Source organism: Nycticebus coucang, chromosome 16 (genome assembly GCF_027406575.1).
Source record: "Nycticebus coucang isolate mNycCou1 chromosome 16, mNycCou1.pri, whole genome shotgun sequence".
Classification (NCBI taxonomy): domain Eukaryota; kingdom Metazoa; phylum Chordata; class Mammalia; order Primates; family Lorisidae; genus Nycticebus; species Nycticebus coucang.
The window spans coordinates 4,606,309-4,717,382 of NC_069795.1; the positions used below are offsets into that span (position 1 = coordinate 4,606,309).

Here is a 111,074-nt window from a genome sequence, read left to right on the forward strand (position 1 = left end):
ACAGGGTTTGCATGAGTTTAGTCTTTAGTCTTCTCTTGTCCTGAACCCTTCTGGTTCACAGGCCCAGGTCTAGCCTGGAATCTCCTCCCTCAACTCTCTGGGTCTCTGGATTTCAGGCCTTTGAATGGCACCGCCAATTTACTCCACTCTCCCACTGGGCCATGTCAGATTGTGGGGCTTCTCAACTTCCCACAGTTGTGTGAGCCAATTCCTTGCAAAAAAAAATCTCTCCACATAGGTATGCTGTCCCCAGTTCTGTTTATTTGGAGAACCCTGACTACCAGTGTAGAAGGGAAATGAATGTTAGGTAAGCAACCAGCACAGGGCTGGTTACTCTGTAATATTAGGGGTCACCTCTTTAGGGACCAAACACACCATCAAACACAGTGCCCCCAGAGCACAGCTAGATATGACCTTGTGCTGGGGATAGTCTTCTAGGGTCTTCCCCTGTGGACAGCCTGGCATGGAGGGCAGGCTTGGAGACGATAGGGCTGGGTGTTTGCAGGATAATACCTGCTCTGGATGCTAAGAGCAAACCAGAAAAGGAGCAGGGGAAAGGGTGGGCAGGGAGGGCCTGCTAGGAAAGTCCAGCTCCTCAGGTAGAGCTTCCCAGGAGGGTCCTTATCACCAGTTTGTACTTGGGCCAGCAGTTCCCCGAGGCCGACTCCTGGGTCCTCACACAGAGGTCAAATTGCCACTACCCCCAACCTTCCCTGCAGGCCACCTATGGGCGCTCATGAAGCAACAGCTCCAGGGGCTCAGTGGGCCTGGATTAGCGCCCTCCGGATTCCCCCTCTTCAAGCTCAGTGCTGTGTTGGAGACCCCAGAGGTCCAGTGGACGTGGAGAGGGAGACGTGCTCCTCTGCAAACCTAAACTGCCCGCTGGTGCCAGATCGGGAAGTGCCCAGGAGTCTCCTCCGGGTCCTGCCGCGTCCGGGGCTTCCCCTCGGGAAACTCCTCCCAGCGCTGCCACCGCCCTCCCGCCCCGGGCAGCCGCTGGGCCCGTCCCGTCCCCAAGCTCCAGGCGACCCAGGACCCGCGCGTAGGGGGTGTCGCCCTGGGCACTCGGACGCCGCCTCTTGAGATAAAAGCGAGAGTCGGGAAGGTCGGGGACTAGGGTGTCCGCAGAGGAGACGCAAGCGCGGTGGGAGGCCCGGGAGCCGCAGGTGAGCGGCGCGCGCGACCCGCTCGCTGGGCCCGGGCCCCGGTGCGCTTACAGGCTTGGGAGGGGACTGGAGGGCCGGGAACGACCCAGCCCCCAGCCTGGGTCGGGGTGGCTGGAGGAGAAGCCGGTTCAAGGAGCGCTACGCTGCAGGTGCGTCCTCCCGGGCTGAGCGCTGTGGGCCGAGCGGTAAAGCGCCCTCCAAGGGCCCTAGGGGGCTGCAGGGTGAGGACCCTTTGGCGCGCGGTTTGGAACTCCGGCCCGGACGGTGTTGGTGTCACAAGACTGGGGCAGGTGGCCCTGCAAGTCCCTGGCCAATGGGTCAGCGAAGAGGGTGCCTCAGGGTCTCCTGGGGTGGGGTCCTTCGGCCGGAGGGGGCTCCTGAGCTGTCTGCTGTCCACGACCCCCACCTTGTTGCCCGGTGCTCCTTTTCTTTTTGGGGAAGAGGAAGGAGCAGGGCTGTCGGTCTGTTTCTTTGTTTCGGGAAAATCTCTGCAGCCCCAGAGTGTTACCTGAACTTTCTGCTTCCCCACCGAAGTGGGGAGAAACTGGAAACTCGCTGAGATGCCGGAAACGATACGGCCGGCGCGGCGAGGAGCGCGGGGCCAGGTTCCCGGAGGGTTCCTGGGCGAGAAGCGAGTGGCTCGTCTGCCCCGGGGGAGGGGCTGCGGGCGACCCAGGTCCCATTACGGCGGCCCGCTGGAAGCGATCAGGGCCGCCCGGGCACGGGGCACCCACAGAAGCCCGCCCGGGAGGAGCCGCCTGGTCGCTGGGCGTGCGCTCCCTACTGGAGAAAGGGCAGGCAGCCGAGTGCGTCGGTCCACCGCATCCAGTCCAGGACTCGCGACGGTGGCACCCTGTGTGACCAGGTGCACCGGTCTGGCAGTGGGCCTTCTGAGTGCAGGCGGGCCCAGCTGAGGTGCCCTACCGCAGTGGGGTACAGACTCCAGAAGCCCTGTGTGCGGGTGGCCGTCTGCACTGGCACCGGCTTGTGCTGGGAGCCCTAGCTCCGCCAGCAGTACAGAATCTCTGGGCACAGCCGGTGGCCGAGGAGTCCCGTTTGTGTAGGAGGCAGGTTGGATCTTGAAGAATCCTGGTTGCTTGTTTGGAAAGGGAAGGATAGCTGGGCTGCACAGGTGCACTTGGTGAGCAGGGGTCACCTGCCCAGCCTCCTTGCACACAAGGCTAAGATTGCAGGCAGAGATGCCGGTGCTTAGGGAGCTCCCAGCCAGTGAGAACCGCCTGAATAATGGAAAATTAGAAAGGCTGCAAAGCTGAGTTACAAGGTGTTTGGAAGACTTAATGTGAGACAGGGTTGGTGACTGGGAAGGTTGTCCAGGAAGTGAGGATAGAGCCAACCTGTCTTGAGAAGGGATGGAGACTGGGAGTGTGTTGTCATATTTCACTGGGGGAAGAGACCTGGAGACACAGGGAGCCCAGTGAAAGGAAGGGAGGCCTGGTGGGACGGTGACGGGGAGCTTCCTGAGGAAGCCTGGCGGTTGCTCAGGACTCTACCACCTTGTTTACTGAGCTGCTTCTGCAGAGGTGAGACCTGCCCCCTTTCCCCCAGCAGACCTCTGTGGACAGTGGGGACTGACTAGGGATACCACTCAGTGGGTAAATACTGTGCGAGGTTGGGGGTGGGGGCATCCTTAGGGGCTGGGACTTCCAGCTCTGCTTATTTTAATGATCAACTGGTGAGCAGGTTGGGCCTTTGTTCTCAGCCTAAACATTTGTTTGGTCTCCAGCAACTTTCCTCTTACTTCCACCCCCAGGATCAACCTTCTAGGAAGAAGGTCAGCTGTTGGTGGAGCCACATGCAGAGCCTTCTTGGGCTTGGTGCTACTCCGCGGAGCCCAAGTCACTTTCATTGTAAGGGCAAATTCGGCCTCATTGGTGTTTTAGGCATTGCTGTGACTCTTTCTTCCAGCTAGGTGTTGTTGAAAACTCTTTATAACATTTTAAACTCAGAAGGACACTGTGGCAGAGAGGTTGGGTGACTTGCCCAGGGAGGGGCAGAACTGGGGATGACCTCAGGCTCCAGAGGTCAGGGCAAAGGTGGAGACACAGGAGGCTGAGAAGGCCACCATTGGCGTGGAGTGCCAGTTCCTGAGATTCCTCCTTGGGGTTAGAATGTTCCAGGACCATGGAAAAATGAGAGGAGGAAGGTGTGAACAGGCCCAGGGGACCCTGATTCCAAAGGGCTTGCTCCCGGACATGGCTCTGCCTCTCAGCTCTTACCATGCCTGGGCTCTGTGCTGCCTCCTCCAGCGGCACGACATGGCCGAAAGGGCCTGGGACTTCCCAGGGGGCACTGGAGGGCTGGCCTCGTTGGGTGATGGGGCATTGAGTACCGGGATGCTGGTGCGATGTCCCGGAGATGAGCCGGTGACCATCCCCATCATCGGGTTAGTGCCCCACCCCTGCGCTGGGCCTGACCCCCAGGTGTGAACCAGGAGCACTGAGGCAGAAGGAATGAAGACTGGTCAGTCGAGTGGCTGGTCAGTGTCGGTTACTGGCCCTGCTGAGGGGAGGTGGGGGGCTCTGGAGGCTGGGAACACCCCCTGCAGAGTGGGGTGGGAGCACGGCTCTGCAGGCCCTGGTGCCTTCCCCTCTATGGTCTCTCCCACTCTGCACTCCCTAGGTGTCCCCTCATCCCACTGTCACTGAGCCTTCTCCTGCTCTTCTTGTCCCCTCCCTACATTCCAGGGCACTTGTCATGGATCCCAACACTGGGCCTACCCAGGACACATTGGGTGGTCTCAGGAATGGAGTGCAGGAGCCTGAGCTGAGGACTGCGTTGGGCCAGGCTTTGTGGGTCTCTTACTGGACCTAGAGGCTGACTTGGGGGAGCCCTGGCTTGCAGTCCCCAGGAGTAGTGGGCCTGGGTCCGAGGGAGGAAAGCTTAGGACACCTCTGTGCCACTTGACTGTCCTGGACCCAGTAGGAGGCTTCTGGGGAGGAGCAGAAGGTTGTCTGCAGCAGGTTAGGGGTTTAGCTGGCCACACAAGCAGCTCTGCAGATGACCGAGGGAAAAGCCCGGGCTCCCTGAGGGGGCAGAGACTTCCCTGAGGCTTTTTTCCCTTTGGTCACCTGGTTATGGTCAGGAGAGAGGGTGACTCGCTTGCATGGGTGTGTGCAGTTACTTGCTTTATACACAGAGTGGAGTTTGGGAGGTAGGTGACTCAAAGATGTGCTTTTTGCTCTTCTAGGAGGCGAGTCAGGGATGGGGAGGTGACAACTGGGCGTTTGGTGTGGGGAGTTAAGCCACCAGGAGTCAGTGTTGGGTGGGCAGGAGGGGTGGCTGAGGTCTGGAAGTTTGGGCAAGTATGTGGAAGAAAGGAGATGCTCAAGTAGGACTGTAAAGAGAGGCCTCGGCGGCTGAGTTGACACTCGTTAGAAAAGCATTTTCATGTGAGAGCAAAATTGTGAGATGAGACCAAGCCTGGGTCTTAACTGTTGCTCATCTGTGGGTGATGTGAGACCCATTGTCAAATCCCCAAAGGTCATTGCTTTCCAAGGGAACATCCTGGTAGGACACTGGGTCTGACTTCATTGAGGCATAGTCTTGGGGTCACAGGAAACTGAGTTTTCTAGGGTTGAAGGGTTTGGAGCTCATTCTGTGAAATTCTGAGGACTGCGAGTTTGGTGACCTTTTCACATTCACTGGGGATATATTTATAAGGAATTGGGATTGACTTTCAAAGATTGTCAAGTCTGGCCTCCGAGCTAAGGTCCTAGAATATGCTGAGAAATGATCTTCCAGGCCCAGAACAAACGTTTTTAGGGTTGAGGAATTCAGTGCCTTCCAAGGTAGCCCCTGTTTACACGTGAACTTTCTAGTTCCACAACCATGGCTTCCCATATGGAGTTGATGCTTGCCTTCCTGATGATTCTGATTTTTGATTCTGGTATCTTCCTTTTGATTTACATAGAATAAAGAGAATCCTTGTCTAGGTAGCAGGCCCTTAGATGCTGGAAGACAGCCTTATCTGCTGTCACTATGTTGAGTGGTTGGCACATGTAGGGCACCAGGCTGAAAAACTTATTTCTCACTTAATCCCTACAACTGCCCTATGGTTCTTATTATCCCCATTTCACAGATTGACTTGGGCTAATTCTTTAAATCTCAGCCAGTGGCCTGTGCATAGTATTAAATAATCCGTCCCCTGGAGTGGTGACCTGGGGACCTGTGCTGCCTGCCTGTCTGTCATTTTAGAGGAGGCACCCCGCTTTGTGCACCTGGACCCCTGTGAGGTCACTCACTGTCCTGACTTGGCCGGGTATGGGTTTCCCATCTCTCTCTGTTAAATTTCATCTTACTCATTTGGTCTTTGTAACTCAGAAAATATTCGAACACTTTCTTTGTATGGCACAAAGCTACAGACTTAAAAAAGAAAATAAAGAGGACCAGACCTGATTCCTGCCCTAAAAAGTTTGTAATCTCTCTGGGACAATGAGTCATTCATAGAAAAAGAAACTGGGAGGATGCAGGCGGTGCCTCTCCTGAGGTCATCTGTCTCTCTCTCTCTAGAGTCCCTGTGTTAGTCGTTGTGTTTGCCATTTGACTGAGTGTCTTATACTTGTTTACATTGACCTGTTACTTAAATCCACCACTGTCATGGAACTTTCAGTGCCTTATAGCCCCAAGAGGACACAACATAGTTTTGTGTAATGTGATTTTAGTGCAGTGGCTTTGGCACGAAGGGTTCTTTTCGATTGTTTGGTCATTGAAAGGGAAGTGTCTATGAGTGTTGGTGGCGTGACTTTAGAGTTTGCAGAAGGGACACAGCAAGGTGGGGGCTTTCCAAACCTGAACAGTGCCTGGCACACAGTGAAACACCTCATGAAGAAGCAAGTGCCTACATGGGGCTGTGCGGTGATGTTGGTGGAGCCTTAATTACAGGGCACACCCCTGACTAAAATCTGTGTCCGTGAGCCTGACATCATTCCCATTGATTTGGTTGTTTTCAAAATAAGCCTCCAGCAAATGTGTTCTGAGGCGTCCAGAGGAAAGAAACGAGAAGGAACTATTCTTGTCTTTGAAAGGACTTCATCACTTCCTGAATCCCTTCATCACGGGGTGCAGCTCGGGTTCCACAGCCTTGTCCTGGGTGTGACGGCTGGACAGGTGGCTCAGGCTGACCTGTGTCTCTGAAAGAACAGACGTGAGTCGGTGATGCTGCCATACTGGAGGAGGAGGTCCAGAGCTTCCTCCTCTTTTCCTCTTTTGCCACTTAAAGGAAAGTTTCCCAAACTGCTTCATTATGGCCAGATTTCTAGAATGGAGAGCAATCATCTCTGTCCTTTAAATCAGTGCCCCCCAACCTTTTTGGCATCAGGGACTCATGTCACAGAAGACAGTTTTTCTCCTTTGGGGGTGATTAAGCCATTGAGGTCAGTGGAGATGGGGAGCGGACAGCTTTACCTGCAGAATACAGACGCAGCTTTCCTCCCTCACCTCCTGCTGTGCGGCTGGGCTCCTAACCGGACCCACTGCCCTGGGGTGGGGATGGCAGCTTTAAAACCACAGGAAAAGGCATTCTCTAAACAGTGTTGCCTGTAACCCAGGTTCTATCTTTGTCCTTTCAGAAACCAGTTAGTGAGATTTACAGTCTTGTGTGGGCGTAGAAATGCCTGTTTTGAAAATCAGGCAATGTGGGACCGAATGTGACTTCCTGGTCCTTTGGGGACAGTGATCCTTCCCCTTTCGGATCCAGTGCCAGAGCGGAACACTTCCCTCTTCTTTTATTTTCGGCTGGAGAAAATCGTAGGTAGCATGTCTCTTGTCTTCTATTCCAAAGCCTCTGGTAGCTGATCTGGGCACACTTAATATTTTTGGCTCTAATGTTTTGTGAGTTGTAGGATTGTTGGATGAGATAGGATTGTCCGGTCATTGCCTCTGGGTCCTGTGGCTTTTATTGGACAGTTCATGGTGGCTCCTGGGGTTCGTCCCTTTCCTGGCTTCCTCCTCTCACTGTTAGGGATCTTGAATGAATAGCAAGCGTGGATTTTGAGCACTGATTTGTCATTGCTTTCAGAGGGCTCTTGAGCTGGGAAAGCTGCCAGTGGGATCGGATTTTCATTTCCTGAAACTTCAACCAAACCTATAACTGGCGAGATAGCAGGTCTGAGAAACCAGAGGAGTGAGAATGCGTCTGGTTAGGCAGAACTCTTTTTTTTTTTTTTTTTTTTTTTTTTTTTTAATTTTTTTATTAAATCATAAGTGTATACAATGATATGATTATGGGGCATCATACACTCACTTCATAAACCATTTGACACATTTTTATCCCAGTGGTTAACATAGCCTTTCCGGCGTTATCTCAGTTACTGTGCCAAAACATTTATATTCTACATTTACCAAGTTTCGCAAATACCCCTGTAATATGCACCACAGGTGTGACTCTTTTGAAAGTAACCCTAGGAAGGTGCCGACTTCTTCCTGCTTATGCGACAGGAGAGCAGGATTTATTGTGCTGATGTTAAGGCTTAGAATCCTCTCCACAAAGAAGACATCAGAAAGGGGTATTAGTATGTGACAATCACACCTTAACAGGCTTACATGTTATAAATGTGTTTTAGGTGGTGATCTTTCCCACCGGTACATTAGTCAGTTTTCTTGCCTCATACCCAGAAGGGTGTGGACTTTATTATTAATCTTAAAATACTTCCCAAAGCTGCCAACATGACCTGATTCTTATATTTTATCTGTACATGAAGAGTAAATAAATGATCTGGTGAATTTTGATTGTGATCTGTTTAGTGAGCTTGCTAAGATTACAAAGCCACACTCATTTTGATTCACTCAGGTGGTTGGGTGATTTTGGTTTAGTGATTCAGATGCTAAGTTTGTTCCTTTAGGAGATGTAGAGGCGGCCGTGCTGGCCCTGGTGCCACCGCATTGGCTCCATGGAACTTTTGATAGCAACTGAACTCGGTGTGGTAGCCCAGGAGTACTTACCAAATGCGAACCTGCAAGTGCCACAAAGTAGCCTTGTTCTTCAGCAGGTGGTTAAATATTTATCAGCTTTATCATTACTTTCATTTGATGAAAATTTGTATAGCACTTATACAAATGGTAGGTAGGCATTTGTATGGTAGGCACTAAGTGCTTGATTAGTATCAAGTCATTTAATACCTGCAACCTATTGTAAGGGCTACCGTTATCTACATTTGCAGATGAGGAAACTGAGGCACAGAACATTAACTTGCTCCAGGGTGAGCTAGCGAGTTACTGATCCTGGTCTTGGACTCAAGAGTCTAATTCCAGAGGACTGTGCTGTGCTGCCTGCTGCTGTTTGAGGGCCTACTGTGTGCCTGCTACTGTTTGAGTGTCTACAGTATACCCGCTGCTGCTTGAGTGTCTACTGTGTACCTGCTTCTGTTTGAGTGCCTACTGTGTGCCTGCTGCTGTTTGAGGGCCTACTGTGTACCTGCTGCTGCTTGAGTGCCTACTGTGTGCCTGCTACTGTTTGAGTGTCTACAGTATACCCGCTCCTGCTTGAGTGTCTACTGTGTACCTGCTGCTGCTTGAGTGCCTACTGTGTGCCTGCTGCTGTTTGAGTGTCTACAGTATACCCGCTGCTGCTTGAGTGTCTACTGTGTACCTGCTGCTGCTTGAGTGCCTACTGTGTGCCTGCTGCTGTTTGAGTGCCTACTGTGTACCAGATACTGTAAATTCCTACTGTGTACCTGCTGCTATTTCAGTGCCTACTGTGTGCTAACTGCCATTTGAGTACCTACTGTGCGCCAGCTGCTATTTGAGTCTCTACTGTGTGCCAGCTGCTGTTTGAGTGCCTACTGTGTGCCTGTTCTGTTTGAGTGCCTACTGTGTGCCAGCTGCTGTAAGTGCTTACTGTGTGCCAGCTCTTCTAGATGAAGAATATTCAGACCTTGATCAAGCTGGCTGCAAAGCCCAGAGCCTTTAGGCTCAGGTGCCCTCATTGGGAACAAGGTCTTGTGGATGGATGGTCTTGAAAACAATTTCTTAAAATATTCTTTGGTCATTTCAAGTCAATGGGAGAGAGGCAGAGGAGAGCTCTTCATACTCATGACAAAGTATTAAAGACAAGTCCTCTGATGGTACTTGTTAAAGAGGGTGTGGCCAACTCTTCAGCAGGACTGTCATGGTAGGTGTAGGCACTGAAGTGGTGGGCTGTGCAGTGGGGGAGAGAGATTGGGCTCAATGCTGAGTGCAGCACAGGCAAGTGGGAATTAATTCATAGCAAGGAGCAGGATGATGGTGGTAGGTGAAATAGTCACTAAGAGAAACTTCAAGGGTAAGGGGCACTCTGGCCATACTGACCATAACTGACCTAACAGGATTCTCGCTGAAGATGAACAAGGTGGTCAGGGGTCACTTGGGGGATGGTGGAGGGTGCATAGCCCGCTCAGGTATGAGAGTGATCAGATACTGAGGGTGGGGTCTTGCTAAACTGACCTAGCAGGGTTCTTTGTACAACTGCATTTTACCAGGAAGTGCACAGTCGGCTTTGGAGGTTTTGGAGCCTGAGAAAGTCGGATGAGTGGAGAATCTTGTCAGTGGGGAATGACATCAGAGGGAGGGCTTTGCTGTAAAGCATGTCACAATGACGGTGTCTCTAGTGTCATTGTCAACTCATCACAAATGGCTATAAACAAAATGGTCCACTGTTTTCCTTTCATTCCTGCTCATCTTAGCTCTGAATTATGTTGTATGGATTTAGGGCACTAAACAGAGTGGGTGTGGATGTGTTTTATGGAATTTTGTTTACACATGTATTTATTAAAAATTGAGAGATCCATTGTGGCTCCCTTAGAAGAGTCAGATGTGGGCTGTTGCTGGTGCTGAGCTCTCTGGCACCTGCCAGGCACTGGACAGTCCACGGGAGGGAGCATCTGTTGGCCCCCGCTGTACTCCTTGAGGCGTGGCCCTATGAAGCACTCCTTTTCTTAACAAAACAGTGGCGACTACCCTGTCTGTTTTTTCAGATGAGGAGCCTGAGAGTTCAGCAAGGTTTAGTTACTTGCCCAATGAACCCTCCAGGAGGTGGTGCTGCCAGGAGTTGGCCCCAGGTCTTTATCTCCTGGGCCTGTCCTTAACCCTTCTGATCTTGATGGGTTTAGAAGCTGCCTGGGACTGGCAGATCCTCCTCTTGGTGAGTGCCATGTTCCCTGCTATTGGATCCTGGGCTCAGGGGCCATGGAGCCACCAGGCAGCAGTGAGCCCTAGGCACTCCCCGAGAGACAGCCCAAGGAGGGTCTGAGTCTCCGAGCCTGTCTCTCATGGTCAGACATCCTTGGCCACAGCACTTACAGTTGTATCCCGCCTTACACCCCACTGGTTCCCAGACAAGAGCCCTTTCGGCGTAACCCTGAGTCCCTCAGTGTGGAGGGGTGTGGGGATGAGGAGCTGAAGGTGCAGGCTGAGGTCAGTGGGCAGCATGCTGTTTGTTCTGGTGAGAGGTAACCTTCACCTGGACGGTTTCTAGCTCCTTCCAGATTTATCTTCTAGAAACTAACTGGCATGGAAATATTATAGTCTTGTAACTTTTTTTTCTAGGTCATCTTGAACATTCCAAATACCTACCATTACTCGATGCTGTTGATAAATTCAGGATGGCTTTGAACTCAGTAAGTGGTTAATTATTACCTCCTTGGCCTTTTCTTTGATACCTTATTCTGCTTGTCACTGCCCATGGTGTGTGGTGGTCAGCATTAGTCAGGGCAGTTTGTAGGGTTGTGTTTGCTGCAGGGGTCCAGCACACGGCAGCTACACAGGTGAGTCTCAGAAGCCATTGCCTTTGGGGACGAGTGGGTGGTCATTTTCTCCTTGACTGCTGCTTTGCAGGTGGGATGAGGACAGGTGAGGTGTGATGGTGGTAGGAGGGAGTGAGTCCCAGGGAGAACAGCTGTGTGGGACACCACTGGCTTCCTGATTAACCAGGAAAAGTCACTGAGTGGCCCCTCTCTGGGGACAAATGCATTTATCTCTGTTCCTCTGATATCGGACCAATTCATCTTACACCTGAAAGAAGAGATTTAGTAAGGAGTTTGAAAATTTTTCTAGATTCTGTATCTGGAAAATAGAACTTTGTTTTTTCCTGTATTTGCACTTGATATTTCTTTTCTCCTGGATCTGTTTTTAATTTTACATCCCTTGCGCAGGAATTCTCGGGGACGCGCGGCCTGGTTCGCGCAGCCCCTCCTGGGGGACGGCGTGTTCTGAGATGGTTCAGGTTGAGGCTGCCCTCATTTAGATTAGATCAGTGATCACATCACGTTTCCCTCTGTCTGCGGGGCCGCCTTAGAGTTACAATCTTTAGACTCTCCCGTGCCAGCATTAGTGAGTTATTAAGTGGAGGTTAATCCCAGGAGCCGCATTTGGTTCCTTTATAATCACAGTACCTTGGAGGCCTGTTTAAAGGTCTGAGCCGTACGTGAGCTCTGCCCAGAATACCCATCCTCTGAAAACCACCTTTCTGCCATCTCGGAGGTCAGTGGGAGACAAGGAGCAGAAACTAATGAGTGGGAAAAAGTTGTGCATGAGGACTGTTAGACATAGAAAAGAGGACAATGTGGCCTCCCAGAGAGGCCCAGACAACAGGCAACTGAGGAGAGCGTGAGAGAAGGGGAAGATGGGGCCCGTTGCATCCAGAGTGGCTTGTTGAGGTGGGCATTGGAAGGGCAGGCTCCAGCCACATCGGGCATATGTCTGCAGTCTGGCCCAGAAAGTCCTTTTATTTTACTTTATCTTGTTTTGCTTTACTTTTTTTTTTTTTTTTTTTGAGGCAGAGGGTCACTCTGTTGCCCTGAGTAGAGTGCCATGGCATCATCATGGCTCACAGAAGCCTCAAACTCTTTGGGTTCAGGTGATCCTCATGCCTCAGCTTCCCAAGTAGCTGTGGGACTATGGGTACCCACTGCGCCTGGCTAATTTTTCTGTTTTTAGTTGAGATGGGGTCTTGCTCTTGCTCAGACTGGTCTTGAACTCTTGAGCTCAGGCAATACATCCTCCTCGGTCCCCCAGAGTGCTAGGATTACAGGTGTGAGCCACGGTGCCTGGCCCAGAAAGTCCATTTAAGGGGTGTAGCTGCAAGTGCCCAAGCCCTTTTTACAAAGTGCACGTGGGAAACTCCCAGCAGCCCACTCCGTGAATCCCTGAGACGAGTATCAGTAGGAGACGGCGAGTGGATGATGGCACATTCTCTCTACAAGAGAAGAGGACATGAGGGAGGAATTCGCAGAATCCCGTGGAGAGAGCATTCCTTTGGGCATATTTCTTGGCAGTTTCTTTTCTGCAAAGTAGTTGCCTTAACGGTCTCTGCACTGGTTTGGGGGAGTATGGGTAGGTTTCACAGAGATTGTGAATGCAGGAGCCTGGCGGCAGGTATGTTCTCAAACACTGGCTGTTCTTATTCTCCTTAAAAATTCTAGCATCATTAATTCATAATTTTGCACCTCGATTCTCAGGAAGAGGCCTGGTAGAATTAAAGGTGCAGAATACTGGCTTGATGGGTTCTAATGCCAGACTTCTGCTCAACTTTCTTTTTATTATTATTTATTTTTTACCAATCCCTGTGTCTGACACTTTTTTTTTAATGTCAAAGAATAAATAGTAAAAAAAAAAAACAAAACAAAAAACCAAAACACTGACAGTTGAAAATTCTGGTTAATTTTTGTCTAGGGAAATACAGTATTTGGCGTAATCATAGGCAGCTTAGGAGAATCTGTAGTTCCCTTTCGGTGTTTTGTGGGACTGTTGTGTGGTATTACGCATTTAACCCGTCAGCGTAAGCAAGAATTTTACGTGCTGCTGCTTCTTTTTGATTGTTTAGGGGTCACCACCAGGTGCTGGACCTTACTATGAAAACCATGGATACCAACCGGAAAACCCCTACGCCTCACAGCCTGCCGTGGCTCCCAGTCCCTGTGCGGTGTACCCGGCTCAGTACTACCCGTCCACGGTTCCCCAGTATGCCCCGAGGGTTGTAACCAGTGCCTCGGCTCCCACTGTGCACGTGCGGCCCAAGTCCCCGGCGGGAACTGCGTGCAGCTCAAGTAGGACCCTCTTTCCTGCCATGACCCTGCATCCCTGGGCCACCCTCCTTGAGGCCCTCTGCTCCCACCGGCTCTGTCTCCGGCTCTCCTGGCTCTCCTGGCTCTCCTGGCCTGCACCCTCCGCTGTGCGCCAAGCTAGCTGTCTTCATCTGGCTTTTCCTCTCCTCCTGCTGGCTCAAAGCTGTCTCCTCCAGGCCTCCCTCCTGCCCAGGGCTTCTGGGGGCCTCCACCCGCAAAGACCTTGGCCTTCTGTTAGCTCTCCTGGCAGCTCTGCCTCGCTGCTCCTTGCTGTTCTTAGTGGTTATGTCCTCCTGAACGAATGGTAAGCTCCAGGTGGCCAGGCGCTGTCTGATCCTTTGCTGTGGTGCGGTCCCCAGCAGGCCATGTTTAGGATACTTCATGTTACTTTGTGTTCAGTGAATGATGTGGCTGGTGTGGTTGTAGCACTGAAGCCCCCACGAGGACGTCTCACCAGGCTGGAGGGTCCCGTGGACAGCCCTGAGCAGACAATGGGGGGCAGAGAGGACGTGCTGGAGGCTGAATGGACTTTGCTGTCACTTCAGTCATGTCTCTCCCCTACCCTCATTCATCACCTTTCTTTGCCACTTCACTTATTCTCCTGGCTCTCCATGCCCCTCTCTCCTGCACCACCCAGATTCTAATTCAGGCTGGTGTCCATGCCAGGTGGCGCTAGGACAGGCTGTACCAGTGATCTCTCTAGTTGGTAGTGTTTCTGTTATATTTTGTGAGATATGCATCCATGTCTGTACAACCTATTAAGTTGAAGGCTCATATGGAGGTGAATCCAAACGTGCCACCATCACAGCCAGCACTCGCGTTTGGTGACGCCTGCCCGCCCCTCCCACGCTGCTCCGTCTCTGCCCCACCCCCACCCCACAGAGGGCCCTTCTGCCCCACTCCTCTCTTGCAACCTCCCCTCTCTCCATCCCTGTGTTTTCCGCCCCATCCTGACCATCCCTCCTTCCTAATCCTCCCTCCTCCTCCTTCGTTTCTCTCTGGCCATCCTTCCAGTGTCCCCCTGCCAAGGAGATGCCTGTCTCTGCACTGATGTCTTTCTGGAAGTGGTGGGGTGGGTCAAGATGGGTGGTTCTCAATGGCAGCTTGTATTGTTGTGAGTGGGGAAGGTGCTGTGGCTGTTCCTGCGGGGAGGGGCTGGGCGCTGCTGAACACCCAGCGGTACACGGGACAGTCACTCCCAACAAGTCCTCAGCCAAAATGTCAGCAGCGCTGAGGCTGAGGTCACCTGGTCATTGTGCACTGTAATGGCTGGAAGGAAGCCAGGATGCAGGAGTTAAGGCACCCTGATGTGTGAGCTGCCCCGGTCAAGATAGGACAGCGAGGGTTCCTCTCCTGAGCTCATCACCTCCAGAAGCTGGTGCTCCCACCAGTGAGGGCACAAGAAGCCTCAGCCCACTGGACACACCTCCACTTTTCCAGGGGACAGACTCAGGGATGGCAGCTGGGCAGGAATGTGTATGCCCTTCCTGAATTGCTTTCAGAAATGAGGGCTATGCACCTGCATGTGTGACTTTGCAGTATGAAACTGTGCCCCATGAACTCAAAAATAACTCAGTAATTTTATTGAACTAACCTTGGCATTATTTTTAAGAATGTGCTATTGGTGATAATGAATAGAAAAGTATACTTTTTTTTTTTTGAGGCAGTCTTACTATGTCGCCCTCGGTAGAGTGCCGTGGCGTCAGAACTCACAGCAACCTCCAACTCTTGGGCTTAAGTGATTCTTTTGCCTCAGCCTCCCGGGGAGCTGGGACCACAGGTGCCTGCCATACACCTGGCTATTTTCTTGTTGCAGTTGTCATTGTTGTTTGGCAGGTCCTGGTCGGGTTCAAACCTGCCAGTTCCAGTGTATGTGGCTGACACCCTAGACACTGAGCTACTTTTTAAGTGCAACGTTGGGCTTTGAAACTATTTTCCGAGTTATTTAGATAGCACAAATTCAGAAGTACCCCCCAGGAGTAGAGGGAGATTTTCTCTCTATATATTTCATGGACCTATTTGCTTTAACAGTAGCCATAGAATTTTTGTGCTTGAATAGGAAGGAGTAGGCATCTTAAAGTTTGGGCTTGAGAGGACTGAAGATTTCTGGTGTATCTGATGCAAACAGTGGACACTGGAACCACTGGACGGCTAAGTCAGACAGATGAAATTGATAATGATTGGCGTAAATGAATAGTAAGTTGTAATCAAACTTTACTTGGCAGCCCTGGGAAACCAGGACCAAGTAAAGTCTGTACCGACCACACTAGTCACAAGATGCCTGTCAGGAGACAGGCCAAGAGTGCATACCAAAAGTAGCATCAAGTGTAAAATTGAGGGCATCCTGCCACACACATGCTCCTAGGGAGAGCAGAGCAGATGGCTACACACACAGTGTGAAGTTAAGGGTATCTGATTTAACAGCCTTAACTCACCAGGCAAGTTATTTTATCTTAGATAAAATGGCACGCAAGGAAGTCACCTAATGAAGAAAATGACCTTGGTAATGGGTGAAAGAGGCCACTTGGAATTTCTCCTGTGGACTGCGTTGGCTCCACCCTGCCACCCACAGGCACAGTCGCCGTGCTGAGTTATGATAACCTTGTGTATGGGGCAGTTCTGAGGGACCTCACCCGGGGACCTGTTAGACATGCTCGTTCATGCCCGACTCCAACTGAATCAGAATGGTGGTGGGAACCAGGTTCCCCAGGTAGTTCCGATGCCTGCTGCAGCTTGAGGGTGGCTGTAGAATTATCAGTGTGGAAACAAAATGAGAAGTGGGGCGTGGAGCCCTCAGCAGAGGAGTTAGCTCTGGTCTCTCCAACTCCGGGAGCTGAGCTTCTTGCCCTGGCTGGCTTTCGGAAGAGCAGGTGTGCACAGCTCCACCAGGCCATGCCATCTCTGCAGCCTTGGAGGGTCTGTTTAAATGTCTTCCCCACTCTTTCTCCTCCTGGGCGTGAGGGCTGCTAAGAATCTGGGGGCAGTGTGTTGGAAGCTCTCCTTGAGTGGCCCGTGTGTGGCCACCCGTCTGACTCTGAAGTCCCTTCCGTGGTATCAGGCACTGTCTTCTGTGCCTTGATACCACTTTCGGTGTGCACTCTTGGCCAGCGATTCTGTGCCTGTTTGTTTTGACTAGAGAATATTGGTGACCTTTTAAAAATTCTTTTATTTTAGCTGAAATGTGCCTGTAGTCTGGGGGTGGTGTTTCTGCCCTCAGATCCAAAGGCCTATGCCTGGCTGTCCTGTAGAACTTATGGCAGTGATGGGAAGGTTCCACTGGCTGCCTGTGACAGCTGAGCTCTTAAATTTGCATTGTTTTATTTAATTCCACTTATCTTTAATTAAAGTGCAAACAGCCACATGTGGATCATGCTGTCCAAACGGGGCAGCGTGGATTAGTTTGTGACTTCTACTTGCTAAATGGCTTGGGTAAGATGCTTCGTTCTTCTGCCTTGAGTGCTGCTGGCAGGGTGAGAATAATTTTGGGGACATTATTATTATTTTGCTTATCCTCATCATTACCAAAAATGAGGCACTTTTCCTCTGTTAGCCAATTTTTTACATCAATCATCTGCCTGCTCTAAGACTCCCTTTGATATAAAGAGCTTAACTCCTGTGTAACTTTGCTTCGAATCACCACTTTCTGCTTTTATCCTTCTAAAAGTATAAAGTTTAGTGTTATGAAAGACTTAAGACCTCTCAGGATATGTTCTTAAAATGAAAAGCCACAATAAAAGTCCAGGTGAATTAATTAATTTTTAATATGGTATACTATAAAAATAGTGGATGAAGTTCAAGGGCGTGGCTCCTGAACGACTCTGACCCAAGTGCTGTGTCCCCTTCCTCCAGAGACTAAGAAGGCACTGTGCATCACTGCCGCCCTGGGCACCTTCCTCGTGGGAGGTGTGCTGGCCACTGGCTTGCTCTGGAAGTTCAGTAAGTACAAGGAGCAGGTCCCACTCAGGGCCACCTGCTCCTGCAGTCCCCGGGGGCTGGGAGACCTACGGGCCCTTGCTAAAGTTCCTCTGTTACCAAACGAGTTTGTCTCCCCTTCCGCCTCTTTGCTAAGTTGCGCTGTTACGTGGCCAGTGCTCTGGAAAGCACCAGGCTCTCCCTGGTCACTCTATCTCACTCTTGTGGTCCCTCCTAATCTGAGGGTTGCTGGAGTCCCGTGCTATTTCCGTAGCATTGACAGACCGTGGGAGAAAGGTTTAGAATTTACCCAGCACTTCAGGGTGCCAGGTGCCACCCGGAACTGTGAGCACAGGTTCCCCTATCTTGGGGCCACACCTGGTCACCTGCGTCTCCCGGCACAGCAGTGACTGTTGGGGCCAGGTGTACCCTCCCCTGCCACCTCCTGTAACCATAGCCACTGCCCTCCCATCAGCCTGGCGGTGGCACAGACTCACAGGCCATTTGTGCGTCTCTAAAGTGCCCTGTGTGGCCAAGAGACCGTGTGAGTGCTGTCCAAACCCAAACTCTGAGGGGTTCTTCCCACTGGCCCCACAGAGTAGCACACCCCAGCCCTGACTCCATTTGTAAAGCAATAGCTCCCCTCCTCATTATTGAACGGGAGAGGAGTCACTGTTCGTGGGGCTCAGAGAGTGGGTGGGGGAGTCCGAGGGGCCCCATCTGCCCCACCCCCCGTTTCCCTGCCTGACAGATGCCTCCTTATCCCCCTGCAAGTGGAGAACAAGTGCTTGGGCTCCCAGATGGAGTGCGGTTCCTCGGGCACCTGCGTCAGCCCCTATCACTGGTGTGACGGCGTCTCACACTGCCCCCACGGGGAGGACGAGAACCACTGTGGTGAGTGGGCCTGGTGTGGGAGGGGACTGCCTTTCCCGGGGGGTGTCTCCCCATGGCCACGTTCCCTACGTGGTTGGGTGCGGAGGCCTGGGGGACGTGAGTGGGCCAGGCCTGTACTCTACACGGACACATCAAGTCACTGAATCCCTGGGGCCCAGGGGCTGTGTCCTGGCATCACCCAGCTGGTGAGACTGAGCCAAGGGGGCCATTAACTGAGGCAAAATAATTGTTAAAATGGAAAGCTGGGGTGCGCCGTGGAGTCTGCCGAACCAGCCACCCTTAAAATTACATCTGCTGCCACACAGTGGACACCTGTCTGCTTTTATTGTTTTCTATTATTTATTTATTTTAGCTGGTGAGTAAACATCGTCTGTATTTGTGGTGCCCAGCGTGGTGTTGGATCATGTGCACCTCTGGGGATGGCCACATCAGGCTACCCAACACACACACGTCTTATGTACGAAAACATTTGAAATCTGCCTCTTAGCAGTGTTCAAATCTACAATACGTTGTTAGTGACTTTGGCCACCGTGACGTACGGTAGCTCTCTTGCACTTAGTCATCTTGCCTCAGTAACGTTTCGTGATGTTTGACCGACATCTCCTGGATTCCCAGCCCCGGCCTTGGGAAGCCCTATTCCACTGTCCGCCCCCGGGGAGTCTGGCTTTCCCACACTCACGGGTGACTGAGTATTGGTCTCCTTGTGCCTGGCTAATTTCACCTCGTGTAACATCTTCCTAAGTGGCAGGATTTTCTTCTTCTCACGCTGGCACCCTACTCTGTGGGGATTCCCTGCCATGGGAATCGTGTTCCACACTGCAGCGCCACGGGCCTGCAAAGGCCGCCCCCCTTCCTCTGCATGTGTACTGCGGCAGGCTATTTTCAGTCTTTTGAGGAACCCCCCCACTGCTATCCATGGTGGCCGGACCTATTACCCCACCACAGCGTATGAGCCTCCCTTTTCTCCACGTTGCCCTAACTTGCCATGTTGGCTCTTTGACAATCGCCATTCTAACAGGTGTGAGGTGACAGACATCTCACTGTGGGTTTGATTTCTATTTCTAATTAATTTTTGAAGGTGATTCCAGGGGCAGTGAAGTTGCTGTGACAGGGCCAGGGCCAATGATGCCTGGGAGTGAGGTGTGCTGAGCCCTGTCCCTGGAGCGCCACGCGGGCACCGTGACCTCGTCTCCCCTTCATAGCCGCCTCTCGTTTTCCTTCCTTCCTCCCCTGGACGTTATTTCCCGGCCACGACAGCACGCTCCAGAGCTGGGGACGCAGCGCTGGGGGTGGTGTGTGCACCCACACTCCAGCTGACGTGTTTACACTAGAGCTAATTTTTTAAAAAATGGAAATTTCAGAATTATAGAGTCAGAGGAATCACCAGAAATCTGTCAGGCAGCTCTCCCCTCCTCCCATCAAGTGCACACCTGACTTCCTGGGCTCCCTCCCTTCCTTCTTTCCCTCCTTCTAGCCTTTTATCTTTTCTTTGCTTTTTCTTTTTTTTTTTTTTTTTTTTTTTGAGACAGACTTTCACTCTGTCACCCAGGCCGGAGTGCTAAGGAGTCATCATAGTTCACTGCAGCCTCAGACTCCTGGGCTCCTGGACTCCATAGCTGGGACTATGGGCAAGTGCCCCACAACACGCAGCTAGTTTTTCTGTTTTTAGCAGAGACCCTTGAGCAGGTGCGTGTGTGTGCTGGGTGCCTGCACTCCTCATGAGCCCCTCTTTGTCTCCGTCACTGAGGCACAATGTGTGTCTTTCCCACGGATGCACTGTGACTGCACCAGTCTACTGGTGGACACTCAGGTTCTTTCTGCCGTGATGAAAAGACACGGCACTCCAAACATGTGAACATATCGGCAGGAAGAAATGCTCGGTGGTAAAATTGCTGGGTCAGAGGGTTTATGACTCCATAATTTGATAAATCCTCCTCAATTTGGTTTTACCCAACTTCCACACTGATGATTTATATAGAGTGAAACTCTATTCCTATGGAGATGAACACCACATGGTGTGCGTTCTACATTAAACCAGAATGGCCACGTGGTATTCTCAATCTGTGTAACCTGTCCCATAGAAAACATTCAAGAATTAGTGTGGAGCTTTCTTTCTGTGTGTGTATATGTGATTTAACATTAATCCACTTTCTGCTTCTATTGCTACCTTTTCTGTACCTTTCTCAAAATTTCGAAAGAGAAACTAAAGAACTAACAATAGTTAACAATACTGTACTACACACGTGAACTCTGCTCAGTATTCTCACCGCCAAAAGAGAAGAGAAGGTGGTACCTCTGTGAGGTGATGGCTCTGCTAATTAGCTTGACTGTGCTGGTCATTCACAGAGGATGCACGTATCAGATCACCTTCCACGTGGGAAAATTTTCTTTGTCAACTCTACCTTGATAAAGGCTGGAGAAAATTCCTAATACCTAAAAATAAATAAATAAATAAGAACTGCTTGAGCCCGTTTCCAGACAGCTCTCTGGCTGGCCAACTACCATCTCTTCCTAGATGACAGTTGAATGCAGATAGTTGGAAGGAAAAAAAAATCTCTAAAATTATCCACAAACCCAGAATGAAATGTCCACCTTACTCTCTACCATATCACAGTGGAAGTTTTATTTTTAATTATGGAGGCATATTTACTTTTGATTACTTTAAAATGAAAAGTCTATAAAATTAATAGACTTTGTTTTTTAGAGTAGTTTTAGGTTCATAGAAAATTGAACAGATAAGTGTAGAGAGTTCCATATACCCCTCCCCTGCACACAGCAACTTCTCCAATTAGCGTGTACGGTACGTTTGTTACTTGTATAATTGCTGAGCCGGTTGGATGCATTGTTATTAACTGAAATCCTCCCCTAAGTTTATGTTAGAATTCCCTCTTTCAGTTGTACAGTTCTGTGGGTTTTGACGAGCACGGAATGCTGTGTCACCTACAACGGTTCCACTGCCCTCAAACCTCGTGGGCACTGCTTGTTTCTCTCTCCCGCTGGCCCTTGGCTGTCAGGGATCTTTTTTCTGTCTCCCTAGCTTTGCCCTTTTCCAAATGTCCTAAAGTAGGGATCGCGGAGTACACAGCTTCCTTCACTTACTGATGTGCATTTCAGGTCCCTCCCTATCTTTTCACAGCTTGAGAGCACGTTTCTCTGCAGCCCTGAATCATATCCCATTGTCTGAATGTGGCATGGTTTGTTTATCCACCCCTGTAACCTGTGGCCAGCTCACGTGTGGTGCTTACATCACTCATCGCTGAAGCATTAGAAAACCACCCGACTAAGTCAGTCATTCTGCAGAGGAACGAGCCCCCAGGTGTCAGACTGGCCAGCGAGCCAGGCCTCGGGCAGGAGGGGAGGAGTGAGGCGGAAGTGTAGCCCCATCCTCATCTTATACCTGAAGCCCAGGTATCTCCCCACACCACCAGGCTCCGTGTACGTGCTTTTCAGCTTTAGAAGAGTAAGTCATATGAGCACATCACCTCCGTAGGATTGTCCCTGTTAATTTACAGAGCTCTGGTCAGCGGTCAGGCTGTGCAGTGCTCTGTTGTGTGACTATGCCACACGTGGTGTGCGCGCTGCCCAACGAGGAGTTCTCAGAGCTCTGGCTTGTGCTTAGCTCGAGGGAGACAGAGAAGAGAACTGAATATGGAAGAGCTTCAACTGTGTTTATAAGTTTTGTTTCTTTGAACAAAAGAGCTGAGGTCATTTTGGCAAAACACAGATTGACTTAGAGGCATTTAGAGTTCCCAGAATACCAGGAGACTCAGCACGTCTCTGGGTGCCCTGCCCAGGTCCAGGATTTGGACAAGAGGAGGTCAACTTGTTGCTCAAAGTGGTTGTTTAAAGAACACTTTTAAAAATAAACCTTTTATCTCATTTGGTTTGCAAAAGCAGCTTTATGGAAATATAATTCCCATACCATCAAATTATCCTTTCAATGTAAAGTTGATGGTTTTTATATATTCACAGGTATGTGCTACCATCCCTCGGTCAATTCTAGACCATTTTCATCATCTCATAGAGAAACCCCACACCCTCAAGCTCTTACCCCACGTCGCCCCTCTGCCCCAGTCCTGAGCAACGCTGGCCTTTCTGTCCGTGGATTTCCTGTTTCCTCTGGACACTTCCTGTAGGTGGGGTCATGCTGGGTGGGCCTTTGGGGTCAGCTTCTGTTGCTTGGAGTGCTGTGGCATGGTCAGAACTTCGCTCCCATTTATGAATGGACAATATTCCATTGTGCCTCTTGGATGTGACATTTTGTTCATGGGTCTATTGGTGGACATTGATTTGGTTGTTACCACTTCGTGGCTCTCGTGAATAGTGTTGTACTGAACATTTATACAAGTTTTTGTCTGAACACCTGCTTTTAATTTTTTGTGTAAAGAGTCCTTTTTAGCAGGGAAGGAACAGTATGGTGGCCTCTCTTTGTGTGTGGTCAGTGATTTGAGAAGAGTGATTTGAAATTCCTGCTGCCCCTGTGTACAGAGTGTGGTACCCTGGGGGCACGCAGGGTCGGCCGGCAGTTAGGATGATACGGGAAGGGACAACAGTGTGACACTCATGGAGAATCTTCCTTCTGCACAGTTCGCCTCTACGGACCGAACTTCATCCTTCAAGTGTACTCTGCTCAGAGGAAGTCCTGGCACCCCGTGTGCAGAGATGACTGGAGTGAGAGCTATGGGCTGGCGGCGTGCAAGGACCTAGGCTACAAGTGAGTATTAGTGGTGCTCACAACAGAGATATGAGGAAGGTGCTCTCTGTTGCCCAGAGGTAGTAGTGTCACTATAGCTCACAGCAACCTCAAATTCCTGGGCTCAAGTGATCCTTCTGCCTCAGCCTCTCGAGTAGCTGGGACTACAGGGGCACAGAGCCATGCTTGGCTGATTGTTCTATTTTTTGTAGAGGTGGGGTCTCTCTCTGACTTAGGCTGGTCTTGAAATCCTGGCCTCAAGTGGTCCTCCCACCTTGGCCTCCCAGAGTGCTGGGATTACAGGCTTGAGTCATGGACCCCTGCTGGCCCATGGCTCTTTTTGTGAAGTGCCTCTCAGCCAAGGCTGAACCCTCCGCAGTATTGGGGGGCTGGGGGAGTCCCGTGCTGCTTTCACTGCATTTGGGAACCATTGAAGGCTTTTGAACAGGGGAGAGAATCAGTCAATAAGATTTATCCTTAAAAAAATTCTTTCCTGCTTGCAGCTGCAAGGAAAGGTGGGAAAAGTGAGGAGGGCGCATTCCTGGCCGGGGACGATCAGCATTGCTCAGGAGGACTCCATGGCCCTCAGGCATTAGGGGGAAAGGATTATATTGTTAGATTGCTACTCTCTCTTCCATGGAGGTGTCCCCTCTGGGATCCCTGTGCCATCTTAGGGATTCTATATACTTTTTCCAAGCGACTTGGCCACTTACAAGGAAGTTGGGATCTTAGCTAGTGGACTGCTTCACATCCCGGGACTGCCGGGTGAGTTACTGGTGACGCTGCCGTCACAGTTCAGGAGCCTGTTAGAATTTTGTAAGTGGGAACATTTCGTAGCTGTACATTTTATTAGACTATATGTATGTGTGGTTAAGTACTCAGACATCCTGATTCTTATCATTCCTTTGTTCTCACCCAAACTTGATTAGAAACATGACCGATGGAGGGGTTGTAACTGACCCCTCATGGTTATTGGGTCATAAATAGTCACAACACCATGTCACTCATTTAGAATGTGTGATTCCATTTTCCAAAATGCTAAGGTTTTCCTCTTCTGCTGAACATCACCCACGGAAAGTACAATGATACAGCTCAGGAATGGTGCTTGCTTGTGACCTGGCCATTGTAAATGAGGTTTCCGTCTTTTTTAGGAATAGTTTTTATTTTAGCCAAGGACTAGCAGATGACAGTGGGGCCACCAGCTTTATGAAACTGAACACAAGTGCTGGCAACATCGACCTCTATAAAAAACTGTACCACAGGTATGTAGCACTTTCTTTCTTTCTTTGAAAAGTTTTGTGAGGCGACTCCCTGGGGATGCCAGGGGAATCACATCCTGAGTCTGATTCCTCCCAGCTGCACGTCGGGGCCTGGCTGAGCTCCGCACTGGGAGGACGCTGGAGTCCGACCAGGACTGGTCAGTCCACACGGACCTGCGTCTGCTCACAGGCTGAGGCTGAAGCTGACTGGGCATTTTGTTCTCAGTAGCTGTCTGCTCTCACTGGAGGCAAACCCGGCAAGCTGGAGAACTGTCTTTATTTCTTTTTCTTCTCTCTCCATACATTAGGGCAGCACCTGCTGTGTCTGTGGGGGGTCTAGGAACCCGAAAGTACATCTCAGGGTCCTCACCGGTTTTCTAGGGGCTTTGCTGCTTCTGAGAGTGGTCAGTCCCCTGAGCCCTGACTCACGAGCAGCAGTGTCAGGTGGCATCATGCAAGAGTGGGCAGTGTCCTGGAGGCCTGGGGCAAATGGCTAGTGCAATTTAGTGAATTTTCCTGCACCTCAAACCGGACTTTTGGTCCTGGACAGGTCACAGTATGTCTGGTGGGTAGGAATAAACTCAAAGCATAGGTCACATGATCGGTGGGCTGAACTGGGCAGGAGGACGGATGAGGGGGAGGACTTAGACCACTCATTTTGTTTTGCTTGTGTTTCAAATGTTTGCAGCTTCCTAGGAGCACTGTCATTACCTGAACAGTTACTGATGTCAAAGAGACACAGCGTCCTTTTTTCTCACTTCCCAGGTCTAGGTGCTTATGCCCAGGTGCCAGGCACGCCTGCCTGCCCTCCAGGGGCCAGGTGTACATCTCAGCACCACCTCACCTGTCCTCTGAGTGGGAGGCTGGGAGCAGGTTGACATTCCTGGAGGCCACAGGCTGAGGTGTCTGGGGATTGTCCCTGGGAATGTGACAGGAGGAGTCAGGTGGACCCATCAGAACAGTGGGGCTGAGGTTTGTGATTTCCTGCTGAGAAGCTAAACACAGCTGCCTGGTGCTTTGTAAAGGCTGAGTGGTTCTTTGTCTTCCTTGGTTACACAGAAGAAATCAGGAAGCCAAGAAAATGCCAGGCCAGTGGGGCAGGAGGTGGGGGAGGGGAGAGGAGGCTGCCACCCTTGGCAGGAGCCTTGGGAACTCAGGTGGCTGGAGGGTTTGGAAGAAAGAAGAGGTTATTGTCTGCTGTTCTGTCCAGGAGGCGGGGACGGGGGCTTCTCCTCCTCTCCGCCTTCAGCAGCTGCCTTTTCATACTTGAGTCTATTGTGCCCAGTGCTGGAGCCTAACCCTAAGGTGTCCTGTCCACCTTAGGACTCTTAGAAAAGGTCTTCTCTTAAAGGGAGCATATCTCTGCTTGACACTCTCAGTGCCCCAGAGCCAAAGTCCACAAGGAACAGATCTGTAGTTACCGAGGACGCAGGGCATCTCCTCTGTCAGAGGCACAGGAAGACTTGTGTTAGGACCTGGGCTTGTGTTAGCTGCTTTGGGAGAGGTTCGGGGAGCGGGGCTTTGCTTGGGTTTGGATGTCACCTGGAAGTAGGTCGTCGTTCTGTGGCAGCCGCCTTATTATTTCTTTTCTAGAAGGAGGTTGGAATGAAGCTGGCCTGAGGCTGTGGTTGGGGAAGAGGCCTCAGTCCCTCGAGTTGGCCAGAATGGGAGGTGTGGGCTCATTATTCCTTCTGCTCAGTCGGGATTTCAGAGCGGCTGGTCTGTGCCTCAGTGGCAGTGTGGCCTTGGCCCGTGTTGATGCTTGATGACATGGGTTATGTTCTGCAGATACACAGCAGCTATCCTCTGCCGGTCAGGGCACCTCTTCCATCTCAGTGTACAGTGAGAGCCACTGCCAGACTTTCTTTCTGCCATAACCGGGATGCTCGACTTCCAAATGAGTAACTCAGTTCTTCTCTGCTCCCAGGCAAATTATGAGTCATACCGCTTTCCATGTTGTAAATGTACAGCAGGCACACGAACCCACAGGTTTCCAAATGGCTCACAAAGTTAGAAGATTAATTTAAATCCCAAAAACAAAAATTAAAACTAACATTACTGTGTGCTGACCCTCACCCTATGGCTTGGTACAATTATTGTCCTATTTTATTGATGAGCGAAAATCAGCACAGGGAGGCTAAGTACCTTGCCCAGGGTCACACAGCAGAGATGTGAACTGGGAACTTGTCTGCCCTTTGCCACTGCCCTGTTCAGGTCTGCTTACCTTACTGGGGTCTTCAGTCCGGGGTCCTTCTATGTCTGGGGAGATAGGAGAGAGAACGTAGGAAGCAAATATTCATTTCTAAGTATTTGAGAGTCAGGCATCCCCTCATTTATTAATGACAGAGTTCTCCCCTCTTCCTATTTAGTGATGCCTGTTCTTCAAAAATGGTGGTTTCTTTGCGCTGTATAGGTAAGTATTTCTCAGTTCTCCTTTTAAAATATTTCTAACCAGGACACTCTGTGTTCTCAGGAAAAGTGTCCCCCTGTGTCTTTGGAGTAGGCAGGGAGGAAGAATGTGCCCAGAGGCCCCTGGCTCTGTCCAAAGAGCTCCTTTTTTTGAATATTGATATAATTTTTTTTTTTTGAGACAGAGTCTCACTATGTCACCCTGGGTGGAGTGCGGTGGCATCACAGCTCACATTCTTGGGCTCCAAGTGATTCTCTTGCCTCAGACTTCCAAGTAGCTGGGACTACAGGTGCCCGCCACAATACCCGGCTATTTTATTTTTGTTGTTGCAGTTGTTTAGTTGGCTGGGGCCGGGTTGGAACCCGCCACCTTCAGTGCATGTGGCTGGTGCCATAACCACTGTGCTATGGGCACCGAGCCGAATATCGATATACTTCTAAGGGCTTCACTTGGGTCCGAGAGCATCACTGAGGACAGGCTGCTCAGGAAAACTACAAGGCCCTATTCTCTGTGGCTCGGCTGCCTAACATGGAGGCCTGTGGGCTCCTTCCCCAGTAAGCGAAGGACATGGCTTAGCTGGCTCTGGTGGCTGCCCCTTGGTGGACTTGAAGCATTTGTCATACATCCCAGCGGGCTGTGGCCATTAGGTGCTCACCAGCCCCTGGGACCCCAGAGGAGGGACTGGCCCAGAGACCAAGTACCCTCTTACTTCTCCCCGTTTTGTTCAGTGGCTCAGATTTTGGTGTCCCCACATTAGTGTTGGCATTGTTTCCAAGCTATTTATAAATTGCAAAGGGACTGTCCCTGTTCTTCCTTCTCTGGGATGGCCCAGTCCTATCCTGGGGCTGTGGGCCTGAGCCCAGCCTTCCATTGAAAGAGGTAGAAGGTACAGGTGTGGTCCCTTCCTGGCAAGGCTAGGCTCGGGTTCTCTTTAGGTCCTGAGTCGGTGTCCAGCAGCCCCAATTGGCCTGCCCTCTGCCCCAAGCCCACCTCATGGGGAGCAGAGACCCCGACACCAGGGCACCCTGCAGGTGGCCGGTGAATTGTAGGTTGTTGGGGGAGCCCACCGAGCTTCTGCCGGTGACTGGGCAGTGACCAGGGGCAGGACTGGGCGGGGGATTGGCCAGCGATTGCCATTGTGGAGACATTGGGGGGGAAGTGCTAGGAACCCAAATGCCCCAAACACCATAACCCCTCCCCTGGCTCGGGTGGATTTAGGGCTTTCCCAGGAGCCCCTCTGCCCACCCACCAGATGGGTTAGTCCTGGAGGAACATGTGGTACGAGGACAGGTATGACTTAGAGGCCGTCCTCATCCAAACCTCACCACCCATCCAAACCTCATCACCCCTCACTTACCCACCCACCCATCCAAACCTCACCACCCCTCACTTAACCATCCACCCATCCAAACCTCACCACCCTTCACCCACCAACCCATCCAAACCTCACCACCCCACACCCACCCACCCATACAAACCTCACCACCCCTCACTAACCCACCCATCCAAACTCACCACCCTTCACCCACCCACCCATCCAAAGCTCACCACCCCTCACTTACCCACCCATCCAACCTCACCACCCCTCAACCACCCACCCATCCAAACCTCACCACCCCTCACCCACCCACCCATCCAAACCTCACCACCCCTCACTTACCCACCCACCCATCCAAACCTCACCACCCCTCACTTACCCACCCAACCATACAAACCTCACCACCCCTCACTAACCCACCCATCCAAACTCACCACCCCTCACCCACCCACCCATCCAAACGTCACCACCCCTCACCCACCCACCCATCCAAACTTCACCACCCCTCACCCACCCACCCATCCAAACCTCACCACCCCTCACCCACCCACCTATCTAAACCTCACCACCCCTCACCCACCCAACCATCCAAACCTCACCACCACTCACCCACCCACCCATCCAATCCTCACCACCCCTCACCCACCCAACCATCTAAACCTCACCACCCCTCTCCTGCCCAACCATCCAAACCTCACCACCCCTCACCCACCCACCCATCTAAACCTCACCACCCCTCACCCACCCACCCATCCAGACCTCAACACCCCTCACCTACCCACTCATCCAAACCTCACCCAACCCTCACTTACCCACCCATCCAAACCTCACCACCCCTCACCCAACCCTCACTTACCCACCCATCTATACCTCACCACCCCTCACCCACCCAACCATCCAAACCTCACCATCCCTCATCCACCCAACCATCCAAACCTCACCACCCCTCACCCACCCACCCATCTAAACCTCACCACCCCTCACCCACCCACCCATCCAAACCTCACCACCCCTCACCCACTCAACCATCTAAACCTCACCACCCATCACCCACCCACCTATCTAAACCTTACCACCCCACACCCACCCACCCATCCAAACCTCACCGAGTAGGGAGCACCAGTGAAGTCTCAGGGGTGCCTGCAGGGAAGTGGTTCTTCCTTGGGACCTGTGCGGGCTGGGGACTGTCCTTTCCCCAACGAGAAGAGCCCAGAGGAGTCCTCTAAGTGAGGCTCCAACAAAGGGAATTTTGGTAGCAGCCCTGGAACCCTGGGGAGGGTGGCATCTGGTTAGGCTGGCCTGTGTCATTGTGGCTCTTGTTCCTGGTCTCAGGGGCCTGCTGGCCTTTGCTTGTCATTCTCAGCATGCGGGGCCACCTCGAACATGAGCAGCCAGAGCAGGATCGTGGGTGGCTCGGGTGCCAACCTGGGGGACTGGCCCTGGCAGGTCAGCCTGCACGTCCAGAATGTCCATGTGTGTGGAGGCTCCATCATCACCCCCGAGTGGATTGTGACAGCTGCACATTGCGTGGAAGAGTAGGTCCTGGGGTGCAGGGCGATGAGGGGCGGCAGGGCACACTCCTGATGCCTGGCGACCTTTGGAAGCCCCAGGGCCTTTGTGCAGAAATGGGAGCAGTACAGGTGCCTGCTCCTGGCACTGATGGGGGCTGGGTGAGCCAATGCCCGGGATGCGTGACCTGTGTCCACCCCTCAGCACGTGTACACGGAGCATCCCTGCACATGGGCTCTGGGTGCCAGGGTGTGGCCTGGCAGGAGATCCCCAGCGAAGCTGCTGTGCCAGCTTTCCTCCCAGTCAGCCGTCCTCCTGGCTCTGCCCCACCCCTGTGAAAAATCCTTTTCCCCTTGAGGGCTCCTCTGTCCTGGATGCTGGCCTGGGTGAGGGCACCCTCAGACATGCTCGGGGACTTCCTGCTGTCCTGCGGGAAGGTCCTTTGGGGCTAAGGGTGGCCATAATTCACAGTGACAGCTTTTGTGGGAGATGCAGTGCCCTTCTCCACCTTTTTCTTAAACACATAGTTTTTGATCATAGGCCTATTTTTGAGGAAGTCTCACTCAGCAGGGGAGCCTTTCTACTACTCTGGGGAGTGTAGGGTACAAGGGCTGTCACCAAGAGCACCCCCTCATTCCCCAGGGACCGAGCACCCTCTATCGATGTCTCTTAATAGGGACACACCAAGATAAAGGGCATACTTTGATATTAGACTTCAAGTCTGTCCATCAGTACACGTTGATTAAGCGCCTACTGTGTGCCAGGAAATGCTCTGGCATATAAAGGTAGGGAAGACCCAGTCCTGCTGGAAATGCTGTTTGGAACCACAGGGAGTGTCCAGTTAGGCTGACACAGGAGAACCAGGAGGAGCAGGTCCCTAGTGAGGTACAGCAGGAGTGAGGAAGAGGGCGGGTGTGGGGTGCAGCAGGAGCCAGGAGGAGGGCGGGTGGGGGGTGCAGCAGGAGCCAGGAGGAGGCGGGTGGGGGGTGCAGCAGGAGTGAGGAGGAGGCGGGTGTGGGGTGCAGCAGGAGCGAGGAGGAGGCAGGTGGGGGGTGCAGCAGGAGCCAGGAGGAGGGTGGGTGGGGGGGTGCAGCAGGAACCAGGAGGAGGCGGGTGGGGGGTGCAGCAGGAGCCAGGAGGAGGGCGGGTGGGGCAGGCGGGGCCAGGGAACAGGCGCTGAGCCGCCAGCTCCAGAATCTGGCGGGATGGTTTTGGGTTGTCCACTCACCTCTGGGAATCTTGGCTCCAGTTTATGACTTCTGTTTTATTTATTTATTTATTTATTTTAATTAAAATTAAATTTTTTAATTTTTATTATTATTTTGAGACAGAGTGTCACTCTATGCTAGGAAGAGTGCCATGGTGTCACGGCTCACAGTAACCTCAAACTCCTGGGCTCAAGCCATTCTCCTGCCTCAGTCTCTCAAGTAGTTGAGACTACAGGCACCTGCCGCTACACCTGGCTAGGTTTTCTATTTTTACTAGAGATGGAGGAGTCTCACTCTTGCTCAGGCTGATCTCGAAATCCTGAGCTCAAGGGATCCTCCCGCCTCAGCCTCCCAGAGTGCTGGGATTACAGGCATGAGCCACCGGGCCTCACCTGGCTTACGATTTTTTGAAGTTCATCAGATGAGTGTTTCATATTTGTGGCTCCAAGATGCTGAGTGTGGTTCATTTTTATCTCCCAGACCTCTTAACAACCCGCGGCACTGGACAGCATTTGCGGGAATTCTGAGACAATCTTTCATGTTCTATGGAAGTGGAAACCGGGTGGAAAAAGTGATTTCTCATCCAAATTATGATTCCAAGACCAAGAACAATGACATTGCGCTCATGAAATTGCAGACGCCTCTGACTTTTAATGGTATGTGTGGCTTAGTGATGGTCCTTCTTGCTAAATCTCCAGGAGCTGTTGACTAGAAATAAAGCCTGGGCTGAGCTGAATAGAAGGGGGGCGTGCGTGGCTGGAGGGTGGTGTCCAGCGGGGTGGCAGCAGAAGAGGCTCAGTGGAGGGAGGCCACATCACTTGCGGCCTGTGGAGGGAGGCAGAAGCCCCTCGTCTGTCCTCCACCGGGTGGTGATGATGATTTAAGCCACAGTGGAAAAACCGAGAATAGGGGTTCTGCCCCACGGTACTCTTGACCTTGCGGCTGGGCAGTTCTTTGCAGATGGCTGTCCTGGGCACAGCTGGGTGTTCAGTAGCATCACCAGCCTCCACCACTGGACGTCAGCTGTTCTCCTAGACGTGACAACCAGCGCTGTCTCCAGACGTTGCCAGATGTCCTCTGAGTAACAAAGATGCCTCCAATTGAGTGCACCTGGTCTATAATTTGTAAAGATACTTTATTTTTTAAAAAATATATGTTCTGAAAGCAAGATGCCTAATTTAAAACAAATATGCTTTCCCTTAGTGTCTTATGTGGCCACCACTCTAGTGTGACTCAGGGTCTGGAATGTTCTAGCCCCACATGGGTACAGAAGAAGCCAAATCTCGTCCCACCCCACGAAGTGTTTGTATTTGAGTTGGTTCTCACAGAGACAAGCCAATTGTCTGGTGACAGCATGTTGTCCAGCTCAGGCCTCCAAGGGAGAAACCAGGTGCCACTGGCCTTTTGGCTGCTGGCTCCCAAGTGTCTTTTCCAACCTCTGTTTCTTGGAGGACACATCATGAATTTTTAGAAGCAGAGCTAGTGAATAATTCCACTTATAAGTAGCATAAACCTTGATGCTGGAAGGAGGGGCCTGGGGCGGGGGTGGGGGCGGGGAAGCAGTGAGAATGTGGGACATAGTGGGATCTGGGGTCCTCTGCGCAGGGAAACAGGGGTGGCAGTTCAGCAGTCATGTGGGGAAGGGCCAGGCAGAGACCATGGCCGAGGCCCTCAGTGAGACTGGCCTTGCTCACCTGTTTTCTCTTCTGGAAACAGACAAAGTGAGACCCGTGTGCCTGCCCAACCTGGGCTTGATGCTGCAGCCGGAACAGCCCTGCTGGATTTCTGGGTGGGGGTCCACCCAGGAGAAAGGTGAGGCTGCTGACACGCCTGTCTACTGGGCCTGCAGACAGAGCACTGGGGTCAGAAAGGGAGGTCTGGGTTTCATCCCAGTTCCACCACTCAATGACTGGATAACTTTAGGCAATTCCCCAGTCCTAGTGCCTCAGTTTCTCCATCTGCTAAATGGGAATGATGGTACCCGTGCTCCCTAACACACATTGTCCTTACTCAGATCAAATGGAACAGTGTGTGGAAACAGCTTTCTGGAGTTCAAGGGCCGCATAAATGAGGGATTTATAGAGTCCCTTGTGCTTGTGCCCGTTGTCACTGTGGGCCACCTGGAAGTCCCACCACACCCTCTGTGTCTTAGAGGGGGCCTCTGTGGCCCACAAGGCCGCCTCACTCCGTCAAAGCCTTTGTCCCTCTGTTGGGGTAGACAGAGCAGGAGGCAGATTTCCCTACACAGCTTGCCCAGCTCCTTTGGCTGCCCTCTGTGTACCCCCTGAGGAGGGTTTTTAGATGAAGGGATCCTGGCTGTTTCATACTTATGGGGGCCTGGAAGCACTTGGTGGTACAAAGGTGCATTTTCTAGACTGTTTACATCAGTGGTTTTCAACCTGTGGGCCATTGTATTAGGAAGGTTGAGAACCACTGGTTTACATCCTTATAAGAAGTGTTTAGCTCATGTATACAAGTCCTTCAACACAAGGGAAAAAGTACAAGGGTGGGTAAATTGGAGTACTAGGGAGAGAGTTGGGGGTCATCCTGGCACCTTGTCTGCAGAAACGTCCTGCAGCTGGGTCCAGTGGGGCAAGACGAAAGGGAACATCAAGAAATATTGGTGGCACAGCTGGGACAGATTGGGTGCTGCTCAGTGCTGGGAATGCTTACCCTGTGGGCCTCTGGGTCAGGTGTGGGCAGACACCCAGGGAGGCAACTGAACTGGGGGCTAGCACAGCCCCACTGCTTTGAGGAGGTGGTCAGGGAGGGCTTCTTGGAGGAGGTGGCATGTGAGCTGAGGCCTGACTGTCAGGCATGGATAAGAGCAGAAAGGCCAGGAATCAGGAGGTCAAGGAGATGGGCTCCCATGAGGACCTGGCTTCTCTTTGTGTGAGACAAAGAGGTCTCACAGAGGGGACAGCCGTGACCTGACAGTTGTGTGTGGCATGACAGGAAGGGAGGGGCAAGAGGAGATGAGAACGGTGATGACAAGGCTGTTGCTGTGGTCCCCCGAGGCAGGCTGGTGGCTCAGAGCGGGTGGGGTGTGAGTATGGAGAGGCGAGGGTGCCTTTGGACTAGAGCCATCAGGCTTGCTGCAGGACTGACTGTCAGCAGGGGAGAATGAGAAGTCGGTGGCAGGGGGTGGCTTCCTGCTGTGTGACTGGAGCCATGGAGTATTGGGTGTGAGAAATTGGGGTGAAAGGGGGCATGGAGAGGGATGCTGTTTTTGCACATTAAGCCCATGATGCCCAGAAGACTTCCAAGTGGCAGTGGAGGGCAGGAGGGCAGAGGGCAAGGCCCAGAAATAGCAAGTGTAGGCGACGTCCCCAGAAGTTCTCCCGTGCGGGCCACCGAGCCCCTGGCCATGTGGGCTCAGGGCCCCGTGTGTCCTGGGAAGGTCCAGTGAAGAGCAAGCGATGAATGGGAAGACTGGGCCTGTGGAAGATTCCAGAAGGAGGCAGTTCCTTCCCCTCAGGCCAAACCCCTGCTCTTCATGTAACCTGGGCCCAGGAGACTGCTGGGTCCCCAGGAGAGGACTTGGAGTTAGGGAGCGTGGAGGGAGGGCGGAGAGAGGAACGCTGGGATGTGGCCATTTACAGCGTGCACAGTGGTCAGGGCAGGGGAATCTGCTCTTCCTGTGAGAGCTGGTGCCTGCACCGGGACAGAGCTCGACCAGCCCCCCGTTCTTAGGCAAGACCTCGGACGTGCTGAACGCTGCCCCGGTGTACCTCATAGAGCCCTGGAAGTGCAATAGCAAATATGTCTACAACAATCTGATCACACCTGCCATGATCTGTGCGGGGTACCTGGAGGGCACCATCGACTCCTGCCAGGTAACTGCACGTTTTCATCCAACCTCTGGGCCTTCCCAGCTCCTGTGGAGCACCCCCTAAGAGACAGGCCTTTCCTGGTCACCGGAGCCTCCCTGGGGACACAGCCAACTCAGGGGCAGCTGTGGGAAGTGAAGGTGCTAATGGCAAGAGAGTCTCAGGTGACAGGAGCAGGTGCTGCCCGTGAACCCCACATGCTGGCCGTGCACCCTCTGAAAAACCCGTATTTGGTGAAAGTGTCCATGGAACAGACTGTTTTAAACTATGAAAAGCAGTTTATTTGGTAACTATTAGCTGGTATAGACTAAAATCGAAGCTGGTGTCGTCTCTTTGGGGGATCATATCTGTTACCATCACCCCTGCAGGCACAGCCAGTGGCTGTGAGTTGATTTTCTGCTTTAGGTAACTTACTCTGTCTCCCAGGGTGACAGCGGAGGACCTCTGGTCACTTTGAAGAATGGCGTCTGGTGGTTGGTTGGAGACACAAGCTGGGGCTCCGGCTGTGCCAAGCCTAACAGACCAGGAGTGTACGGGAACGTGACAGTGTTTATGGACTGGATTTATCGACAGATGAGGGTAACTTTCCCATCCTGCTCAGAGTCCTCTGATTCTTTATGCCAAAGCCAGCTGTCTACTAGGTGTGGTTCCGCTGCCAGAAGCTGGCTGCTGCCCTCTGGTCGGCACGAACATACCTGGCCTCCCACGGCCAGGGGTTTGCTGTTAGGTCGTTTCCCACCCCTCTGGTGCCCACTCGCTCCTCTGGGGCTCAGCTGCAGAACCGTGCTCGGTGACCGTGCTCGGTGACCACAGATAGTTCTGGCTCAGCTGACTCAGGTACCCCACCCAGACCTCATCAAATCAAGCTCCTGACAATGGGCAGAGAGCCGAGGGAAGACTCGTGACTATGCCGCACCCTTCCCTGGGGAAGCTGGGAAGCCCCCGAGGTTAGCGGGTGGAGAGGCAGCTGGCGCTCTGGGGTGCCCAGACTCTGGTAGGGAAGACTGGGAGGTGGGGAAGATCCCAGGGGCTCTCCGCAATGCTGGCCTCAGGGGTGCCCAGCTCAAGACTGCCCTGGGCACTGTCCAGGTTGGGGGTGAGCACCAGACCTTCCTGTCTCCGGGGCCTTGGGAACCACAGTCTCCTCAGACTTCTGCGTTTTCTAGGGCCAGGCTGCTGGAGAAAGAAAACGTTCTGTTGCGTCTCATCTCAAGTCTCCCAAGGTCTCCCAGGCTGTTAACGGAGGGGCAGAACTAGAGGGAATGACCCCTTAAGGCCCGACCTGGGTCCCCGTCAAATGATAGCCAAGACGCAGGGCTTTCATGGGAGCCTGAGACTGGCCCGTCTTCTCCCGGCAAAGGGCCCTTACTGCAAATAGAAAACCCCAGATCGGCTGTCTGGTGGAGGGAGCAGCATGGCAGGAGGGGAGCTGGTGGGGCTGAGAGGGGCCCAGAGGGGACAGTCACCAGGCCAAGGCCACACCTGCTCTGGGAAGGAGATAGCAAAAGAGCAGGTTGTGTGTAGGGGCTGCAGGTGGGTCAACGTACTGGCCTGGGTGTCTGGAGAGCATCTGGGAGGACACGAGATGAAACATGAGGGACGTTGGCTCCCCGCCTGGAGGCCCACGTCCCATGCTAAGCCACAGGCTGTGCCCATACCAACCTATGCCACACTATGCTGTCCCCTCAGGCCCCAGCCCCACTGTGCCCAACCTGATTATGGCTGAGCCTGGGGAAAAATGGCCCGTTTGTGCTATTAATTTTGCTTATTGCTTTATAAATGCTTCACATCCATCCACAGAAAAAGTAATAATTTTCTACTTTTGTTTGTCTTAAGAAAGTAACATCTGGTTTTTGTTTTTCTTCCCTGAACAGGCAGACAGCTAATCTGGGTGGCCTCTGTCCTTGACACGGTTCTGCAAGAAAATGGAGGGGCTGAATTTGATTCCCTGTGCTTGATTATTTTTAGAGATGATTGGAAGATCCTTTCATTTTTATTAAATAGTGAACTTGTCTGACTTTGGCACTCTCTGCCGTTCTGTGCAGGCCACAGGGGCTCCCCTGACCCTGGGCCCATTCCCTCTGAGCCTCGTCCGAGAGGGGTGATGGCCTGGCTGGGCGTGGACACCTGCAGCTGGATGGGAGGTTGCAGGGTGGAGGCAGCCTGCTGGGCTCTTCCCTCCACACCCATTCTGGGGCTGCTTTTGGATGAGCCCAGGGCTGTCACTTCTCAGCTGCTGGACGGCTGGAGATGGAAAGGGGACAGTCACCAGCACAGCCCCATGCCCCACTCTCCATATGAGGTTTTTGCCAATCACTTTTTAGAGCCTTCTCACCAGCCACTGATGGTGGCTGGAAATAAAGGGACCGGCCCTTCATGGGTGGTGACATGCGAGTCGCATGTAAGGGCAGCAGAACCTTTTCCTTTCTTCTTGCTGGGTGAGAGTGTACACAGCCCTCCGTGCAAGGGACGCGGCTCCTGGTGCACATCTCGTCTGGTCTCCCCCTGCGTGTCTCCTTCTCCAGCCCCCTTGGAGAGTGTGCATGACCCTTGGTCCTGGCAGGAGGGCTGAGTCGGGCACCATGCTGACCCTCCTCAGGCTACTTACTGGAAATCGAGGTCCCCTGGGGCAATCAGGGATGCGTGGTGTGCGACGCACAGTCCACAGTCCGTGTCACGTTTCTACGTTGCTACCTCAAAGCTCCAGAATCTCGGTGCCTCCCAGTAGTTGGTGGCATTGAGCTCTCTGAGACTGTTATTGCCCTCACCGAGGATGTGCAAGGGCTTGTTGGAGCTACTTTCACAAAGTGACTGGCTCCCGACTTAACGTTCTGTGAACAAATGTGCTGAAGAGAAGTGCTATGCTGGCAGCCAAGAAGAGAAAGATGCTCCCTTTTGGACTTCCTGGGGTCCCTTCCAGCACCCCAGGTTTCCACGGGGCTGGGGGCCCTCTCGTTGCCAGGTGCCTTAACCGTGGCACTGCTGTCCCACGGTCCTATTCTTTCCAAGCATGCTGGCTTTTAAGAAGGAAATGAATGATTCTACCGCTAGGGCTTAACCTTGAACTAGGGGGCCACACGCCTCTGTGGGGGCAGCGTCCCCAGGGATCTGTGAACGGGCAACTCTGTGAGGTGCCTTCTCCCGAGCCAGACATTGGACAGCCTCATAAGGTGAAAACATCTTCCTACTTTACTGTTCCTTTTTATTTATGTGACCAGCAATTTATCTTCTGTTTTATATCTTTTTTAAACTGTAAAATTCAATTGTAAAATTGCATATCATGCAAATAAATTATACTGTTTTTGCCACCTATTGCTTGTGTCTTTGGAGTTGTGCCTGGCGAGTGGGCCCAGACTGCACGTCCCTCTAAGGGGTGAGGAGGGGGCTGCTACTGTGTGGCCAAGGCAGAGCTGGGTGCTCCTCCGGTTGGTCCCCTCACCTCTCGTAGACTGTTCCATCAGAGATGTCCGTCAAGTGACTCATGGGTGGGCATTGCCCGGGGCTCCCAGACTCCCACACTCAGACCCTGAGAACCAGCGTCTGCTGACCTGTCTGCCCCGTGTCCTCACATCCTCAGGGGCAGCACAACCGGGACTGAACCCAGCGTCCCGTGCTGTGAAGGCGTCTTCCTTCAGGAAGTTCCTGTGATTTCATGGTGGCCGAGACGCTCGCTCGGATGGTTTTATCCAGTGCTGTGTAGTTGACACGTGGAGGGAGATGAAGACTGGGGAGCTTTGCCCTGTTTGAGAACAGAATCCTATTCTTCCCCTTAGCACCCCTCAATACCTGACAGTAACTGCAGGAAATGAGTGGCGACTGGGTAAGTCAAAATGGGTCAAAAGTATGAGGAAAAAGTAAAAGTAAAGCACACACTCTAACAGACCCTTGTTATTTGCCCTGGTGATGTTCTGCAGAGTCTCCATCAACACTGAATTAGGAACATTGAGCCATTGCTCCTGGGAAACAGAGTCGGGTTCCGTGAGCCTCTGGTCAGAGCATCTTTATAAATTGACAGATACATAACTGTTTTACAAGTGCTTCTGTTTGAGGACACTTTAAACTGTAACTCAGCCTGAATGCAACTTGCCTAATGCATACACATTCTACACAAAGGCACAGTGCAGCCTCCCTGTGCTCAGGACGTCAGCCCTGCATTTGGGGGCATTTCAAACAAGGGCCTGAAAGTTCACAAATCCAGGAAACGCAGCAGTAAACAGACCATGAGAAAGACACTTATTTACAGCTTGCATCTGAGACCGGAAGGCTGGGTGTCACTCCCTCAGACCTAGGCTGGGAATGTACATGCTGGATGGCTCAAATTCTTCACTACTCTGTGTGTGTCCATGAAAGAGTTGCGGGTTGATTAGAGGCTGCAAATCAATTTTAGAAACAGGCGAATTCACAAACAAGGAACTGTGAATGTTGAGTATTTATCGTATGCCTCAGATGTCCATGTGAGCAAAACAGTTGATTTCTATGCCGTTAATAGTTTTCATATTGGAAGTGATTTTACTTTTGAACTGTTTTACACACACTTTCGGATGGGAATGATTTCACTTAAAGGATCTTAGTCACAAAGCCAAGAGACTAGGCAAATATTGAAAATTTTGTATTTAAACATTTATAAAAGGCACAAGTGAATGTGTTTAATATAAATCAACCCAAATGCTCAGTGGAGCGCGGCTTAGCTCCGCGTTTTTTGGTTCTTCTCACAGCAGGTGAGTCTCAGCGCTGAAAGGAGCATCACCCCTTGCTGAGTTGCTGGGGCATGGGGCTTGCCTTAAACTCAGGGCCCCCATGTGTTCCAGCCACTTTTCCTGGTTCTCCTGTGGCTCTCTGCATGTAGCTCTGATCCCTTTTCCCTTCAGACCAGAGCTGCTACCCCCAAGCCTGACTCTATAAAGAGCTGCAACCAGCCCTGGCTGGAGTTGATTCCACAGCACAGCCCTCTGCTGCTCTGGATACAACGGAAGAGGGTGTGTTAAGATGTCCTGGCAGGAGCCACAGCTCACATTCCTGGTGCACCTGCTGTTTTAAGACAAATGCTGGCATTTATGTTATTGCTAAAAGAACATTGAAAAAAATCACAAATGTAACAGCTAACACCTTTTAAATGAATGACTGCCATGTGAGCTAGATGGCTTGCAGGATGAAAAAGGCTAGTCTTAGAACGGCCTGAGAACCCACTGAACGGTTTGGACAGTTGGACCCTATTTTCCTTGGAGGAAAATAGAAGTGGGACCTGAAAGCCAAGGTTGGTGTCCCTTTCATTGTCCCTCTACCTGGTGGAGGATTTGCCACTGGGATTGGATTCCCATCCTCTGAAATAAAAACTGCTGTTTGGGGACGTTTGGTTGGCTGGTTGCTTTTGTTTTTGCTTTTTGCTTGAGAAGGATGATGAGAAGGAAGGTGCTCCCCAGTGTCCTGGAAGATAGTCACTCAACAAGGCTTGTGCCCAGTAGCCCCCAGTCTGTACCATTCCCCCCAGCACTTATTAATCATCTGCAGCATACCAGATCCCACGCTCTGAACACCTGGGGGATTCTTTTTCTGTCTGTTCAATTCTCAACTCATTGCTCTGCTCCAAACTCAAACCCTTCCTACAGGGTCAGCGGAGCCTCTCAGCCCTGCATGGAGCAGACATGGTTGATGTTCTCCAGTCTGCACAGGCCACTGGACCTTCCTCCTGTAGACACAGGTCCGGACCCTCCTGGGTGGGGCTGGGTGGGGTGGTGGGGTCAGTTCTGCACAGGCCACTGGGCCTTCCTCCTGTAGGCACAGGTTCGGACCCTCCTGTGGCGGCTGGGTGGGGTGGTGGGGTCAGTTCTGCACAGGCCACTGGACCTTCCTCCTGCAGACACAGGTCCAGACCCTCCTGGGTGGGGCTGGGTGGGGTGGTGGGGTCAGTTCTGCACAGGCCGCTGGACCTTCCTCCTGCAGACACAGGTTCAGACTCTCTTGGGTGGGGTGGTGGGGTCAGCTCACTGCTTGCCTGCCTGGCCGGGGGCCCCTCAGGGTGAAGGAGTCTCACAGAGCAGTCTCTGGCTCTTTCTGAGTTCTGACCTCTTGGGAGGAGGGATGACACCCTCCTCCTCACTAGATGACTAGTTAGGATAGGCCTGAGCATCCCCACATTTGTTTTTTTTTGGCCCAGAGGAAAGTTCTTGCAAGCACCCTGGTGGGTTCACTCCCCAGGTGGAGAAAGCTCCTTCTCTGAGGCACGTGTCAACTGCTTTCCTCCAGCCCCTCCAGGCATCACTGGGGACATGGCAGGAGCAGTCAGCTAGAATCCTGTGTGATGTGCGGACGCTGCTGGGTGGTCCTGGTCCAAAGAATCTAAGGTCCCCAGAAGACTGACGGGAGGTGGCGTCCCGGTGGAAGGAAGGGTCACCTGGTAGTGAGGAAGTTTCTCACGCTGGCCGCAAGAGGGCAGTCGCCCCACGGAAGGGGCTGGCCTCTGGCCGGCTACCACATAATGCAATGGGAAGTCTGGAACTGTGTCTACCAAAGGCAGGAATGTCTGGTACTGTATCAGGAATGCTCACAGCCATGTGCAGCCTGACTCTTACAAAAGCCTGCGCATTCTGGTGCAGTCTTTCCTTCAAGCTGAGGATCAGTGGTTCTGGTCAGCCCACAGTGCACAGCCAGCCCCTGGCAGAAGCAAAGGCATCACCCAGGCCCTGCTTGCTCTGGGCAGCCTCGGTCCTACACACGTTCTCATATCACCCCAGAGGATGGAGCAGCATAGAGTCCCAGGAGTCAGTAGAGATTTGTGAGTGGAGGGTCCAGTTGGGACAGGACAGTGTCGCTGATCTGGTCCTCACCCTGCTCCTCACCTGACAAGCAGTTCTTCTTGTCCAGCCTCTTCAGAAACCCTGCTTGCAGTAAAGCCCTCCTCTAGGGCACCCTCTTCTTGACCTGGCCCTGCACCTTTCAAGTCCAAGACAGGTGCCCACGGGCTAAACAAACTGGATACCTGATCAGTACTCAGTGTAAACAGTGATGGTGGCTCCACATTCTGGGGGCTGCAGCTCTTGGACGGCCCTTCCCCTTCCCACATCTCTGCAAAGAGCACCCTCATCCCCCCAGTCCAGAGCATGACCCCGGAGAACATCTGCCCCTTGGTCTTCACACCTCATCTCTATGATGGTGCCTTGGCCTTCTCCCTGGGCTCAGGCATCTGGGATCTTCTGACTGTCTCTTTAAAGGACACAGCGTCAGGTCTTACCTGTGCTGTGCAGCCCTGAGTCTGCCTTGGCCTCCTGGGGAGGCAGGCCCCTGCAGCAACACTGATTGGGAACTGTGGTTCTCGGAGGGTCGGGGGATTAGGGTGTGGCTGGGAGTGTCCCCACCCATAGCTAGACCAAAGAGAACAGTTGGGACTTTCCAGTTCTCCACGGAAATTCATGGCTAATATTTCTCTGCTTGCCAGTGCACTCCCCAGCCAGGGCACCTGCATGCTCGAAGCCCTCCCCTAGGGCACCCTGTCCTTGACCTCGCCCTATATTTTTTCAAATCCACACCAGGTACCCGGCTGCTAAACAAACCGGACACCTGCTCAGTGCACGCATGCTGTAGGCAGGGCCATTGGCTCCAAATTCTGTTTCAGTCTTTGGGAATCCCCGGACCCTGTTCTTTAGCTCACTCCCACCATTCCTGCTGTGGAGGCAGCGCCCGTGCTCAGCGACCCTGCGCCACTGGCTTCCCACACACCCCCATTTTCAGGCTTCTCCTCACAGGGCAAAACGTGCCACCGAAACATCTGCTAGGAACAAGTTTATTACAAATAGGTGAGACAGGGCCCTGGAAGCAGTCGCACGTGTGGGGCTGAAAGGACATTACCAAAGCCAGGAGGTTATGTTTCTATGGTGCTTTAGTGGCATCGGCTTCTAATAAATCAGAGAGTAGAGTTCAGAGGGGAGGAATGATTCTGAGGGTGGAAAATCCTTTTTCCCTGTTGGGAGAGTGGCTCCTGTAGGCAGGGCCCTGGAGTCAGGGCGGGGAATCAAACTGCTGCCATGGCTTCTTACTCAGTCCTTACCAGCTAAGGATGGGCAGGGACCATGACCATCAAGTCTGACCACAGAGTGCGCAGACCCCATGTGTTCACTGATAAATGATAAGGGCACAGCTCCCAGGACAGGGGGTATTTGCCAGGCACAGGAGGGCCCGACTAGCCGGGGAACTTGGCCAGTCGGTGCCGGGCCTGTGCCAGCCGCGCCAGCCTCTCCTTTAGGAAGCGCCTCTTGTCACTGGTGTCGCTGCGTTCCTTCAGGAGCCAGCTGTAGGAATCCTTGTCCTGCAGGAGCTGCAGCAGCCCCTTCTGCAGCTCCTGGCCGTACGTCTGCAGCACGAAGAACTGGATGATCAGAGGGAGGTGGCTGGACAGGCGCTTGCTGGCCTCCTGGAGGGAAGAGCAGTTCACAGGGGGTGAGGCCCGCAGGACTGCACCGCGCCAGCCTTGGGGCACCTAGATTCCCAGTGAGGGGATCTCCATGGGGCAATGTCCCTCCCTGGAGGTTTCAGACCTTCCCCTGTCCTCTGTGTGGGTGGCTGAGGGTCACCGCACACGAGCACAGCGTGTTCTGGCTCCCAGCCAGACCTGCACCTGGGATCCTGGTTCCCAGACACCCTGCATCTGAGCTCCGCACCCCACCCGTCAGGTGGGGACTTCTGATGGAGGAGGGGGACACATGCTGTAACAAGGGAAGCTGGCACAGAGACTGCATTTCAAAATTACTTACAACTCTGCCAAAAAGATTCCGCGGCTTTGCTTTTATCAACATTAAAATTATTTACCAGAAAAGACCCCGGTTTTCATAAGGCACAGGAGGGAGCCCCTGAGGCACGTGTGTGCAGACCCAGGCCCCAACTGTTCACGGCGCACATTCTCTCTTTCCCAGGTTCGCTGACCTCTCAGGAAGCTCACCTGTAGTGGTGGCTCTCTGTGCCTCTGGCCCCTTCTCCATAAAATACGGACCAGATCAGCACTGGCCCCACAGAGGGTAACAAAGTTTGAATGAGTTAAAGCCACAAGTTCAGAAAGATATCAGACCTGGAGAAGGCACCCAGTGAAAGTTAGTGGAGCCAGCTGGTGAGACAGAGGGGGACACAGCACACATTCCAAGCAAGGAAAGGACAGGAGCACCACTGAATGTTGACAAAGGAAAGGGGACAGGAACTAACAGAAGGAAGGTGCTCAGGAGAAGCCACCCCACCTGCAGAGAGGGAGCTCCTGAGGAAATCCCCCAGCCGGAGCCGTGAAACTTACAGACAGTGAGGGTATGTAGGGGTGTGCAGCGTCAAGCTCATAGACAGAAATCACATCTACTGCCACCACCTCAAGGTAACATGGGAGAAAAGGTTCCTTCACGGCAGATACAACAATGAGAAAATAAGGGCCTGGCGTGGTGGCTCACGCCTGTAATCCCAGCATTCTGGGAGGCTGAGGTGGGTGGATCGCCTGAGCTCCGGGATTTGAGACCAGTCTGAGCAAGAGTGAGACCTTGTCTCTAAAAGCAGCCAGGCATTGTGGCAGGTGCCTATAATCTCAGTTACTCAGGAGACTAAGGCAAGAAAATTGCTTGAATCCAAGAGTTTGAGGTTGCTGTGAGCTATGACACCATAGTGCTCTACTGAGGGTTATAGAGTGAGGCTGTGTCTCAAAAAGAAAAAAAGAAAATATGTAGGTATAAACCCCAGAGATGTGCACTGCCTACACAAAGAAAACTTTGATACACTCCTGAAATCTTACCCCCAAAAGAATGTCTTGAAAATGGAGAGACCCAGAATACCCGTGGACAGGGGCCTTGGTATCAGGAAGATGTCCACTTTCCCTGCAGAGATGTGTGCCGTGAGTGCAGCCCCACTGAACACACCAGCTCCTCTCTGTTCAGAAGAAACTGGGTAAGCTAATTCTAAAATAAAAATATGCAGAAAACTTCTACATGAAAAGAAGTGGGGGCCCAGACACGCAGCTCTATTCACAACAGCCAGAAGGTGAAAATCCATCCATGTGTCTGTGGATGAAAACAATGTGGTAAACATATCAACGGATTGTCATTCTGCCTTCAGAGGATCAAGACTCTGCCCCATTCACGCTACAAGGAGGATGAGGCTGGAAGACATCATGCTGAGGGAAAAAAGCCAGTTAAAAGTGACCGACACTGTGTGACTCCGCCCAGATGGCATCCTGAGGGGAGTAAACTCCACAGAGACCGGAAGTGGAAAGGTGGGTGCCGGGGCTGCAGAGGGCTGGGGAGTTAGTATTTCATGGGAACAGAGTATCAGTCTGGGGAAAAAAGAAAGTTCTGGAGATAGATGGTGGGGATGGTTGCGTGACAGTGTGAATGCACCTGATATCTCTGAACTGAACACTTAAAAATAGTTAAGATGGCAAAATCTATGTGATAAATATTTTAGCCAGATAAAAAATGAAGAAAGAAAAGATGTGGGGGCCATGTGGCTACACTGGCTGTGCTGGGTAGTGAAACACTGCATAGAGTTTATATATAACTGTAGGTAGACTGTGACCACATTGATACTGACCAAGAACAGAAGCCCAGCAGACCAGGAGACAGGTCTAGACAAAGGCCAGCACTTAGAAGGGAAGAGAGTGAGCAACGGGCCTGTCACTGCCGTGGGGACAAGACGGCCCTTGGTGGCCGGTGCTGGGCCCAATGCTGAGCCATCCGGATCCCGCCTCATTCTTGACATCCGATCATTCCAAATGGATCACAGGTGCAATACAAAACTTAAAATAATAAATTACTTGAAGGAGCTATCATGCAATTGTTTATGATCTCAGAGAGGAAAAGTCCTTTTCAGGTGTGACCAAGAAACACAGAAGCCCAAAAGAAACAACTATATAATCCAACCCACAAGTCTGGAAAACTTCAACATAGTGTAAACCCACCACAGACAGAGTCACAGGGAAAATGATAAAATTTGGTGTTTTTCATCCTGTCAGCTGAAAGACCTTGCGGACAAAAAGGAGTTTTTCCTGAGGTAGGAGAAATCCAGTCAGTGGACTCCAGCCCCACAGCCCCATACGCCAGTTCCTTGGAATATATTTCTTTACATACATACGCCCTATTGGTTTTGCTTCCCTGGTGCCGATACATGGGAATTTCCACTCTAGCAATTTATGTTTCCAGATACCTGATGTATCAACAAGGCTATTCAGGTCAGCATCCCTGCTTCAGCCCAGAGGCCAGAAAGAAACTGTGCCCCATATGGCAAAATATATGTTATAAATATTAACATATAGATCCATTAATAGGGGCCTGGGGCTCAAACATTGTCTGTGAGACGGTGCACTTGGCAGCTGTCACACAAAGAACCAGGTGGCCCCTGGGAACCGAAGCCAACAGAAGAGGGTGCAGGGCAGCCTGTGCACTCCACTAACGGTGGTGTGAAAGTGATTCTTAAAAATGCACACGCAGGGGCGTGTCTAACGCATGGATTTGCCTTAGGAGGACAGAAAGTGGGAGAAGGGCTGGTTTCTGGGGACGGGAGCCACCTGGGTCTGGTGGGCTTGGCTGAGACTCACTTTCTATTGTCGCTCACTCTACCTTGTGGATTTTATGCGCCTGTGTGCCTTAGCTGCTCATTCTAAGAGGCGATGTGAGCAGCAGACTGGTGTTGAGCTCAGCTGTCTTACCCCTACATGGCTGCACTCAGCGTGCACCCCTCCCAGTGTCTGCAGGAGGCCAAGTCTGCCTTAGTGCGGTCTCTATCCGGCAGCATGGGTGTCTTCCGAGAGCCCACGAGAACTGAGGACTCGGGCCACACCCAGACCTGCAACCAGCACTGACTCCAACATGATGCCCAGGAGGCATGGGCACGCAGAGTGAGAGCACTGCCTTGAAGCTGCCAAAGAGCGCCCTGATGCCCACAGGGGCTCTCCTGGGCTGTATGTATATTCACTGCCTCCTGTCCCAAGGTGAACCAGATGTCTCTGTCATGTTATCTGCCATCACAGTGTCAGTTGGACAGCCTCCCCTTGGTGTCTGAGGAATTTACCCACACCCGTCTCATGGAATAGCCACTAAATTTTGAGGAGGAGACACCATTTGACAGAGAAGAAAGCCAAGGCTCAGAGAGGCTAAGTAACTTGGCCAGGGCCACACAGCCCGTCAAATGCAGCTGTCGATGGCTTTAGGCCACAGGCTCTTCTATGGAGGCGAATAGCTGAACAGTGGAGGTGACTGATGGTCAACTACAGAGAGAAGAGACTGAGGAGAGAGGGACAAACGGAAGGAAAGGTAACACCCCGCCGACCTACGGTGTCCGCAGAGACTCACCTGGTGGTAGGCCATCAGGTGCTGGAAGATCTCTGCCATGGAAGAGTCTTGAGAGTTTTCTGAAAATATCTGAAAGTTCACACTACCGAATTTCTTACTCTTCTTTTCTTCCTCCGCGTCCTCCCCGCGGACCTTCTGCAGTGCGCCCCTGTAGTCCTGGTCCTGGCAGTAGACAATCTGCTCCATCTGGAAGTGAAGCCGAATTGACTTCTCTGCTTCTTTTTCTTTTTCTATTCTGAGGTCTTCGATTTTGGACTATGGTAAAAGAGAAGCACAGCTCAATTTCCCTCCAGAAGCAAATCCCCGAGTCATAGGAAATGAGGTCATCTGGAAAAGCCGGCGCACATCAGGTTGCCCAGCTGGAACAGAAGACCCACGTGGCTCCCGTCCCCGGAAGCCAGCCTTTCTCCGACTTTCTGCCCTTGTAGGGCAAATCCATGCATTGGACATACCCTGCGTGTGCATTTTAGAATCGTTTTCACACCGCGGTTAGTGGAGTGCGCAGGCTGCCCTGCACCCTCCTCTTCTGCTGGCCCTGGGCGGGACTCATGTGAGACCAGGACCCCTCCTGGGGCCTGGGAACCTAGCGGACTCTGTCCTCAGTCCCATGACTTGGCTTCTTTCTCTTCTCTTTTAGGGGCTCCACACTTGGTGGTGAGGAGTGTCATACCCGTCAGGGGCACACAGGGAGAAGAAGGGGGTACAATTTAAGCCAGTCAGATTCTGTGCTCCCCATTCCTGGGGTTTAGGGACACCAGCTGCCAAAAAGCCAAGGAGGAACGATGCTGACAGAGCACCTGCGCCCCAGATTGGTGACCAGCACGCACCGTGCACAGTGCTGGGTGTGCCCTAAACACTGCCTGAGTCCATCAGACCTTTTCCAGACACATCTCACGGCGGAGGCTGGTGCAGGGGCACGTCCCAAGACCTCCAGCTCAGGGATGTCAGTGGATGTCACCCCCAGCTCTGCCGGGGACTCCCATACTGAGGGCAAATGAGTCTGGTCTCGTGGCCCAGACTGTCCCCATGGCTGTGGGAAGAGGGAGTGTCTCATTTTCTCTTGGCTCTTTCTTTACTCTCAAAAGATACTTTTTTTAGACTTAGCTTCCTCAAGGAGTTTCTGGATTTGGGGCCACTTTCTCTAGATGTGACCATCTTCTACACTCTCACTCATGGGTGGCTCTCTCATTTCCATTCATTCATTTTCTCTGCCTTTCTTTATTGCTTTTAACTAGACATCACCGGTATCATCATGGGTAAAATTCATGCGTGAGCCATATTATTTGCTTCTCTAAATATATACAATAAAGTTGAAATGATCTTAATCCAAGATATCTGTTTTCTAGTATCAGGCTTCATTTTTTTTTTTTTTTTATAACACATAGTTTTATATGTTTTACTTGGTTTTACCTTGGTAGTTCTGTGGAGGTTGAAAAATTCTTCAAAACTTTTTATTGAAACATTTGTGAAAGCTGTTCGGACCATATCTGATGAAAGAGAGAAAAAGAGTTCAGTATTGGTAGGAATGTTTGTACTTGTTTTAGATAGTGAAAAAAATACGATGATAAAATGGTAAGAAACAAAGTCTCCCCCCACCCCCTTCTCCTTTACCATAAAAAAGGAAGGCATGTTCTTTTGTTTAAGAACCTACTGGAAGAAATTTAAAACCTAAATGTTTCCTGGTATATATTTATTGACATTTGAACTTTTTCTTCTACATATAAGTAGTTGCAAAATATGTGATTTCTGGGAAATTATAAATATAATAATATTTAAATAAAACTGCCGAATCACTCTTAAATATGTATATCAGTGGAATCTGAATGCCCGTATTATCCACTTGAAAAGAAATATAAGAATAAGCTCTTATTTAGATAAAAAAGAACATTATTCATCTTTTATTTCTGAAGCTCGTATTTCTAGTCTACTTCCTTACAGAATTTTTATTGTACAGTATATTTATGTTGGAATATATTTTATTGATATTCATGTCATATATTTCTAGAACAGAAGGTATATCTATGTATATTTTAAAACCGTTTTGTATATAAAGCTCTAAGTATGAGAAACTTTCTTCTGGAGTCGATTAAGAGTGTATACTTGACCAAAGCAACACAATACAGATTTTGGTGTATAATTACAAAGCCTAAAAGGTAAAATTTTATTGGAAATACAAATGCTTTTTTTTTTTAGTTTCAGATTAATGCGAGGGTCACATGGATTGCGTTTGTTAGACGATGTTCAAGCCATACGGCTGTCGTGAGGGTGTCTCAGCTCTAGTCTGTGCATCTGTGAATGCTTATTAGTTGTTGCTGCAATGAGCCAGCTGAGTAAGGATGCTGGCAGTCAAGGACACGAGGAAGAAAAGCGATTCAGTGATGTGGAAACTGAGGCAGCAAAGCACTGCAGGAAGGACGCGGTCCATGGTACAACGTCTCCTACCTGCCTGGGACAAGTCACGGCCTGCTGGTTCCTGCAGCTCTTTGGAACACTGGAGCACGTCTGCATGGACAGTTACCTAATTACTGGGTTTGTGTCTCAGAAATTTCACATAAGCAGGGCACCCTGAGAGTGAAGTGACAAGGCAGTGGCACGGGGGCAGGTGCAGCATGACAGCAAATACATGCCGGGTCTCTGTCCCAGTTCCTGACACAGGGCTCCTAAGTCCCTTGGAATTTGCTCAATCTCTGGTGGACAGCCCTTGGTGAGCCCCTTGGGAGCTTCAGGGTGAAGGCTGACCACTAGAAAGACCAGGCCACAGCTACAAGCTCAGAGCATTCAGGGAGGGGAAGGGACCAGGAGATGGGTTAACAACCCATCAGTCCTCCGGAACGGAGCCACCACCAAGTGCTGAGAGTGGCGAAGTGCGTCCCGTGCCACGAGATTGGTGCAGCCCAACTCCCTGGGGACAGATGCAGGACTCTCCTGGACCTGGCTGCTCATTGTGTCTGTAATATCCTTTATAACAAACCAGTAAAGGTCAGTCAGATCTGTGAGCTGGGCTACCCAGTGACGCACCTGAGGAGGGGGTCGCAGGAACCCTGACTTACAGATGGCTCAGTCTGGAGTTTGGGAGGTGTGGGACTTCAGATTGGCGTCTGTAGTTGGGGACAGTCTTGTGGAACCCAGTCCTTTATCCGTGTGTGTACTGAGTCTGTGCTGACTCTGGGGACTTAGCGTCAGGATTGAAGTAAGCTACTGAACGCCAAGTAGGCATCTGGAGAAGCAGAGAATTGCTTGCTGGTGACAGAAAGCTCTGAAGTTTGCTGTTGGCTTTGGTTCCAATTTCTCCCTGCCCCAGAAACAAAACAACTAAAAGTGAACGGCGAGCTCACCCGTCACCACATGCAGCATGTCAATGGCTGGCTCCTCCAGGGTTTTGATTTGCTGTTTCACGATGCTCTCAAATGTCTTGTAATTCACAAATCCTGGCAGCTCTCTGCCACGGTACTGATTTTCAAATCTGTACATCTTTCTACTTATAATTTCATGACCTACAGTAGGAAGGAATAACTCTGAATTATTTTACAAAAATAATCTTGCAGATTTTCTAAACACAATATCCTTCTGGACATCTTGAAAATATAATTGGTGAGAAACAAAATCATCAAATCAAACCTGACCTGCAAATTGCAAAGTAATCAGGGGTTGTAATGAAGAAATAGGTCTTAAGATAATGGTCCTTAGTCATGTCAAGCTGGGGAGCTAGAGCCAGGGTAAGATGACAGAAATCAGCAAATACGGCAATTTACAGCAAAACGCACTCATTTTTTTTTTTTTGAGACAGAGTCTCACTTAGTCACCCATGGTAGGTGCTGTGGTGTCTTAGCTCATAACAACCTCAAACTCTTAGGTTCAAGTGATCCTCTTGTCTCAGCCTCCCGCACAGCTGGGACTACAGGCTTCTGCCACAACACCCAACTATATTTTAGAGACGGGGGTGGGGGTGGGGGGTGGTGGTGTCTTGCTCTGGCTCAGGCTGGTCTTGAACCTGTGAGCTCAAGCAATCCACCCACCTTGGCCTCCCACGTGCTGAAGACACACTCTTGAAAAGATAACTTGAGTATAAACTTTTGTAAGTCCAATTTATTTTTGCCAAAGAAATCGTATCATAATATTACGTTAAAGAATATCAAAATAGAATATTACACAGAATTGTGTGCCCTTTAAAATGCAGAAATGACCGTGAACGCTACCTGGAATGAGCCACACATTGACTATTTATGCCCTGTGGAAAGCAGAAAGTGTTTGTAAATTCATTGGGATAACACAGCGACCAGGCACATGGAGCTGGGCTACTGGGACACAGTATCGCTCTGACTATGTAAGATGTTCCATGTTTCCTCATACTTTTGGAGTTATTTCTACTCCCAACCACCTAGGATTTCCACCAGGGGTAGGAATTCAGAAGACCTCTGGTTCCTCTTTTGCAGAAAGTGACCAGGGATAGCTGTCTGATCCCTTTTTCTTGGTCAAGTGATATTTTCCCGTGGGAATATTTTTGTTGAGATATCATTCACATATTAAAAAATTCACCCTGTTAAAGGGTACAATTCAGTGATCTTCGTTATGCTCATAAAGTGTGCAACCACCCCCCCCCCCTCCAATTCCCTAATGTTTCTGTCTTCTCAAGGAACACCTGCACCCATCAGTGGTCGCTCCCCGTTTTCCCCGCCCCGGCCCCAGGAGCCACTGCTCTGTTCTGGACATTTCCTGTTAACAGACTCACACAATGCGTGGCCCTCTGTGACCCACTCCTTTAACTCAGAGTGACGTCTGACTCACCTATGTGGCAGGATGGATCAGTGTTCTGTGCCTTTCTATGGCTGCAAATATGCCACTGTCTGGTGTGATGGACCGAATTGTGTCCCCCCGCCAAATTCAAGTGGTGAAGTCCTAATCCCCCAGCACCCCAGGATGTGACTATTCAGAAGGAGGCTCTTTAAAGAGGTGATCAAATTGAAATAAGGTCATTAGTGTGGGCCCTCGCCCAACCTTGCTGGACTAGGACACAGACACCCACAGGGACAATGCCGTGAGGACACAGCCGGGAGACACCATCCACCAGGTAAGAGAGAGGCCCCAGAAGAAAACAAACCTGCTGACACCCTGACCTGGGATTCCAGCCTCCAGAAGGTGAGCTACTACATTTCTGTTTTTAAGCCCGGTCTTGGTGCTTGGTTACAGCAGCCTAGTAAACCAGTGCGCATACCAGAGCGCTGTCGTCCATTCCCAAGTTGACTGATATTTGGGCTTAGTGATATGGAACAGATCAAAAGTGGCTTTTGTGTCACCAGATCATTATTGAGGCCGCCCTCTTCACCAATGCACCCGCTTCCTCTCTCTCCACCCGACATACCAGGTGTACGATGGCACCTGACTGCCATGGTCTGAAGGTCTGTGTCCCCCCAAATTCACATGTTAAAGCTGAACCGCAATGTGAAACTTAACCTTCAGAGGTGGGGCAATATTCCCTTTACTCTGATTGTCTGCAGTGAACCCACAGCATCTCTGAGGAAGGAATGATCAGGTCGTGAGGGCTCGGAAGGACACCCTATCTCACTGTGCTGTCTTTACAGCAGCTCACAGGCCCTGGGGTTGTTACAAACTGAAGGTTTGAGGCCACTCTGAGTTGAGCAAGTCTGTTGGAGTGCAAGTCTGTTGGAGTCGTATTCCCAAGAGCAGGTACTCACTTTGTGCCTCTGTGTTGTAATTTTTAGCAATAAAACATTTTTAAAGTACAAACATTTTTGAGCTGTAATGCCATTACTGCACCCTTAGACTGCAGAATAGAATAAATATAGCTTTATATGCAACGGGAAGCCAAAAAACTTGTGTGGCTGTGTTAGTGCAATATTTGCTTTACTTTGATGGTCTGCAGTGAACCCACAGCATCTCTGAGGAATGCCTATAACATCCTCATAATGAGGACCTCGCTTGCCTCACGTGCCACCTGGGGACGTGGCAGGATGATGCCATCGCTGAAGCCGAGACCACCAAATCTGCCAGTGCCTTGATCTTGGACATTTCAGCCTCCAGAACTGTGAGCAAGGGATTTCTTTTGGTTATAAATTACCCAGTCTAAGGCATTTTGCTAGAGCAGCTCAAAGGGATTAAGGTACTCACTTTCTTGGAAATTCTTTTCTATTAAAATGCTCCATTTGCGGAACTCATTTCGGAGTTTGGTGAACAGCCGAGTGTCATCCTCCCCGACATTTTCCTCCCCTTGGACTAATGCAGTGATGTCCTGGTTAAATGCATTAATTTTCTGCCGGGATGAAAAACATCAGTATAAGCAGAGCTGAGGGGGGTTGGAGGTCATGTTTGCTGAGGGTGAGGGGGCTGTTCTTCGCCTCGTTAGGGGCCCACTGTGGAATCTGGGAGGGGAGTGGCTTTGGCACCACAAGGCCCCACCCTTCCCCCTACTGCCTTGGGGATCTGGGTGAGTGCTCAGGACTGAGTCAAAGACAAAGAGTCAAGAAGGTGAAACGTGACACGGGTACTGCTGACTCTGCCCACCACGCCCACCACGCCCTGCCTGCTGGGACTACTGTGGACTAAGCCTGTGGATCCGCTTTGAAGGAGCAATGAAGATGCTCCAGGCATGTGATTCTCCTGGAGGAGGTTAGCGACACTCACCTCTATCAGGAAGAACATTTTTTCATTCTCATCTTCAGGTATATCCACGCCATATTTTTGTAACTCCTCTGTTATTTTCTGGTGACTTTCCTTAATTTGATTTTCTAAAAAAGGCAGAGATTTCTGAAGAAAATAAAAAGAAAATATAAATACGGACAGGGAATGAAAAGGACGCCTCCACCTCCTTCTGAGTAGCCGCAGGGTCTGTCTGACTTCCCAGGTTCCTCTAAAGGGGGACACTTTCCAGGTGGAGAAAGGGGACAGTGGGACCTTGTTTTATATCCAAGTTTCCTGCCCATGCGACACTTTCTTCCCACTGCTGTGTAAACAGCCTCACAGCCACGCTGTGGTAAAGACACCCACTTTGTGTTGTTGCCAGGTAAGCGGAGGAGCAGTTCCTCCTGGGATCACATCACAGAAGATCCCTGCAGGGATTAGGAAGATCCACCTGCCTACTATGCTCTGAAGAGGTGGCAGTTGGGACAATTTGAGATTCAATAACTCTGAATGTTTTCAACAAAGTTATTGGGGACTGGTGCTTCTAACAATACAGTGACTGCCTATGCTGGTACACTCTGCCATGGCAAACTTCTAAAAATGGCTAAAATCTTAAAACTGTCCCTTTAAATGTATCAGGGAGCTAGCAAGTTAATAAGAGATCTTCAGAGGCTAAAGCCAAGTGACTGCCACCTCCCAGAGACTCCAGAACAAAGCATCAATGATGCCAGATTCGGCCTCAAGGGCATTTATCTAAGTGGGAAAATGTGAACTTGAGTCTATGAGCCTGACTTGGTGCTGAAGGCAAAACATCAATCCCCACGCTTGCTTGAGGTGGGGACTGGAACAAAGGAACATCCTCTTTCTGCATAAAGGTGGAGTCTAGCAGGCTCTGCTCTCATCATCACAACCGGCTGAGAACCCTGAGCTCCACCTGCACTCCTGGCACAGCATGGAAGACCTTGAACTCTGGCACTGAGTTGAAAATTTGAAAAAGCAATAGATTGTGTTCAAGCAGATTTGAAAAAAACAAAACACACTGAGAGCTTTTATTTTAAGCTTTTAGAAATGAAAAATATGTTCATTACAATTGCTAAGACGTTGTAATGAACATATTGGTGGTTGGTAATGAGAGTCAATTAGTAGGGTGTGCATAAGATTTAAGATTTAAGCACATAGAGTCCATCACCACACCCAAGGATCCTCCTACAAGCAGCATCCACACCACCCAGGGGCGTGCCAGAAATCAGAATCTCAGGCCTCACTCCACATCCACTGACTCTGAAAATGCCTCTTAACAAGATCCCCAGTACATTTATGTGCACAGCAGCACTTGAGAGGCCAGCGAGGTCCAGCTGTGTGCGTGTGGGAGTCTTTTCAGAGAGCAGATGGCTCCACGTGTGCTTACGCTGATGTGCATGATGAGCTCCGTGGTGAGTCTCTCTGCCAGGCAGGGGACCGTGGCCTTTCCTTCCTCCAGAAGATCCCTAGGAGGGAACGCAGGATGAGACTTCCATCTCCACACAGCCAGAACACACAAGTCTGCACCCCATGGTGGGGAAGTCAGGTGGTCACCTACAACTGAAGGGAAGGCCTTTCCACTGGCACCCAACAATCTCCAGACGAGTATTGCAGAGAATTATGACTGCCTTTTAGTAATCTCAAATATTTCAATGACAATGCAATGATCTCTTCCAGGTGATACAATAAATGTGTGTCATGACATCTGACCATAGAATTGATCTTCATAAAAATACACATACACACCTAGAGATGTTTTCCTCCCACGTATGACATATATATACACCATGGATTTATCTATCGTCTATCTAAATAGACTTTATGAACATACATTGCCGCTTATTTACATGAGTGTGTGGATAAATAATGGAGGAGACACTTGTCCAGTGTAGGAGTTTACACCCTGAGCTGCTTGGCTGCTCTACGTAGCCAAGAAACCCCATAGAAAATCCCTATGGGGTTTCCTACACGTTAAAGAATTTTTTGTATAAAGGGCAGCAGGAAGGTATGAGCTTATGTGCCCATTTGCTAGAGTTTCTATACCTGCCAATATTATGAAAATTTGTGGGAAACGACCTAGAACATAAAACTGACCCTTTTAACAATTTTTAAATGTATAGTTTGGGGGTATTAGGCATACTCACGTTGCTGTGTGATTGTCACACCATCCATCTCCCGAACTTTCTCATCTTCCCAAACTGATATTCTGCCCCCGTTAAACACTGACTCCCCTTTCTCTCCCCTGCAGCCCCGGCACCCACTACTCTACTATCTCCCTGACGCTGAGGACACTCCGGGTCCCATGCAGGTGACCTGGAGCGTGCTCATCTCTGGTGCCTGGGCTACTTCATTTAGCATGAAGTCCTCGGGTCAATCCATGTGTGATGTGTGTCAGAATTCCCTTCCTTTCCAAGCCTGAACAGTATTTCATTTTATGTACAGACCACATGTTTTTATATTTTTTTGAGACAGAGTCTTACTTTGTCGCCCTCGGTAAAGTGCCTTTGGCATCGTAGCTCACAGCAACTTCCAACTCTTGGGCTCAAGCTATCCTCTTGCCTCATCCTCTCAAGTAGCTTGGACTACAGGTGCCACCACACACCAGGCTATTTTTAGAGACGGGGTGTCACTCCTCTTCAGGCTGGTCTCCAACTCCTGAGCTCAGGTGATTCCCCCCCCTCAGCCTCCTGCTAGGATTACAGGCATGAGCCACGGTGCCCAACCTCAGACCACATTTTTTATCGACTGATGGACACTTGAGTTGTTTCACCTCTCGGCCATTGTGACCAGAGCTGCTATGCAGGACGGTGTGTGAGTATCTGTTTGACACCCCTGTAATTCTGAGTAGATTTTTCTGCAGGCTTCTGGGACAGCTAAACCCAAGAAATGTTCATAACTCTACAAATTCTCATTGTTTTAAATTTCATCAACTTACTCATCTTTTCCTTTCACAAAAAATTTTACCTTTGGCATGAGGGTATTCACCAAGGGATATAAACTATCTGTCTGTATTTGCTTTGAGGGTGTTTATGGCTTCATTTTTATATTTAATTTTAAATTTCAACTGATATTAAGGGCACTATGTAAATGTTTCCCCAAATACTAAGCAATCATCCCAGTGCCACTGGTTGATAATCAAACTGACACAACCAGTTCATTTGAAATGTGGAATTTACTGTGTGTCAAATATATACGTAGTGGGGACTATTTCTAGGCTTTCTACTCTTTTCTCTTCTGTTTATGTTTCTATTCTGCTTCCAAACCAGACTATTTAAATTATTGTAAAGGGCCCCTTCCTTATTTTGAATGATTTTTAATTTTATTTTCCCAGTGCTTTGTGAATTCCCCTTTCATTCTTCCATGAGAGTTCTAGACTCCTTGCTGAGATACTGACACACACACACACACACACACACACTGCAGACATCTGCTTTGGGAAAAACCAGGCGAGCACACCTGAAGTATGGGTGGTCCTCAAAGAAGGCCTTCTCTCTCTGTAGGGCCTCGGCCAGGCTCAGCTGGTCCTGGATGTCCTGCTGGCCCCGACACTTGACAATCATGTAGCCCTTCTTCAGGTGGCACACGAGGTTTCGTACCACGTCAACAACCTTATCTTCTGTGCCTTTGTCTACCAGATCAGGCTTTGTCAAGATTCCTGAGAACCAGAGACTTCTGGTCAAAAATGTTCCTGGGCACAAGCGCAGAGGGGACGAACTCACACCCCCAGTCACTGGCCTTCCGGGGTTCCTGCTACCCCTGCTGGAGGACAGATGGTGGCTCCTACAGAGCTCAGGGGCCCACAGAGCCCCCATGCAGGGATAGAACTGCAGAGCAGGCCGTGGAAGATGGATGTTGCATACCAGCAACCACAAGGCTCCCCTGTGCCTCCCCACACAGGTCTGTTGCATGAACAGACCTTTCATTCTCCATAGACATTTGCATGGTTTCCATCTCACATCATTCTTAGTGGATACAACTGGCTCCTTGATTTCACCCTCCACTCGGAGGCTCACCATGCCTTTTCTAAGCAGGTAGGTAAGGGTGACCAGTCAACCTGTGGCCAACAGGAGTCAGATGTGGCTCAATTCATCTGGCCTTGGTCAGCCCCAAACCTGCTACCTTTGCAGCTCTTACCTGCTGGATGCGGGTTCCCCAGTCCCCACGTATGCCAAGCAATGACCACCAGACTCAACGGACACTTTCTCACTCCCTGGTAGATCACCTACCATGTTCAGGTCCCCATTTCCTACCTATAGTCCTATCCCCCTCTGGGTCCACCTCCTGAGCCATGCTCAGCGCCTCTGTGGTGGCGATGTCCACATTACTGGGGACCACCACCAAGTTGATGGTCTCCTGCTTGGTGATGTACTTCTTGATGAGAGCTTTGATCTGTGAGAAACAAGAGGAGGTGAGCATTGCAGAGGGGATGAAAACTGAAACAGGGCCTGACCTCACACTTGCCTCAGGTCCTACAAGTCCTGTTGGTATTTCCCCAGGAGAAGTAACGACAGAGAAATGAACCCCAAAACTCAATCCTGGGAGCATCACCCAGGGCAGAGTTAAGAGAAATCAAATTCCCTGTGGCAGAAGCAGGGCCACAGGGGCAGGGAGGCCACGAGACGTTCGCTGGTGACCACAGGTCTGATGGTCACAATGGAAAATAAGATGCAACACACTGCTCAACTCCATTCCTAAATTTCTGATTTGTAATGTGAGATTCACCAATAGGTAGGTACACTTTACCTACACCTAATGCCATCTCTCCCCACATAAAACCCCTTAGTAAAACATAGCAGTTTAGATCAGGTGTCCTCAAACTTTTTAAACAGGGGGCCAATTCACTGTCCCTCAGACTGTTGGAGGGCCGGACTATAGTTTAAAAAAAAAACAAAAAAAAAAACTATGAACAAATTCCTATGCACACTGCACATATCTTATTTTGAAGTAAAAAAACAAAACGGGAACAAATACAATCACACCCATGGGCCACAGTTTGAGGACCCCTGGTTTAGATATTCAGCAATGTGTAACTAGAACCAAAACCCAGTCATTATAAAATCACATATATGTGTATATGTATAATGTATATAAACATAAAATTGTTTCCAGTTTTGCCTGTTTATGTCACTTTCCCAAGAAAAACTTCCATCAAACTTGATGAAAGATATTTTAACCAATGGGCCCTCCAAATTCTCCCTCACACCTCTAATATGCACTCATTAAAACTCAGTCCTAGACTCTGTTGCTCTGATACAGCAGGCCCTCCTCCTTCCCCCACATTCCACCCTATCCCAACCCCCAACCCCACCAAGGTCAAGGCCAAGGTTAGATGGAGTCTGAGATCTACCTGGCGCCCAATGTCGGCAGGCTGATTGCCCATGGCCACCCTGGTTATGCCGGGAAGGTCTATGAGAGTCAGATCTGGGACGTGGGGGGAGCTGATCTCCAGGCTGATTAGCTCGTGACTGATTCCCATCCCTTCCCCAGCAATGACGTTCTGGGCTAGAGAAGAGGAAAAAAGAAATCTCAAAAGAAGCCCAGGATGGTAGTATCTCAATACTCTGAAAGCATCTTCCACCCTCTGTGGCTCATGGAGAAAAGCATATTAGGAGAAGATTCACTTTTCTGTGATTGCAACTAAAAAGTGCCTCAAAAGATAACTTAGTATTTTCCTGCTAGTGGCCAGAGTTGTCTGTGGAGAGATCTCGTGAGAACATCCACATGGGTGACACCAACCTGAACCAGCTCAAAGTGGAGCAGAGTTGAGAAGTTTTTTCTAGTAGTACACCTAAAAATCTTCCTGCTGATGTAGGGAGAAAATTAACAGCAAAGTAAACTGGACATAACTAAAAATACATGTGCATGCCTAAAACATAAGCTGGCCTCGTGCTTATTTTAACCAAGATGAGCATCGGCTGCTGGTATTCCATGAAGACATTTTAGTCTGACCCTTCCTCCTTAATAATGAAAAATGTATGATATGAATTTGTCTCATCAAATTGTTAGCTGATACCACTTTACTCCTCGGTATGTGTATTATCAATCTAGGACTCAGATTGTAAATCATAACAGCAACAGCCTGTGAGGCAGGCAGCTCACTAATTTCCCCGATATCCGTTCACCTAAGACATGATCATGAAGGTAGGTTCTGGCCAAGCAGGGACATGTGAAAATGTTAAGTGCAACTTACGTAGGTGTAAGGGATAAAAGGCAGGGGTATGCCCTCTGCCATAGTGCACGGACTTGACTGTGCCGACTAAGTCACAAGGGGGCTTTGGAAATGGAGGCCACATAAAACAGAGAAAGACAGTAAGGGGCTCAGTTTCTGCTGCTGGAGCCCTCACACCAGCTCTGGTCTGCCCAACTCCAGACTCCATGTGACACACAGAGAGAGAGCCACTGTCTGCAGCTTGCTTACACAAGTGATCTCCACACTCCTTCCCTCCCAGAATGCATGCTACTTTATTCCCAGATGCTTATTTATATACCAAGCAATAAATTACCGGTATCAGATTCTGTCCAAATGTGCTGGTCTTAACAAGGATAAAAAGAGAAAGCACTAGGGAAGTGGGCCTGATGTGGAAGAGAAAGGGGTCCTCGGGGAGCTCCACGGGCCTGGAAGGGTCATAGGGGACCCCACCCACCTCACCTGGCATCCAGATGGGACGACCAAATGTACGGTCCTTACCTTTATTGATTTCCTTTTCCACCTCTGAAGCATCTGAAATCTCGATCTCTAAGTCCTGGTAACTGACTTTGCCCGTCCACTCATCTTTATCCACAAGCTTTTTCAGTTTCAGCACCAGAGGACATCTTGTCACAATTCCTAGAAGGCCACACTCACATTAGTTCCACCATCTGCTCTTAAAATAAGTCCTGATGGTGCCTAGACCAATGGTTCTCAAACTTTTATACAATCATCTAGGAAGACATTGAAAACCGAAAACTGTCTGGTTTCATCATCTGATGCGGTATGTCGGAGGTGAGCTCAAGTACATGCATTTTTGAATGTGTATCCTAGGTGAGCAAAAGCTCACAAATGCTTGAAAGTCACCACTTTAGGCTTCCTGCCTCGTCCCAGTGTTTTGTCATCAGCTCAGGTGGCAAATTATAGTGGGAAATACTCCAAAATCATGCAAACATCCTTAATTATCCCCCCCAAAATACACACTGTACACCCATCAGAAAGGTATACTGCCACCATTGGGCCATCTTACCACCATCCTCTTATTGCAATCTCCTTCCAAATCCCACCTATCCACCATGTCTGACCTATAGTCTAAGACCCATCCCAGGTCTATCCTTGGCCTTGCTACTCAAACAGCATCACCAACCAGAGCACCAATTTTTATCTTTCAAGGTCAGGGGTCATGTCTTCGGAAGGAATTTAGGACACATGAACTCCTTGAACACACATGAACATAGTTCTGGATTGGGGATTCAAATGCATTTATTCAGATCTTCCAAGAATTCCAGATTATGTACAATTTACACAACAAATGTACAATGAGATGGTGTTATGGATTGAACAGTGTTCCTTCTAAATTTATCTGTTGAAAACCTAACCCCTAACATGACTGTATTTTAAGATAGGGGCTTTAAAGAGGTAATTAAGGTTAAATGAGGTCATGAGGGTGGGGCCCTAATCCAATATGACTTGTGCCCTCATAAGAAGAGAGAACCAGCAATGCTTATGCACAGTAGAAAAGCCAGGTGAGGGCACAGTGAGAAGGTGACCATCTACAAGCCACAGAGAAAGGCTTTAAGAGAAACTAGACTTTGACCTTGGAGTCTTAGTCTCCAGAGCCATGAGAAAATATTTTTTTTTGTTTGTTTAAGCACCCATCTGCAGTATTTTATTATAAAATAAATAAAGACTATTTATTTATAAATAGTCAGGGAAGACTAATGCAAAGTGTAAGCTCTTACCAGTGCCTCTAGGAAGGGAGACTCCCGACAGCGCCTCCAGCACGGAGCTCTTGCCGGAGCTCTGGTCCCCGATGACAGCAATGGCTGGCAGGGCCAGGTCCTGCTCCACACCCAGGGTGCGCAGGGAGTCAATGAGGTCGATGCAGGGCCGCACCTTCTCCTCATACTGGTTGCACAGGTTATTCTCAGCACCCTGGAGAAAGCCAAAATGGAGAACTCTGTCATGGCCTATAGGTAATGCTCTGTCAAAGATGGCCAACTTCTGAAAGCTCATAGGTTACTGCAATGCCCGAAAGAGAGTGAGACAGTAACAGAAAAAAATATATGAAGAAATAATACACACAATATCCTCAAACTTAATAAAAACCATAAACCCAAAGATCCAAGAAACTCAAACTTCAGCTCAGGAGAAACTGAAATAAAGAACATCAAGGCACAATAGAGTCCAATTGCTCAAAATCAGTGACAGAAAGAAAATGTTAAAAGCAGCCAGAAAACGGCATATTATCTGCAGAGGAACAAAGATAAGATTGACAGCAGGTTTTCCATGACAAACAATGCAAGTGAGAAGACAGTGGAGCAACATTTTTAAAGTTCTGAAAAAATCATCAACCTAGAATTTTCTCTAGCCACCAAAAATATCTTTTAAAAATATAAAAGACATATAAAAGCTGAACTAATTCATCACCTGCAGACCTGCACTACGGTAAATGTTCAAGAAGTCCTTAGGGGGAAGGAAAAACATTCCATATGGAAATCTTGATCTATAACAAGTTGTCTATACCAGAAGGGTTAACTTGTATGCTTTTTCTTATTACTCAGATATCATTAAAAGACAATTGAATATTTGAACAAAAAAATGCATTGTGGGGTTTATGATACATACAAAAGGAAAATGCATATAAGGCAAAATGTCTAAATTTGGCTGCAAGTTGGCCCAGCAGAGAGCTCAAGATCTGTGTCTGGCCCCAGTCAGGGTGAGGAAGCAGTCATCTGCAGGCCTGGCAGCATCACTGTATAAACAGCAGCCTCAACTGGGCACAGCTCATGGTACTTCTATAGCCAAGACACAGGCTAAAGTGACTTTTCAAACAGCAACTTACCGAGGCCTGATTTTTCTCAGCCATATTAATATCTCCATTTAGTAACAGCAGGGAGGCTGCAGAGGATGAATCAGGTTCTGCAGTTCCCACTTGAGAAAGAACCATCTTCTTTCTTTATAAGTTCAGCTTAAAATGAAGCAGATCAGTATTGAACAGATGAGAAACGGGGTTCCTTCAATCATGGAGCCTAATCTACCACTAGATGGTAAGACCCATCAGGACAGAGACCCTGACATATTATACACTGTGATGTCCCCAGAGCTTAGGTGAGTACCTGGGACACAGCACATGCTTATTAAATCATAAGTCATTGAAAGAAAAATGACAAGGGAGCCCAAAGACATGAATGTCAGATGAAGACAGACACTGAGTTCCAGCTCAAGGCTCCTCAAGAATATGCGTCCATATCTTAAAAAGTTTATTAAAACTAGGCATTTCCTGTCAAAACCTTAGGTTGAAGATCGAAACTTTTTTCACCATGACTTTAAATAGTTGGAAAGGATGTAATTCCGATACATTTCAAAAATTTACATTTAAAAATAAAATTGTTACAGAGCTCTTTCCAGTATAGCTGAAGGAATCAACATATTACAGCAATTTGATACCCAGCACTTTGCTTAAAAAAGTGTATGAATGCTAAGTATTCTTTGCTGTTCCTTTTGATCACTGATTTCATATTTTCATCCCATTACCCCCACATGAGTGTATCTTAACATCATTCATTTTATTTCTGAAAGCACTTAATTGGCCACCTTATCACACTTGTGTGCATCACTAATGCATATATTGTATATATATCTAAAATTCATTTTTGAATGTTCCAGGACTATAATTTCTGAATATTGAATTTTGTAGCATCTAGTAATCTTGGATAAAAGTCAATGAAAAATTTTCTCCTATGATTCCTATGCTTTAAAAAATATAAAGCACCAACTTACCTCCAATAAGTGCTTGTTTTTTGAAGATGTAGTGTCAACAAGTTGGGTGGAAATGGGGAGCTGTTCTCCTGAACCTCCTGGAAGTCAAGGGAAGAATACGAATGAGACCCAAACCTGGGGAACCAGTGAGCACACGCCCCGCAGCCATCTGCATTGCTGAGGATGGTGTGGGTGCCGAGGGGCATGCTTTGAGGCACATTTCTACTTCCTAGCATCTTTCTTATATATCTTGACTATTTTAATTCTGAGATAGGTGAATAAGGATCTGAGCAGTGCTATCTGGATCAGTAACTTATACTGATGCTTTCTTTGCTGCTACTTGTGGAGACCTGTGCAGTCTTTGTTAGTTCTGGTGGGGTTCAAGAGACAGGTTGTTAAAACAAAACTCCTCATAGCCCCTGCCTGTCACCCTGGGTGTAACATGTCAGACTTCCCAACCTGAGCCAGTCCCCTAATTATCCCATCACACTGCGCTTAACAGAATCATGTAGAAAGGCAGGGAGGTCTCCAAGCCTTGCCACTGGTTCATGGTACCTGGCTGAAGAACACATCTCAGACACCAACATTCAAAATCACCCTTTTCTGTCTCCAGGTTTATATGCTTCCAGGGCAGGCAGGGTTGTGCCCTTGTTCAATTTGCAAAGGAAGAGGCTGGGAAGGGTGTCTCATGCCTATAATCCTAACACTCTGGGAGGCCAAGGCAGGAGGATGGCCTGAGCTCAGGAGTCAAGACCAGCCTCAGCAAGAGCAATACCCCATGTCTACTAAAAATGGAAAAATTATTTGGGCATTGTCCCTGTAGTCCCAGCTACGTAAGAGGACGCTTGAGCCCAGTAGTTTGAGGTTGCTGTGAGCTATGTATGATGCCAGAGCACTCTAGCCTGGGGCAACAGAGTGAGATGCTGTCTCAAAAAAAAAAAAAAAAAAGGAAAGGGAGAAAGAGATGGATTCCTTTTTTAAGGTGAGAAGGAGGTGATTATGAAAGGTGATCCACTTTAAAGGGTACTTACGGAGTTTGACAATCTGGAACTTTATTCCTAAATCTCTCCATGCCTTTGGAAAGACCTCACATGCCCAGGGCATCCTGGGTTCCATGTTGAAGATCCCCACTTCACCTGCTCTCCAGAGTGCCAATATTCTGACCCAGGCTTCCTCTGTTGGCTTTTCCGGACCCACTCTCATGGCATCATTGGTCCCCATGACTTGCACCCATGACCACAGCTTCGACTTTATCAGGCGAAAGAGGACTTTATGAGTCTATTCCCTCCCCCATTTGTTTCATAAAATCAAGCCCCCTGAAAGCTAAACCTTATGGGTTTTGTCTACAAACCATAAAGGTTTATTTCTCTCAGGGATCATGTCTGAAAATCAGTTTGGATTTCAGCAGCAGGGCAATCTCAGTAGTTCAAAGCAGTTTGTCATTTGACAGTGATGCTCAGCATCTGAACGAATTCACCAATTCCAGGCTCGGGAGAATCTAGAGTTGGCAGCCCCTACCTCTCAGCCCCAAATTATCCTAAAATGTCTCACCAGTGCCCTGTGAATGCAGAAAGGACTTCAGCGCATCTGGGCATGCCTCCTGGGGCACGCCACCTCTCTCCTTTCTAGTTCCCAGCTCCTTACTACTGCACACCCCCTGGTCAGAGCCTGAGGCGTCAGTTGGGTGTATGTGTGGGGTGGTGATGCCCCAGGCTCTTCTCTGAGCCTAACATTATGGTTTTGGCGGGGGCAGCAGCTGCCCAGGGCCCAGGGGCTCTTTCCATTCCTGCCCAGGGCAGGCCTGGGTCCTCTCAAACACCTGCTGTCCTTGCCACACCTGGGGTAGGACGGTGCTGACTGCCCCCTCCACTCCAGGTTTCAGGGAGTAAGGGTTTTCTAGTGGCTTCCAAGCCAGCTGCCATCTACCAGCAGCACTGGCCATAGAATTCCTACAGTGGGGTGGGGATGACATTGAGGCTTGCCCCAGGGTCTCTGTCATTGTGGGGAAGATCCCTCTGCTCAGACTCCGCAGATGAGTGAGGGTGGGAGAGCGGGAGGTAGGATTCGACCCCCTTCCAGTACCAGAGCCCCTAATAGGAAACACCTACCAAGCAAGTCTTAGGAAACCTCAGCTGCAAGACTCTGCAACTTTCCCAACACGATTCAGTCCAGTTTTAAACTCTTTCAGGACTTACACTTTTTCTTCTGAGAGTGTTTTGCCCTCTAAAGTCCACTGGCATTTAAATTTTTGTGAATAAAAGGGGAAAGAGTTTGCACTTTAGACAAAGTGCTCTGCTACCTACCAAACTCCGCTGAGCTGGGTGTCTGGAGGTGGCAGCAGAGGGCAAGATAGGAAAGAAACCCGAGGTGCGTGCACCTTGGCGGCTGACAGATGCCGGCTGGCAGTGGCAGTCCAAAGCTGAAAGGTAACACAGACATGTTTGGGGCATTTGGGGACTGACCTCTGGGGATAACCATCCCTTGAACCTACTTTCAATAAAAACAAAAACAACTTGGTGGAGCAAGATGGTGGCCAAGTAACAGCTTCCCTGCAACTGGGCATGGTGAGTCTGGGGAGATAAGACTCCAGGCATCTCTGGCTGGTGGGATCTGCCTATAATCATCCCCTTGAGGATACAGGGAGTCAGCAAGGGACTTCTGGACCCCAAGAGGAGGACAAAAACAGTGGAAAATTGGCAAGTGGTTGCGTGTGTTTGATAGACCTAATGCTGCCGGCAGCCATAAGTACAAGCAGCAGTGAGACTGCAAAATGGAAAGACCTTACCTTTGAATTGTTTTGGTGTTTTTGGACTTGGCACTCAGTTGAACTGCCATGGGGAGAGCTTGAGCAGGAGTGTGGAGAAATTTGGGTATTGTCTAGGGCACCAGACTGAGCCGCTGAGCCAGACGAAGCTAATAGTATTTGGCTGTGGGCTGCAGGGAGCCATTGTGAAAGAACTGCCCCAGCAAGCTCCGCCCTCAGGGTTGCAGAGCAAGGATCGGGCGGGAGTAGTAACCTAGTGACTGAGAGCCTGAAGGTGGGGACTGAGCTAGCTTGTAGCCTTAACCCTCAGGGGCAGAGTGAGACCAGTTGTGGCACACTGGAGCCTCAACCTGTTGCCCTGGGTAGAGTGCTGTGGCATCACAGCTCACAGCAACCTCAAACTTCTGGGCTTGGCATCGCTCAGACCTCCATAAGAGCTGCGCCATGACCCCTGACACATGACCTGCGCCCGCCAGGCCTACACATGCCCTGACGAGGAATTGCAGGAACTGCGCAACCCTGTGTCCTCCCTCCTGTACCCTCCCTGCCTCCACACCAGCCCACTCCTCTGGCCAGGGACTCTGGTAGCCGCATGCCCTCTGGAGCCCTCCCTGCCTCTGCGCAGAGCCCTTCTCCTGGCCAGAGACTGTTGGAGCCTTGGGCTATCTGTGCCAAAGTCACTGGGAGCCAGGCACTCCCAGAACCGTGCACAACACCTCCCGCCCTGTTGCTGGATTCAGGTGTGTCACACTCCATTGCTGCTTCCACAACCAGAACTCCCTGGCTGGGGCAGCCCCAGAGGAACTATACAGGGTCACTCTCTACAAAGATCCAGCAACAATAGAGTGATCCCACTGGGTCTAATCTTGGAGAGACACCTCCCCAACTCTGAGGACAGCCAGAGGCAACAGTGAAAAACAATCATGAGGCGAAATCAATAGGAAAACTCTGGCAATATGAATAATCAGAGTACATCAACTCCCCCAAAAATCAATGGAGCAGACACAGCACAAGATCCCATGCACAAACAAATAGCTGAGATGTCAGAAATCGAATTCAGAATCTGGATAGCAAATAAGATTGAATTAGAATTCCAAGCAGTATCTCATAGATACTCAAGAATTCAATGAATTCAAAGACCAAATGACCAAAGACTTTGACACATTGAAACAAGAAGTTGCAGCCCTCAATGATCTGAGAAACACAGTAGAATCCCTCAGTAACAGAATGGAGCAAGCAGAAGAAAGGATTTCTGACATTGAAGACAAAGCTTTCAAATGCTCCCAAACTCTCAAAGAGGAAGAGAAATGGAGGGCAAAAACAGATCACTCTCTCAGAGAGCTCTGGGATAATTAGAAGAAAACAAATATTTGTCTATAGGGATCCCCGAAAGCGACGAAGTAGCTTCACAAAGCACAGAGTCTCTTCCCCATGAGCTTATGAAGGAGAACTTTCCGGACATGCCAAGAGATTCCGAAATTCAGATAGCAGACAGTTTCAGAACTCCAGCACAACTCAACCCAAATAAGACATCCTCCAGACACATCATAATCAATTCCACTAAAGTTAATATAAAGGAGAAAATTCTGAAAGCAGCCAGATGAAAGAAAACCATCACCCACAAGGGGAAGAATATTAGAATAACTGCAGATCTCTCTGCTCAAACCTTTCAAGCTAGAAGAGGATGGTCATCAACTTTTAATCTCCTAAAACAAAATAACTTTCAACCCAGGATCCTATACCCAGCCAAACTGAGTTTCGTTTATGATGGACATGAGCAACTTGATTTCCTCCAGTTCCATAATAGTTTATTTTAACACCCCTTTAGCAGTGCTGGATAGATCTTCCAAAAAGAAGCTAAGCAAAGAAATCTTAGATTTAAACTTAACCATTCAATATCTGGACTTGCCAGACATCTACAGAACATTTCATCCCAACAAAACTGAATACACATTCTTCTCATCAGCCCATGGAACATACTCCAAAATTGACCACATCCTAGTCCACAAATCTAACCTCAGCAAATTAAAAAAAATAGAAATTATTCCTTGCATCTTCTCAGACCATCATGGAATAAAAGTTCAACTCAATAACAACAGGAAACTGCATACGCATACAAAAACATGGAAGCTTAACAACCTTATGATGAAGGATACATGGGTTATAGACGAGATTAAGAAGGAAATCACCAAATTTTTGGAACCAAACAACAATCAAGACACGAATTACCAGAACCTCTGGGATACTGCAAAGGCAGTCCTAAGAGGGAAATTTATAGCACTGCAAGCCTTCCTCAAGAAAATGGAAAGAGAAAAAGTTAATGACTTAGTGGCACATCTCAAGCAACTGGAGAAGGAAGAACACCTCAACCCCAAACCCAGCAGAAAAAAAGGAATAACCAAAATCAGAGCAGAATTAATGAAATTGAAAACAAAAGAATTATACAACAGATCAATAAATCCAAAAGCTGGTTTTTTGAAAAGATCAATAAAATAGATAAACCTTTGGCCAACCTAACCAGGAAAAAAAGAGTAAAATCTCTAATTTCATCAATCAGAATGGTAACGATGAAATAACAACAGACCCCTCAGAAATTCAAAAAATCCTTAACGAGTACTACAAGAAACTCTACTCTCACAAATATGAGAATCTGAAAGAAATCGACCAATACCTGAAAGTACGCCACCTACCAAGACTTAGCCAGAATGAAGTGGAAATGTTGAACAGGCCTATATATATCAAGTTCTGAAATAGCATCAACTATACAAAATCTCCCTAAAAAGAAAAGCCTAGGACCAGATGGCTTTACATCAGAATTCTACCAAACCTTTAAAGAAGAACTGGTACCTATATTACTAAACCTCTTCCAAAATATAGAAAAAGAAGGACTATTACCCAACACATTCTACGAAGCAAACATCACCTTGATCCCCAAACCAGGGAAAGACCCAACAAGAAAAGAAAATTAGACCAATATCACTAATGAATATTGATGCAAAAATACTCAATAAGATCCTAACAAACAGAATCCAACAACACATCGAAAAAATTATACACCACGAGCAAGTGGGATTTATCAAGGCTGCTTCAATATACGTAAATCTATAAATGTAATTTAGCACATAAACAAACTAAAAAATAAAGACCATATGATTCTTTCAATTGATGCAGAAAAAGCTTTTGATAATATTGAGCATCCCTTCATGATCAGAACACTGAAGAAAATTGGTATAGAAGGGACATTTCTTAAACTAATAGAGGCCATCTACAGCAAACCCACAGCCAATATCATATTGAATGGAGTTAAATTGAAATCATTTCCACTCAGATCAGGAACCAGGCAAGGTTGCTCATTGTCTCCACTGCTCTTTAACATTGTAATGGAAGTTTTAGCCATTGCAATTAGGGAAGAAAAGGCGATCAAGGGTATCCACGTAGGGTCAGAAGAGATCAAACTTTCACTCTTTGCAGATGATATGATTGTATATCTGGAAAACACTAGGGATTCTACTACAAAACTTTTAGAAGTGATCAAGGAATACAGCAATGTCTCAGGCTATAAAATCAACACCCATAAATCTGTAGCCTTTATATATGCCAACAATAACCAAGCTGAAAAAACAGTCAAGGACTCTATTCCTTTCACAGTAGTGTCAAAGAAGATGAAATATTTGGGAGTATACCTAACAAAGGATGTGAAAGATCTCTACAAAGAGAACTATGAAACTTTAAGAAAAAAAATAGCTGAAGATGTTAACAAATGGAAAAACATACCATGCTCATGGCTGGGAAGAATCAACATTGTTAAAATGTCTATATTACCCAAAGCAATATATAATTTTAATGCAATTCCTATTAAAGCTCCATTGTCACATTTTAAAGATCTTGAAAAAATAATACTTTGTTTTATATGGAATCAGAAAAAACCTCGAATAGCCAAAACATTACTCAGCAATAAAAACAAAGCAGGAGGAATCACGTTACCAGACCTGAGACTGTACTATAAATTGTTAGTGATCAAAACAGCATAGTACTGGCACAAAAACAGAGAGGTAGATGTCTGGAACAGAATAGAGAACCAAGAGATGGATCCAGCTACTTACCGTTATTTGATCTTTGACAAGCCAATTAAAAACATTCAGTGGGGAAAAGATTCCCTATTTAACAAATGGTGCTGCGTGAACTGGCTGGCAACCTGTAGAAGATTGAAACTGGACCCACACCATTCACCATTAACTAAGATAGACTCTCACTGGATTCAAGATTTAAACTTGAGACATGAAACTATAAAAATACTTGAAGAAAGTACAGGGAAAACTCTTAAAGGAATGGGCCTGGGTGAATATTTTATGAGGAGGACTCCCCAGGCAATTGAAGCAGTATCAAAAATACACTACTGGGACCTGATCCAACTAAAAAGCTTCTGCACAGCCAAGAACATAGTAAGTAAAGCAAGCAGACAGCCCTCAGAATGGGAGAAAATATTTGCAGGTTATACCTCCGATAAAGGTCTAATAACCAGAATACACAGAGAACTCAAACATATTAGCAAGAAAAGAATACGTGATCCCATCTCAGGGTGGGCAAGGGACTTGAAGAAAAATTTCTCTAAAGAAGACAGATGCACGATCTACAAACACATCACAAAAAGCTCATCATCCTTAATCATCAGAGAAATGCAAATCAAAACTACTTTGAGATATCACCTAACCCCAGTAAGAGTAGCCCACATAACAAAATCCCAAAACCAGAGATGTTGGCGTGGATGTGGAGAAAAGGGCACACTTCTACACTGCTGGTGGGAATGCACAGTAATATGTTTCTTCTGAAAGGATGTTTGGAGAATACTTAGAGACCAAAAAATAGACCTGCCATTCGATCCTATAATTCCTTTACTGGGTTTATACCCAGAAGACCAAAAATCACAATATAACAAAGACATCTGTACCAGAATGTTTATGGCAGCCCAATTCATAATTGCTAAGTCATGGAAGAAGCCCAAGTGCCCATCGACCCACGAATGGACTAGCAAATTGTGATACATGTATACCATGGAATATTATGCAGCCTTATAGAAAGATGGAGACTTTACCTCTTTCATGTTTACATGGATGGAGCTGGAACATATTCATCTTAGCAAAGTATCTCAGGAATGGAAGAAAAAGTATCCAATGTACTCACTGCTACTGTGAAGCTAAATTATAGCTTTCACATGAAGGCTATAACCCAACTATAGCACAAGAATATGGGGAAAGGGCCAAGGAAGGGGAAGGGAGGGGGGAGGTTAGTGTGGAGGGAGGGTAATGGGTGGGGCCACACCTAAGGTGCATCTTAGGATGGGTACAGGTGAAACTTACTAAATGCAGAATACAAATGTCTACATACAATAACTAAGAAATTGCCATGAAGGCTACCTTGAACAGTTTGATGAGAATATTTCAGATTGTATATGAAACCAGCACAATGTACCCGTTGATTGCACTAATGTACACAGCTATGATTCAACAATAAAAAAAAACACAAACTTCATTTAAAACAGGACCAAGTAATTCCAACCACCCCATCTGTACCTCTGAGGCTCACGCCTATAATCCTAACACTGTGTATGCGGTGGGAGTGGGGTGTACCCCAGGAGCCCCGTTTGTCAGCCCTAGGACTGCCCTGCCTTCCTCCACCCCCCTAGCCCTCTCATGGTCACCTGTACGCCACATGCAGGGAGGATGCGGGGTGGGGTGGGTGGAGTCCACCACAACCCGAACGCCGCGGCCCCACCTTCCTCCCGGACTCGATCCCCACTCACGCATCAGGATTGATGGAGACCCTTGAATCTGCCCCCTCCAAGAGACTGCCTGAACTTTGACCGGAGCGGTTTGAACTCCTTAGCAGAAAATTTAATTCTACAGAAAGCGGTGGGCTCGCGGCCCCGAGTAGCAGTGGGCCTGCCGCTTTCTCAGCCCCTAGCGCGGAGCCCCCAGCAGACCTCTCAACCCCCGGCCCCTCCACCTTGCCACCTCCTAGCGGGAAAGCCATCGGTTAGAGGGCCGTTTCTGATGAGTCACCATGAGCATCGGCAGCTTGTTGGTAGGAGCTAGGCTCAAGTGTGGTCTGAGCTCGCGCATCTTGGTGCTCTTATTATTAGCGTTGCTGTTGCTGTTCTCACAAGCAGCCTAGAGAGTGTCCCTGCAGCGCCCCGCCCCGGAGCGCTTGTCTCCAAGATCAATCCCCCTCTCCAAGCTCCGCTCGCCCGGCTGGGATGCACCGGACCTGGGCAACACTCACCGGTCTCTACGCTGAGCCGAGGTGGAACCGTCGCTCTCTGCGGCTTTATGGGACGCAGGGCTCCGCCTCCAGCCTGGGGAAAAGGAAACTTACCAGTCCCGCGTAGGAGGGCGGCTCTGAGCGCAGAAACGAAACCTAACCTGCCCAGCGTCTGCGAGCACTCGGCAAGCGCAGCACCTGTCTTCAGGGGGCGCTCGTCGCAAATGCAGATTCTCGGGCCCCAGAAAATCGGATTCAGACCCGCTGAATCAGAAGCTCCTGGGCTGGGCCCGAAGCGAAGCTGCGGTTGCCCTCCGGAGGATTCCGGTGCGCTAACCGCTGTTCTACACCCCAGATCATCCACGCCTGGACTGTAGCCTTGAACCTCCACAGTCCCTTGACCCCCCATCTCTGGAACAGATGAATTGGCAATTGGAGTCCTCTGTTCCCACAATGGTCAGCTGGAATTGGTTCTCCCAGCAGGGATGCCCAGCCACTGGGTGCTAATGGCTGAGGTCCTTCTTGTCCCCAACCTCCACCCCCACCGTATGCACACTCCCCGCATCTTCCTGCTTTCCTGTTTTTCTTTGCTCTCCCCCGCCCCACTCCAAGGTTTCTTTGGAGTTTGGTTTATCTGATTTCTCCAGGATGGAAATCGGGGAGGGCGGGATGAGGTAAGGCAGATGCAAAGGTGGCCTCCCTGCAGAACTCCCATTCCTGTTACCTGACCAAGGGAGAAAAGGGTCTGGCCACAGGTCACTATTCAGCCAATATGCCGGGACAGGGATAGGCCTAACAAGCTTTATTTGTCAGAAGGCCAACTCCGAGTCCCTAAGTCCCCAAAGATTCCTGTAATTAGGAAGGGTCACTCCTAACCAGCCCCAAGGCCCAGTACCCACCCCAGCCTTAGGACCTGGAATCAGGGAAAACCTGGAGGGAACCAAATTTAGATCAGGTTAAGTAAGATTCAGTTGCCTCTCTGACAAATTCTGGATAGTAAGGCATACTTCTGACAGGGCTGTCACCATCATGAGGGCAAGGTAAGGAAGTCTTATCAAGTTGCATTTTCTCAGCATCTACCATGGAGCTTGGCACACCCTTAATTGCCCAGTTATGTATGAGCTGAATTCAATTAGATTGAAGTGCCCAGCGTCAAATGAAAAATGACAACGTTCAGAAATTTGGAAAGGTGAGCTTGGTAGGGAGGCTTAGGATTTTATTTTTATTTCTCACCAGCATCTCTGGGTCCCCCACTATGGCACAGCCTCGGTTGGTCCTGCCCTTCTTTGTGTTTTCCTAGTGGGCTGTTAAACCTAAAATAATCACAGAGATCAGAATTTAGTTTAAATGAGTTTATACAAGCTCAAAGTTTCACAATGGCCACCTGAAACATGGACTTCAGAACGTGGGGTCAAGTGGGGTCATGATATAGGCAGCACAGGGAGCAGAACAGCATTGCAGGGTTCTCCACTGTACAAGGCTGACACCTGCTCCACAGAGGTTTGAATGGTTACAGGTGGCTATTCTAGGGGGTTCCTTAACATTCCACTGTAACAAAATGACAGTCACAAGGCTTTCTCCCACAGGTGTCAAGAGAGGAATAGGCAGCCTGGTTAATATATAAGGTCTTATGAACTAAAATAAAATCTTAAACCTCCCAGCCTACTGAATGGATCTCCTCTTGGCCAAGGGGACTCCAGAAATTCCCTCAAGCTGAGCTGCTGGCCATGGAGGAAGGGAGGTCAGACCTGCCTCCCCATGCCTCCTCTCTTCCTGGAGATGTCCTTAGTATCTCATTGACAGGCTTAAGGCCATACACGGCAAAGCTTAAAGCATCCCCCACTTAACTAATTTATTAAACAAAATGTTACCAGATGAAGAAGGTCCAGCTGCTGGTCATTGTCCAGCCAATATGCAGAGACGGGGTTTAGGTTCAAACAAGCTTTATTTGTCAGAAGGCCAGTGATTCTGGAGAACAGCAAGAGTAGACTCTCGATTCTGTTCTGCCTCAGTTACAATTCTAATAACTTTCATAATAAACTATAAAGAAACCAACATAGAAAATTTTAACATTATCAGATAGGAAGTAACATCACAGTAGTCTCCATTCTAACAATGCAAAATGTTTACACAACAGCAAGGTGGTTTCACTTAGACAAAATATCTAAGGGAATCATCAGAGAAGACGTCCTCTCATCAAAGTGACTTTTAGCAATATCATAACACCTGTTTGTCTATGTGGGACTCCCTCCTCAGAGTCTCCTGAGACAAACATCCTCCCAAGTGCAGAGAAACTATAACTAGATAATCACAGGGGGTGTGGGAAGGCACAGGAGCTGAGCAGATGAGCTAGCTTCTCAGACTCCGTCTTGCAAGCCACTTTTTTGGCTTCAAGATTACTTGAGGTGGGTCTATGTCCGGTATATGTCCCAGGGATTGTCTCTGATTAACAGGCTTCCTTCTGTTAAAACATCCCAAGCTTTTAGACAAAGCTTTATTTCTTTTCTCTCTTTCTTTCTTTTTTTTTTTTTTGTAGAGACAGAGTCTCACTTTATCATCCTGGGTAGAGTGCCGTGGCGTCACACAGCTCACAGCAACCTCCAACTCCTGGGCTTAAGTGATTCTCTTGCCCCAACTTCCCGAGTAGCTGGGACTATAGGCGCCTGCCACAACGCCTGGTTATTTTTTTGTTGCAGTTTGGCTGGGGCTGGGTTTGAACCCACTGGCCTTGGTATATGGGGCCGGCATCCTACCCACTGAGACACAGGTGCCGCCCCAAAAGCTTTGTTTATTTAACCAATTACAAATCAACGAATCTTTAAACCCACCTATAACCTGGCTGTAATGCACTAATTTGAGATGTCCTGCCTTTTCAGGGCAAAATGATGTATATTTTCTGAGAAGGCCAGATTGACCCCATCTTGCACTCTCTCATCCGTCAACTTCCCCTTTCTCAAGACCTGTCCCTGGGCGTGTAGGCCTTGCAGAAATGGGAAGTGTTAAATAAACACATCCTGTGGAGGTAGGGCCCTTTAGCCCAGGATGCAGGCCCTTGTAAACCACCAACTGGTTGCCTTTGATGTTCATCGGACCCTCTGCCCTGTAGAACTAACTTTGCCTTTTGCTTCTGAAAACTGCTTTGCATTAGGAATTCTAATCCCCTCCCCAACTGAAAGAAGGGTATAAAAAACCCATGCCTCTGTAAAGCGGCTGAGAGTTTGAGGATATGAACCCATCTCCGTCGGCTAGCCAATAAAGGACCCCATACCTAATTTGAACTCAGTGTGCTGGCATTTTTCTCTATAGTTCCACTCGTGTTTGGGCACAACACATCCATGTACTGATTTATGACTTAGCATGTAATTCCTGTCTCCATGAAATGTATAAAACCAAATTGTAAGCCAACCAGGGTGAGACCAATCACTCAAGGCTTCTTGGGCATGGCGCTCTGAGCCATGGTCCTCAAACTTGGCTCAGAATAAAACCCTTTGAGTTTGGGTTCTTTTCTGTTGGCAATCCTAATACAAAAGGTCAGGTCATGGGCCATGAAGGAAAAACAGCCCCGCTCCTGAGTGAGTCCCCAGAGCCTAACTTGCCTTTTGCTCAATTAATTGATGGGTCTTGAATTATTGTTTTCTTTCACAGTACGGAAATACAACATCCACAGGAGAAGCATCACAGTGGCCAAACATTCCCACTGACCCTCAATCCCCAATGTGTGTGCAGTCCCAGGCACCCCAGGACTCTTTCCAGGTCTCTCTGGACCTTGTCCCCTCATGAATGACTCCAGCGCCACTAAGCACGGTGTGTGACAGCTTGGTGTATTTACTTCCCAGAAATGCTGCATGTCCTGGCCAGGGAGAGCTGAGCTGGTGTTAATGGAAAGCCGGTCCTGGCCAACCCTGTGGTGTGGACTCCCCATCTCAGAGCAGGGGTATTGCCTCAAAACCCTACAGGCAGCTGGCAGCCTGCTTACAAAGCTGCCAGGTGCTCTACTGAGGGAGAGACCATAGTTACAAACTGGGCAACATGGCTTCAAAGCACTGCCTGGCCCTGGCTCCAGTGCAGTATCCCCACCCCCGGCCCATGAACTTCCTCCAGCTCAGGGCTCTCCTGCTGGGCTCTGCTCTGGGCTGGGCACCTCCTCTTCCAGGCTGGTGGCCTGCTTCCCTGAGCAATCCCTGCTGGGCCGACAGGCCCCTCACTGCACCAGGGCCTTTTTACACTGCCTTGGCCTCTGCCTCCAGCTGAGCACCCGGGCAGCCGACAGCATCAGCTCCCCGCTGTATACGGTACACTGGGGATCGTGGCAGGTATGCGATTCGGTGTTTTGAGGAGGAATCGCTAGGGGAGGCTGGTCTGGCTCAGCAGGTGCAGTCCTCAGCTGGCCCTGAGCCATTCTCCCATCCCCATCGCGAATTTCCCAGCAGTCTCAGTTTAGGTTTCAATTTTATTTCTACTCCGTGATTCCTAGAAATGAAAGTGAAGCTGCGTGATGCTAAGTTCCGGAACCCAGGGAACTGGAGAAGAGGGGCTATTCTGGAAAGAGGGGACGGTCGCTAGGCGGAGGGACAGTACCGGGAAGAGGGGAGGTGCTGGGAAGAGAAAGGGGCGTCTCCAGGAGGAGGGGGCGGTCTCGGGAGGAAGGGGCGGTCCCGGGAGGAGGGGGAGGAACCAGGGGGAGGGGGTTGGTGGCGCCAGGAGGTGCCTGTTCCAGCATTGGCTTTTACTGGGAGCTTGTTAGAAGTGTAGGGTCTGGGGGCCATCTCAAGACCAGTTTCAAAACCTGCATTTTAAGGATATTTCCACGATGACCGTTTGCAGGGGAGCATGAGAAGGCTGGTATCTGGCCTTAAGGAGCTCGGCCTTATTGTTTGCTCGGGGCCCATCAAGGGAGCCCTGCCAGGAGGGGACGGATGCTGAAATCATGTTCTGCTGGTGGGGCCGTGGGGATCAGGTGCGCCCTAGCTTGGTGTACACATGGCCCCACCCACACTGGTGTCTGCAATACTGGTGGAAGTCCCTGGACTTTCCATACTCGTTTTCCCAGGGCTGGCTGTCCACTGGCATTCGCATAAAGAGAAGAAATATGTTGTGGTAATTGCTATTACATGAGGGGGATAAATTAAATAATTTTCCTCCCTTCCCTCCTGTCATCCTTTCTGCACAGACTTTTATGCTGGGTGCTTGGGAAATGCAAATACATAGGGGCAAAGCCAGTGCCCCAAAGAGACCTGTGGGGGCACCGTGAGAAACAAAGGAGCAAAGCACAGCGCTAGAGGCTTGTTCTGGGGGGCAGTTCCAGGGCCTTGATGGGGGGAGTGGGCCATGAGGAAAGCGTCAGGGAAGGACCCTGTGGTGAGGCAAATGGCCCACTTCAAAAGCTCGTTTTCAATTTCCTGATTCGGAGGAGAAAGGAGGAAAAGCATCGCACATTAACACCTTCCCTGACCCCTGTTTGTGTCACAGGTGTGAGGACAGCTGCGTCCCACAAGCTCAGCTTTGTGATACAGGTTTCTGTCCCCAGGTGTACTGTGTGCTCAACTCCCAGTACAGGCCTGGGGGTGCTCCCGTGAGCCTAGTGGGAGGTCATGGCTATGAGAGGAAAGCTCAGCTAAGGGCTAGGCTTTGGCTCCCAGGGCAGCCTTTCCAGAACAGCCTCTAACTGTGGCCACCTCTTCTATTCTCACTCCTTCCACCTGAAATGCAAGTGCCTTTAGGTGCCGACTCCTCTCATACTATAGCCCATGCAAAAAGGATTTGGGGCTGAGCCTCCAGGGTTCCTCTCCAGAGCCGCTGAGCAGGGAGGGAGATTTATAGGTAAGAATGCTATTTCAGGCAGTTCCCACTACCAAAGTGGGTGAGTATCCATGAAGTTTATCCTAAAGAAACTAGTTTGCCTACCAGTTTCTGGTAGGAGGGGCTGCAGGTCAGGGAACCAGGCAGCCTTTCCCCATTTTTTAAGCTTTGGAAATCCATGCTGATGGAACCTTATAAAAATGTAGTTTGAGGAGTGAGGACCCCTTGTCCCATACATCTTTTTCTGGTTTCCATCTCATGGTGACCCACGGGTGAAACCAGGTGAGACCAGCACCAGAACCACCCAGACTTCTCACAGAATCCAGAGAAAGAACACATCGATTCTATTTTAAGCCACTAAATGCTGGGGTGCTTATTACATAGCAATAGATAACTGCACCACCACCCCCCCGCCAAAATCCCTGTGTTTGGTGGACAGGAAACAGTAAATCAACCTCAGCTTTCCCATGTTTATTTGTCCTGTTTTAGGCCAGACCTGCTGACTTTCAAATTAGATATAAATCCTCCAAATGTTTGGTTATTTGGTCAAGTTTTGTGTTCAGAGCACATGTGCTTATTTTCTTATTAGCTGTTATGGATTAAATTATGTCCTATCCCCACCCTTCCCATTCATATGTTGCAGCCCTAACCCCCAAAGTGACTGCATTTGGAGACAGGTGCTTACTAAAAAGGGACTTGAGAGGTGAGGTACGGCCATAAGGGTAGGTTCCTAATCCAACTGGACTGGTGTCCTATACAAAGAAAAGAGAAAGGCTAACCAAAAACACGTGAGAAGGGGGCCGTCTGCAAGCCAAGGAGCGAGTCCTCAGGAGAGACAGAACCAGCAACAGCTTGATCTCAGACTTGCAGCCTTTGGAAATGTGAGAAAACAAGTTTCTGTCTTTTAAACCACTCAGGCTGCAGTATTTGTTACAGCAGTTCTCACAGAGTAATGCAGACTAGTACGTTAATATAGATGTGTGAGAGACTTCTATAAAGCGGTGCTCCTCAGGCTGTGCTTTTGACTTGAATGTTCTTCTCCAACTTCTTTTACACCAAGTGAAGAAGAATTTCATGTGTATCCTTCTTGTCTGTACCCCTGGCCAAAGTTGAGTGTTTTTGAGACATCCTTTCCATTTGAAAGTTGAGTTTAAAAACAAACAAGTAATAATATTTTTCCTATTTTTTTTATTAAGGAATCCATGCTCAGCATTAAGAACATACACGAAAGCCTAAAGGAAAACCTAAAATTACCCACAATCTTCCAATCTAGAGATGATCACCAGCGCGAGGCTCTGTATACTTTTATAAAAGGTTCTCCTTATCAAATTCCTCTTCAAGACCTTATAATGCAGCAGGGGCTCAGGGCCATCCAGAAACTCAAGGAGAAAACAATATCGCTCAGGCTTATTTCTGCAGGAAGCAGGTGCTGGGATTACAGGATTACAGCGAATGGTGGGCACAGGTCGCATGACTCGATGCAGCTGAAATCGACCAGTTAGGGGGCACTGAACTTAAGTGATAGCCTTAGGCATCTCCATCACTCCACCGCACTCATTTGTCCAGTGAGATATCATTTATGCATGGATAACTATGTACTAGGTGCTGTGCAAACTTCTGGAAGTAACAAAAGAAGAATATAATACAGACCTCCCCCCACCCCCGGCCAGGGTCTCATAATCTGATGGAGGGTAGCACAGCGAAGATAGACGCAGCCAGCTGCTGAGCCTGGCCTCAAAGCAGAACAACGTCCATCCTCCACCACCTCCCCTTACAATGAATGGATGTAGATGAATGAATACAGGTAAGAAAACAGCCGAAAGCATTGTGCCCCTTCAGTGGAACAATTTCATAGAGAATATACTGAGAACCTTCCTGGCCTGAGTGAGCCGCTGGATTCTCTCCTTCAGGAATCTTCTCTTGCTGGTGGTCTCACTCTGTTCTTGAATCAACAACGAATAGTTGTCTGTTTTGTGCAGCATGTGCATCATGGCTTTCTGCAACCAGTCACCATTCACTCGGAGTATAAAATACTGGATTATGATTGGGATCTGGTTTGCGAGTCGTTTGCTGGTTTCCTGGAAGAAGGAGTAAGCAGGGTTCACCGGAGGGGTCTGGGCCCAAGGCCTGGGTTGCAGAGAGAAGCCTGGATACACACATGGCTGCCTTGCCGAATCCTGGGGGTCTCCCTGCCCCTCATGCCGGTGGGATCAAACCCCTCAAAGGCTCCTGTCTGCCACCCCCTCTTTACTCTCAGACACCCATCGCAGGCTAGCAAGTACACCACCTCTGGGTGCCCTGAGAGCTCCCCTCCCCCTGGAGAGACCTGCTGGCCCCGGGCCCCTGACTCCCCTCTGGCAGTAGAGAGGGACTGCTTCACATCCTTGCCTCCTGCCCTGTCTTCACGGGGTGGCCAGTTTGTCTGGGGGCCAGCCCCAGCACTGGGTAACTCCACTCTCTTTTGCTTCAGAAAGGGCTCCAGGAGCTGGGCTTCTTTGTAGTTTAAAAGCTATTCCCCTTTCTATGGCATCCTGACACCTGCACATTGGAAAGGGGGGGTGGGGTGGTCAGAAACCACAAAGTTGATTGGGTGACAAAATCCAGGGAAAGGACATTTATTTCACTTGTGTCTTGTGGAGCTGGCAAGTTTGAGGCATGCTAAGAGCTAAGAGCCTGGGACCATGCAGGACAACTCCTTGCAGCCAGCAGCCTTAGCGTTCCTCGTGTTTTGCTGGGTTCAAATGACAGTGATTTTGTAATTCATGCACTGCATGTCCAATATAAAGGACTTTGCGGTCTGGATTAACTTTGAGTACCTGCTCTGCCACATTAAAACATTGATTTTAGACAAATTTATAAAAAATATCCTCATAGGGCTCCTGGAAAATGATAAATGAGACACTATATGAATCGTTTATTATAGCACAGAAGGGCTTACTGCATGGTAAGCCCCCCTTCTCCCCCTGGGAAGCCCAGCCTCCTCTCACTAATACCACCGCCCCTGTGCCCTGGACTCACCCTGAAGTATGTGTTCAGGTGGACAGCAATCTCGGTGATGCAGGAGACCTGGTCCTTTGGAACTGGAGGAGTCCACTGAATATTCTGAGTCCCCTTCGCCATTGGGTTAAAAATCTCTTCTCGGACTTTCTTCAGTAAAACGCTGTAAATCTGATCTTGACAATAAACCAGCTGCTCCATTTCGAACTGAAGGTGGATCATCTTTTCAGCGTTTTCTACCTCTTTGGCTTTTATGATTTCAATCTTGCTCTGGTTAGATGAGAAAGGCAAACTTGTTACTTTGTTCTCTTTCTCCTGGTGCTTGAACAGTTTAGGAAGCACTGTTATGTTTGAGGCCAGCATTAAAAATAATCCAATGTCAAGGCAGGCCTGACACTTCCATGGTGATTTCCAGAAGGTCCCACCTCACCTATCATCACCTCCCCTCGCCACCCCTGCCACGCTGCTAAACTGCTGCCTCTTCTCTCTCTCTCCGCCCCTCTCCCCCACCAGCTGCTTGCCCCCTTGCTCAGGCTTGGTCCACATTTTTCTGATGGTGCCAGTCACTCTGCTGACTCTCCTGTGCTTGAATCCAAGCCCTCAAGAATGACTCCAGCACCACTGAGCCCAGTGTGCGACAGCTTGGTGTATTTACTTCCCAGAAATCCTGAGACGCCTACATCATCCCTGCATTCAAGGGTTTTGTGGGAAAGATGGGGGTGACACAGCAGAGCAGTCTCGCTGCTGTGGGCCGGATGTATGTGTCCCCCAAATCCGTATGTTGAAATCCTCACCCCCAAGGTGATGGTTTTATGAGGTGGAGCCTTTGGAGGTGATTAGGTTATGAGGTACAGCCTCATGAAAGGGATTAGTGCCTTTTAAAGGAGTCCCCAGAGAGCTTGCTAGCTAGAAGAGAGTCCTCACCAGAACCCCATCGTGCTGGCACCCTGACCCCAGACTTTCAGCCTCTGGAACAATGAGAAATACATTTTTGTTGTTGATAAGCCACTCAGTCTACGGGGTACTTTGTGGTAGCAGCCTGAATTAACACAGTCACATTTTATCTTTGAGTTTCAAACAGACTTTCTTTTTTTTTTTGTAGAGACAGAGTCTCACATTATCGCCCTCGGTAGAGTGTCGTGGCGTCACACAGCTCACAGCAACCTCCAAATCCTTGAGCTTAGGCGATTCTCTTGACTCAGCCTCCCAAGTAGCCGGGACTACAGGTGCCCACCACAACGCCCGGCTATTTTTTTGTTGTTGTTGTTGCAGTTCGGCCGGGGCTGGGTTTGAACCCGCCACCCTCGGCATATGGGGCCGGTGCCCTACCCGCTGAGCCACAGGCGCCGCCCCAAACAGACTTTTTTTTTTTGTAGAGACAGAGTCTCACTTTATGGCCCTCGGTAGAGTGCCGTGGCGTCCCAAACAGACTTTTAAAAGGGAGAGGCTTTGAGCCAGAGAGAGGATGAGTTTCGCTGGTGAAATTTCACAGATGCTGGTTTCTCTTCCCCTATCTGGAGTGTGCGTGGCCAAGGTGAACAACAGGCCTTCCCACAGGTCTGACCCCTGAGAGCAGATGTGCGGCCTGTGCCTCATTCTTGAGATTTGTGACATGGAAAGGAAAAGACCAGCAGGCTCTGATGTGCTCAGGAGGAGCAGAGTAGCAACCGTGGGGTGAGTGTGTGGGTTGGAGCCCCTGGAGGTTCAGGGGCCGTTGCAAGGCTGTGTCTGTCTTGAGGGGGAGAGGGGAAGGCCCTCAGTGCATGCCAGAGTTCCCAAGGTCCCAGAGCAGCCAGGGCCAGCAGCAGAGGCGCTTCCTGCCCTGTAGGGCTGGATGAGAGCTCTGGGTAACCAACCCTGGGGCGGGGAGCCCTGAGAACCCAGGGAACCAATGCCAAGGCCTGGAAGGATGGAGGCCATCTGGGTGATAGAGAGCTGGGCATGTTACCCACCCCACAACGAGGTGCCCAGGATGCAGACAGTGCCCTTGAGGAAGTTGTCAGGAGTCAGAACTGAGATTTAATTTTTGCCAACTGGCAATAAGGATAAATGGAGAAACTAAGTTAAATTTTGAAAAAGTGACAGCAATTCTCCTCTTGTCTGCCTGAGTTGTGGGTGGAGATTTCAATCCCCCAGCCCAGGCTTGGGAAGAAGAGGACTGCCAGGGTGGGGGCTGCAACACCCCCTCCCTTGCCTTTCCCAAGAGGCGACTCAGGGCAGAGTTGCTAAGTGGAAACCCATACAATGGTGACAATATTTTTTAATCAAACTTATACAACTTTTGGAGTAGGACTAGCAGCCAATGCTTTCCTTTACTCTTGAAAAAGATTCAGACTATCGGCTAAACCCCGGTGGCAGCCCATGTCCCGCCAGCTGCGTGAGGTCCTGCAGGACAGACGGCCAGGCCACACGCCTTGTTTCCTTCCCCTGGGAGTCAAGACGACTCTGGAGCAGAAGACAAGTAGGTGCGCACTCCTGGGGGCACCAGCTCAGCTACACTGCCATGTGCAACACCAGCCTCGTAGTCCCAACCACAGTTAATATCCAACTTCTCTCAAAAGATAGACCCAGATAAAACAGCCACTAGCCAGGCAACCAGCAAGTGAGCTGGGCACTTACCTGGGCTTCTTGACAAAGGGTGGAAAATTCACTAAAATGTTTTTGGGCCATATCAATGAAAACTTGATGGACAATTTCTGATAAAACAAAAAGGAGGGAGGAGAAAACATTAATTAGTAAAATCAAGCAGGAAAAAAATCCATTAAAGACACCAGCAGCATTAATTGTTGATACACTGACCCCATTCTAGGGCTGAGCTCCCTAGACCTGCAGACCAGGAGAGGAGAGGGTGGGACGTGATCTGAGGAAGGCAGTTCCACCGTCAGCCACCCTGGGCAGGCCCTATCCATTTGTCATCCTGTCTTGGGTGTGTGTTCTCGCCACAGTTAGCACCTGACCATCCCTTATGTGGCTAACACTCATGTGCCCACTCCAGCCCCACCCGAAGACAGAAGAGCCCATCCTTCTGCCCTGCCCTTCACGTGTCTGAGGGACAGGCAGAGAGCCTTGACAGTGCTCAGGTGCAGCCTCCTCAAACTTAAATGTGCTTCACCCCCCCCCCCCCCCCCGGAGACCTGGGTCCTCATCCTGAAGGTCAGAAGTTGTAGTTCTATCCAGTGTAGAGTGGCAGGCCAGGGCACAGACAATGCTGTATTTGATGAGACTATTCCAGCCCTACCCTCCAAGGCACTGGGGTCTGGGCAGGGTATTGAGGGACAACGGGAGGAGTGCTGAGGGTCCTCACCAGCGACCCTCTGGAGCATGTCAAGTGCGGGGTCCACCAGCTGCTGGATGTACTGATGCACAATGATCTCGAACATCTTGTAGTTCAGAAACTCCGGAAGCTCTTTGCCACGATACTGGTTTTCATATCTTGTGATGTCTTCATGGATAATATTTTTGACTGCAACATGTAACAGGGTCACCATAGGGAATTTTAATAATTCCATAGACATTTTAAAGGTAGGAAAAGTTTTTTAAAGTCTTCCCCCCAGTGTACCTGAAAGCAGACTTTCAAAATGGAGTTTTGTTCATAATGAAAAAAAGAAAAACAGTCATGGTCTGATAGTGGCAGTTCAAAAAATACTAATTTTTGAGAAACAAAAATGCATTTCAATGGAGAATCATTGCTCCAAGACAGAAAAAAATCCAATTATTTAAATGAAAATAGGAACTCAATCTTGTCCCACTTAGAGACCTCCTAAGCACATATCCACAGACCACGGTGAGAGGGATCCCACCATGGAGGTAGACAGTGCTGTTTTTATCAAGTGCTGGAACAAAATTACAAAACACCAACAATGGTGCGTGCGTGCGCGCACACACACACACTCACACCATCACTCACACACACACACCCCCTACCTGCATCTGGGCTGGAGCACCTGAGACTCAGAACTGTGCCAGGTGAAGCCAAGAGACTCTCATTAAACCAGGAATCTCTCTGCTTAAGGATTAGGGGTGCAGAGAAGAGGGGAGTTGGGGTAGTGGAATATTTTAGTTTACTGGGGCATGTTTTCATGGCTAACACACTGCCACTTCATCCAGTCTTTGCTTTTTTCTAGAACTGGATCATGGCACCTTAGTCCTTCCACAGGGCCATAGTGAGCGAGACTTCACGTGGCTTCCCTGGATTCCCTGCCCTGTCCCCTGAAAGCCATGCTGTGCTCTATCTCAATACCAGCAAAATGAAAAATATCCCAGGTTGCTTCTTCCTCCAGACCAAACTCAAAAGCTGGTGTTTAGCCACTTACTGAAGCCTCTGTGCCTGGCCTCCTCGGGAAGCCCCACCCAGCCAGTAGGTGTGCTGTCAACACTACAGCAGCTGGACAGTCTTGCTGGGGGCTGGCTCCCCGTCATCTGGATACCGGCCATGGGTGTGGGCTCCTCTCGGGGCACACAGGATCACTAGCCTTTCTCAGATGGGCATTGAAAGCCATTTAGCCTCAAAACAGGTGGGAAGTCAGAGCAGGGAAATGGCCTCTGCTGACCTGTGAGGTCAACTCCATCTGGAAGGGTCTCACTAGGGGGCAGGCGCTGCTGATTCCTAAGGGCCCCAGGTGTCCCGTGCAGGCACATGCAGCTCTCTGCACTCTCAGGATATCCCAGAAGTAGCCTCTGTTCTTGGTACATGTGGCAATGCTTCGGGGGGAGCCCTGCTCCGGGACTTACTTTTACGGGTGTTGGCTGCCAGCACTTCCATCCAGTGTTTCCATTCCTTTCTGAGTTTGTTGTATAAGCAGCTCTCATTCTCCTTGATGGCTTCTTCTCCTTGTATTAACTTTTCAATGTCCTGATTAAACATCCTAATTTTCTGAAAATGACAGCGAGTCACTAGTCTGTGCTGTGACCATAGAGCCTACTGCTCAAGTCTTTCTGTTGTTTTTTTTTTTTTTGAGACAGAGTCTCACTAAGCTGCCCTCAGTAGAGTGCTGTGGTGTCACAGCTCACAGCAACCTTCAACTCTTGGGCTTAAGTGATTCTCTTGCCTCAGCCTCCCAAATAGCTAGGACTACAGGTGCTCGCCACAACGCCTGGCTATTTTTTGTTGCAGTTGTCATTGTTGATTAGCTGGCCCAGGCTTGGTTCCAACCTGCCAGCCTCGGTGTATATGGCCAGCGCCGTTACCACTGTGCTACAGACGCCCAGCAGGTGGGGTCTTTCTGAAGGAGGTCCCACCCACCCTGTCTCACAGGAGGGACCATGGGGGTGGGACAGAGCTCCTGGCACTGCTCTAGGCCACCTCTGGGACCTGTAGGCCACCGAGGGAGGACGCGGGGTCCTATAGAGTCCAGCGGAAATCCTTACCTCTATGAGAAAGAACATCTTCTCGGCCTCCTCGCTGGGGACGTCGGCCCCATACCCGCGCAGCTCCTCTGTTGCCCTCTGGTATTGCTCCCTTATTTGATTTTCTAACACTGGGAATGATTCCTGAACAAAACACAGAACCTCTGTAAGGCAACCATCCAAAGGGACTGTGACCAACGGGTCAGCCTATGCAGGTGGTCAACACAAGGAACTAGGCCTGCTGATGAGTACTCATGGTGCATGTCCAGGCTATGAGAATTAGGTCAACTTAAGGAGGTGGCCAGCACAGCAAGGTGGTCAGCTATGAGGTTCCATGCTAGTTCCAAATGTGAAGCTGCAGCTGAATGAGATTGGCCATCAAATTTTCTAGGCACATGGGTAGGATCCCATTTTAAAGCATCCAAGAGGATTTAGAATTGTATCATCACATGAATCTCACTAACATTCACACCTGTCCAGAGAAGGCTCTGCATGCCATGGATAGGGACCACAGCTGGAGTGACCTGGGGTGGGATGTGGCTGTTATTATGCAATGCGAGGGGCAAGAAATTGGGTGGTAGCCACATCATACTTTTGTTTTGTTGTTGTTGTTTGATTTGGCTTGGAGCCTTGTGTTCAGAGAACAAGTACACTTGAATATAATGTAGGGTTTCGTAGAGAATTTGAATGTTGTAACTGGAAAATGGTGCATCTTGGGGGTTGGCAACCACCTCTACATCTCACTTAACCCCCACACTGCAGTACTTTACCCCTTTTTTGCCAGAGAGGAAACTAAGGCTCAGAGAATCCAGCCATCTGGGCAGGAGGCGGGATCTGGGGGTGAGAGGGGGTCTGGGGCGTCGGTCAGCACACCAAGACTGGGCAAGATGCGTCACACCAAGAAATTAATAAGGTCTCGGAAGCTCTTTTGGGGGGGGACAATTTGTGTATTAATTTCTGATATTTCAAATTATCATCATCATAATTGAATCTTGATTTAAATTTTAAAAATTAACTTAAAATATTACAAATTCTACATTAAAATATTAAATATTGAGAAAAATGTTATCAAAAAAGTCATCCAAATGCAACTTTTTTTTTCAAAAAGATATTTTCCTCACTCATACAGGGATGTAGCTTTCAGAATCTTCTGCTATAAATTAGGGGATTCCACGAGAATCAATGTTCCTCAAAGTGTGTTCCCAGGATCACTTTGGAGCCTAGAGATGCAGGTTCCTGAGCCCACCCTAGACCTACTAATCAGAAACTCTGGGGCTAGGGCTCAGGAATCTGAGTTTTAACAAAATCTGGTAATTTCTGTGTGTACTAAAGTTGAAGAACACTGGCCCCTTCCAACCAAATATCCTTTCTGTGTGCATTTCCTGGCTCGAAGAATTCACTGTGTTTGTGATACCCAATTATCATTCCAGGTTTTAATTATTGGGTGTGTGACACCCAATGTAACATGGACTGAGACCCAGGAACTGGAATTGTCTCTGCTCTATGGTAAACTTAAGCCTTTCCAGGTCACTTAAACTCATTCGTGAAGCTTCAGACAAGCACTAAATATTCGCTTCTCCATCCACGCTAAGCCACAGTTTCATATAGTTGCTGAGGTCATGAGAACTTTGTCTACAGTTGTCTATTTTTGAGTACCAATAAAAAATGATTTGTTTCTTACAAGCTGATTATATCTTACAAGTCGGAGGCTGCGAGAGCTCTTTTATACTGGGAAGGATGAATAACCTGTTGAAAGGGAGGGCTCACTCGGTGGTCGTTCCTTTCTACATTGCTAAACTCGTGTTCCAGCTTCCTTGCTTCCCTTGCTGCTTCTGATTCAGCTCTGAGTTTCACTGTTACGTAGTTGTTGCTCCTGTGAACCTGTGACTGGCAGTGAGATAGTTTCCAGAATGTGCTTGTATGGACAGTTAACTGGGGCATCTTGGCCAACTCAGGGCCAAGATAGTGACTTGGGCAGGCTGCCGTTTCTATGCCTTGTAATCCACCCACTGCTCACTTTGATGTGCACGACCAGCTCCATGGTGAGTCTTTCTGCCAGACAGGGCACCGTGGCCTTCCCTTCCTCCAGGAGAATTCTGAAATGACACAGGACAATCCCGCTTCAGCAAGGGCCCGAGCGAGCATTCCTCCAGTACTGGGCTTTGTGAGCCGGCAGCTGGGCTCAGCTCTGGGGTGATGTGTGCCCAGGCAGCAGCAGAGAGGGAGGAGGAGGAAGCCGGAGGGCAAGTGTATTTGTTGGGTGGGAAGCACTGGTGTGTGTCATATCGTTTAATCCAGACCTTTGTGTCTGCCACGTCATTTAATCCTAACCCCAGTCCCAAGAAGCCGTGACTCATTTCTCATGATCACGCAGTTAGCAAACAGCAAACCCGCTCTGCTCAAAATCATCGTTCTCCCACTACATCTGCCCATCTTATTACCCCAATCCTAAGCCATTCAGGAATAGCAAGTTCCTGAATAAAATGAAGGGGAAAGTATCCAATTCCGTGGGAGAAATCCCAATGTCCTACAAAGTGCAGTCTCTATGGGATAAATTATATCTAATAAACCAGCTAGTTTGCCATCTCCAAGAAGGTGGAGCGTTCCATGAAGCAGATTTGAATGTGTCTCTTGCCATGGTAAGCGCAGGTTTCTGGGAGTTAGGGGACCCGTTTTTAGCCCTGCCTCCCTCTCACAATAAGGCTCGTTTGCCTTATCACCCTCCTATAAATGTGGGAAGAACCTTACCTGCCTTACGCATCTCTTAAGATGAATGAAAAAACAAATGAAAACATTTTAGGAAATTGAAATGCTCTGTGTTCTACGTAAGGTCACATTCCAGGTTTTAATTATTATCACCACTAGAATCCGAGAAACGATAATTTTTTTTCAATTTGTTTAAATACGCCAATAAATTTAATATGAAAGAAGGCAAGGATAGCTGATACTAAATTATGTAATTTTACATACACCCGGTTATCACCTCGGCTGACTCTGGCAGGTGCAGGTGGCTTCTGTGGTGTCTAATTCCAGGGCTTCTCTACAGTCTCACCTGTAATGCGAATGCTTTTCAAAAAATTCCATTTCCTTCTTGGTTGCCTCTGCCAAGCTCATCTTGTTTATGACATCCTGTTGGCCCCGGCACTTGACGATCATATAGCCCTTCTTGAGAGGGTACACGAGGTTCTGTGCCAAATTCAGGACTCCTTTTTCAGTGCCCCTGTCCACTAGGTCGGGTTTGGTCAGGATCCCTGAGAGAGAGTTTAAGAAGGTCCATGAAGGGTCAGTTCCCTCTTCAGATACATTTGATTCCTACCGGACTATGAGCTCCTTTTTTGGCTGGGACCAACAAGGCCTCGTGCCGGACAGCCACCCGCTTGCTCCATCCTCCTCTCTCACCCTCACTCAGCTCATTCAGTGCCACATAGATTGCCTAATAAATGTTCTCGGGAGCTAGGGGGTGCCAAGCACTAGGGCAGCGGCATCAGAATGGACTGTCTCCATCCACCCTGGTTCTGAGAGCGCCTCGGTCCCCACGCTAGGCAGGGTCCCTGTACCCCTCTGGTGTCTCCTGCACAGACTCCCTCTGCCCTTCCTGTGGCCCTCCCTTTGACTTCCTCTTCCCCCTTCCGTCTCCCACTCTTCTGCCCTCACACCTTCCTGCCCACACTGGATAGAAAGCTTTGAATTCTGAGCACTTTGGTCTATGTTGTTAGAGTGAGAAATTGTGCACTTTTAATGTTGGAAACCTGAATGTTATCTCCTGCGATTTTGCCCTCCAGTGTGGCTCTTATTCAGGCTCTAGAATGAGGCGGGTGGATGCAGCACCTGGCATGAGGTGGGGAGGCTGTGGGAGGAGGAGGACCCGAGGAATCCAGAGCGCTGTTCTGGCTGCATTTAATTAGAGACATTAACCAAACATCTGAGTGGAGGTGTCAGGTCTGGGCAAGGTCAGGGTTACAGGCATAGTAAGTTTGGGAGTCCTTGGCACGCAGATGGGATTCTAAACCATGGATGAATAAGATCGATCAAGGAAAATGTGAGATAGGGCAGAGAACCCAGACCAAGTTTCTGACACTTGAGGTCTGAACTGAAGAGGCAACTGGACAAAGAGCCTAAGAGTGTGGCCCAGGTGGACGGGGGCGGGAGGGAGTCTGAGGGAGAACCAGGAGTGTGGCCCAGGTGGACCGTGGTGGGAGGGAGGCTGATGGGGAACTAGGAGTAGGGTCTGGGTGGACGGGGGCAGGAGGGTGACTGAGGGAGAACCAGGAGTGTGGCCCAGGTGGACCGTGGTGGGAGGGAGGCTGATGGGGAACTAGGAGTAGGGTCTGGGTGGACGGGGGCAGGAGGGTGACTGAGGGAGAACCAGGAGTGTGGCCCAGGTGGACCGTGGTGGGAGGGAGGCTGATGGGGAACTAGGAGTAGGGTCTGGGTGGACGGGGGCAGGAGGGTGACTGAGGGAGAACCAGGAGTGTGGCCCAGGTGGACGGGGGCGGGAGGGAGGCTGATGGGGAACTAGGAGTAGGGTCTGGGTGGACGGGGGCAGGAGGGTGACTGAGGGAGAACCAGGAGTGTGGCCCAGGTGGATGGTGGCGGGAGGGAGTCTAGAGAGGACTGTGAAGGAGGGAGGAATCCAGAAGACGGGGCAGGCAGCTGAGTTGACGCTGCTGTGGAAGCACAGGGTGAACGGGAAGTGACTGCGGCTTCTGGGTGTGCAGGGGTCGCTGACCCTTACAGGAGCCATCCCTGCCCAGCTTGGAGATAGGGCACAGGTGCAGCTGACTGAGTCACCTTGTGCCTTTAGGAGTGGCGGGTGGGCAGCAGCTTAGATGTTCTTTTTGAAACATGATATTCTATAAACATGATATTCTATATTATATTCTATAATAAGGATAACATAAATCCTTATTCATCAGATCTGCTCCACTTTCTTCCTTTTCTCTTTTCAGGCAGGGCTTTGCTCTGTTGGTCAGGCTGGAGTGCACCGGCATCATCATACCTCACTGTAGCCTTCATCTATGGGCTCAAGTGATCCTCCTGCCTCAGCCTCCCTTGTAACAGGGACCATAAGCGTCCGCCACCACGCCCAGCTAATTTTTCTATTTTCATTAGGGACGGGGTCTCTCACTATGTAGTCCAGGCTGGTCTCCAACACCTGGCCTCAAAATCCTCCCATCCCAAAGTGCTGCAATTACGGGCAGAGTCACCACGCCTGGCCTGTAAGCACTTTATAGATAATTATCGTTTCTTTTTTTGAAAGAACTGTAACAAAATATGCATAATTCAAGTCTGTAATGGAATAACTCAGCTATTGAAAATATGATGTTCCCTCTCACTTTGCCTTCAGCTACCTTGTTTCCTTAAAAATTATTTGTTATTAGAAGTTGTAGCAAAATACACATAAAAAATTTACTATTTTTGTCGGTTTTTAGTTTGTGGTTCAGTGGCATTCAGTACATTTACACGGTTGAACAGCCTTCTCTACCATCTCCAGCACTTTCTCATCTTCTCTAAAACTCTGTCCCCGTGAAACACTGAGTCTCTACCCACTCCCCAGCCTCTAGCAAAAACCTTTCTACTTTCTGTGTCTATGAATTGACTGTCTGGGGAGCTCACATGAATGGAATCACACAGTATTTGTCCTTTTACTACAGAGCGTGTCTTTGAAGTTCATTCATGCTGTAGCATGTCTCAGGATTTTCCTCCTTTTTAGGCTAAATGATATTCTATTTTCTGCAGATGTTACATTTCATTCATACAATGATGGGCACGTGTGCTGCTCCCACCTTTGGCTATAGCGAGTAATGCTGCCTTGAATGTTGGTGTGCATTCTACTCCCTTATAGACTTAGCACACTTTTCTCTATTTCTGTGCTTGACTTTGAATGGATAGAAAATTTCCATTTATGTTGTATTGTTTTGTGCTATACTCAGATCTGATTGTGTATACCCTATGAGTACAGTGACTTGCTGAATTTTTAATAATAACTACTAATAGTGAGAACTTTTGGCTGTCTGAGTTTGTGGCAAATGAGAGGACTGTTAATAAGAAGTGGCACTAACTTTCTACAGAGATATTAGCATTCAAACAGCTCTCTCTCCTGGGCAGGTGATGTTACCTACTTCAGCCATCAATAAGATGTCCCCGATCAACTGGGGACCTATATTCAACACAGGCTGGAGGGCATCTCCCATTGCACTGTGTTCCAGATCTTCCAAAGATAGGAGCAGCCTCTCCCTCCCTTCCCATCTCCTGGAAGATCTTGGTCCCCCCTTCCTACCTATGGTCCTGGTTCCATCGGGGTCCACCTCTTGAGCCATGCTCAGTGCCTCTGTGGTGGCAATGTCCACGTTACAGGGGACCACCACCAAGTTGATGGTCTGCTCCCTCTGGATGTACTTCTTGATGAGAGCCTTGATCTGATGGCAAAGAATCACACAAAGAAACAGCATACATCTTCCCTCTGGTCATCCAAGATTACCCCAGAGAGCAGGCATGATGGTAGAGGAGCCATGTTGCCCCAGAGCATGACCTTGTGGTTTACCTGGCTCATCCCCTTCCTTGAAATCTCTGCCTCCAGCTGCCCTGCCCTGTTCTCTGTTGCCCCTCCTACTTATCCTTCGAAGCTCATCACTGGCTTATTTTCTTTCCTGAAGATGCTAATTCCTGCAGACAGGTGCAACCCCTCCTTCCTCTCTGGATCTTGTTCGAAATGCCTGAGATTCTGCCTTTTATTAGAATGATTTTTGCCCATGTATCTGCCCCAGAAGCCCAGAAATGCCTTTGTGGCCATCGGTGACATTTTATTTATCCCAGTGTCCTCATGCACAGTCCGGCACAGTGCCCCAAGCAGCGGGTACTCAGGAGAGCAATATGCCTGCTCACCACAGGCACCAGGGTTCTCAAGTATCTGATACCAGTCACATCTTCACATGTGTTTATTCCTAACATTAATGACTTTTTGCCTGCTATTTATTCTTAAAGGAGCCTAACTCATTCAAATTAGAGAAATGCAATCAATTTCTTAGACTCTGTAGGCAAAAAGGAGATGTGGGCAACATAAGCCTTAAAATATTAGTTTTTATATTACTTTTCCCCACAGATAATACAAACAAACCAACATAGAAAAGGCTGGCACCTTGGGACATATTTTCTTACATTTTGGGAAAACTTACACAAAGTTGGGCTCAGACAATGTCACATACAATTATTTTAAGTTGCAAACAGAAGATAATTCTGCATAGCTGAAATAGAAATGCTGTATCACATTACCACAAACTAGCAACACATGAGAAATTTAGTGCTGGAGTCAAATAAAGTTGGCAAATATAAACAGGTCCAATTAAGCCTTGGCCATGAGAAGAGGTACCTGGGTAAAGTTATCAGCAACTTTTATAAGCAAGCTGTAATGTGAATCTTCTCACTGTGCTCTTTCCCCCTGCTACACCCATGTGGCTGTCCCACTGATGTCTGCAAGTGAACAGGGTATGTACTCCAGGGCTCTCTACTTTGGTATTATTGACAATTTAGATAGACAATTCTTTGTTGTGGGTGCCGTTCTGGGCACTGTAAGATGTTGAGCAACCTCCCTGGGCTCTGCCTACTGGATGCCAGTAGCAACCAAACCAGTATCAAACTCCACCTGCTATCTAAGTTGTAACAAGCAAAAATATCCCCAGATATTCCCAATGTCCCTGAGGGTAAAATAGCTGTGGGCTGGGAATCACTGTATTGAACATGCACTCATTTACATGCACGTGTATAGGATCTTGGGGAGTGATAACTGCTCCCCAGAACAGCCTGTCTACAGAGGGAGCATCATGAAGAACATAGTCTATTCATGTGACAATCCGTTACCAGGTACCCATTCTGGGAGCTGGAGATCCAGCATCGAGCATATGGGCAACATCCCTCTGGGCTTTCTATCCCAGTAGGGGATGTCACACTGGAATAGGAAAATCTCAATCTGGAGACACAATCAGGAAGCTAAATGGAAGTGGGAGGGCCAAGCTTGGGGTATGGTATGCCAGGGAAAGCAGAGCTGATAAGGTGGCATTTGAGCAGAAACCTGAAGGAAACACGGGAATTTTCCATGTGGAAATCCAGGCAGGCAGAGCACTGGAGGCAGAGGGAAGAGTATGTGCTGAGCCCCCACCCAACAGGGCACACTGGCAGGCACACTCCCAGGCCGGCCAAGCAGCTGTCCATCCATTTGTGTTCCCAATCCCAAAACCCATGGTACACAGCAACAGCAGCATTTAGAGGGAAGTTTACAGCAAAAAGTGACCACAACAAAAAACTAGAAAGATTTCAAATAAATACCTAATGATACATTAAGGAACTAGAAAAGCAAGAATAAAGCAAACCCAAATCTTAGTAGAAGAAAAGAAATAAATGTAATTGAGACTAAAACAGAATACAAAAAGTCAATAAAACAAAATATTATTTTTTTAAAAAAGATAAACAAAATCAACAAAATTTTAGCATGAAAGCTAAGAAAGAGAAGACTCAAATAAATAAAATCAATAATGAGAAAGGAGACATCACAATGGATGCTACAGAAGTACAAAGAATCATCTGAGACTATTGTGAACAGCTATAGGCCAACAAATTGAAAATCTTAGAAGAAATGGATAAGTTTATGAAGACATACAACGTACAAAGATTGTATATGTCCAGGAGTTTAGAAATAGGAAATCTGAACAGACCAATAACAAGCAATGAGATCGAATCAGTAATAAAAAGTCTCCCCCAAAATAAAAGTTCAGGACAAATGACTTCACCACTGAATTCTATCAAACATTTAAAGAAGAACTCTTACCAATTATTCTCAAACTATTTTAAAAAATGGAAGTGGATAGTACTGTTGTTCCTAACTCGTTCTATGAGGTCAGCATAACCTTGACACCAAAAATCAGACAAGGATACAACCACAAAAAAAGTACAGTACAGGCCAATATCTGTTATGAACATAGATACAAAAATCCTCATCAAAATACTAGCAAATTAAATCCAACAGCACATTAAGAAGATAATAACCATGATCAAGTGAGATTTATCCCAGGGATGTGAGAGTGATTCAACATACGCAAATAAATGAACCAAATGTATGATGCCCCATGATCATATCAATGTACACAGCTATGATTTAATAAAAAAAATAAAAAAATAAAAAAACAAATAAATAAATGCAATACATCACAACAGAGTAAAGGACAAAAACCACATGATTGTCTTAATAATACAGAAAAAGCATTTGATAAAACTTGGTATTCCATTTTTATGATAAAAATGCTTGAGAAATTAGGCAGCAAAGGAAAGTATCTCAACAGAGTAAAGGCCATATATGACCAAGCCCTAGCTAGCATCATACATAACAGGAAAGGGGCTGAAAGTTTATCCTCTAAGAACTGGGATGAGACCAAGATGCCCACGCTCACCACTCTTATTTAACACAGCCCTGGAAGTTTTAGCCAGAGCAGTTAGGCAAGAGAAAGAAATAAGGGGCATCCAAATTGGAAAGAAAGAAGCCGAATAGTCCTTGTTTGCATGTAACATGATCTTATATATAGACAAGCTTAAAGATCGATAAATTATGCTCACCTGCAGTCCGATGTCCGGGGGCTGGTTGCCTATCGCCACCCTGGCGATGCCAGGAAGATCAATGATGGTCAAATCCGGAACTTCAGGGGATGTGATCTCCAGACTGATGAGCTCGTGGCTAATGCCAACACCATTCCCGGCCAGGATGACATGGGCTATGGAGGCCAGAGGGGGAGAATTAATGACCCATATGAGAGAAAGCAGCTGCTCCTGAAGGTGAGTGGCTGCTTATTTCCAGGACACGGGGACTTTGGAGAGTCCTCGTGTTTAGAAAACATTTCCCAGAAGTCTGCGGAACGATCCTGGGAGCTGTGTGTACTCTCTCAAAGACTGGAGGAGGACAGCGGTCTGTTAACAATGGCGTGGACGGGCTCTGCTCGCTTTCTTGTGCTTTCCCACACTCCCCCGTGGGTGCTGTGGTGCTTTTAAAATATCTCCACAAATTCTCAACACTCCTTCCTCCAAATGGTGGAGGCACGAGTGTGGGCTGGATGTAGGGACTTGTTTCTGACAAATAAATATGGTGGAGGTGACAGCATGTGACAATTCCTAAAGGAGCATGCTTCCTCCTTGCCCCTCCTGGATGGCGTGCCCTGGGGGAGCTACCCACCATGTCACAAGGACACCAAGGAGCTGTGGTGACGTCCCCCGAGTGAGGGATGGTGGCCTCTGCCAACCGCGTTGTAAGTGAAGACTGCCCAAGTGGCCACTCCAGCTTGCTTCCCACCATCAGGGGAGGGCTCTGAGATGCTGAAGGTGTCTTGGCCAATTCGCTCTTTTCTCAATCTTACCCCAAACCTGCAGCAGCACATGCCTGTGGCATGTCAGCATTCTGCTAGACGGCTGGCCTGGCCGTGCCCCACAGAGCTCACAGCCAGGAGACTCCAGGAGGATGCCACCAAACGCTGCAGGATGTGCAGGAGGGCACCATGGTGGCTGCGGTGGGCACGGCTGGGGCACAGACCTTCAAACCCCGAAATTGCGGGTCTCCAGCAGTTTCTGTATTTGAACTAGAAACTCAGAGAGGCATTTGACAGGAAGATGGGGTTCTCAGGGAGGGGCTGAGCCTCAGATACTGAATCTGCTTCCCGACCTGGGTTCCTCCCTGCAGAGATCTTGGCACAGCCTGAGTCAGAGCTTGCCTATCACCCTGAGCCCAGGGTGTGAAAGCAGAAGCCTGGTGGGGAGCAGCAGGCAGGGCTGCTGCTCCCAGAAGGGGAGACCACCGGGGGGCCCTCCTGGGGGCTGGCCATGGATTCCAGGGGCAACTGGCTGTTTTGTGACTGTCACTGTCCACAGTGAGCATGGAGAGACTTTGCTCAACAGCAGTGCTGGCTGTGCCACCAGGACTGACGAGTCTGGGGGAGGCTGGGAGGCCACGTGGCCACAAGGCAGCTGGCTGGGGTTAGAGCAGAACCAGGGAAAGGATGGGCAGGTGTGATGAGAGGCGGCCTGGACAGGGCCAGTGGAGGGATGGGGGCAGGGGGTAGACAGCCTTGCATGGGGCATGCATGCGTCTGCGACTGTGAGGTGGCCGGCGTGAGGAGGAAGAGAAGGAGCCCGAGGCTGAGGGGTCCGTGGGGCCCACCTTTGCGTATCTCGGGCTCCACCTCGGCGGGGTGCTGCAGCTGCTGCTCCATGTTCCGGTAGCTGATTCTCCCTGCCCACTCGCCCAGGCCCTGCTGCTTTTTCAGCTTCAGCACCAATGGACACCTGGTCACAATTCCTGAGAGAAAGTTCCCCAAACTTGTGAAATGTCCTTTAAAAGACACGTCTCTGGTTCCTTTGCATGCACCTCCCAGGACCTGCCCTGATGTCCCCAAAGGCCCTGTCTGAACTTTCTGGCCTTCCCTGGGGCCCAGCAGTATGTGAGGGGGTCTGGACTGGGCAGGTGCAGGTAGCACAGGATCTGGGAAGTGCTGCCATCCTTAGGAAGTGCCTGCTGCTGTGGTGAGCACCTTGAACTCTGTGGTCACCAAGTGGCCAGCTGTGGCCACAGCGCCCACGTGCCACTCTGTGGCTCCTGCACTGCCAGGTCTCCAGCACTCCTGGGGCTAGGAGTCTGTTAGATGCCCTGCGTGGTACTGGTGGGCAGCCCAGGGAAGGGGCACAGAAGGAGTGCAAAGCAGTGAGAGCTGCCCAGGGGACCACCCAACCCCTCCCACGGTCCCCTGAGCTAACACTCAGTTGGTAGGAAAGGCTGGGGCTGGGACCCGGTATAAAGGTGCCTGCTGCTTTATGCCCCTGGCCCTGGGAGGCAGGTATTATCCTCATTTTGCAGCGTGGGGACCTGCCTGACGTCTGGCACTCAGACTCCCTCACTGCCGTTGTCTCTTTCTCCAAGATGCTGAGCCCCAGCCTGGAGGAGGGCCAGCCCAGGTGCTCCCTAGGTCCTGCCTCAGGAGCCAGGTCGAAGGGATCTCACTGGACATGCTGGAAGCTGGACAAAGGACCAGACTGCCTGTGGCAGGACAGGGCCCTCAGCCTTGAGATGGCTGCTGGGGGCTGCGTAGGTTCCAGGCAGCTCTCCAGCTACCCCACCCGGCTCTGTGCTGGGGGTACTCTGCTCTGTGCTGGGGGCTGTCCTGGAGGGTTGCTGTTGAGACCTGCAACCCCTAAGTTTGGGTTGGGTTTGGAGGTGAGCACGGCTGGCAGGAGGTGGTGGGGAGAGGGTGCTGGGGCTCCTGCTGCTGAAGACGCTCCCATCAGCATCTGGAAACTGTGTCCTTCCTGTGGCTCCCCTCCCTGCCTACCCCATTATGCAAACCCCACTCTAAGGACGTCATCCTTCTCCCTTTTTTTTTTTTATAATTATTTCTTTAAATTATAAATTTATGACAGCTTGCTCACTCTACATACTTTTAAGTCTTTTTCTTTAAGAAAATGATTCTTATATAGCAAGAATATAGCCAGACTATACCAATTACACTGTAATCCTGGCTAAGAGCCTTTCAAAAACTTGTCATCTAAAACTTACCAGTTTAACCTGATCAAAGAAAAAAAAAACAAACACTACTACATTCTTACAAAGACCATCGGGAAGAGACAGCAAGGCCCCTGGACCCTTTTGATAACAGGTGGCAGTGGCTGTGTAAGTGACACCAGAGACCATGTGCAGGGGCCTGTGATTCTAGCACCCTGGGAGTCTGAGGTGGGAGGGTCACTTGAGGTCAGGAGTTTGATACCAGTTTGAGCAAGAGTGAGACCTCATCTCTACTAAAAACAGAAAAATTAGCAGGACGTCATGGCAGGCACCCATAGTCCTGGCTACTCGGGAGGCTGAGGAAGGAGGATCGTTTGAGCCCAGGAGTTTTAGGTTACTGTGAGCCGTAATGAAGCCATCGTATTCTAGCCAGGGTGACAGAGTGAGACTCCATCTCAAAACAAATGAACAAAAAACCAAAACAACAGAACATTAAATGAGAGCAGGTCAGGCCTGGAACCCCACCAAGACCTGCTGTCTCTGAAGCCGTGCTGTGCCCCAGAGACGCTCCGTGGCTTGCAGGGGCTGTCCCTCCTTGTGGAGCTTACCGGTGCCTCTGGGAAGGGAGACTCCCGACAGCGCCTCCAGCACAGAGCGCTTGCCCGAGCTCTGGTCCCCGATGACAGCAATGGCTGGCAGAGCCAAGTCCTGCTCCACGCCCAGGGCACGCAGGGAGTCAATGAGGTCGATGCAGGGCCGCACCTTCTCCTCATGCTGGTTGTACAGGTTGTTTTTGGCATCCTGGAGAGGCGGAAGAGATGTTGCTGCCTTGGTCTCTGATGGGGTTCCCATTGTCACGGGGAACCTGGCAGAATCTGTGCAGCCATGACACTGGGTCACGGGCAAGATGGGAGGAGGGAGTGGAGGGGACTCTGATGAGGCCCCTCTGTTCTGCCTTCTGGAGCCTGGTTTTCTGTAGGTGCTGCTCCTGGTCCGGGGAGTGGGCTGTGGATGGGGGTGTGCAAGCCTGGGAGGGGCCAGAGGGAGGAGAAGTGCTGCGCACCAGGGCTGCAGGTTGAGATGGGGAGTAGGTAGCTGGAGTGGCCACTGCAGGGTAGCTGGAGGCAAAGCCCCAGCACAGAGAACAGAAATCCCCAGATCTCCTGCTCTGAGCCACCTTGCTGCAGCGGAGTCTGAGAACATCCCTGACACCCATCGGACGTGACTGGGAGAGCTAGGGGAACAGGGCTGGTTGCTTCTGTTACCAGGATGGGCTTACCACCAGCGACCTGCACCTGCAGGCAGACCTCGCCTGCCAGACCGTCCCTCTACTGGACTCACCTTTGTGCTTACCTGTGGTAACTGGTTGTTCAAATTCAGCGAGTGAAAGTCCATGGTGAGGAAAGTCGTATCCTCCCCTGCCCCCTGCCAGTCTGGGGAAGACGCTGCCAGCTTGGGTGTTGCGCCCAAGGGTGGTGTCTGTTGCTGGAAGAAATCTATTTCTTTTGGGAGGCAGGAGGGGTTTCGCTCTCTGTGTACCTTGGACATCTGCTGCTTCCCAGCAAGCTCTGCAAAGGCACAAGGTGCAAGGTGGCCCTGCGTCACCAGGATGTCCTCCTCCGACCAGCTGCACCTTTGCTAACCCCTCCTCACTGCACCCTACACCCCACCCTTTCACAGGTGTGGAGCCAGGCCCCGCACAGGCTCCTGTCTGCAGGAGGCATGTGACTAGGGTTTCCAGGGCTCCAGGGTCTGGGGACGCAGGCAGGGGACCCACGTTCCAGGGCAGAGTCTCAATGTTCCTGTCACCTCTGATAGTCTTTGCTGTCCGTGGAGTCAGCCCCTGTGTGGCTCAGGTCATGGCAGGAGGACTTCTAGGCATGGAGAGGTGACAGGGAGCATCTCTCTGGCTGCCTGATGCCAGGCTGGGCCCTACGGTCACCATCTCACACCCAGGCCCAGCGTGTGTCTGCCCAAGTCTCACATTCCTTTGGCTGTGGCCTTGCTCAGACGGAGTCACACTGTTAAAATCAGCTGGTGGCACTGAGTGCCAGGCTCACCCAACTCTGAGCTAAGACACACATTTAATTTTCAGAACAAGTCCGCATGGCCTGAGGACCACAGCTGAGCTCTGGAGGCCCCTCCCAGTACCAGTGAACGGCCCTTCTCTACGTCTCACTCTAATGCTCTTCAAGATTTTGCCAAAGGAATGTTCCTGAAGAGTTAGCCCCATGGGCTCTAACCACTTAGTTGAGGGGCTTTTACCATGGGGAGGCATTCCTGATTTAGCAACATCACAACCTCGTCCCTCCCTCTGGCTAAAATGACACAGCCCACAAAAAAGCCTTAATCCACCTCCTGGCATGCAACAGGCCATTGCCTGGCTCCACCTCTTCTCTGGTGGACACATCCTGTTCCTTCATCACCCACATCATGTCTAGCAACGTGACCTCTTCAAATACAGACACTGGCTTCCAAAGCCAGAGAACTGTGCTTGGCATCTTTTCTGGCTGGAGTAGTCTGGGGGGTGTGCAGGCTCCCTGGAGGCCTTTAGGCCTTCCCGGCAGGACTGTCCCATGTGTGTCCTTCATCCACCAGCTGCACAGGCACCGGGGGAGATGAATGTGATCACGTGGCCAGGTGGAGAGTGGGGCAGGACTGTAGGGGTCACCCCGCCCCCATGGCTCTGGCTTCTCCAGACAACCCCACAGGGGGACGGACCACCTTCCAGAAGCCCTGTGACCATGCAGCACTCCCACCTGCCAGGCTCTGTGGCCAACCCGAATGCTTCATGTTCCTCCCTTGGGACAGAGACTGCACTTTGGGGCTTAAAAATCGGCCCCATTTCCCTGCCCAGCCTTGGCATCTCTCTGTGCTGGCCTGGCCACCCCTTCTCTGCATGAAGCTTTACTCAGAGCCTATTTTGTCCCTACATCCCCTGAGTTGGTGCCCACCCTCAGTTTCTGTCTCCTGTTTAGTCCAGCAGCCCAGAGACCTGCCAACCTTCCAGTCGGAGCAGGTGGCCCCTGGGTTCAACATCCTCAACATGCACCCACACCCCCTCAGAGGCAAGACCAGAGTCAGGTCAAACGCCAGGAGCTCCCACCCTTCCCTCGGCCCTCAGCCTGGCTCCTGGGCCCACTCCTCAGCCTCCTCCAGTCTCCACCTCTCATTGGGGCCTAAAGCACTTCCTATTCTCAGAAAAGTTTTCCAATTTGAGAACCATACAATCAGAAGGGCAAAGCAGCAATTGTATGGGATGGCTGAAAGATGAGGCTGTTTAAAGTCAGTGCAAACTGCTCCCAGCCCTGTGGGAGACCTTCCTGGACAGCAGAGGAGCTTGGCTAGGGCTCAGCAGCCCACCGGAGAGGCCCCCTCAAGAGGATGGCTCACTGTCAGGGGACCCTGTGGCTCTACCGAGCTCCTGGCCAACTACCCCTCCAGAGGCGGATAGTGGAAGCCAGCTGCCCCGGAACGGGCGCCTGCAGGAGGGTAGTCTGACTCAGCCCTGGAGGTCGCCCTTGATGGGACCGGAGAGCAGAAGAGCAGAGTTCTCTGTGGGAGGCACAGGCCTCTTTGTTCCTTGCTTTCTTGTTTGGAATATTAACATTTGTCACCCTCACCCCTGTTTTTGTGTCAGGTGGGTCCAGCTAAGCAATCCCATGAGTTGGGCGGGCAAGTCTGGGGGGACAGGCTGGACACACATTGCTCCACAAAAAAGGTGATGAAAATTTGAAGGGCAAGTATGTGTCAGGGTGGAAGGGAGGAGTGAACAGCTGCAGCTGGGAAGAGGGGAGGAGGAGCCCCTTGCTGCCCCTCCCCACAGGGGCCTATTGAGGGAGGGGGCTGGGGCTCGGGCCGAGTGGAGTGTGCGTGTGCCTGGTAACCATCCCCTCCCCTACAAAATCTTCGGGAATGCTTGGAGTGCATCCATGTGAGTGGATTCTCCCAGACTTCAGTCCCCAACCCCAGACTGAGGACTGGCACTGGAACCTGGGTGCACAGAAGGAGCTGCGTTGCCAGTAAGGAAGTGCAGCTTTATCTGTATTTACAGCCACCCCCACTGCTCATGTCACCGACTGAGCTATGCCTCCAGTCAGAGGAGTGGAGACGTTAGCGTCTCACAGGAGTGAGACCCCGCAGTGAACTGTGTGTGAGGGATCTAGTGGCAGCTCTGAATGAGAGTCTAATACCCAATGGTCTGAGGGGAGGTGTAATGCACCTGAATCACCCTGAACAGCCCCCCACTTCTGGTCCCTGGAAAGAGCGTCTTCCGTGAAACAAACTAGTTCCTAGTGCCAAAAAGGTTGGGGACTACTACTCCAGGGAGCCTGTGAACCCCCGGGACGGGCAGGAGCCAGGTGTGGACAGGTGGAACTCAGGCTACGCACACAGGCCCCAGGGAATGAAAGTCAGGAGGCCTGGGCACAGGCATGAGCACCTGCTGCCCTGCGGCTGCCTCTCTAGGTCTGACCCCCACGTGGGGTGTCCAGAGCCCAACACACATACAAAGGCCTGGAGCCCATGGACCTTGACAGAAGAGAAAGAGGAGCCAAGAAACAGCGCTGGGAAATACCAACACTGGGTCCTCGTGTGGCAGCAGGGCCCAGGATCATAGCAAGTTTGGAGCATAGAGTTAGTCTTTGATATAACAGAGGAAGACAAGGGCCAAGAACAGACTCAGGGTGCCAGGGACGACCAGAGGCGGCGAGACCATTGGCCTTGCGCAGGTGTTACTGAGGCCGCCACCAGAGAGGGCTTCCCTCCTTCCCTTTCAGTGGCAGGACCCAAGCATCCAAGAAGGTTCCTGCCTGCCCTGCACCATCCTCCTGGGGTGCTGACTGTGCCCCTTGGTCACCAGCAAGAATGCGTTCTCCGTAGTGGTCTCCTGTTGTCTGCCTTCCTAGCATCAGGGCAGAGCTGGGCATTCTGATTGCCTGCCTGGGCCTCATACACCACAAACTCAGGACATGCAAGCTAAGCACAGACTCCCCTGAACGCCCGAAAACTCAGCTCTGGAGATATCGCTGTCTGTGACTACCCAGCCCCAGGCCCACTGGAAGAATGAGAGGCTGGGGAGCCTCCCTGAGAGGACCTCTGGCCAGAATCTTAGGGGTCTAGGACCTCATTCCACAAGGACGGCCTGGCCTCTGCGTCCACCAGGTCCCCCTGTTGAGGGCAGCCCAGCTACCTGGGTGAGATTACTTAGGTTACGCATAGGTCCCTTAAGTGCCACGTAGATGAACAAAGAGATTTAATTCCAACTGTGAGACTGTGATTTAGGAACCGTGCCGGTAAACTCATGCGTGCTGTAGGCTATCAAAAGTTTCTGTTGTACACCATCCAGCCTGCTACTATGGAGTCATTCAGGCCTGCTTAATGTATAAATAGAACAGTTAGATATTCCTTTTAGGCAGGGATAGCATAAATGAATTCTCCAGACACTCAAGGCACCTGAATGAAGGTTTGAGAAATCTCTGCTGTGAGCAAGCCCTGGGGAGCAGCAGACGCTGAAGGAGAGTGCAGGTGTCCTAGCCAGAGCAGGGGGGCCTGTTCAGACTGAGGGCAGATTATGGAGCAGACGCTGTGAGTGTCTGTATCCAAATTCCTCCTCTTTGTAAGGACCCCAGCCATACCAGAATTGGTCCCATCCTGCTGCTATACCCCTTCATCTTAATTACAAGGACTCTTTCTCCAAATAGGGTCATGTCGTAAGGTTAGGACTTGAACATATGAATGTGGGGGGACACAGTTCAACCCATCGCACTGTGGGTAATGACTGAGAGTAACAGTAGAAAAAGAAGCCTGTTATAAATGTCTTAACACAATAATTAAGGAAGTGAGATGAAGTCTATGTTAACCAGTTTGATGTAAGCATTCAAAATTGTATGTAAAACCAGCACATTATACCCCCGTAAATGCATTAATGTATACAGCTATGATTTAATAAAAGAAAAAAAGAAAAGAAAAAGAAAAAGAAGCCCGTGGTCCTGGCTCGTGGAGTGTTCTGGAAGGAGGCCCCTGCCCCACCATCCACCTCTGGGGAGCTGGTGCCCAACAGCGAAGCCTGTGCCAAGTCAGTCCTGCCCTTGCACCTTCCACCAGGGGGCCTCAGGGGCAGCAGGAGGGATTTTGAGAAGTCAGCTTTGTCGCTGTATTTATCTCGTGGAGGGCTGGAAAAAGTCCAAAATCTACAAAGGAGAAGTGACTTTCTTACATGTGTTGACAGCCAAACTTTGCAATTCCAAAGTCCTTTGCAAAGAAGGACTTCCTTTCTGGTGGTGCCCCTCTCTCCCGGCACCACTGGAAAGGAAGGCCCTGGTGGGAGAAGGTGGGGAAAGCTGGTGGTTCCCAAGCTGGGGGCCTCGGAGAAGTAGTGCTGGGTGAGGGGGTCTTGGCAGAGGTGGCCAGAAGTAAGGAGGGCTTCATGACCAACACACATGACGTCCTGCACATGGGCAGAGCCCTTTGGGCTTCCCAGGTGGCCCGTGAGGTGGAGACAGCAGGGGACCTACTCAGCCTGTAGACAAGGAAGCCAAAGGCTTTCCCACCATCGTAGTTCAGAGCTGGGATTGAGATCTCTGCAGCTCCCTCTGCCCTGTACCTGGCCTCCCTCCTGAGGGGCTGCTGAATTTGGAGTTTTAAGGTTAAAGCAAACCCCACTCCTTGGAAAGGTACAAATGGCCCTGAGGGACATAGTGGAGCCTGTTGAAGTTAAGGCAATCTGTGTCTTCCACATGGGCACACCCACCAGCGGTCTCTGCAAACAGTCCAAGAGCTCTGCCAGGTCGTGGGCAGGTCCTGGGTGCAGGAGTCACTCTGCTGCATCCCCTGGCTCTAGCCCCAGCTTTACCTGCAGGGTGGTGGCTGCCCAGCCACAGGTACAGAACACAGCTTTATCTCCTGTGCTTGCCTCCTGTGTCCATAAAAATATTCAGGTGCTATTCACTCACTTACTCAAAAAAAATACTTCTTGGACACCCCCAGACCTAGGGATATGTATGAGGTAGGACAATTAAGTTCTCAAACTCATCCTAGAAAAAGTTTGGAAAGGTGGACCAGGCTCTGGCATCAGTGCACAGCTTCCCAAGGGGAGAACATCACAGGTGACTGAAGTGACATTTCAGCGGTGAGGTACGTAGCACTATTTCTAGGATGAGTTCTCAAACTTAAATGTTGACCTCATCTGGGAGTCAAGCAGACAGAGATCCTCAGAGCAGCTGACCTTCTGAGCCAGGAGCCAGAGAACATGCACAGACCTGAGTTGTTAGGAGGTCGTGAGGGCCATCGGGGAGAAAAAGCACAGTGGCATTAAAGGAGGAGGACAGGGAGCAAGGAAAGGTCGCTTGGAACCCTGCTCCTTCCTAAGCCCCTAAGGAAAAACTTCTAAATGCCACGAGAAAGAACAGGTTTTAAAACATTTCACCGGTATCACCCTGTCCCCTTTCTGCTCAGGCTAAGTTATCAAATGGACTTCAAGTGCAGGTGCCTGGGTGCTGGAGTGGGCTCCACTGGCTGAGCTTCAGCTGTGCTGAATTTACACCATGAGAATGGGCAAATGCTAGAGGCCAGGTCCCTCCTCACTCCACCCACCTGCCTCTCCCTCTGAGAGCCAGTTTCCTGACATTTCACTGAGGCCATGTCACTGTACCACAAATGAATTCCCCAGAGACCAGCTTTAGGGTGCAAGCTCCACCCCAACTCTGTAGGACACTTAAAACAAAGCTATCCCCAAAGATGTCCCACAATAGCTTTGGCCAGACTCAGACTGGGGCCCACCCTGTGTTCCAAAGACAGTCACCTCCCCTCCAGGACCCTCCCTCTGTGCACAGGGCTGCTGTGGCTGGACAGTCACCTCCCCTCCAGGACCCTCCTTCTGTGCACAGGGCTGCTGTGACTGGACAGTCACTTCCACTCCAGGACCCTCCCTCTGTGCACAGGGCTGCTGTGGCTGGACAGTCACCTCCCCTCCAGGACCCTCCCTCTGTGCACAGGGCTGCTGCGGCTGGACAGTCACCTCCCCTCCAGGACCCTCCCTCTGTGCACAGGGCTGCTGCGGCTGGACAGTCACCTCCCCTCCAGGACCCTCCCTCTGTGCACAGGGCTGCTGTGGCTGGACAGTCACCTCCCCTCCAGGACCCTTTCTCTGTGCACAGGGCTGCTGTGGCTGGACAGTCGCCTCCCCTCCAGGACCCTCCCTCTGTGCACAGGGCTGCTGCGGCTGGACAGTCGCCTCCCCTCCAGGACCCTCCCTCTGTGCATAGGGCTGCTGCGGCTGGACAGTCGCCTGCCCTCCAGGACCCTCCCTCTGTGCACAGGGCTGCTGTTGCTGGTGCCAAGCCAGCCCATCCTGCCTCTCGCATCAGACTGCTTCGGAAACTTATCTTCATGGCCCCTGACTTCTGGCTCAAACTGAGTTCACCAGGCAAATGTTATGTCACTCAGGAAATATTTTCAAAGGCACATCTGTGTCATTTTAGATGTGAACAGCCCTCCCCGCACGGACCCCACTCTTACCAGTGCACGTCCAGGATGGGGCCTGAGAACATCACCTCCTTCCCTTCCCTTCCCCTGCCCCACTTTTATGTGGCATGTGAGCCACACCCCTCCACCCTCCCCCACCCGGCCCCGTCACCAGCAAATTGTGAGAGAAATGAAACTAAATGGCCTGTACCCAGAAATGAAACCGAATCACAAACACTCCAAAATTGATTCAGACAGGGGTCCTCATGCTTGAGCCACTTTGGAATCCCAGGAGGGCTGGGGAAATGGGGAAGCCAGGACCCTGGGAGTCTGATCCAGCAGGACTTGGCAGCCCAAAGAGCAGTGTTGCTAATGCTCCGACGTGTGTCCAGGGCAGACTGGCATGGGGACCATGCACGGAACCTCCGGGAGCTCGGCTGTTGGTGCTGTCCAGCACCTTGCCAGTGACAGCTGCGATGGAGGAGCCGGACTTTGGAGTCCACCTGCCTTGAACTAACTTACATAGCCACACACGGCTCCCAGGTTGGACCTCACAGAGCTACAGCTAACACAGCCCAGGAATGTGCTCAGGTGTGATCTCAAAGTTCTGGACTGTCTCGTGCAGCCTCACACCTGAGCCATGCCAGACAAATGCCACCTCTCCCCAAAGAAGGAGCACGGGCAGCTCCCCAAAGCGCCCACACATGCCACCCCTACCTCCCACCAAGACGGGTTTCTTCCCACGGGAGGTGAGGAGGCTGCGACGTGCTCCTCCATTACTTCATCTGCAAATGTGAAGGTGCACAGCCACAGAATCCCCAGGGGCTCCCGCTCTGTGCCCAAAGCTGGGGAGGGCTGGGCATTCCCATCTCCAGAGCCAGGAGGTCTGGGAACCCCAAGGAGCATCTCTGGGCCTGGGGGTGGCTGGGAGAGGGAAGCAGGTGGCTGCTCCCCTTCCCACTCCCAGGCCTTCTCCACAACACAAATCACCATTATTGTAAATGAAAGAAACCATCCTAAGCCCTGCTTTGCTCCTTCATTTTATTTACTTCCCTTGAGGGTAAATTTAACTTAAAAGAAATTTAGAAGATTAAAAATGCTTTATAGGGTGGTGCCTGTGGCTCAAAGGGGTAGGGCGCCAGCCCCATATGCCGGAGGTGGTGGGTTCAAACCTAGCCCCGGCCAAAAACTGCAAAAAAAAAAAAAAAAAAAGCTTTATAAAACCTCAGCCTAAGAAATTAGATCGTCTGTCTTCAGGATTGATGTCCCTGAATCCTGTGACCCCAGAGAGCCTGGAGGGCGGAGGTGAAGAGGTAGGAGCTGGGACCCCAGCGTGGGCAGCATTTGCTCCACTGGAATGTCCTTCCCAGCAGGCCAGCATGTCTACTGCCTCAGGAGAGGCCCAGGTAAGATCCAGAGAGGCCAGACAGGGTGATGGCAGCAGCCCAGGTGGCTCGGGGCCCCCACACCCCTTCAAAGCTGAAGCCCTTCCTGTATCAGCGCCCTGGAAGGACGAGGGGCACCAGCCCACCCGACCTGCAACCTTAACTGTCAGATTGTCCTCACCAGGTCGGCCTGGATGAGCGCAACGCTCTAAGCAGCTCTGGTCCACAGGCCACTTCTCTGAGAGGGGGGCTGCAGTGGCTACAGCCTCGGGGACGGGGTGGGTCATAGTCACTGGGCAGAGCTCTGTGCCCTGCTCCACACAGGATGCAGCTAGATGAAGATGCCAGATCCCAAAGGCTCAGCCTCACCTCCTCCCTGGGCCACCGACTTCCCTGCATGCTGGAGGAGACCCCGCACACCCTCCATGGACAGGCCATGCAGATGTCTCCCTGGATGACACAGAGGACATGGTGAGGGCGCAGCAGACGGGCAGAGCACTTATGATGCATCTGCCCCAGTAGGGTCGGGCAGGGAGAGCACTTTGGGTGGGGCTGCCCCTGCCCTGAGACCTGGCTCTTTGATCTTGGCCTCTCTGTACCTCATCTGCTCTAATGGACTTAATCCTAGTGATCCTGTCACAGGATAGTGTGAGGGGTGACCAGCAGGGTCCACACCACACAGGGGACATGTGGGGGCACCTGGCCTGGCCAGTGGCAGGTGCTCTCAGGGAGGGAGTGACAATCTAAGACCACATAGAGGGGAAACGTCAACTCCCAGGCCTTTGCCCTGGGTGGGGCCGCCAAGGGGAGACCTGGGGAGGGGGTAGCAGGGCCTGGGGGCTGCTGCAGGGGCACCGGGCAAAGATGCGGTAAAGACACAGCAGTTTTAGCCACAGTAAAAATGTGCTTCCTGGGCAGCACCTGTGGCTCAGAGGAGTAGGCGCCAGCCCCATATGCCGGAGGTGGCAGGTTCAAAAACCCAACCCCGGCCAAAAAGTACAAAAAAAAAATGTGCTTCCCACTTCTTTTTTTTTTTTAACACAAAAATCTCCACATGCACGTGGACTCAGAATTTAAAGGACCTTACGTCAGTTTTCTGGGATAGTCACAACAAAGTGCAGTGAACCTGGGCCTTAAACAACATTCACTCGCTCTCTCATAGCCCCGGAGGCTGGAGGGGACAGGCAGTGTCAGCAAGGATGTGCCCTCTGCAGGCTCTGGGGGCAGAGCCGTCCCAGCCGACCCCTGGCTTCTGGCGGGTGCGGGCAATCTTTGTCATTCCTGGGCTTGGAGAAGCATCACCTCAGTCTCTGCCTTCACCCTCATGTGGCCTTCTCTTTGTGGGTTATCCGCAGCCAAATTTCCACTTTCTATAAGGATACCGGTGGTGTCGGACTGGGAACCCACCCAACTCCTGAGTGACCTCCTCCCAACTCATCTTATCTGCCATTGCCCTGTTCCAGAGAAGGCTGTATTCTGAGGTTCTGGGGTTAGGAGCTGGACAGAGGAATTTGGGGGACACAGTTCAGCTCCTACCTGGATTAGAGTAGGGCCCCATCCAGGGGTTTGCAGACTCCCAGACTCCCCTACAGATACACAGGCACCGTAGGGCTCTGCCCAGGCAGGGGGTCTGCAGGCCTGCCTGCTGCTCTTGGGTCCAGAGCACTGCTGGCTTTCAGCAGCCCTGGCCATGGTCTCTCCACTCACAATAAACACTTGTTCCCTGGAGGGAGGTTGTCAGCCTGGGAGAGAGGCTGCCTTCCCCAGCTGTGCTGACCTGGGGCAATGGGGCTCGGGCAGGTGGGGCTGACACATGGGCAAGAGCGTGGGGTGGGCATCTATCTGGATCTCTGGCCCCTCTCCGGCTCTGTGCCAGACAGGGGATGCCCCTCAGCCCAGCTGCCCTGGCCCAGGCTAAGTTGCAGTGGCCTGTGGCCCACATGTAACACAAATAAGAAATAATGCCATTGGAAGCCCCTGAGATTTGGGGCAGTTTTGTTACCTCAAGAAGGTTGACATTCAGGGCATCAGGTGCCACCAACTATTTTAAAAATATCCATCTACCGCAGATACTCTATATTACAGCTCAGATAACAGGGGCCCAGAGAGGTCTCAGAGCTTTCTGAAGGCCGGGCCTGGGAAGGAGGGTAGAGTGGACACCTGACAGCGACACTGTGGCCCAGTGCTGAGTCACACCCATCACCACGCCACTTCCCTGAGCACGGGGCTTCCTGGGTATGATGTGTGTTTCCTGGAGCATGAGACCCACACCTGCCCTTCCAAGTGCTGCACCTCCCTCCTGACCCTGTCCACACCTGGCTGGAAGGCAGGGACTGCATCTTGTTGTATACCGTACCCTGGGGCCAGAGG

At 50.1% G+C, this 111,074-nt stretch overlaps 3 protein-coding genes across 9 annotated transcripts; 1 reads left to right on the top strand and 2 right to left on the bottom strand.

Moving 5' to 3' along the window:
* The first annotated feature begins 252 nt into the window (after window positions 1-252).
* TMPRSS2 (transmembrane serine protease 2) lies at window positions 253-37,559 on the top strand. 4 transcript variants are annotated; one of them, XM_053565410.1, is made up of 14 exons: window positions 258-1,166; window positions 10,707-10,777; window positions 12,982-13,204; window positions 17,072-17,158; window positions 17,909-18,028; window positions 22,616-22,742; window positions 23,873-23,983; window positions 26,350-26,393; window positions 29,072-29,243; window positions 30,906-31,081; window positions 32,142-32,237; window positions 34,119-34,261; window positions 34,682-34,834; window positions 36,130-37,559. In XM_053565410.1, exons 2-14 carry the CDS (start codon window positions 10,763-10,765, stop codon window positions 36,139-36,141), a joined length of 1,479 nt encoding a protein of 492 aa, XP_053421385.1. In that variant the 5' UTR covers window positions 258-1,166; window positions 10,707-10,762; the 3' UTR covers window positions 36,142-37,559. The 4 variants fall into 4 exon arrangements, with proteins under 4 accessions (XP_053421381.1, XP_053421385.1, XP_053421384.1 ...); XM_053565406.1 differs by lacking the exon at window positions 36,130-37,559 and having other exon boundaries at window positions 253-1,166; window positions 34,682-36,121; XM_053565409.1 differs by lacking the exons at window positions 258-1,166; window positions 36,130-37,559 and adding an exon at window positions 1,227-1,315 and having other exon boundaries at window positions 34,682-36,121.
* Window positions 37,560-41,999: 4,440 nt separating this feature from the next.
* Window positions 42,000-72,277, bottom strand: MX1 (MX dynamin like GTPase 1). Its single transcript, XM_053564822.1, has 16 exons — window positions 72,210-72,277; window positions 65,470-65,585; window positions 63,188-63,264; window positions 62,250-62,375; window positions 61,147-61,339; window positions 59,906-60,043; window positions 58,565-58,719; window positions 57,468-57,606; window positions 56,674-56,872; window positions 54,605-54,683; window positions 53,200-53,322; window positions 52,687-52,828; window positions 49,896-50,054; window positions 47,971-48,047; window positions 46,561-46,815; window positions 42,000-42,659 (listed from the first exon to the last, which is right to left on the bottom strand). The coding sequence occupies exons 4-16, from the start codon at window positions 62,352-62,354 to the stop codon at window positions 42,429-42,431; spliced, it is 1,995 nt and encodes a 664-aa protein (XP_053420797.1). The 5' UTR covers window positions 62,355-62,375; window positions 63,188-63,264; window positions 65,470-65,585; window positions 72,210-72,277; the 3' UTR covers window positions 42,000-42,428.
* A 6,883-nt stretch (window positions 72,278-79,160) lies between these two features.
* Window positions 79,161-107,427, bottom strand: MX2 (MX dynamin like GTPase 2). 4 transcript variants are annotated; one of them, XM_053564824.1, is made up of 14 exons: window positions 107,374-107,427; window positions 100,198-100,424; window positions 99,465-99,657; window positions 97,522-97,659; window positions 95,934-96,088; window positions 92,611-92,749; window positions 89,383-89,581; window positions 88,348-88,426; window positions 86,352-86,474; window positions 85,716-85,857; window positions 84,289-84,447; window positions 83,604-83,680; window positions 81,006-81,254; window positions 79,161-80,065 (listed from the first exon to the last, which is right to left on the bottom strand). In XM_053564824.1, exons 2-14 carry the CDS (start codon window positions 100,402-100,404, stop codon window positions 79,823-79,825), a joined length of 2,103 nt encoding a protein of 700 aa, XP_053420799.1. In that variant the 5' UTR covers window positions 100,405-100,424; window positions 107,374-107,427; the 3' UTR covers window positions 79,161-79,822. The 4 variants fall into 4 exon arrangements, with proteins under 4 accessions (XP_053420799.1, XP_053420800.1, XP_053420801.1 ...); XM_053564825.1 differs by lacking the exon at window positions 107,374-107,427 and adding an exon at window positions 106,820-107,021; XM_053564826.1 differs by lacking the exon at window positions 107,374-107,427 and adding an exon at window positions 106,658-106,807 and having other exon boundaries at window positions 100,210-100,424.
* Between the last annotated feature and the right edge of the window lie 3,647 nt (window positions 107,428-111,074).

Bases quoted from the DNA above. Each gene is read 5' to 3' on its own strand.
- TMPRSS2 (XM_053565406.1), top strand. The intron at 29,244-30,905 runs GTAGGTCCTGGG...TTTATCTCCCAG, and splicing joins GCTGCACATTGCGTGGAAGA to ACCTCTTAACAACCCGCGGC. The intron at 32,238-34,118 runs GTGAGGCTGCTG...CCCCGTTCTTAG, and splicing joins GGGGTCCACCCAGGAGAAAG to GCAAGACCTCGGACGTGCTG.
- MX1 (XM_053564822.1), bottom strand. From the start codon at position 62,354: ATGGTTCTTTCTCAAGTGGGAACTGCAGAACCTGATTCATCCTCTGCA. The intron at 57,607-58,564 runs GTAGATCTCAGA...TGTTTCTCACAG, and splicing joins CTGCCGACATTGGGCGCCAG to ATCAAAGCTCTCATCAAGAA. The intron at 53,323-54,604 runs GTAAGCACACGT...TATTTTCTTCAG, and splicing joins AGCTCATCATGCACATCAGC to AAATCTCTGCCTTTTTTAGA.
- MX2 (XM_053564824.1), bottom strand. From the start codon at position 100,404: ATGTCCAAGGTACACAGAGAGCGAAACCCCTCCTGCCTCCCAAAAGAA. The intron at 99,658-100,197 runs GTGAGTCCAGTA...CCGCCTCTCCAG, and splicing joins TACCACAGGTAAGCACAAAG to GATGCCAAAAACAACCTGTA. The intron at 86,475-88,347 runs GTGAGCAGTGGG...TGTTTTGTTCAG, and splicing joins AGCTGGTCGTGCACATCAAA to GAATCATTCCCAGTGTTAGA.